The sequence below is a fragment of the Zingiber officinale genome, chromosome 8A (assembly GCF_018446385.1).
Source record: "Zingiber officinale cultivar Zhangliang chromosome 8A, Zo_v1.1, whole genome shotgun sequence".
NCBI lineage: Eukaryota > Viridiplantae > Streptophyta > Magnoliopsida > Zingiberales > Zingiberaceae > Zingiber > Zingiber officinale.
The window spans coordinates 100,871,566-100,982,191 of NC_056000.1; the positions used below are offsets into that span (position 1 = coordinate 100,871,566).

Sequence of the window (110,626 nt, forward strand, 5' to 3'; positions counted from 1 at the left end):
GGTCAACTTATTTAGCCAAGTGGGTGGACTTTATTACCTGTGAACCCATACAAAGATGTTTCCATGGGTTAGAGCTCGCTCGAGTCAATTTGTAGCTGCTAAATTGTCTATTTAAAGATAATGTTAACTAAACTACCTGTGTCAATAAAAGTATAATAAATGTTATAATTGACTATAATAGCCTTAATCATTAAAGTGTCATCATGGGAGACTTCCACCCCCTCTAAGTCTTTGGGCCCAAAGTTGATTTTGAGTCTCTGTGCTTTCTCCTAACTACAACCAATCTCGTGAATTTCCAATTTACGAGTGTATGACATCCACGTCCGATTAGAGTCTCCATCAGTTGGTCCACCTGCGATCATGTCAATATCACCTCGAGCAGCATTATTGTGATTTTTTTCTTGTCGAGCTGTCACGGCTTCAGGCTGAGCTTTCTCCGGCACTTGAGGTGTTCTTTGGCGCCTCTCGGCCTCTCGCTGATCTCTTCCAGGCAAGCCATTTGGCCATCGATAAGGGTGATGGTTGGGTGATAGGGTGTGTCGGTGAAATCTTTGATTGTTATTCTGGCAATTGGCCAGATTATAACAATCTTGGGTTTCGTGACTGGATGACCAGTGGTATGTGCACCATAGTCGCTAGGCTCCCCGAGGGGGCTCGAGGTATCTTTCTCACTCGGCCTCCATATGTTGCACAGCCTGGGGCCATGGTTCTTAACGATGAAGCTAAGGACCCGTCTAGGGTCCTCTATGTGGTGGAGCAAGTAATGCTTGACACTCGGTTGCTAGAACTGCAATCAGTGTGGTGACTTCCTTCTTTCAGGTGGCTTGCAGCCCCTCGATATTAATAAACTTGGTCGCCCGATCAAGGAGATGGTCGAAGTTCCTTGAAGGTCTTCTGATTAAGGAATGAAAGAAATCATTATCAGTGAGGCCTTGAGAGAAGGCACTCACCAAAATCTCGGTGGTGACTATAGGGACATCCATAGCTATCTGATTGAGTTTTTTTATGTAAGCCCTGAATATAGATTGCTATTGTAGTCCTTCCTATCACATGTACTCGGGTGGCGTTCCATGTACTCAAGCGGCATATGGAAGAGTGCTCGATGATGCGAGATGGAGAATGAGGCTCGAGAGGTAGATGAGCGGGTCCTTCCTCCCGAGCTCCTCTTTCCCTTTGATGGGATGTTGTCAATGCTATAGGATTTGACAATGGCAGCGTGTCACTAGTAGCTTCTTGTTATTGTTGCTATGCTAGTTTCTGTGCTTGCGCATTAATGAGAAGCTCTAGATCTTCTTGCATTAAGGTGAAGGTGGTGAGTCATCCAGCTTCTTCTATCTTTGATCTTTAGATTCTGGTGAAAGTTCACACAGATTGTGCCAAATTTGATCCTATCTGAATGTTGGAGTGTATACTTTGTAAACATTTATTTTTGAAATAAAAGAATCACATTAGTCAATATTTACATTTATTTGTTAAATGTAATTGTTTAATTAATTTATATAAGTAGATAACATGGTGTGTGGTGTCACACTAAGAAGATCATGTTGTCGATTCTTTATAAATTATAAACAGTTGCTCACGACTAAGATGGAAAGGAACAAACCATCGGAATAGTCGTAGTGTAATTAAGTATTAGTTTATCTTGATTAATAAATTACACTGGTACACTCTAAGTGTATTGAGTAGGCCATTTAGGTAAGTTCTTTTGTATTGACTTAGTAAAAGAACTAGACCTTAGTTATTATGGATGTGTGTGCTCTTAATCCTAATATAATAACAAGCACATATATTTAATATTTATTTCTTTGACATATCAAAGGGTGAGGTTTATCTCGATAAATCAATATGTCCGATAAGTTGGAAAATGATATTACTTATAGTGTGTGTTGTTGATTATAGAAGGAATCTATGTCCTAGTTATCTAGGTTGAGAATGTCCCCAAGAGGAGCTCATAAGGATTGTCATGTTAAACCCTGCAGGTGGACTTAGTCCGACATGACAATGAAGTTGAGTATTACTACTCTTGGAGCTAGATATTAATTAAGTTGTCAGTAACTTACTTACTTAGTGGGCATTCGTAATCTTAAAAACAGGGAGACTAACACACTCATAATAAGAAGGAACTCATAATGTAATTTCGGATTGGTGCGGTAGTGCGGTAATAACTCTCTAGTGGAATGAGTTATTATCGATGAACTTGAGTTGTGGGTTTAGGGTGAGCACGGGATACTCAAGCTCATCGGAAGGCCAAAACCAATTTCTCCTCTAGGTCCCTGTCGTAGCCTCATTATAGCCTCAAGTCCATCCAAATGTAAGGCTCTTCTTGGTGTCCAAGAAGTGGGCCGGTCCAATGCTTGTGACCAAGCAAGGGCCGGCCACATCCTCTTTATAGGGGTCGGCCCTTTGCTTGGTGACCAAGCATGAAGGGGCCGACCACAATATTCAAACAAGGAGGGTTGTTTTTAAATTTTTAAAATCTTCTCTTTGTAGAAAACTATAAGTGTTAAAAGAGAGATTTTAATTTTTAAAAACTTTCCTTATTTGAATTTGGCCACATGTTTTAATAGAGAGTTTTAAAAGTTTTTAAACTTTCCTTTTTTAACCATCCTCATGGTTTAAGAAAAAAAAAAGGGAAGATAAGTTTTAAAATTAAAATTTTCTATCATCATGTTTAAAAAGGAAATTTTATAAGAGAAGTTTTAAATTTTAAAACATGGTTTTAATTTTTAGAACTTTCCTTTTTTTAACTCCTACTTTAGGAAAGAGAGCTTGTAAAATTTTATAAGAGTTTTTCTTGTAAAATTTTATAAAAATATATTTCCTTTTTCCCCTTGATGAGGTTGCTTGGTGCCCAAGCAAGTGGCCGGCCATATTAAAATTAATTAAAATCATCACAAAATTAAAATTGGTGATTGATTCAATCAAGAGGAAAGAAAAGGAAAAATAAAAAGAAAAAAGGAAAAACTCTTGGATGATTTTATTTTTTGTAAAAAGTTTTTCCTTATTTGCCTTGGGCAAGTAATATAAAAGAAGGGGTGAGGGGGCTTCATGAGACACAACTCTTATTCTTTAGCTTGGAGACTCTCTTGGTGGTCGGCCCCTCTCTCCCTCTCTTCTCCCTTTGCTCTCTTTTCTATTGTGGTGGTGGTGGCCGAATATTACAAGGAGGAGAAGCTCTTTTGGGTGGTGTTCATCTTGGAGGATCGTCGCCCACACGATGTCCAAAGCGAGGCGAGGAATACGACAGAAGATCTCAAGGTCATTAGCTTACAAAGAGAAGGTATAATTAGTAATTTTCTTTCGCATCATACTAGTTATTTTCTTTGTAAGAATTCTAAATACAAGAGGCAATTAGATCTAGTTTTTCGAATTTATTTTTCGAGTTTGTGTTTTCTTCTTTTTCGAATTTGTGATTCGATTGTTCTTTTTGGTTAACCTAGAGTTATTTAAGGAAATTAAATATTAGCTTTCCTTAAAAGGCTTTGTCTAGGCGGTGGTGGTTGCTCCCATATCCAAGAAGGTCATGTGCCTCGCCATGCAGTCCTGGAAGCCAATTTTGGAAATTAATATTTAATGGAATTAATAACATAGGTGGATTTGAATCAATAGTGTTAAGTTCCGCTTGCAATTCAAATCTAAACCATCAAGAACAAATAAGTTAAATTTGGAATCAATGATGTTAAGTTCCATCTACGATTCCTAATTTAACTTCTAAAGAACACAATAGGTTATTTAAGGAAAGGTTCGACACTTGTATAAAAATTTTTGTACAGTGGAACCGGTACGTTTTCCTATAACTAACCAACAATTGGTATCAGAGCTAGGGTTTGCCTCTGTGTGTTTAGAATTCAAATAGGTTATGAACATGGCATACATAATTTAGGCAGGATAATAGTAGGATGTGCTAACTCTTTGGTTGCAGGCTCCAACTATTATGACATTTAGATATTGTGTGTGATTGGACCCTTGGACATGTCAAGGGCATTATTTTGTGTGCATGATTGTATGTATCAAATACTGCAGGAGCTGTATTATTTTTAGAATTTTATTTTTTGTTCGATCTAGAATACATGTACATTCCCTCGTAGAATATAGGATCGATATATGTAAAATTCTATTTTTATCGTGGATCGGATTCTTACGAGGCGTGGTACTTTTTTCAGCACCAGAGGCGCAGCGGAATAAAAAGCAAGATGGATGCGACAACTCGACCCGATGGTGGTGGCTAAAGATGGCAGCAGCTAGGGTTGGAGCACATGGAGGACAGTAACAGAAAAAGGCCATAATAGTTGGAAAATGATTTCCATATTTATTGTTTTTATTTACTATAATGTGTGTGTATGCATGTGATGTATGCTAGCATAGGTTAAAATCCTCATTTTAAATAACTAAGTGGGAGAGGGATTTTAATAAATCTCATGGTCTCCATTACTGGTTTGTAAGTGATGCAACAAGCTTGTGTGTTGTCTCTGAGTGTCTCCCTATTAGATCAAACTTCCTTTTATGGATGGCTATAGGAAATTATTTAGGAGCATGTGATCTTCTCCAACTGAAGGGGCACAATCCTATTTAATGGACTTAGTATCAAGTAATGGTATACACTTAGACGCATTCAATAGTATCCTCCCCAACGGAGTCACTGCTATTGTTTTGTGTGACCAAAGTGAAACCAACTATTAATTTTATTTGTCATAAAGTTAGGATGACAAGATAATAAAATTAATGGGTCACACCCTCCTCTTACAAATGTTGAATTTGTATACGTCCACACTAACGTGCACTACAAGAAAATTGGGATTCTACAACACTTAAACGACAACGTTTTTTATAAAAAGCGTTGTCTATTTTTTTTTAACAACGCTTTTAGTGAAAAGCGTTGTCTATTTCATTATTTTCTTATTAATAGACAACGCTTTTCTTAAAACCGTTGTCTATTAGTGATTTTTACGGGTCAAAGACAACGCTTCGTAAAAAGCGTTGTCTATTAGACTTTGTTTTAGTGTCTACGACAACGTTTTTTAAAAAGTGTTGTCTATTGTTAAGTTCTCATTTAAACTTGATTAATACAAACCGTTGGATCTAAGTAAGGAGTAGAAAACCCGAACCCTTCTCCCAACTCCTATCTTCCGATCGTTTTTGATCCCTAAACCCTTCTCCCAACTCCTCATCTCACGCGGCCTTCTCCATCCAACTCCTCTCCGGCGAACCACTCCTCCGAACTCCTCTCCGTCAAGACCACACCTTCGTCAAGCGACAGATCCCAGTGCTGAGGCGATCAACCACGACAGATCGACCCATCTCTTCGCCTCCTTCACCCCCGACGAAGGTATGTTGCTACCGTTGTTTTTCTTGGGACCTAAAATCGAAGTCTCGTTAGGGGAATTCGGAACCTTCGGCAGCCTCTCTTCCCTCCGGCGAACGTTCACTGCGCTTAGGGTAGAGCAGGCGCATCAACTCTCTTCTTCATCTGCATCGCCAAGCTACCCTTTGCTCAGCCGATTCCCTTGCTATTGGGTTCACCTGCAAGTAATCCTCGTGCGCTGATCTCTTCTCGCTATCAGAAGGTCCTTTCTTAGGTTCTTCTCCACTGATTATCTTCTCTTGTCGTTCTTTGTTTACTCGGTAATGTTGAACTTGAGCTCTTGGGGATCTTAGTTAATGGTTGCCTGTGGGTGGGAAAGTTGCTCTTTTTTTGTCTTCTTGTTGTAGTGTTTTAGGGCTTTGTTTCTGAGGTGATGGTTCTTGGTGTTAGGGATTCTTGGTGATCTATTTTCTCCCTTGTGATCGGCAGTTTTGATGGATATACATTGTTTCTTTAATTCTCTCAGGTGTCAGTTAAACTTCGAATTGTAGTGCAAGTTTTCCTTTTAATTCTGTCTATTGTTGGTTCAGGATATATTCTAAACATGTAAGTGATCAATATAATTGTTCGGATAGATGGGTGAAATTATTTCATCTGCTGTATGATTTTAGATGAGAATGATGGTGGATTTAAGGTCAGTAACCCTCTTCTTTTGGTCAGAGAATCTCCTGGAATTTAATTTCTAGGGTTTCTTTAGATTGCAAAATGTTACTTCTGTTTACAGACTGCGATTAAATTGTGATGCCTTATCTGAGAAAGGTCAAGGTGAGCGTCATAAAGAAAACGTGTAAATGTTAACCACAGATAAAACACCTTGACTCTCCCAACCACACGCGATCTGCTTGTCAAGTATGCACTGAGGATGGCAATCACTTCCTACTCTAGGAAGAATATGAAACATAGAAAAGGAGGAAAAACTTTGTCCCAAGAAACAAAGGTAGCAGTGATCAAAGGTATGCTCTACTGAAGCCCTCATCAACTCGACTTTTTGATTTCTATGGTTTCTTTAGATTACAAAATGTTTCTTCTATTTACTGAGTACTACAAACCACAATTTATCATATTATAGTTGATTCTCTAGCAAAGTTTCACATTTTGAACTCGTTTATTTTGATTTGAAATGTCTAAAACTTTTACTAATGTTTGATGGTAAAATTTGGTGTTTGGTTCTTTATGCAACTTTTTATTGTTTGATATGATAACTTTTACTGAGTACTGCAATCATCCATATCTATTCCAAGGTGCAGAACCTGGGCCACCTTATACAACTGGAGAAAATCTTATTACAAATGCAGGTAACTCCAAATTCTTTTGAGATATTTTTACCTCAGTTGAAGTATGATAATTTTACTATAGTGATAATTCCTTGTTTTCTGAACATATAGTTGTTTTTGAAGGAAAAATTGTCCTGTTAGATAAGCTGTTGCCTAAACTGAAGGAACGAGATTCCAGAGTTCTAATATCTTCACAGGTCTATATCAATTGGGTCTTCAGTTTATCATTTGGAATTACATGCAAAGCCTGCTATTTTCACTTTTAATCTATTTGAAACTTGTGATATTTAATCTTTGTTGTTTACATATCTTGTTTGTCATAATCAAACTGTTTTTGTTCCAACTTGTTTCACATATAGCTGCCCAGTATTTGCTTCTAATGCTTGTTATTTACATATCTTGTTTCTCATAATCAGATTTTTTTCCCTCTAAATTGTTTCATACATATCTACCCAGTCTTACTTGCAGTAGAAGGTAACATATTAGTGTTTTATTGATTTAACACAACTGTTTGTGTTGTAATTTAGATGACTAGACTTTTGGACATACTGGAAGATTACTTTCTATATCGTGGTTACCAATATTGCCGGATTGATGGGAATACTGGGGGAGAAGAACGGGATCCTTCCATTGAAACATTTAATCAACCTGGAAGCTAAAAGTTCATTTTCTTACTTTCTACAAGAGCTGGTGGATTGGGAATTAATCTTGCTACAGCAGATGTTGTCATTCTCTATGATAGTGACTGGTATTCCTCTTCCATTATGTGAATCATGTTGCTACATTTATGCTCATCACTAAATTGTTATGGATACCTCTACTAGGAATCCACAAGTTGATTTGCAAGCACAGGATCGTGCTCATAGAATTGGGCAAAAGAAAGAAGTTCAAGTGTTCCATTTCTGTACTGAGGTATCATAATATTTCAGTTTAGTTTAACAGTTTAACGATGTTTTTGAATCATTTGGCATATCTAAAATGCAGTTTGCAATTGAGGAGAAAGTGATAGAGAGAGCATACAAGAAGCTTGCACTTGATGCCTTGGTTATTCAACAAGGACGATTAGCAGAACAGAAAAGTAATGATTTTTTCAAAGAGCTTACTAATGTGGTTCAAGCAATTTATCCATTATCTATCAGTTTTTTTGTTTCTAATCAATAACTTCCTCGATGCAGCTGTTAATAAAGATGAACTTCTACAAATGGTTAGATTTGGTGCTGAAATGGTTTTTAGCTCCAAGGACAGTACAATAACTGATGAGGATATCGATCGTATCATAGCTAAAGGAGAAGAAGCGACTGCTGAACTTGATGTGAAAATGAAAAAGTTTACAGAGGATGCGATAAAGTTTAAGATGGATGACAGTATGTTGATTCCTTTCTGATAGCAATTCCTAGATATTTCCTTGGAGGACTTATGTAATTTCTATTTTTTGTTACAGCTGCTGATTTGTTACGCGGTCAGAATTCTATTATTTTCGTATGAGTTTGAAATCATTAGCTAAGTTGATTATATGTAAAATTCGAATCTAGACATGGTAAAATAAAAATAATAGTTTCGTAAATATAAAAATAATGATTTTTAAATAATTTTTTAAAATTTTTTTTCTTTAAAACGACAACGCTTTTAAAGCGTTGCAAAAAGTGTTGTCTTTGTAAAAAAACAACAACGCTTTTAAAACGTTGTAATAGTGTTGTCTTTGCAAAACATGACTATGCTTTTAAAGCGTTGTCTTCACTATAAACGACAATGCTTTAAAAGCGTTGTCGTTGAGCAGACTTTTAACAACAGTGCCTTTAACAACGCTTTTTCTGGCACAAAGACAACGCTTTAAAAGCGTTGTCTATTAGCTTTTTTCTTGTAGTGGTGGCATGCAATATTCTCGGTGATTTGAGGTGTTGGTTAATTTAAAATAGTATTGTTTGAGGAATCAATATTATTCTAAATTTAGAGTCTTGACCAAAGTTATTTTTGTGATTCTTAGGATGACTTGCAACCCACTGGCCATTATACTAAAAGAGAACAAACTTACTGGTCCCAACTATATTGATTGGAAAAGAAACCTGGACATTGTTCTTACTGCTGAAAGTTATAAGTTTGTACTGACTGAGGCTTGCCCTGATGCACCTGACGGTGACTCTACCCTAAGAAATGGGTAAAAGCTGATGAGATGGCGCGGTCTTACATTTTGGCATCAATGTCAAATGTATTACAACATCAGCATCAAGATTTACCAATAGCTTATGATATAATGAACAATCTCAAAGAACTCTTTGGGCACCAGAGTAGGACTGCTAAGCAAGAGGCAATGAGAAAATTAATGACAGCCACCATGTCTGAGGGGACACCCGTAAGAGATCATATCCTCAAAATGATGGCATATCTGAATGAAATACAAGTTCTTGGAAGAGAAATCGATGGGGAAACCCAGGTCGATATAATTCTCCAAACGCTACCCAGAAGTTTTGAGCAGTTCCGCCTAAACTATAACATGAACAAAAGAGAGTATAGGTAACTTGGTGTAACTACAGCAGAAGGTATTTTTCAAAAGTTCTCGGATTCACTATCAAAATTGTTCTACTTCTAAGTCGAAGGCAAGAAGAAGAAGAAACAGTCTTTTCAACAAAGAAGGTGAATAAACCTCAAGAGACAGGAAAGATGGAATGAAGAAGTCAAGGAAAGTGCTTCATCGTGACATCGAAGGTGGACTGTTCTCGTAGGAACGAACAATAAAGGTATATCTCATACTCTAGTAGTTGAAACATGTTTAGCGGTGTTATCTACCAAGACCGTGTGTAGATACGGAGCCACTGATCATGTCTGCAATTCTTCCAGGAAACCGCGACTATTTGATGGAGAGATAACTGTCTACATGGGCAATGCTACTAAGGTGGTGGCTGTTGCAGTGGGAGACGTCTACTTATCATTTGATAGGAATAGAAATTTGATTTTAAGAAATTGTCTTTATGTACCCAGTTTTAGAAAGAATTTAATTTCAGTTTCTAAACTGCATTTGGATGGATATTCAGTTTCCTTTAGTAACAATGTCGTTATAAAGAGAAATAAGGTGATTATCTGTTCTGGTGCATTGGTTGACAATTTATACACTTTAAATCTAATTTCTCCCACAAAGCAAAATATGGAAATTAATAACACATCTTCTAACTCTAATAAGAGAAAAGAACCTTCGGAAATGAACCAAACGTATATTTGGCATCTAAGGCTTGGACATATTAACTTAAGTAGGATTTAAAGGCTTGTAGCCGATGGACTCTTGGGTTTATTAGAGTTGGAAAATTTTCCAACATGTTAATCTTTCTTGGAAGGTAAAATGACCAAGAGACCTTTTAAGGCCAAGGGGTATAGAGCCAAAGATGCGTTAGAACTGGTTCATTCTGATTTGTGTGGTCCTATGTCTATCCAAGTAAGAGGTGGTTATGAATACTTCGTCTCCTTTATAGACGATTATTCAAGATACGGATATATTTACCTGATGTGCCGCAAGTCTGAATGCTTTGACAAGTTCAAAGAATATAGGGTTGATGTGGAGAAACATCTTGGTAAAAGTATCAAGACACTACGGTCTGACCGTGGTGGCGAATACCTCTTTGGAGAGTTTAGGAATTACTTATCAGAAGTCAGGATTCAATCCCAATTGTCTGCACTTGGTACACCCCAGCAGAATGGTGTGGCAGAACGAAGAAATAGGACTCTTATGGAAATGTTTAGATAAATGATGAGTTATTCAGAATTACCAAATTCGTTTTGGGGATATACTTTAGAAACAGCAGTGTACATTCTGAATATGGTACCTTCTAAAATAGTTCCTTCTACTCCCATGGAATTATGTAATGGGCGTAAGCCTAGTCTGAATCATATCCGGATATGGGGTAGTCCAGCACATGTGCTGAAGGGAGATACTGACAAATTGGAATCACGTACAGAAGTTTGTCTGTTTATGGGATATCCTAAGGGAACGAAAGGTGGTTTGTTTTATAATCCTAAAAATCGGAAGATCATTGTTAGCACCAATGCTCGATTTTTAGAAGAAGATTATGTAATGAACCATAAGCCCATGAGTGAAATAGTTCTAGAAGAAATTAGAGAGGACACGTCTACTTTAGTACCAACAATACAAGATGAAGTACCACAAGAAACTGCAACACGAGTCACACATGATACACAGCCAGAGACAGTGCCTCGTCGTAGTGGGAGGGTTGTGAGGCAACCTGAGAAATTCATATTTTTGGGAGAGTTTTCGGACTTGATCCCAGGTAAACATGAACCTGATCCCCGAACATATGATGAAGCACTCCAAGATATAGATGCAGTATCTTAGCAAAAGGAAATGAATTCTGAAATAGAATCTATGTATTCTAATAAGGTCTAGGAGCTTGTAGAACCACCTGATGGTGAAAAAGTCATTGGATGCAAGTGGATCTACAAAAGGAAAAGAGGAATAGATAGGAAGGTAGAAACCTTCAAAGCAAGGCTTGTTGCGAAAGGGTACACTCAGAAAGAGGGAATCGATTATGATGAGACATTTTCGCCGGTAGCTATGTTTAAGTCTATCCGGATACTCTTATCCATTGCCGCTCATATGGATTATGAGATTTGGCAAATGGATGTCAAGACATCTTTCCTTAACGGAAGTCTTGAAGAAAACATCCATATGAAGTAACCAGAAGGGTTCATTGAAAAGGGCAAAGAGCATCTAGTGTGTAAGCTCAATCGGTCCATTTATGGACTGAAGCAAGCTTCAAGATCTTGGAACATCTGGTTTAATGAAGTAATCCAGTCATATGGATTTATTCAGTGTCCGGATGAGTCTTGTGTATACAAGAAGTGTAACGGAAATGTGATGGTATTTCTTGTACTATACGTAGATGATATTTTGTTAATTGGCAACAATGTCAAGGTATTATCGGACGTAAGGGTATGGTTGTCCAAACAATTTGATATGAATGACTTAGGAGAATGTGCACACATTTTTGGGATCAAAGTTATAAGGGATCGCAAGAAAAGAATGTTGTGCCTATCCCAAGCTTTATATATGATACAATCCTTGCTCGTTTTAGCATGCAAAACTCCAAGAAAGGTTTCTTACCTTTTAGGCATGGAGTAGCTTTATCTAAAGAGATGTCTCCGAAGACATCAAAGGAGATAGAGGGCATGAAGGCCTATAGGAAGCCTTATGTATGCAATGACGAGACCGATATCTGCTTTGTCGGGCATGGTTAGCATATCGAGTAACTCGCGAAGTACCTGAGAAGGACTAGAGACTATATGCTAGTTTACCAGGCAGATGATTTGCTCCCTGTGAGTTACACGGATTCGGACTTCCAATCAGATAGGGACAACAGTAAGTCTACATCAGGCTATATGTTTATTCTAGGAGGTGGAGCCATTGCATGGAAGAGTGTTAAGCAGAAATGCGTCTCGGACTCAACCATGGAAACTGAGTATGTGGCAGCTTCTAAGGCAACCAAAGAAGTTGTGTGGCTCAGAAACTTTTTAATGAACTTAGATGTGATTCCTGGTTTGCCCAAGATCATCACAATTTATTGTGATAATAGCGGTGCAGTTGCAAACTCGAAGGAACCACGAGCTCATAAGGCAAGTAAACATATAGAGCGCAAGTACCACCTGATACGAGACATTGTCAAGCGAGGAGAAGTTGTCGTCGCTAAGATTGCATCAATAGATAACCTGACAGATCCTTTCACAAAGACCCTTCCGGCGAAAGCTTTCTATCGGCATGTGGAGGGGATGGGAATTAGATGTATGGCAACAGATATGGCAGCTTAGTCTTTTAGTATAAGTGGGAGATTGTTGGAGTGTATACTAAAAGCCTAGTTTTTATAAACATTTATTTTTGAAATAAAAAATCACATTTGTCAATATTTACATTTATTTGTTAAATGTAATTGTTTAATTAATTTATATAAGTAGATAACATGGTGTGTGGTGTCACACTCAGAAGATCATGTTGTCAGTTCTTTATAAATTATAAACAGTTGCTCACGACTAAGATGGAAAGGAACAAACCATCGGAATAGTCGTAGTGTAATTAAGTATTTGTTTATTTTGATTAATAAATTACACTGGTACACTCTAAGTGTATTGAGTAGGACCATTTAGGTAAGTTCTTTTTGTACTGACTTAGTAAAAGAACTAGACCTTAGTTATTATGGATGTGTGTGCTCTTAATCCTAATATAATAACAAGCACATATATTTAATATTTATTTCTTTGACTTATCAAAGGGTGAGGTTTAGCTCGATAAATCAATATGTCCGATAAGTTGGAAAATGATATTACTTATAGTGTGTGTTGTTGATTATAGAAGGAATCTATGTCCTAGTTATCTAGGTTGAGAATGTCCCCAAGAGGAGCTCATAAGGATTGTCATGTTAAACCCTGCAAGTGGACTTAGTCCGACATGACAATGAAGTTGAGTGGTACTACTCTTGGAGCTAGATATTAATTAAGTAAGTTGTCAGTAACTTACTTAATTAGTGGGCATTCGTAATCTTAAACACAGGGAGACTAACACACTCATAATAAGAAGGAGCCCATAATGTAATTTGGGATTGGTGCGGTAGTGCGGTAATAACTCTCTAGTGGAATGAGTTATTATTGATGAACTTGAGTTGTGTGTTCGGGGCGAGCACGGGATACTCAAGCTCATCGGAAGGCCAAAACCAATTTCTCCTCCAGATCCCTGTCGTAGCCACATTATGGCCTCAAGTTAATCCAAATGTAAGGCTCTTCTTGGTGTCCAAGAAGTGGGCCAGTCCAATGCTTGGTCTTTATAGGGGTCGGCCCTTTGCTTGGTGACCAAGCATGAAGGGGCCGGCCACAATATTCAAACAAGGAGGGTTGTTTTTGAATTTTTAAAATCTTCTCTTTGTAGAAAACTATAAGTTTTAAAAGAGAGATTTTAATTTTTAAAAACTTTCTTTATTTGAATTTGGCCACATGTTTTAATAGAGAGTTTTAAAAGTTTTAAAACTTTCCTATTTTAACCATCCTCACGGTTTAAGAAAAAAAAAGGAAGATAAGTCTTAAAATTAAAATTTTCTATCATGTTAAAAAAGAAAATTTTATAAGAAAAGTTTTAAATTTTAAAACATGGTTTTAATTTTTAGAACTTTCCTTTCTTAACTCCTACTTTAGGAAAGAGAGCTTGTAAAATTTTATAAGAGTTTTTCTTATAAAATTTTATAAAAATATATTTCCTTTTTCCCCTTGATGAGGTGGCCGGCCACCTTCCTTGGTGCCCAAGCAAGTGGCCGTCCATATTAAAATTATTTAAAATCATCACAAAATTAAAATTGGTGATTGATTCAATCAAGAGGAAAGAAAAAGAAAAATAAAAAGGAAAAAGAAAATTTTCTTGGATGATTTTATTTTTTGTAAAAAGTTTTTCCTTATTTTCCTTGGGCAAGTAATATAAAAGAAGGGGTGAGGGGGTTTCATGAGACACAACTCTTATTCTTTGGCTTGGAGACTCTCTTGGTGGTCGGCCCCTCTCTCCCTCTCTTCTCCCTTTGCTCTCTTTTCTATTGTGGTGGTGGTGGCCGAATATTACAAGGAGGAGAAGCTCTTTTGGGTGGTGTTCATCTTGGAGGATCGTCGCCCACACGACGTCCAAAGCGAGGCGAGGAATACGACAGAAGATCTCGAGGTCATTAGCTTACAAAGAGAAGGTATAACTAGTAATTTTCTTTCGCATCATACTAGTTATTTTCTTTGTAAGAATTCTAAATACAAGAGGCAATTAGATCTAGTTTATCGAATTTATTTTTCGAGTTTGTGTTTTCTTCTTTTTCGAATTTGTGATTCGATTGTTCTTTTTGGTTAACCTAGAGTTATTTAAGGAAATTAAATATTAGCTTTCCTTAAAAGGCTTTGTCTATGCGGTGGTGGTTGCTCCCATATCCAAGAAGGCCATGTGCCTCGCCATGCAGTTCTGGAAGCCAATTTTGGAAATTAATATTTAATGGAATTAATAACATAGGTGGATTTGAATCAATAGTGTTAAGTTCCTCTTGCGATTCAAATCTAAACCATCAAGAACAGATAAGTTAAATTTAGAATCAATGATGTGAAGTTCCGTCTGTGATTCCTAATTTAACTTCTAAAGAACACAATAGGTTATTTAAGGAAAGGTTCGACACTTGTATAAAAATTTTTATACAGTGGAATCAGTACGTTTTCCTAGGACTAACCAACACTGAAAACTACATAGATGACACGCTGGGAACGGTGGATTGGCTGTTGACTGAGAAAGGACTTTTTGCTCCACAAAGTAGCTTCCTTTCTGTCCTGCACTCATAGAGACGAGCCAACAAAACATGTATTTTTGTGCATTATTTTGGCTCTTATTACTTAGCATTTTTATCTTCTCACATGCTAATTTTGTGTTTTATTACATTTTGTGAGTAGGATTTATTTTGGACTTAAATGTAAATTTTCTACAAATTATGAAATTTAATTTCATATTTTATGTGATTTTGTAGGAAATTCAAAGAGCCATGGATTAGGGTCGAACCGGATTTTATCAATTTGATTATGGCCCTAATTTTGTCGCGAATTGGGCATCAAACAATGAAGTACCAAACCCCTCCTACGCTAATGTAGCATAGAAATGACTCGGGTTGTCCGCCAACTAAAGTAACGATAGGATAGTAAACTTAGGATCATATGTTATTTCTATTTTTGGAATTTTTAAAATGGAATTGGGGGTTTGTGGTTTTGATTCTAAACCTAACAAATTAAAAGCAAGACAAGTAGGAAATTACCCTAATGCAGAATGAAATCTAACTAAGTGTGAATAATTAATCCACAACGCATTGTCACACTACGCTATGGATTAACTATCAACACAATTAATCTAGGGAATGAAATAGAAAAGCAACAAATGAAATCTAATCTAAATAATGAAAGACAATGCAAGTAATAAAGCTAAACCTAACCTAACTACAATTGCAGAAAATAAAAGACAACATAAGTAAAGCATAAAACTAAACTAGCATATAACGAAAACTAAAGCATGTAACGAAACCTAAGCTAATCTATCCTGATTACATTCGAATAAAAACTATAACTTAACAAAATTGATCAAACAAGACAAAGAAAGAGTTAACCAAACTAAAATGCATCAAAATAAACCTAATTACTGGTTGAAGCATTCATCGAACATGTTGTGAGCATTAATCAAATGAAGCAAGATTAGTGCAATTCAAACATAGAAAATCTAGTTCAATACAAACATTCAACTACAAAACATTAACACAAATAAACATAAGAAATGAACATGAAATAAGCTAGTAATTCCAACCATGATCCACACAACTTCTTCTTCAAATATCAACGACTACCCTTCACCGAAATATTTGTGTTAATGTTTTGTGGTTGAATGTTTGTATTGAACTAGATTTTCTATGTTTGAATTGCACTAATCTTGCTTCATTTGATTAATGCTCACAACATGTTCGATGAAATGCTTCAACCAGTAATTAGGTTTATTTTGATGCATTTTAGTTTGGTTAACTCTTGCTTTGTCTTGTTCGATCAATGTTGTTAAGTTCTAGTTTTTATTCGAATGCAATTAGGATAGATTAGCTTAGGTTTCGTTACATGATTTAGGTTTCGTTATATGCTAGTTTAGTTTTATGCTTTACTTATGTTGTCTTTTATTTTCTGCAATTGTAGTTAGGTTAGGTTTAGCTTTATTACTTGCATTGTCTTTCATTATTTAGATTAGATTTCATTTGATGCTTTGCTATTTCATTCCCTAGATTAATTGTGTTGATAGTTAATCCATAGCGTAGAGTGACAATGCGTTGTGGATTAATTATTCGCACTTAGTTAGATTTCATTCCGTATTAGGGTAATTTCCTACTTGTCTTGCTTTTAATTTGTTAGGTTTAGAATCAAAACCCCAAACCCCCAATTCCATATTAAAAATCCCAAAAATAGAAATAACATACGATCTTAAGTTTACCATCCTATCGTTACTTTAATAATTGGCGAACAACCCGAGTCATTTCTATGCTACATTTGCGTAGGAGGGTTTGGTACTTCATTGTTTGATGCCCAATTCACGACAAAATTGGGGCCATAAACAAATTGATAAAATCCAGTTCGACCCTAATCCATGGCTCTTTGAATTTCCTACAAAATCACATAAAATATGAAATTAAATTTCATAATTTGTAGAAAATTTACATTTAAGTCCAAAATAAATCCTACTCACAAAATATAATAATAACACAAAATTAGCATGTGAGAAGATAAAATTGCTAAGTAATAAGAGCCAAAATAATGCACAAAAATACATGTTATCACGATCACTTATAAAAGAATATTCTCGACAAGTCTGACAAATTGTTAGAATGTTGTTTACTCTTGTCGGCTGAGTATTTCCTAGCCAACCTATAAGGCCATCCTTCTTTATGCATGTCTTTGCATTAAGCTGCTCAGTTATGTTCTGCATAGTCTCTGCTCATGTTGTCGATTGAGTATATTTTGGCCGACCTATAAGGTTGGTCGTCTTTATGCCTGTCCTTCCATTAATCTACTCCATTGTGTTCTGTATAGTATTATTGATCCACTCATAAAATAATATGATGCATTGGGTGTGCTGAAATATATTCAAGAAGTCATATGACGTAAATTCATTTGGGAATCAATACGAAGCTGAGTGCCTTAGTCTCGGCTAGGTGATGTGCGCAAATATTATGATCATTTACGCATGTTTTAGCGCACATTCACGTACTTTATGCATATATATTCGTTGCATGATTACCTCTATTATCTTGTATCCATTATATATACTCTTTTGTTCGGATATCTGCTCTTTGTTTGGTTTTGTGTTGACAAAGACAACTTTCGGAGCGAAAACGACAATTATCGGTGCACCGGAACAAGCCTTAGAACATGGTCGCGCGATCTCGCACGCCCGTGTGAACAGACCGAAGAGGGGAAGTGCATGGCCATGCAACCCTGCACGGTCGTGCGGCAGAGACCGAGGCAGAACAACACACGGCCGTGCAACCCTACACGGTCGTGCCACCCAGTGACCGAGACAAAGAAGTGTCCGGCCATGCATCCTTGCACGATCGTGCTGCAGGGACCGAGGCCAGACACCACACGGACGTGCCAATTGGCACGGTCGTGCAATGCCACCAGAGAAGAGAATGAACACGGTCGTTCCATATTGGCACGCCCGTGTCACACAGCCGAACCCTAGTCTATATAAGGGTTTAAACCCTTTTTCTCTAGGGGGGAGCGCGGGGAAGCGAGCCGTCAGTTGGAGAAACATATTGAAACCATCTCATTCCGTCTTAAACCTCCGTCCAGCAATCTTCCACCACTGTATCGACTCTAGAAGCAGAGGATTAGATCTGAAGGTCACTCATCGTCATTGGATAAGCATATTATTTCTTTCTTTCTCCGTGTCTGAAGATTTTATGTTTATCTACATTATGTTTTTGGATATTTCTCTAACACTTATGGAGTAGATCCTTTGTTCTAGGACTGGGGAGTAGTTGTGGTTCAGTTTGATGTAAAACTCGTATTATGCTTATACTCGTTGGATGATCTTTTATGCTTTGTCTCAGTTGCATGTTGCTTGATTGTGTAGAACTTGTTAACCTCGTAGAGGGATTATCCCTAGATCGTACACCCGAGGGGCCCTAGTGACATGGGCGACCCGTTCACAGACATCTGGATTGCCCCCTTGAAAGGAGAGGCAAATTCTCCTCAAGGAAGCGAGAGACCAACCTTAGCTCTTAAACACTATTCTTGACTTACCAATTAGAGTCGTGCCCTCAAGACTTACCGAGATGCCCTAGTGACAGGGGTAAACTTTAACAGACCTTCTTAGGGTCCCTCTTTATTCTGGCATTTAAGATTAGCCACTTTAGCTTCCGGCAATTGCATGTTAAAGGACAATGGGTGTAGGATAAAACGTGACACATCAATACCACCACAACGAAACCGACCTCCTAGAACTCCTCATAACCAAGTGAACACTTCGACTCACCAGCTCTCGATTCTTTTTCCCGGCCTTTCTTCCCTAAATTATTCACAACCATTGGTAGTCTAGCTAACCCTTAGTGAATAATTGCTAGTGCTTATAACCAGTCCCTGTGGGATCGATATTTTTATTACTGACGACGAATCCGTGCACTTGCGGAATCGTAACACTAGGCATTTATAGAGAGGATTGTAAGGCTAAATGCCTTATGCCTGGTCGACCTTATATTTGCCCAAGCATGCATAGAGAGATTTGTGAGAATTAGGGAGGCCAACCATTATTCTAACCAAATCCCTGACTGATCGATTGTGAGGTGGGTCAGACATTCTGGCCAGCCTGCAAGGTTGGTCGTCTTTAAACTTGATGGCTATTGAATGACCGAACATGCTATCTTTTCAGTTTAGGAGAAACACGAAACCCCTTATGTTCGACCGGCTTAAGGATCATTCAACCCTCTCCCACCCAACTAGTAATCTGGTCATACTAGACCTGAGAGCCTTAGCACTAGGCGAATAATGAAACTAGGTGGGGAATACTCTCTGCCCTTGACTTTGACTGCCATGTCACCTTGACTTTGACCGCCACATCACCTTGACCTCGATCGTCACATCATCTTCTGGGTCCACTTGTTACTACCCGTATTATATGTATTGAAAGATTCCTTAGTTGATGAATTGATAAGATTGGACATCATCAATTTTATAAGAGTAGAATATGTTATGCTCCTTGGTTTATCTAAGCAGTTGGTCCTCGCTAACTGGAAACATTAAGATGTTGAGAGTATTTAAATTCGTTATTACAGTTAGAGATACAATTGACTCGGTATGATGATTTGAAATTAAAAAATAAGATTCAAATGTGTGATTTGGGTATGAGATCAAAAAAATAAGTTTTGAAATTCAATAGAAATCATGGAATTCGAGCGAGAAGTTTATATATATATATATATATATATATATATAATCAGCATTTTAGTAGAAAGTTGTTGATTCAAGAATAAAAAAGTTTTAGTTTAACTTGGAGATTAAGATAAAGGAACACGATTTAAGATCCATTATAATGACATTGGAGGTTGAGTATGGAACTCTAACTTGGATATTCAATAATTATAACTTATGAACAATGTTTGATAGATAAATTTGAGGTCAAAGATAGAATTCAAGACTCCAAAATTTAATATTCAACAACGATACTTAGTTTTTCAGAGACAATATAATGAAATTAAGATTTAAACTTGACCTTAACTATCTAAATTAGAGATTCAATAACCAAAAAAAAAGTGTGATAGATTGAAGACTCATCGATAGGCATAATATTCATCCTTGAAAAATTAGAATAAAATATTTGAAAATGAGATTTTTCAATATTAAGAAAGTGATACAGTATTCGATCAATGATCTTTAGTTTTGAAATTGTAGATCGAGGATCTAACAATTTTGGATTCAATTAGAAAATTTAAATTTGTTATTGGAGTTCAAGACCTAATTGATTCGGTATGATAATTTAAAATTAAAAAACAAGATTTAAATGTGTGATTTGTGTATGAAATCAAGAAACAAGTTTTGATATTCAATAGGAATCTTTGAATTTGAGCGAGAAGTTCACAATTAAAGACTCACGAAAGAGATTTCCAGACTCTAAAATCTTATATATATATTTGACATTTTAGTTGAAAGTTATTGATTCAAGAAGATTCAAAGGAATCTTTAATTCGAGCGAGATGTTCACAATTAAATATTTACGAAAGAGATTTTAAGACTATAAAATCTTATATATTTGATATTTTAGTTGAAAGCTCTTGATTCAAAAAAAAAAATAACATAAAGATTGATGTTCACAATTAAATACTTATGAAAGAGATTTCAAGACTATAAAATCTTATATATTTGATATTTTAGTTGAAAGCTCTTGATTCAAAAAAAAATTAACATAAAGATTTCTATTTAAATAGGAGATTGAGATATAAGAATACGATTAATTATCCAAAAACGACATTAGAGGTTGAGTATACTCTAATTTAGATATTCAACAATTATAACACATGAACAACGTTTGATACACCAATTCAAGGTCGAAGATACAAATTGAAGACTCCAAAACTTAATATTTGATAATGATACTCAATTTTTCAGAGGAAATATACTTAAATTAGGATTTAAAGTCAACTTATAACTATCAAATTAGAGATTTAATGACAAAAAAGTGTAGTAGATTGAAGACTCATCGATATGTATAGGATTCATCCTTAAAAATCTAAAATAAATGGTTAGAAAAGGAGATTTTCTAGATTAAGAAAGTGATATAGCATTTGACATACAACCTTTAATCTATAAATTGAAGACTCATAAATTGAAGATTCAAAGTTAAGCTTAATTGTTATCTAATGTGTTGATTGAGTGTTTCAGGAAAGTCCTAACTGCGGTTAGGTAAGGGGAAAACCCTAGGGGGTGGTAACCTTAAGTCATAGGGGATGGTAACCCTATGCGGGAAGTCTTGGCGAGTCGGAGCTTCGGGCAAAAATCCTAGGGGGCGGTAACCCTAGGTTAAAATCCTGGTGTCACGAACCGGGTAGAAGTCTGGATGGGTCGAGGACCGGACATCCAACATGAAGACCGGAAGCATCGGACGCTGAGCAAAAGTCCAGTCGATCTGGAGGATCGAACTGGCAACAGGTAATCTCCTAATAGGAGTAGGTGAGCACGCGTTCCCCGGAAGAGGGAACAGTAGGCGTCGGGTCGACCTAGGGTTTCCGTGGGAAATCCGAAGTCAGACCCGGACAGTCCGAAGGCTATCAGTTTATATATTCCATTGTGCTCTAACTCTGTTTTGCAGGTAACTAACGTTTTTATGCAGAGTTAGAAGTGACCGGAATCGGTCGACTGAACCCACAAATCAGCAGATTGTTAGTTAGAGCCCTAGAGCCAATCATTTGATGATTGTACGGACTCATGTATATCATATTCTTGTATATTAATAAAGGCATTTGTTTGGTTATTATACTTATTTATATTAGTGCCAAATAGACTAAGTATAATAGCGTCCTTGAGTAGAAGGTGCATACCTATATCAATCGATTAGTTAAATCGATAGTGAGATGATATAGGGAACACTACTCTAAATCATTCCTAGTCGAGTATTAGCATTCAGGGACAATGTTAATACAATAAGACTAGCATGTAGGTCAGCTCGATGACTTGATCTCACAAGTCATGGATATAGAGATATCAAGCTGACACATGGGTATGCATTAGAGAATGTATACTGAATGACCCGCCATGAGAAAGTATCATGGATCGTTATATGAGTGTCATATACTTTCTCATGTGGCTATTAGTATGACTATTAGTCCTTAGACCTGAAGTCACCATGGATCCCTACATAAGGAGTTATGTACTTTAGTTTCGTCAAACGTCACCCGTAACTCGGTGGACTATAAAGGCGATTACTAGGTATATAATGAATTATGTAGAGGGATGTGAGTGATGTAGATGGAATCTATCCCTCCCATATGACGGGAGCGACATCGGTATTCTTGATAGAGTGAGACCACTAAGTGCATGGTCATGCCCAAATGAGTCAACATTAGATGTTGAGCTCATTTGATCGAGTGAGTCTAACTTGGAGTTCAAGATTTAGATTGATTAGAGGATGACACGGTCTATGCCTCATATTGATCAATCTAGATGTCTAGGATAGAAGGACACTTGTCATTATTTTGTGAGTAGTCACAATTGGTAGTCACAAGGTGATGTCGGATCTCGACATTCTTGTAACTTGGGTAGTAATGATGTGTTGCTAGATACCGCTCATTACTTATGCTCCTAAATGGGTTTAGGGCATTGCCAACGTTACAAGAACCTATAGGATCACACACTTAGGACAATTAGGTGGAGATTAGGTTCATATGATGAACCAAGAGGATTAGATTCATTTGATGAATCAAATTGGATTAAGAGTAATCCTAATTGGGCTAACTTGAGTTCGACTCAAGTTGATTCATGTGTTAAATGAGTCTAATTTAGATTTTGACTCATTGAATCAATTTAATTTAATGAATTAAATTCATTATATTAAGTTGGCTCGAATCAAATGGTTGGATTAGATCCACCATGGTAGAGATGGAGTCAAGTTTGACTTGACTTGAGAAGGAAGACCAAAGGTCAATTTTGACTTGACCTTTTTGCCACTTCATTGGTGAGTTGGCATTAGGTGGACCAATAATGATGTTCCACATCATCATGGGTGTCACCTCATGGAAGTAACAAAGCCACTCTCTTAATGGTTTCATATTAATTGCAATTAATGCAATTAATGTGATTTTATGGTTTCATATTAATTGCAATTAATGCAATTAATGTGAATTTTGAAATGTGGCCGGCCACTTGGTTTTTGGGTGAAAAAAATTCATTTTTCATTCATGTGTGTGCATCTTCCTCCTTCTCCCTCTCAAGCTCTCCCTCTCCCTCTCCTCCCTTGGCCGAACCACATAGGTGCTAGCACACCTTGGTTTTTGGTCATCTCCATCTAGTGTGTCCGTGTGGATACTTCTAGAGGACCAGCGCTTGACGGTCTTGAGATCCGGCATCATTTGGACGAGCGGGAACGCGAAGGGCATCGCATCAAGGGTAAACACTTTTCCTCATAGATCTAAGTAGTAGATCAGTTTTGAACTCGTACAAGAAATAGTTTTTCGAATTTTTTTATACGACAACGCGAAAAAGCGGTTTTCGCGGCTCGAAGAACCCAACAGTGGTATCGAGCCACGTGAAAAGACTTGTACGAGTTAGTTTTTGGTTTTGGAAAACAAAAGCTTCTGTGATTTTCTGTAAAATTCAATTTTATGTTTTTATGGGTAATTTTTCCTTATAGGCGAAGCACAAGTGTCTCGACACTTGTAGGCTTCGACTATCGGGAAGAATTTTCCCAAACAGCTTCGTTTCGACCCAAAATCTTTTGGAACAGCGGACTCGGGTGCCTTTAGATCGCAAAGGAGCAACTCACGATGGTTAGATCGTGGGTAGGGGCTGCCCCTAACCCCGCAAGGGATTTGCTCCATGATCGCACCCGAAATCGCTAAAAACGAACCCGTCGGGAAGATTTTTCCAACGGTAATGTCTCACCAAATCGCTTTGGGACAGCGGGTTTAGGCGCTGTTGGATCGTAAAGGAACCCTCGCGATGGTTAGATCGCGGTAGGGCGCTGCCCTGGCCCCGCAGAGGATCGCCCGCCCGAAACCGCTAAACGGACCGGGAAATTTTACTTGTAAAATTGTAAAAATTAATTTTAAAATTATAGAAAATTATGAAAATATATAATTTTGAATTATATATATTAATTTGTGATAGTCATGGCCCAAAGCCCAATATGATTGGTTGTGTTGTAATTCATAATACGGCCTGCGTGCCGTGATATGTTTTCGCGTGTTGTATTTATTCGCGACCTGCGCGTCGTGCCTCGTCTTTTATTCTTGTTGTAAATTAGATTTAGACTCGAATGTAACTCGAGTTTCAAATTGTAATGTACAAATTGGAGTGGTGGAGGGTCCACACGAGACGGAGTTCCGAGGCTGGCACGAGCAACACAAAGGTGGTCAAAGGGAGGCGCTTGGAGAAGCTGTTGACCCTAGGTTGACCAATCGATCTTCTCATTGGCTTGAGAAGATCGTAGTAGGGCCATGACTAAATCACAAATAGATTAATTAATTAATTATTATGTATTTGATGCATGTTTAATAATTAATTAATTAATTAGTACCTTAACGATTAGATTAGATCTAAGTCGTGCACATGATGCACCCTTGCGATTAGATTAGATCTAAGTCGTGCACAAGATGCATTCTTCTCGATTAGATTAGATCTAGATCGAACCAACTCTAAAATGCCTAACCGTGCCGTGATACCTATCACTACCTCGATCACATGTATTGTTGAATCTGCCAAAGCAGAGCAATACATATTATCTTGGTAGGGTACGGAGGGACAATCTTGGTCCCGTCTATCAACGCATGGGTGAATAAAAACTCAATTAGATTGAGTATTCATAGTTACTCGGTTGGATCGAGTCAACTATAGGCATTCTTCCAATAGTTGGAAAGATAGGTCAATATCACATCTATATTAACTCTCGGGCGTATTAGCCAAAGCTAACTCGAGTTTTAATATAAATGCGGATATTGATTCTATAAACAAGAGTTGCATAGAGATGTAATTGGTAATCGTTACCTACCGATCATACTAAGCCTTGGGCGTATTAGCCAAAGCTAACTCAAGGGTTAGTATGATGTGGATCTTGTCCCACAAGAATTATAGAATTCAGTGGGAGCATCATTTAATTAAAAGACCTAATTAAATGATTTTTTAAGAATATGATATTTATTTCTACAAATTTTTCTGTTGTAGATAACCATGACGTCAAATACGAACATTTTCTCTTTGCGATCTGCCCTTAAGAAGGACAAGCTCAACGGAGCAAATTTCCTGGACTGGTACAGGAACTTGAGAATAGTTCTCACCCAAGAACGTAAACTGTACGTTCTGGAGCAGCCCATTCCGGAGGCTCCTCCTGCCACTGCCACGCGAGCTGACCGGGATGCTTACAAGAAGCATCAAGATGACGCATTAGATGTGTCCTGTCTTATGCTCGCGACCATGAACTCTGAGCTTCAGAAGCAACATGAGTTGATGGGCGCTTACGATATGGTTAAGCATCTTTGTCACCTATATCAAGGACAAGCAAGGCACTGGAAGAGGAACTCCAAAGAATACCTGGAAGATCTTAAGAAGAAGAGAAATAAGATTTCTACTTCAGGTATACATGTTATAGAAGTCAACCTCTCTATTTCTTCATCGTGGGTATTAGATAACGGATGTGCTTCGGACATTTGTACTAATGTACAAGCCCGAGGAATAGCAGGCATTGACGAAGGGTGAGATAGACCTCACGAGTAGGCAATGGAGCACGAGTTGTTGTTTGTAGGAACTTATCATTTATCTCTTCCTTCGGCTTATACTAGAATTAGATGATTGTTGTTATGTGCCTGCCTTGACTAAGAACATTATATCAGTTTCTTGTTTGGACAAGAAAGGATTCTCGTTTATAATAAAGAACAAATGTTGTTCTGTCTATTTAAACGATATGTTCTATTGTAGTGCACCTCTGATAAACGGACTCTATATTCTAGACCTCGAGAGCCCTATCTATAACGTAAATACCAAGAGGTTCAAGTCTAATGACATAAACCAAACCTACCTTTGGCACTGTCGCTTAGGTCATATAAATGACAAGCGCTTATCCCAACTCCATAAGGATGGTTTTTTGGACTCATTTGATTTTGAATCATATGAGATATGCGAGTCATGCCTACGAGGCAAGATGACCAAGACTCCCTTTAGTGGGCACAGCGAGAGAGCGACTGATTTGTTAGGACTCATACATAGTGATGTATGTGGCCCTTTCAATGTCGCTGCTAGAGGCGGTTATAGGTACTTCATCACATTTACTGATGACTTCAGTAGATACGGTTATGTGTACTTGATGACACATAAGTCTGAATCCTTTGAAAAGTTCAAAGAATTCAAGAATGAAGTACAGAACCAGCTTGGCAAGAGTATTAAGATACTTCGATCCGATCGAGGTGGTGAATACTTAAGCCATGAGTTTCGTGACTACTTAGCTGAGTGTGGGATTTTATCTCAACTCACTCCTCCTGGAACACCACAGTGGAATGGTGTATCTGAAAGGAGGAATCGTACCTTATTAAATATGGTACGATCTATGATGAGTCACACAGATCTTCCGACATATCTATGGGGATATGCTCTAGACACGGCAGCTTTCATACTCAACCGAGTTCCATCAAAGGCCGTGATAAATGTTAGGACCAAAAGTAGCTAGAGGGGGGGTGAATAGCTCATTGCGTTCGCTCGGTGCTTGGCGTTGCTTGTTTCTTCAAGAATATGCAGCGGAAAATACAGAAACAAATACAACCACGCTAACACGGTTGGTTTACTTGGTATCCACCTCACAAGAGGTGACTAATCCAAGGATCCACACCAACACACACACCCTCCACTAAATAAAACTCTCCTTTATGGTAACTACCAAGGGCGGAGAAGCCCTACAAGACTCAATACAAGAAGAGAGGGAAAGGATACAAGAAATACAAGCTTACAAGCTTACAATGAGTATAAACCCTAACCCTAGCTTCTCTTCTTGGCTTTGATCCGCCTCTTGACTTGGAAAACTTCCAAGATCCTTCAAGAACTGGCGATCTGAGCTTTGTGAGTGCTGTGGAGGAGCTGGCGAGAAATCTGGAGTGAATCGGAGAAGAGATGCCAAAGGAAATGAACGCCTGCGGCCTTTATCGACGCCAACGGTCGGATCCCGATCGATTCGAATGTTCCCAATCGATCGGGGAGGCTTTAGATCGATCCACGGATCGATCCGGCGCTTGCTGCCGATCGATCCACGGATCGATCCAGCCTTATCGCGCGATGCGTCCCCAATCGATCCACCGATCGATTGGAACATCCGATCGATCCACGGATCGATCCGGAGGCTCTCTGCTCGGGGGCCGGATCGATCCACCGATCGATCCAGCTCTTGGATCGATCCAGCGATCGATCCAACACTTGGTTTTTGCCCAAAACCAAGTTCCAAGCCTCTCAAACCAACATCCGGTCAACCTTGACTGTTGGTACATCATGCCTAGCATCTCGGTCACTCCTTTGACCTGCTAGGACTTCCCACCCAGTGTCCGGTCAATCCCTTTGACCCACTTAGACTTTTCTATTCATGTCAAGTATCCGGTCACTCCTCGACCTACTTGGACTTCCCAACACCGATGTCCGATCATCCTCGATCCATCTGGATTTTCCCTTGCCTCACTCACCGGGACTTTCACCCAGCTTCACTCACTAGGGTTTTCCATCCGCCTAGCTTCACTCACTAGGGCTTTCACCGCTTCACTCACCAGGACTTTCACCCAGCTTCACTCACTAGGTTTTCCTTCCGCCTAGCTTCACTAGGGCTTTCACCGGCTTCACTCACGGGACTTTCCCAGCTTCACTCACTAGGGTTTTCCTTCTGCCTGGCTTCACTCACCGGGACTTTCACCTAGCTTCACTCACTAGGGTTTTCACCTGGTTTCACTCACCAGGACTTCCCTGTCAAGTATCCGGTCAACCTTGACCTACTTGACTCTTCTTCAATCAATTTCTTATTGTCAAACATCTAAACTCAAACCAAGACTCAGCTTGGTCACCCAGGTCAACCTTGACCTGAGGGATGTTGCACCAACAATCTCCCCTTTTGATGTTTGACAATACCACAATAACACTTACAATACCACATGTAAGTTAGGCTAATCCTATAGCCTCAATCTTCATGCCACTAGATAATGAACATATAAATTAAGCTCTTCATTCTCCCCCTACGAGGGCACACTCCCTCTAGGTAATGAAAGCCTAACTTATACCCATTCATAGGTCCTTTCATTCTCCCCCTATTGGCACACATCAACCCATCTTTGGGCACACATCAAACCATGCCCCAATTTTGGGTACACATCAACAAATCCATTTGTTGAAAACTCTCCCCCTGAAGAGTTGCTCATCGTTGTTCACAACATCACTCGTTGTGATCAACACGATAATGAAGGTCCCATACCCTTCATTTATCCTTAACTTCTCCCTCAATGTAGACAAATACCCAACCTTGAGCATTATCTAACCACTTGAGTTCCCACTTGAAATAATGAGGATATCCACTCCCCATTTCAAGTTCAAAAGCTCATACATGAGCATTTTCTTTAAAGAAGGTTAACCACCTTCCAAGGTTCATGAAAAGTAATTTTTCATGTCTTTAAAGAGTCCCTCCCCCTAAAGACATGGTGGTAACTTCTGTCATTGCACCAACAATGACTTGGAATCCCTAAACCTTTAGGAAACCCAAATTTAGAAGTTTTGAGGTTCAAATACTCAAAATTTGAAACAAACCTCAACCTAAACTTCAATGAAGTCTTCCTTAACCAATCCATCCTTGTTTTCACATGAAAACACCCTTTGTATGTATACAAATGTATATTAGGGGTTGGGAATGGTTACCTAGACTCAAAGAGGTTCAAAGATGCTGAAATCAGGCCTTCCCAGCCAAAATCAGCAACTTGGATCGATTGGAGTTGGGTTCCAATCGATTGAACCTTTCTGAATCGATCCACTGATCGATTCAGACTCCCTGGATCGATCGGCTGATCGATCCAGCGAGCTTCTGCTCGCGGGAGACTTGCCTTCCGAATCGATCCACGGATCGATTCAGGCACTCCAATCGATCCATGGATCGATCGGAGCTCTGATAGTTGCTGAAATTCCATTTCAGTCAACTTCAGAAACCCCTAGAAAATTCTACAAAAATCCAAAAATCATGAAATTTCGTGTAGACATTATTTAGGGCATACTTAATCATGGAAAAATAGCTTTCTATGAAAATATATCATATTTTCAAAGATTGACACAAACTTGAAAACTTGCAAAAACTTTAGTGTTTTTCTTCAAGTTTGTGTCTAACTATTCAATGGTGATTACTATCAAGAGATAGCCTTCACCAAGGTTTTCCAAAAACATTTTAAAAACATTTTCAAAACCAATATCCCATCATGTTCCTTGGGCATAATGCACATTACTTGTACATTAGTTTTCCCAATGATGGGAAAACACATAACTATGTGTTTTGATGAACCTAAAAACTCAAAAGAATGCACTAAATCAACATGTTGAGTTTTGTTCATCATCCTAACATCTCACTTGTATCTATTGTGGACAAAACACATACAAGTCACCTTATAGTCTTTGTGAGATGTAGATTTTGGTTTTTACCCTAATCTAGGGATCATGCATATTTATCCAGGCATTTTAGAAATATTAGACATCCACCTAGGATGTCACTTGTCAATAAGTGTCGTTAAATGCCATTTGTCCTTAATTACAAGGAATTAAACTTAATGCATGATTATGTTATGGCATACATCAAAAGAAAATAATTTTCAAAAGAAAATATCCTATTACTACATGATGTATGAATGTCATGACATGGTATTTTTGGATTTTTCATAATAAAACATGAATGTAAAACTAGACATGATGTCATGGCATATGATGGGCAAACAATCATGGCAAGATTTAGCATAAATAAAATATACCTAGATTAACTATCTAAGTATCCTTAAAGTCTTAGCTAAACTTACACCTTAAACCTAGATTGCCCTAAAGTGCTACAAGAGAATGCCAAAGCTAAATTGGCATTTCTAATTTCCTTGATTTAATGTATGCCAATTGAAAATAAACATGTCCTCAAATGTTGGCATATTACATTTTTCCTCAAGAGTAGCACTTTTAAATTAAGGCCCGGATTGCCTTAAATTGCCTAAGAACATACCAAAATCCCAACTTGATAGTTCTTATGAATTTCCCAATATGTGCCATTTAAGATTAAAATCAATTCTTCCACCATCAGGCACATTTTACTCTTTCAAGGAGTAAACAATAATTCCATTTCATTTTCAAAGGTTAACTAAAACCTTGAAAATGCTCCTTGAGTGTCAATTTCCTCAAAGTTGGGATAACTACCCTTCTAATCGGAGTTGACACTCTCTAACCCATCTATGGGGTAGAGAAGATGCTCCTAGGAACCCAACACCTATTGGTGCTCCTTGGATGCTCTAGGTACTCACTAGGGATAACTTCCCTACATACCTTCCTAGTGACCTTGTTGGGCTTCTTAGAAGCCTTGGTCACATTTTCTAGGTCAACTCTAGGGATAGCTTCCCTTGTAACCTTCTTTGTGACTTTCTTAGACTTCTTAGAAGTCTTAGTCACATTTATTGCAAAAATACTCTTAGGGATGACTTCCCTAGTATTCTTGGCTTGACCACTAGACCTAGGGTTTGTTCCATAACTATATGGAACTCTATGGTAAGAGGGCACATCCTTCTTAGCCTTTGGTTTGTATCCCAAACCTCTATGGCCATTAGATGACCTTTGTGCTCCTAGACCTAGGCTATGCTCATTTTGCCCTTTTAGGATATTTTCCATCCTTTTTAGGGTCCTTTCCATTTTATCAAGCCTTGACCTCAAGACTTGATTTTCTATCACTAAGTCCTTAGTTTTAGATTTTTCATTTGATTCATGAGCATATTTGTTTTTGGGCTTGTATCTAAAATCTTTAGAGTTATTGCCCAAGTGTCTATCTACCTTCCTAACCTTAGGTTGGATAATTTTGGCATGTAGGGCCACATGTTTTTCCTTAAAGCCCTCATGCTTTCTATTCTTATGGTAAATTGCATTAAAATGATAAAAGTTAGAACTATCATGCTTTTTACCATAATGTAAAGGGGTAGGCTCAATAAATGTTACCTTCTTCTTTACCTTGGAGGCTCCCCCTTGACTAATGCCTCCTTGAGTGTTGACCATCTTCTTCCCCTTGGGGCATTGACTTCGGTAATGCCCTTTTTGGTTGCAAGAAAAACACACAATGTGCTCCTTGCTCCTTTTTATTCCGGGGATGGTCTCCTTGGGCTTCTCCTTGCCCTTTTGTGCCACTTGGCCCTTCTTCTTGGCCAAGTTGGGACACTTGCTCTTATAGTGCCCATGTTCCCTACACTCAAAACATATTATATGATTTTTATTTTTAATTGAAACATTTATACCTTCTTGTATAGGGATGGCACTTGCTCCTCCATTTGATATTTCTTGAATTTCGGAGGTGGCACCATCTTTTTCTTCTTCACTTGACCCGGATGTAAAAGCTTCTCCTTCTTCTTGATCCGGCGTCACCAAAAATTGCTCCCCCTCAATCCTAGAGGTGGAGGCTTCATCATCTTGAACATGAAATAAGGAGTATGCTCCCTCCTTGTTCCCTTCGGTGCATTCCCTTGAGGATGAAGCTTCTTGGATTTCCTCTTCTTCGGAGGTTGAGCATCTCTCAACCTTGGAGTCCTCCTCTTGATCTTGCTCCAAAGAGTCACCCTCTCCGGATTCTTCATGATCTTGTACAGTGGAGGGGATCTCTTCATGAAGCTTGGCCAATTTGCTCCATAGTTCCTTTGCATCTTCAAATTCTCCAATTTTGCAATGGATGGTGCTTGGCAATAAATTGACCAAAAGCTTGGTCACTTTGTCATTTGCCTCGCACCTTTGGACTTGCTCTTGGCTCCACTTGCTCCTCTTGAGAACTTTGCCCTTTGAGTTTGTTGGAGTCTTGAAGCCTTCCATAAGAGCAAACCATTGCTCTATTTCCATCATAAGAAAATTTCCGATTCTTGATTTCCAAGAATCGAAACTCGTAGAAGTGTATGGTGGAGCCACCCTTGTGTCAAATCCAAGTCCATCTTGGAATTGCATCTTGAAGTTGAGCTTGATAAAATCTTGAACTTGAAGAATTTGCTCCAACTTCTTCACCCCTCTAGCTTTTCTTGTTATGCTTGACCCTTCCGGCGATGATTCCGGTGAAGAGCGGCCTTGCTCTGATACCACTTGTTAGGACCAAAAGTAGCTAGAGGGGGGGTGAATAGCTCGTCGCATTCGCTCGGTGCTTGGCGTTGCTTGTTTCTTCAAGAATATGCAGCGGAAAATACAGAAACAAATACAACCACGCTAACACGGTTGGTTTACTTGGTATCCACCTCACAAGAGGTGACTAATCCAAGGATCTACACCAACACACACACCCTCCACTAAATAAAACTCTCCTTTATGGTAACTACCAAGGGCGGAGAAGTCCTACAAGACTCAATACAAGAAGAGAGGAAAAGGATACAAGAAATACAAGCTTACAAGCTTACAATGAGTATAAACCCTAACCCTAGCTTCTCTTCTTGGCTTTGATCCGCCTCTTGACTTGGAAAACTTCCAAGATCCTTCAAGAACTGGCGATCTGAGCTTTGTGAGTGCTGTGGAGGAGCTGGCGAGAAATCTGGAGTGAATCGGAGAAGAGATGCCGAAGGAAATGAACGCGGCCTTTATCGACGCTAACGGTCGGATCCCGATCGATTCGAATGTTCCCAATCGATCGAGGCTTTGGATCGATCCACGGATCGATCCAGCGCCATCGCGCGGAAAGGCCTCGGATCGATCCACGGATCGATCCATAGCGCCTCTGGCCCCAATCGATCCACCGATCGATTGAACATCCGGATCGATCCACGGATCGATCCAGGCTGCTGCTAGAGAAGCCGGATCGATCCATCGATCGATCCAACACTTGGTTTTTGTCCAAAACCAAGTTCCAAGCCTCTCAAACCAACATCCGGTCAACCTTGACCTGTTGGTACATCATGCCTAGCATCCGGTCACCTTTGACCTGCTAGGACTTCCCACCAAGTGTCGGTCAATCCTTTGACCCACTTAGACTTTTCTATTCATGCCAAGTATCCTGGTCACCCTTGACCTACTTGACTTCCCAACACCGGATGTCCGATCATCCTTGATCCATCCGGATTTCCTTCCCTCGGCTTCACTCACCGTGACTTTCACCTAGCTTCACTCACTAGGGTTTTCCATCTGCCTAGCTTCACTCACTAGGGCTTTCACCTGGCTTCACTCACCAGGACTTTCACCTAGCTACACTCACTAGGGTTTTCCTTCTGCCTAGCTTCACTCACTAGGGCTTTCACCTGGCTTCACTCACCAGGACTTTCACCTAGCTTCACTCACTAGGGTTTTCCTTCTGCCTGGCTTCACTCACCAGGACTTTCACCTAGCTTCACTCACTAGGGTTTTCACCTGGTTTCACTCACCAGGACTTCCCTGTCAAGTATCCGGTCAACCTTGACCTACTTGACTCTTCTTCAATCAATTTCTTATTGTCAAACATCTAAACTCAAACCAAGACTCAGCTTGGTCACCCAGGTCAACCTTGACCTGAGGGATGTTGCACCAACAATAAAGACACCATATAGGATATGGACTGGGAGAGATGCCCAGGTATCTTTCATGAGGATTTGGGGTTGTGAGGCTTAAGTTAGACGTCAAGTCTCAGACAAGTTAGGACCCAAATCTGACAAGTGCTATTTCATCGGATATCCCAAGGAAACTAAGGGATATTACTTCTATATTCCCAGTCAGCACAAGGTAGTTGTGGCAAAGACTGGGGTCTTTCTAGAAAGGGATTTTGTTTCTAGAAAGACTAGTGGGAGCACGTTCGATCTTGAAGAAGTTCAAGATGCGAACAATAGCACTGATGCCTCGATGGAAATTGAACTGGAACCACAAAGTGTTGTGGATGATGTTGTTCCACAAGGAGTTGAGGAACAACAACCAGTTCAAGTAGACATACCTCTTCGCAGGTCTGATAGGGCGTCGTCACCGAGAGATACTCATTTCTCTTGTCTGACCATGATGACATTGTGCTCATAGAGGATGAGCCTACCACCTATCAAGAAGCCGTGATGAGACCAGATTCTGAGAAATGGCTAGAAGCCATGAGATCCGAGATAGAATCCATGTACACCAACCAAGTATGGACTTTGGTTGATCCACCAAGGGTAAAACCCATTGGGTGCAAGTGGGTCTTTAAGAGAAAGACCGACATGGATGGACTTATCTATAAGGGTCGCTGGTAGCTAAAGGTTTCAAGCGATTCATGGTATTGACTATGATGAAACCTTTCTCCGATGGCGATGTTTAAGTCCATTCGGATCATGCTTGCTATTGCACCTACTATGACTATGAGATATGGCAGATGGATGTCAAAACTTCTGAATGGAAACCTACTCGAGGATGTGTACATGACACAACCTGAGGGTTTTGTAGATCCACGGATACTAGTAGAGTATGCAAGCTGCATAGGTCCATTTATGGACTAAAGCAAGCTTCGAGCGGAATCTTCGATTCGATGATGCGATCAAACAGTTTGGTTTCATCAAGAACGAAGATGAGCCTTGTGTCTACAAGAAGGTTGTAGGGGACATAGTTGTCTTCCTCATACTGTATGTGGATGACATACTACTCATTGGGAAGGACATCCCTATGCTTCAGTCTGTCAAGACATGGCTAGGGAGTTGCTTCTCAATGAAGGACTTAGGCGAGGCATCTCGCATTCTTTGGATACAGATCTATAGAGATAGATCTAAGAGATTGCTTGGCCTAAGTCAGAGTACATATATTGACAAGGTACTCCTTCGGTTTGCCATGCAGAACTCCAAGAAGGGATTTCTGCCGATGTCACATGGCATGAGTCTTTCGAAGACTCAAGGTCCCTCTTCTAGAGAGTAGAGAGACCGCATGGATCAGATCCCTTATGCCTCAGCCATAGGATCGATCATGTACGCCATGATGTGTACTCGAGCATGACGAGCAGATGTCTCATATTCTTTGAGCATGACGAGCAGATACCAGTCAGATCCAGGTGAAAGTCACTGGATAGCGGTCAAGAATATTCTTAAGTACTTACGAAGGACTAAAGAATATTTCTTGATATATGGAGGCAATGATGAGCTAACTGTAAAAGGTTACAGTGATGCCAGCTTTCAGACCGATCAGGATGATTACCGATCGCAGTCAGGGTTCGTATTTTGCATTAATGGTGGTGCTGTCAGCTGGAAGAGTTCGAAGCAGGATACAGTAGCTGATTCTACAACAGAAGCCGAGTATATTGCTTCATCGAGGCAGCAAAGGAGGCAGTTTGGATCCGCAAGTTCATCACTGAACTTGGGGTGGTTCCTAGCATCGCTGACCCAGTTGAGCTCTATTGTGACAACAATGGAGCTATAGCACAGGCGAAGGAACCTCGCTCACACCAGCGGACCAAGCACATACTACGGCGCTTCCATCTCATTCGAGAGATTATTGATAGAGGAGATGTGAAGATTTGCAGAGTACCTACAGAGGCTAACATCGCAGATCCCTTGACCAAGGCTTTGGCACAGAGAAAGCATGATGGTCACACTAGGTCATTAGGCCTTAGAGCCTATACTGATTGGCACTAGTGCTAGTGGGAGATTGTTAGTTAGAGCCCTAGAGCCAATCATTTGATGATTGTACGGACTCATGTATATCATATTCTTGTATATTAATAAAGGCATTTGTTTGGTTATTATACTTATTTATATTAGTGCCAAATAAACTAAGTATAATAGCGTCCTTGAGTAGAAGGTTCATACCTATATCAATCGATTAGTTGAATCGATAGTGAGATGATATAGGGAACACTACTCTAAATCATTCCTAGTCGAGTATTAGCATTCAGGGACAATGTTAATACAATAAGACTAGCATGTAGGTCAGCTCGATGACTTGATCTCACAAGTCATGGATATAGAGATATCAAGCTGACACATGGGTATGCATTAGAGAATGTATACTAAATGACCCGCCATGAGAAAGTATCATAGATCGTTATATGAGTGTCATATACTTTCTCATGTGGCTATTAGTATGACTATTAGTCCTTAGACCTGAAGTCACCATGGATCCCTACATAAGGAGTTATGTACTTTAGTTTCGTCAAACGTCACCCGTAACTGGGTGGACTATAAAGGCGATTACTGGGTATATAATGAATTATGTAGAGGGATGTGAGTGATGTAGATGGAATCTATCCCTCCCATATGACGGGAGCGACATCGGTATTCTTGATAGAGTGAGACCACTAAGTGCATGGCTATGCCCAAATGAGTCAACATTAGATGTTGAGCTCATTTGATCGAGTGAGTCTACTTGGAGTTCAAGATTTAGATTGATTAGAGGATGACACGGTCTATGCCTCATATTGATCAATCTAGATGTCTAGGATAGAAGGACACTTGTCATTATTTTGTGAGTAGTCACAATTGGTAGTCACAAGGTGATGTCGGATCTCGACATTCTTGTAACTTGGGTAGTAATGATGTGTTGCTAGATACCGCTCATTACTTATGCTCCTAAATGGGTTTAGGGCATTGCCAACGTTACAAGAACCTATAGGGTCACACACTTAGGACAATTAGATGGAGATTAGGTTCATATGATGAACCAAGAGGATTAGATTCATTTGATGAATCAAATTGGATTAAGAGTAATCCTAATTGGGCTAACTTGAGTTCGACTCAAGTTGATTCATGTGTTAAATGAGTCTAATTTAGATTTTTGACTCATTGAATCAATTTAATTTAATGAATTAGATTCATTATATTAAGTTGGCTCGAATCAAATGGTTGGATTAGATCCACCATGGTAGAGATGGAGTCAAGTTTGACTTGACTTGAGAAGGAAGACCAAAGGTCAATTTTGACTTGACCTTTTTGCCACTTCATTGGTGAGTTGGCATTAGGTGGACCAATAATGATGTTCCACATCATCATGGGTGCCACCTCATGGAAGTAACAAAGCCATTCTCTTAATGGTTTCATATTAATTGCAATTAATGCAATTAATGTGATTTTATGGTTTCATATTAATTGCAATTAATGCAATTAATGTGAATTTTGAAATGTGGCCGGCCACTTGGTTTTTGGGTGAAAAAAATTCATTTTTCATTCATGTGTGTGCATCTTCCTCCTTCTCCCTCTCAAGCTCTCCCTCTCCCTCTCCTCCCTTGGCCGAACCACATAGGTGCTAGCACACCTTGGTTTTTGGTCATCTCCATCTAGTGTGTCCGTGTGGATACTTCTAGAGGACCGGCGCTTGACGGTCTTGAGATCCGGCATCATTTGGACGAGCGGGAACGCGAAGGGCATCGCATCAAGGGTAAACACTTTTTCCTCATAGATCTAAGTAGTAGATCAGTTTTTGAACTCGTACAAGAAATAGTTTTTCGAATTTTTATACGAATCTTTGCACGGATCTACGGCTTTGGGTCCTTCGGGGTTTCCGCGACGCGAAAAAGCGATTTTCGCGGCTCGAAGAACCCAACACAGATCAGATCTCCAGAGGTTGGACCGGGCTCGACCAGGGAATCGGTCGACCGAACCTTCGGATCGGTCGACCGAACCTAGGATAGGTGTCGACTGGATCAAGCCGAGGTGAGCGGGTCAGAGGAGACAGATTGGTCGACCGAACCCGGGATCAAAAATTATTTCAAAAATCATTTGAAAATTAATTATTTGAAAAATCCTTTAAAAAATTAATTTCAAAAAATATTTCAAAAATCATTTGAAAATTAATTTCTAAATTATTTGAAAAATCCTTTAAAAAATTATTTCAAAAATCTTTTGAAAATTAATTATTTGAAAAATCCTTTAAAAAATTAATTTCAAAAATTATTCCAAAAATCATTTGAAATTTAATTATTTGAAATATCTTTTCAAAAATTAATTCCAAAAATTATTTCAAAAATCATTTGAAAATTAATTTCTAAATTATTTGAAAAATCCTTTAAAAAAATAATTTCAAAAATTATTTCAAAAATCATTTGAAAATTAATTTCAAAATTATTTGAAAAATCCTTTAAAAAATTAATTTCAAAAATTATTTCAAAAATCATTTGATTTCAAAATTATTTGAAAAATCCTTATAAAATTAATTTCAAAAATTATTTCAAAAATCATTTGTAAATTAATTTCATATAAAAAAATACTTTAAAAAATTAATTTCAAAAATTATTTCAAAAATCATTTGAAAATTAATTTCAAAATTATTTGAAAAATCATTATAAAATTAATTTCAAAAATCATTTGAAAATTAATTTCATTTGAAAAATCCTTTAAAAAATTAATTTCAAAAATTATTTGAAAATTAATTTCAAAATTATTTGAAAAATCCTTTTAAAATTAATTTCAAAAATTATTTCAAAAATCATTTGAAAATTAATTTCAAAATTATTTGAAAAATCCTTTTAAAATTAATTTCAAAAATTATTTCAAAAATTATTTGAAAATTAATTTCAAAATTATTTGAAAAATCCTTTCAAAATTAATTTCAAAAATTATTTCAAAAATCATTTGAAAATTAATTTCAAAATTATTTGAAAAATCCTTTTAAAATTATATCAAAAAACATTTGAAAATTAATTTCAAAATTATTTGAAAAATCCTTTAAAAATTAATTTCAAAAATGAATTCAAAAATCACTTGAAAAATTCATTTCAAAATTAATTTCAAAACCCTTTGAAAATTAATTTCAAAATCCTTTGAAAAATTATTTGAAAACTTATTAAAAATCCTTTGAAAAGTTATTCAAAATCACTTGAAAATAATTTGAAAAACTTACTTGAAAAATTATTTCAAAATATTTTGAATCATTTCTCAAACTTAGAGTTTAAAAGAAAATCTTTTAAAAGAATCACTTAGACTTTAATGTCTACAAGAAAATTAATTTATAAAGCTAAGTGTTTACTTCAATACTCATTTTTTTCTTCACACTTTTTTATTTTGATATATGGCAAAGGGGGAGAGTATAAGGAAATTCAAGAAAATTCAAAATTCAAAAATTCAAAATTAAAAGAAATTATTTTAAGGGGATCCATTAAGGGGGAGCTTTTATGTGTGTATGTCTTATTTATGCCTGTACTCATTTATGGTTACCCTTATTGCATTTTACTTAACTTTGAATTTCGGTTGTCATAATGAAAAGGGGGGAGATTATTGGTGCGAGTACCAACTGACGATCGAACCTTAGTTTTGATAATGGCAAAGGGATTCAAAGTTAAGCTTAATTGTTATCTAATGTGTTGATTGAGTGTTTCAGGAAACTCCTAGCTGCGGTTAGGAAAGGGGAAAACCCTAGGGGGTGGTAACCTTAGGTCATAGGGGGTGGTAACCCTATGTGGGAAGTTTTGGCGAGTCGGAGCTTCGGGCAAAAATCCTAGGGGGCGGTAACCCTAGGTTAAAATCCTGGTGTCACGAACCGGGTAGAAGTCTGGATGGGTCAAGGACCGGACATCCAACATGAAGACCGGAAGCATCGGACGCTGAGCAAAAGTCCAGTCGATCTGGAGGATCGAACTGGCAACAGGTAAATCTCTTGAGAGAAGTAGGTGAGGACGCGTTCCCCGGAAGAGGGAACAGTAGGCGTCGGATCGACCTAGGGTTTCCGTGGGAAATCCGAAGTCAGACCCGGACAGTCCGAAGGCTGTCAGTTTATATATTCCATTGTGTTCTAACTCTGTTTTGCAGGTAACTAACATTTTTATGCAGAGTTAGAAGTGACCGGGATCGGTCGACTGAACCTCGGGTTCAGTCGACCGAACCCACAAATCAGCAGATCAGATCTCCAGAGGTTGGACCGGGCTCGACTAGGGGATCGGTCGACCGAACCTTGGGATCGATGGACCGAACATGGGATAGGTGTCGACTGGATCAAGCCGAGGTGAGCGGGTCAGAGGAGACTGATCGGTCGACCGAACCCTGGGATCGGTCGACCGAACCCAGGGATAGAGTTTGACCAGATCGAAGCGAAGCGACAGATCGACGGATCAGATGCGGTGGAGATCATCTGATCGGTCGACCGAACATGAGGATCAGTCGACCGATACGCTTCGGGTCAAAGCTGATCCTGAGACTTGGGGATCTGGATCAGACTTTGCAGAGCTATAAGAGGAGGCCTCGAGGTGCAGCTCAAACATCGCTCTCGAACAGAAAAAGCTGCGCCCCTGTGAACTGCTCTGTATGCTTCAACAAGGTCCTGCTGCTCCAACGACTTAACGCTTCAAAGCTCCTTATTTACTGTTCGTTGGTATAATTTTTCTTACTACACTTAATTGTAATTAATCTTGTAATCATCGATTCTATAGTTGTTGCCCACCGAAAGCGGTCAACGACCACGGGCCTTCGAGTAGGAGTCGAGCTAGGCTCCGAACGAAGTAATTCGACTGTGTCTTCTGTGTGTGTTTGCGCTTTACCTTTCCGTTGCATTTACTCAACGATTTCCGAAAACGAATTGTGAAAGCCACGAGCGCTATTCACCCCCCCCCCCTCCCCTCTAGCGCTTTCAATCCAACAGTTACCGACCGACCGAAGGCCGAGCGAGCATCCACGTGCTCATATATGCTCGGCCGGGCAAAGCTCGCCTGAGCATAAAGGCACTTAGCCTTATATATGATTCTCAGCATATTATTAGCCGACCGCAGGCCGAGCAAGCATCCCTATGCTCATAACACACTCGGTCAGGCAAAGGTCGGCCGAGCATAAAGGCACTTAGCCTTTTATATAATTCTCAGCATATTACCAGCTGACCGCAGGCCGAGCGAGCATCCCTATGCTCATACACACTCGGCCGGGCAAAGCTCGCCCAAGTATAAAGGCATGCTCAATAGAAGGTATTCCTAATATATATATATATATATATATATATATATATATATATATATATATATATATATATATATATATATATATATACAGCTTGAACGACCGGCCAAAATAGACCCAACATAATATTTGGCCGAAAATATCTTCTAGAAGCTTCTTCAATTACAATGGCATATCCCCCATCACAAATATAAGTCACAAACGATAAAAGAGGTACATCTAGGGTACAAAAAAAATTTCTTAAAGTATTATTACACGATGTATAGAAGATGACTTCATCTCTTAACAAACCCTAACGAACCGGAGACCACTTCACGACTACGGAGGTCACGTGAGGTAATATAAAAAGGGGGATCACCTCCATTAGCAAGGTACGCAAGTTCTACCATTTAAACTCTATTTCACTTCAGTTACTGTTCTTCTTCCTTTCTTCCACCTTTGGGAGAGAAACTAACTTGAGCGTTGGAGGGCCTAGCCAGGGATCCCCGCCCTGGTCTTATGTCATTAATGCTTTGTTGGTTTGTCTCACTGTGCGTTGGATCGCGAAAGGCTTCTTCCAGATCTATAGAAGGTTATCTTCATCAGGTATCGTCATTCAACGGAGCCAGCTCTCATCTTCGTAGATTTCAGACAGGATCAATATATATATTCGACATTCTAGTTGAAAGTTGTTTATTCAAGAAGATTCAACATAAAGATACCAGTTTAACTAGGAGATTGAGAAATAGGAACATGATTCATGATACAACAATGGCATAGAAGGTTAAGTCTGGAACTCTAACTTAGATATATAACAATTATAACCCATGAACAACGTTTGATACATAAATTTGATATTAAAGATAGAAATTAAAGATTCTAAAATTCTATATTCGACAATGATACTCAATTTTTCAGAAACAATGTACTGAAATTAAGATTTAAACTTGACCTTAACTATCTAAATTAGATATTCGAAGATAAAAAAAAGTAATAGATTGAAAACTCATCAATATAGATAAGATTTATCCATAAAAAAAACAAACTAAAAGGTTAAAAAAAGAGATTTTTCAAGATTAAGAAAGAGATACGTGCGACCTTTAATCTTGAAATTGGAGATCGAGGATATAACTGTATTGAGTAAATTTAAATTCTATTATCAGAGAGTTCGAGATCCAATTGATTTGGTCTGATGATTTGAAATTAAAAACAAGATTAAAATGCATGATTTGTGGATGAAATCAAGAAACAAGTTTTGAGGTTTAATATAAATCTTTGAATTCGAGCAAGAAGTTCACAATTAAAAGACTCACGAAAATGATTTCAAGACCCTAAAATCTTATATATATGTATATTGAAGATTTTAGTTAAAAGTTGTTGATTCAAGAAGATTCAACATAAAGATTTTAATTTAACTAGGAGATCAAGATACAGAAATACTATTCATGATCCAATAATAATATTAGAGGTTGAATATGGAACTCTAACTAGGTATTCGATGATTATAATTCATGAACAACGTTTTATATATAAATTCGAGGTCGAAGATAGAAATTCAAGATACTAAAACTCAATATTCGACAACGATACTCAACTTTTCAAAGATAGTATATTAAAATTGAGATTTAAACTCGAGCTAAATTATCTAAATTAGATATTCAATGATAAAAAAAAAAAAAGAGTAATAGATGAAGACTCATTGATAGGGATAGGATTCATCCTTTAAAAACTAAAATAAAAGTTTAGAAAAGGAGGTTTTTCAAGATTAAGAAAATGATACAGTATTCAACGTGCAACCTTTAATCTTGAAATTAGAGATCGATAATATAACTATTTTGGATTCAACTAGAAAATTTAAATTCCATTATTAGATTCAAAACCCAATTGATTTACTATGCTAATTTGAAATTTAAAAAAAAAAACAAGATCCTAATGTGTGATTTGTGGATGAGATCAAGAAATAAGTTTTGGGATTCAAAAGTAATCTTTGAATTAGAGCGAGAAGTTGACAATGAAGACTCATGAAAGATTTCAATTTAACTAGGAGTTTAAGATATAGGAACATGATTCATGATCCAATAATAATATTGGAGGTTGAGTACGAATCTCTAACTTAGATATTCAATGATTATAACTCGTGATCAACGTTTGATACACAAATTTGAGATCGAAGATAAAAATTCAAGATTCCAAAACTTAATATTCGACAATGATACTTAATTTTTCAGAGGGAGTATATTGAAATTACGATTTAAACTCGATCTTAACTATCTAAATTAGATATTCGATGATAAGAAAAATAATAGATTGAACACTCATCGATAGGGATAGGGTTCATTCTTAAAAAATCAAAATAAAAGGTTAGAAAATTAAATTTTTGAAGATTAAGAAACTTCAATCGTGAAATTGGATATTGAGGATCTAATTATTTTGGATTCAACTAGAAAATATAAATTCCATAATTGGAATTCAAGAACCAATTGATTTGGTATGATGATTTGAAAATAAAGAAATTCTTACTTCTAGATCTTCATCATCTGCTAAGAAGCCTGTCTCTGATCTTCCTCTTCTTCCGTGAGGACTTGCTTATGGGTCCTCCTTGCCTATTAGATACCCTATCAACCTTGACTTATCAGAATTCACAAATCAACTATCCGATCACTCTCAATCTATTTGAACTTTTCTTACCACCAAATATCTCATCACTCTTGACCTATTTGAACTTCTTCCTACAAAGGTCTTGACAAGTTGATATAGGTACATTGGATATAGAAGTCCAAGTAGGTCACTTGGTGATCAGGTATTGATAAAAGTATCTTGCATTTGCATACTTGACAGACTTCATCACTCCTATATCCAATGAACCTGCATCAACTTGTTAAGTATCTTGCATTTGCATACTTAACAAACTTCATCAGTAACGACATTAGCATTACTTTAACTCTTTGTCACACATTAAAAATCACTTGAGGCATAATTGCACCAAAAACGATTACAAGATCAAATAGATGGAAATGGAAAGCTTATTGATCTAGAAAAATGGAGGGGAGATCCAAAGAGAATTCCTAGCGAATGTAACAGCCACTGTTATCCTTCATCGTAAAATTCCTAGAGAGAAACTAAGCAATGTTGGGCAATGTATAAAAATTATGAAAACAAAACTCATTTAATTACATGATATATTCAATTCCAAGATAGGAAAGGAGTGGGGAACGGCTCTGCTTAGTTCTTCAGTTCGATCGGCTGTAAAGGAGGAAGTCAGAAGTGGAGAACGGCTCTCGTACCAAGATTAAAGATGTGCTCTTTGTGAGTCCAGTGGAGATAATAGGTGCCTGTGAGCCTTTGTGAAAGGCGTGGAAGAAAAGGCTGTGCATTTTCCTTTCTACACTTTTTTCTGATGTGTGTTCTTTTTACATTCCTCCAGTCAACGGCCAAGACTTCTTCATAGAACTCTACAAGTGATAAACAGGCTTTCTTCTCTCCAATTGGTACTGGTCAGCACCAAACCAACACACAATGTCAATTTACCAAAATAGGAAACCGTTTGGAGCCCACCTGTACGTGATTCTCTTAAGAAGACTATTAGTAGCAGAGTTGTATAAGACTAGGTCAAGCATAATGTGAATATTATCATAGAATTGCATTCCACCATCAACCATTTTACATGATATCAACATTTTTTTCTGTACAATTTGAGGCAACGCTTGTCTGATCCCGTATACTTCTGTAACACAAGAATCTATCCATAAAAAGCCTCGTGGACAAGTCAGATTTGATGTGTTCCTTCAGAAAGCGAAAGTATGCCAACAGAATGGCATGGATATAATATATACAAACTTCAAGATATGAAGTAGACACACTCACCCAAGATACATATAGTACCAAGAAAAAATGGAAACGTCATGTTGCTTCTTTGAAAACCATCATCTGTTGAAAGGAAATGGAATTTCATAAGCAACTATAATTAGAATGTGGCACTCTTGAAATATATAACAATTTTCTTTCCATTATAACCAGACAAACAGAATTTCTACTACACTATTTGATGAGAATAAAGAGAAAATTATATTTTTAAGTCTGCAGGAAAAAGGAATCTAGTTAGCCTTAATTGAACTAGCAACTGAATCATGCTTCTCCCTTTGGTTTTGGTATACTTCCCACATGAGACAGCAAAAATTAGGTCCAGCAGAAATGACAGAACACCTCATTTGATAGGAGGCAGAAAGATCTTCTCAAAGTGTTCATGCTTCATTTATTTCAGAATAAAGCAGGTATCTCCCAAAAAAACAATGCAATGGTACAAGGTATTGTTTGACAGAAAATGCGTCTTTTAAATGTTGAAATTATACTAAGAATAATTCATTTCCTCCAAGAAATATATATGAAAATAAAAACATGTCAATCATGATGGGCTGATTGATATCAAAGAGGTCACCTAAGTACTTTGATAAGAAGCCACAGACGTTAGTGGGTAATCGAGCACAAAAAATTTTCATAGTTTGCAAGGATCTGGGTTGTGACAAGTCAAGCTTCTAATTTTTAAGAGTAGTTCGCTGCAAGACTCATAAGGACTCACAAGCTATCATTTACAAGAGAAAAGTTGCAAGTTGAATAAAATACTGCAACACTTGTTTTCTGGGTAAGTGACAACCAAGTTCTGCATGTTGATCGTGTTGAATAAAAAATACCATAAACTAGATTTCTGAATGGAAGTGCAGAATTCTAGGTATCAATGCTGAAGTCTAGAAAATCTAAATGATGGCTAACTAAAACAACCATTCATAACACAAACTAGTTACCTTGCCACAAACAGGACATGCTTCGCTTCTCTCCATCCACTCATATATACAACCAAGATGAAAATGATGTGAACATTGCATTATTATCTTTGGGTCTTCGGAAGTATATTCTGCAGAAATCATATCAATCAGGCTGAAGTAAGGATATTAACCGTTGATATCAATGATAAAATTAGAGATTAACTTTTTTCCTTTTATTTAACTAGAATAAACAAAACAACAAAAAACTATATATTTCCACTATTTGAGGTCTCTATGTGGATATTTTTTCATTATTCCATCTAAGGATATACCAATAATAATACCAGGTCATTTATATGTACGAAGTCAATTCATTTTGAGGTCATTTATATGTACGAAGTCAATTCATTTTGCCCATCAACACAATCACATGGCCAAAAAAAAGACAAATCTCTGAAAAAAATCACATAATCTCTCCAATATGGCATTAGAGTTTACTTTTTAATTCTAATCCAGATACTATGTGAATCAAAGAATTGTCCAGAATGTACCTACCTTCTCCACTCAAATTTATCAGTTTTTCATAGTAATATTGCAAAATCAACCTAGTGACCCAACTTCACAAGTCACACAATGTAAATGGATTTCCCAACCACATAGGCAGACGTAGGATTTTTCTAAGGAGGTGATAGACATAATAAGCATAAAAATTATCTATGATTAGGTATATTCATCAAATTTCCAATAAAAACATCCAAAATATATATAGAAAATTTTAAAAATAAATGAAAGAAGAAAACAAGAAGGAAATAAGAAATATCTATCAAGTATAAGCAAAAAAAGGACTTTAACATAGAATAGTTATTTTTGGATTGGAAAAACTTCCAAAACCATTCTCCAAATGCTTTCTAACAAGTTTTCACAAAGCACTGCACTGCCTAGCAATGACAAACTCCAAGAGGAGCAATGACAGCTCGAACAGAACATCCCTTGTATGTTCTACTGCATTCAAGAAACAACAACAAATACTCCATCTACAGTGAGATTATACGGCATTCAAGGGTTCTTTCATCTACAACAAGTATTTCTATTTTGTAGTTTTTCATTTTGCTTTATCATTCGTGTTGGTTCTTTCTTTTGATTTTCATTGCTTTCACTCTTATTATTAATCTGTTGTAACTAACTTTGTAAAAAGGTTGGAGGCCTTCAAAAAGTTTTCAAAAAGTAGAAAGTATAGTAGTTTTCAAGGGACAACTTAGCTGATGAGTTCATAGGCCGTAAAGTAAGAATTTCTGGTTTCTAACCACATAAAACACTTGTGTGAATTTATTTTTGATTTTATATCTCCTATTTACCTGCACGATTTTTTTTTCTATCTCTATTACTCAAGTCTTTCAAAACCCATATTTCAACTAAATATTCTTTTCATACTTAAAAAAGGCATTTCAACGTGCTATTTTAAATTCAATTTTAAGTCCTTATAAGAAATTCTAAAAACACTTATCTCTGCTGCATTTTTCTCTTTCCATAACATTTGTTTAAGTATTCAAACATTTTTCTATTGCGTTTGGATAAGTCTCATAAAGTTTTCAAAATAACCTTGATTAGGCTATTCACCACCCACCCACCCCCCACCCAGTGTCTCTCTCAATCCAACACCACCTCCCTAAGATTCTAAATTTGCATGGACCTACTCACTAATACACATGTGATCCCTGTATCCCCCTTCGCTTTAACAAATTAAACACCATATATAATCTAATTGCATTTAGATAAGTCTAATAAATTTTTTGAAATAACCTTGATTAGGCTATTCACCACCACAACTAGCGTCTCTCTCAATCCATCGCCGCCTCCCCTAAGATTCTAAATTGGAATGGAACTACTCACCAATACACGGGTGGTCCATGTATCCCCCTCCACTTTAACAAATTAAACACCATATATAATCCAATCATATGGCTTACAAAACCACCTACTACCCCATAACTAAACCAGGCCCACCTAACATTTTCTCAAACCCAGAGAAACTTATCTTCCCTGACCATCCAAACAATCAAAACCTGCTCTTTTACTTGACAACCTCTTTGCTGATTGGTGATTCAATGAAGAGGTCAGTGTGCAGCTATGACAATGAATAAGTGATAGCAACAAAGATCAACCTTGAGACAATGGTAAGCAGTTCAGTTATTCCCTTCAACCTAATGAAGATTTCTCTTTGACTATGTTTACTTAGAGGGAGGGGAACTGAAGGGAGGGAAGTGAAAGAAAGACAAGGGCCCAAGAAGATATTTAGGAGGATGACAAAGAAAGATGGAACCATTACATGTAGGCCCTTCCTTGTTTTACATGAGGAGAAAGCTGAATGAAAATAATACCAAATGTCTAGGTTTTCTATGTTGGAATGTATACTAAAAGTCTAGCTTTTGTAAACATTTATTTTGAAATAAAAGAATCATATTTGGTCAATATCTACATTTATTTGTTAAATGTAATTGTTCAATTAATTTATATAGTAGATAATATGGAGTGTGGTGTCACACTTAGAAGATCATGTTATCGGTTATTTATAAATTATAAACAGTTGCTCACGACTAAGATGGAAAGGAACAAACCATCGGAATAGTCGTAGTGTAATTAAGTATTAATTTATCTTGATTAATAAATTATACTGGTACACTCTAAGTGTATTGAGTAGGACCATTTAGGTAAGTTCTTTTTGTATTGACTTAATAAAACAACTAGACCTTAGTTATTATGGAAATGTGTGCTCTTAATCCTAATATAATAACAAGCACATATATTTAATATTTATTTCTTTGACTTATCAAAGGGTGAGGTTTAGCTCGATAAATCAATATGCCCGATAAGTTGGGAAATAATATTACTTATAGTGTGTGTTGTTGATTATAGAAGGAATCTGTGTCCTAATTATCTAGGTTGAGAATGTCCCCAAGAGGAGCTCATAAGGATTGTCATGTTAAACCCTGCAGGTGGACTTAGTCCGACATGACAATAAAGTTGAGTGGTACTACTCTTGGAGCTACATATTAATTGGGTTGTCAATAACTTACTTAATTAGTGGGCATTCGTAATCTTAAACACAGGGAGACTAACACACTCATGATAAGGAGTCCATAATGTAATTTGGGATTGGTGCGGTAGTGCGGTAATAACTCTCTAGTGGAATGAGTTATTATTGATGAACTTGAGTTGTGCGTTCGGGGCGAGCACGGGCTACTCAAGCTCATCGGAAGGCCAAAACCAATTTCTCCTCTAGGTCCCTGTCGTAGCCTCATTATAACCTCAAGTCCATCCAAATGTAAGGCTCTTCTTGATGTCCAAGAAGTGGGCCAGTCCAATGCTTGGTGACCAAGAAAGGGTCGGCCACATCCTCTTCTATAGGGTCGCCCTTGCTGACCAAGTACAAGGGTCACCACAATATTCAAACAAGGAGGGTTGTTTTTGAATTTTTAAAATCTTCTCTTTTTAGAAAACTATAAGTTTTAAAAGAGAGATTTTAATTTTCAAAACTTTCCGTATTTGAATTAGGCCACATGTTTTAATAGAGAGTTTTAAAACTTTCCTTTTTTAACCATCCTCATGGTTTAAGAAAAAAGAGGAAGATAAGTTTTAAAATTAAAATTTTCTATCATCATGTTAAAAAAGGAAATTTTATAAGAGTAGTTTTAAATTTTAAAACATGATTTTAATTTTTAGAACTTTCCTTTTTTAACTCCTACTTTAGGAAAGAGAGCTTGTAAATTTTATAAGAGGATTTCTTCTTGTAAAATTTTAAAAAAATATATTTCCTTTTTCCCTTGATGAGATGGCTGGCCACCTTGCTTGGTGCCCAAGCAAGGGACCGGCCATAATTAAAAATAAAAAATCATCACAAAAATTAATGTTGATGATTGATTCAATCAAGAGGAAAGAAAAGGAAAAATAAAAAGGAAAAAGGAAAAACTAGAGGTTGATTTTATTTTTTGTAAAAAGTTTTTCCTTATTTGCCTTGGGCAAATAATATAAAAGAAGAGGTGAGGGGGCTTCATGAGATACAACTCTTATTCTTTTGCATGGAGACCCTCTTGGTGTGGCCGGCCCTCTCCCTTCTCTTTTCCCGGTGGTGGTGGTGGCCGGATTTTAGAAGAAGAGAAGAAGCTTTTGGGTGGTGTTCATCTTGGAGGATCGTCGCCCACACGACGTCCAAGGCGAGGCAAGGAATACGGCAGAAGATCTCGAGATCATTAGCTTACAAAGAGAAGGTATAACTAGTAGTTTTCTTCCGCATCATACTAATTATTTTCTTTGTAAGAATTCTAAATACAAGAGGCAATTAGATCTAGTTTATCGAATTTATTTTTCGAGTTTGTGTTTTCTTCTTTTTCGAATTTGTGATTCGATTGTTTTTTTTTTGTTAACCTAGAGTTATTTAAGGAAATTAAATATTAGCTTTCCTTAAAAGGCTTTATCTAGGCGGTGGTGGTTGCTCCCATATCTAAGAAGGTCATGTGCCTCGCCATACAGTCCTGAAAGCCAATTTTGAAAATTAATATTTAATGGAATTAATAACATAGGTGGATTTGAATCAATAGTGTTAAGTTCCGCTTGCAATTCAAATCTAAATCATTAAGAACAGATAAGTTAAATTTGGAATCAATGATGTTAAGTTCCGTCTGCGATTCCTAATTTAACTTCTAAATAACACAATAGGTTATTTAAGGAAAGGTTCGACACTTGTACAAAAATTTTTGTACAGTGGAACCGGTACGTTTTTCCTAGGACTAACCAACATTCTCTACCTTTTGTCTTTATGTTTACCCATGTTTTCTATTAACAGGTCTCCTCATATTCCACATCTACAATAATCTTTGAATGTAGCTATCACATACTATCATATCAAATAAAGATCTTTATGTTATCATGAAATTTAATTTTTGCCTTGGAACAATCAAACTAGCTAAAATGATTTCATAATGCTCCACTATCATCCTAACTAAAGATCACCAAGGATTTTGGACTCAATTTTTTATGCAGATCATGTTCCATTATTTTCTGAAAATTCTTGATATCTAATGCAAATTCTTAAATAAATTCTAATTATTTATCAGTTTATGTTTTCATATAATCTATTTTTTCACATGAAAAAATTACTCAATTGCATTTTTCAAACTTTTCCCTCCAAACACACCCAATAAAACTATCAAATATCTTTTTCAAAATAATAATTCATAGCAAGCATTTAGAGCAGAATTGATCCTCACTCTGAAATTTTTAAATCAGGCAATTAACACCCCAACCAAAAAATCATCCTACTAAATCTCCTAGAGTTAACTTTCACAATCCTAAGTCAACGGTTTCAAACTTAAATTGCATAAACTTTGATACCAGATCTAGTATGTCTCAATCGATATGGGATTATCATGTCAATAAAAGAGATGAGATTCAACAAATCTACTTAAAAGCCAAGACAATATCAACTCACTTCTGAATTCTCTTGAATATGCATATGAGAATGGTCATCACTTATTTTATGATATAAATTGTTTTATGATTGGTTGGAATTTTTAATAGAAAAAACTGTTTTCCATGTTTTCTCTTTAATCTGTCAATCAGATGCCAAATAGCTAAGGCCTCTACAGAAAATGGATTTCAGTTGTGGAAGAAAACCAATAATGTGTTGAATTGAGTCTCCTAAACAATGTTATCATGATCTCATGACTCCAGTTCTACACATCTAAAAGTCTTTGGGAAGTAAATTTTTGAACAAGTTATGATGGATAAACTTTATGCAGCCAGTCCCAAATAGGTTGGACAAACACTGCATAGTGATAATGATGACAAGTGACTGCAATAGCAATTTTAGATTAATGTTGTTAAATGATTAGCAGTTCGAGGTTGGACTTGTATATGTCATAATGAAAGTTCAGGTTCATGCAGACGAGAAAATTTTATTTGATTTGTCAAGGTTTTGGCTTCATAGAAAGAGAAGACTGTTGTCTTGGGAAATGCTCCACCACATATCAGCGGCGTCCAAGGTTTCTTCGTAGTGTGTATTCTCAAATCTAAGTTTGTTCATTTATATTTGATTTCTTCAAGTAGTTTATGAAGAGCATCTAGCTTTTCATAATGTTGAGTTTTGTTACTTACAATCCATTCCTTTGATTGTAGTAACAAGGCTTTGGATTCAATATCTGAACCAGAATTTTGGATCTTTTGAACGATCTCCTTTTTCTTAGCAAGATTGTCCACTTGTAAAGTAGGTTAGTTTTCTGAGTGGCTTTATAGATAAGATTTTCTAGACTAAGTAGTTCAGTTTCTAATACCGTAAGCCTATAATGTAAAGAAGTAAGTTGTGCTAGTATGTTGTTATTTTGTTGTACTAGTACTTGGTCGCCTTGATTTACTAGTGAGACGTTACTGTAGACAGTTTCTTTACTTATAACAAATTGTTGTGAAAAGTAAATTGCTTCTTGGTAATGAGTGTTTCTAACTTTTAGTTTGATAATAAATTATAAGTTCCCAAAGCCGTAATAGGCTCTGATACCAAATTTTTCTCTTATCAAGGCGTTGTTGTTTTCTTTTTTTCAAATTTTTGGGTAATCTAAGCCTTTTTGAAAGATAATTTTCCTTAGTTTCTATGTCTCACCAGTGAGTCTCACCGAATAGAGAACAAGAACTATTGTCGGCTTTTTAACTCTTACCCTAGTTCTGTTCAGGTCTTACAGTCATCAACTTTGTTTGCCTTACTTAGCCAGCACAAGTTTTATTGAGCAAAAGAGAAACCAAACAATTCCATCTTCTCCCTTAGCCAGTTACCGTTCTACCTTTGGTATACTTAGATAAGGACTGAGGATTCTTCATAAGAAAGTAAGAAAAGACAGAGCCTTTGAAAGGCCTAGATAATTTTATTAAGCTGTCATTAAGTGTCTTTGTTGCTCTCTTAAATTGCTTAACCTAGTCATAATTTTTCACCATGAGATCAACGATCACTTATTTCAACCTTGCTATGACTCGTGAAAATTGACAACTACTCATCTTTTGCTTAATATAAACAAGCAAGCTTACTGTGGATCATGAGAATTCTTCAACAATTTCTCTTGGTTAATAATAATACTAAAATTGATTTCCATTCAACTAGTTCAAATGCAGTTAGTGCTAGGGTCGATGAAGGGGGTGAATAGCCATAACCTGAAAATAATAAATTTTATCTTGATCTTGCAAATGCAAAGCTTATACAATGTTAGCAAATCAATGCTATTGGGATTTTGAATATCAAAGATTGCAATGAAAATGATGTACACAAACATAAATAAGATAAGCAAAATGCTAATCCAAGATATTTAACATGGTTCAGACTCGTTGGAGTTACTTCGTGGCCTACTGACTTGTAAGACACTCTTTGAAATTCGTCATCAATCACCACCTTCAAGAGGCAGGGAAGGCCATGTACAAGAATCTTCTCAAAAGGGCACTCAAGGCTTATATAAACAAGGTTTCAACAACTACATTTTAAGCACCTTTGGTCAACTAAAATCATTTTTGTTACTCGATCAATAATGAATTGGCCAATTGACAGGACAAGCTTCAACTCTTGTAGTGTCCATCTGACTGAATCCCATTTCAAATAACTGGCGCCAGAACAAAGTCATACATTCTGTTCTGAGTATAGTGTTTTCATAAACTCCTCAGTCAACTCAGCCCTTCAATCTACTGAGGTCACTTTGACTCGACTTGGCACATGGCTTATGACATTGACAGTCTACATAAAGCTCCAAGGTCAAGCTTGTCTATCAACAACAAGAAGGAACCACTTTTTCCTTAATAGAAGACTAGTGTTATAATGGTCTCGTGAAGAAGTGAAGGGAAAGGCTAAAGAAAGTGCAAGTGTAGGTTATGCTTGAGGTGACAGTTGTCAAGGGGTCACGTGCAATCTCCTATTTTCATGTGAAGGAGGTTGCTTGCTTGCTTGGTGGATGGCTCGTGCAATGGAGAGAGAATTGAGTGAGAAGAAAAGATGCAGATGAGGGGAGGCAGCCAACCTTCCCTTAGGAGAATACCTCTTTAAAGAAAACTAAAGATTCTAATGCATGGCTTTGATGCCATGTAGAATTTAGGAAAGAAAAATAGTGTATTGCACTTATATCAATTTGGAACTAAACCAACTAAACAAATATCCCTATTAAATCTAACACCTATAACAATTGAGAAGTTCCAAATTAGGATGAATTATTCCTCTAAATATTGATAATTATATTCACTATGTTTGGTGGAAAGTTTGGAATGCTAGAGAAAATAGATTAATTTTAAAAAAAATAATCTGATAATAATTTTGTAAAATTTAGTTAACCACTTTCACAACAAACTCATCATGAATTTCAATTAACATGATAATGAAACTGAAATTGTATATCCATTAGGGATCTTTGGTTTATATGATATAAAACAAGTTTGAAGTCACTTATGTCAATTTTATTATACTAAGACAATGAGTATTTTTTATTAAGGAATAGATAGACCTAATATATTTGATATGTCTATTGAGAAAAGGATGAGCATAAGTAGCATTACATCCCAGATTATCTAATAAAAGTACCCATGGATCTTATTGAGCAACAAACATGGGTTAGCAGTAAAATAAGACGCATAAAAGCCCATAATTTTAGGGCGAATTGCAAAACAAAATATAAATGAAATAATTTGATTGTTTAATCTAATCAAGGAGTGCCTTTTTGCAGTCAAAATAAATAAAGCATGCTCAAAGTTAAATATTTCTACATGCGTTAAAGAAAAGGTAACATCAAAATCTCATCCTTTTGCAATCATAACATGCTCAAGAAGTATGTTTCCACTCATCGAGAAATCCTAAAAGCTTATCTACTTGAGGGAAAGGAAGCGAAAGTAGTGGAAAAGGAAGGGGGAAGCAATCAAATCCTCTTATCCACTAAGAAGAAGAAAAAAAAGGAAAGGAAAGAAGGAAGCAATTTGAAGCTCTTTTCCACACTTTTGGCTGCTCAAAAATGGACTGAAGGGGAAAGGAGGAAGCAATCAAATCCAATTGTCTACTGGGACAGAAAAACAAAAGGCAAGGGGAAGAAGGAAGTAATTTGAAGCTCTTTTCCCCAGAAAGGAAAAGAAGAAAAGTAACAAAAAGACTGATTTAACCCTGCATATCTGGGGACAAAATCAAAGAATAATTTTGTCATTTTCTCTTCTTTTCTCTCGAACAAGAGATGTAAATCAACATATTCCTTTCGTTGTCATTTGTGTGGGTTATGGTGTTTCAAATCTATCTATTCAAGCAAAACTTAGATAATTTTAGAACATAAACCACTTATAGAGTGCCCTGCCAAATTTATTCATAAATTGAACAGAAGTTAATACTTTGACCCTCACAAAGAACAAGAAGATTCATCTGTGGTATAATCAAAAGAGGGACAAAAGCTTTCCAAGTCCAAATAAGTATATAGTTGAGATAATGGGAAAACATATATCATTTGATTACCTTTTGACTATGCAAGGAACTTTTGTTAGGTTGTTATGTAACAAGAAAAAAGCAATCTCTCTCCTCAACAAGGCAACATGTTTCAAAAATTCATAACAAATTGCTTAGATAAAAATAAACTATAGACAGTGATTGATAAATCTACCTTCAAGGCATGTTGGACAGACATCCTCCTCTTCAGAAGAAGGAAAGAGGTAAGTTACTTCTTTTCTGGCTTCTGCAGTGTTCTTTAATGAAGACTCAGGTATACAGAATTTGGATCGTGAGTCAAAGTCTGACTTAGATTTGCTTTCCATTCTCGACGATTCTGTCTCACAAACATTGCTACTTCTACATGATTCAGACTCCTCATGGTAATGGCTAAGGAACTTATTGTTGGACATAACTCCATGATGAGGCCGAGAAAATCTCGGATCATCATAAGGTATTGGCCTGGGAGGAGACTGGTATGTATCAGGAATAGAGTCATCAACACTAGGTGCTTGAGATACAAAAGTAATTCTCTCCTGCACAGATGAAGTAGCGGCATGCACTCCTCTTTGAAATAAAGCAATGTACTGCAAAAAATAAAATGGAAAAAAACAAGACTTTCTCAATAATAGAAATGGACCAAATATAGGTAAAGACATTTCAACTTCTTCATAACGATAGGAAATGTATAGTAGTTGATTTCAAAAACTAACTCAATAACATTAATCAAAAGCATGACCTAACAAAACATGAATTTCACAGATTGCTTTCATTAACATTGCCCTTTCCACTCCAGACTCCTTTTGTACCTTTAAATTGTTTTGGACAAGCATCAACTCAAAATATAACTTGAATAGGCTGACAATCAATTAAACAGAGTTCTCTTATCAGCATATAAAGTAGTAATTCCAGCCAGTATCTTGCTGAAGAACATGTAAATCATGGCAGTCTAGTACCAGCCAATTGCAACAGGAGTAGCCTGGAGGGCCTACACAACATTAGGCTATTCATGCCTGCCAGCAGATAATGGTAAAAGATGTCCTCTTTTTGAATTGAAACTTCTGAAGGTAAAAGGGGCATAGATTTTGTCTGCACCTTTTTGCCTGCTATAATATGCATCCTCATCGGACTCAATTTCAGCCCAAATACAAATGCCTCATAGAAGACAAGCAAGGAATTCATGAATCGTATCAAACAGCTCCTCCATAAAAAAGGGAAAACAAACTTCTCTATCAAGCTTTCATATTTCTCCAAAATAAAGCCAAAACCACTAGTGGCATATGGCAGTGAACTTGTGCATAGACTTTACACACACCATAATTGAAAAAGTAAACAAATAAAGAAAAAACAATAATTAAAGAAAATAAATTAGAAATTAATTCAAGATTGATTATCCCAAGTACAATCGCCTCATGGAAGGCAAGCTAGGATTTCTTGAATCTTAATCAAACAGATCATCCATAGAATAAGGGAAAACAAACTTTTCTATCAAGCTTCACAATGTTTCCAACATAAAGCCAAAACCACTAGTGACATATGGAAGTGAACTTGTACATAGACTTTACGCACACCATAATCCATCCAAGGAAAGGAATAAAGCAAAAAACAATAATTAATAGAAAATAAATTAGAAATTAATTCGTGATTAGCATATCTACAATAAAAAGAAACAAACTAAGAAAAAAATAAAGATAGGTGTCTAACAAATTTTAAATTTGATTTTTTTTTCATTTGATAATTTGGATCCAATTAGCATTTTCTATTTTGGAAATAAAGAAAGAATAATTATAATCACAATCAAGTCTTGCATATTTTTCTTATTTAAAATATTTCTTCCCATTTTGCTTTGAGTCAAGTCTATTAGACCATTTGTGCATCTAAAGGGGGGTGAATAGCGCTTTAACTGTAAATAAAATATTTTCCTCTTGCTTAGGTTAATGCACATAGTTGTGTGGAAAAAAGATGTCGGGGAATGTATAGGATCAAGGAGCACATAGGAAATATATCTGAAAATGTATCTGGTTGTCGAAAAGCATCTCAAGAAGATAAAAATAAGTGGAAAATAGCAATTTTAGTAGGGAAGAACAAAAAGAAGAACAAAATAGTGGAAGAATAAAGTTGCGGATGACTATAAAAAAGTCCTGAGATTAAAGGGATAGTTGGAATTAAAAAAACCTCACCCACTTGGCCCCATGGATAAATATGCATCGGTAGTTGCTCTAAAAAATGTAAATTCATGTAGGAGTAAAGTGTTTCACCAAAAAAAATATAAATGAGACTCTTTTTAAAGAGAGAACTCAACAAGTTCAACAATATGTGGGCAGATGGGTTTATGAAAATGGAATCTCATTCAATGTTATTAATAATGATAACTCCAAGCAACTAATGGAAACAATTGGTCAATTTGGACCAAGATTCAAGCCTGCAACTCAATATCAACTTAGGAAGCCACGGTTAAAAGCTGAAATTAAAAAAACAAAGCAACTGCCGAAGAAACATAAAGAAGAATGGGCAAAGAATGGGTGCTCAATCATAACAGATGCATGGAGTGATAGAAAAAAAAAAGAGGCATCTTAAATTTGTGTATTAATTGTAAGGAGGGAACTACATTTTTAGAGTGGAGTCTTCAAACGAGGCACATACAATTGAACTTATTTTTGAGTATATTGACAAGTGTGTTGAACAAGTAAAAGCTCATAATATTATTCGGATTGTAATAAACAATGTCTCCAACAATATAGTTGCAGCTAAATTGATGAGAGAAAAGTGATCTGGGATCTTTTGGAGTTCATGTGCAACTCACACTGTTAATCTTAATACTTGAAAGTATTGGCAAACTTCCACGATATACTTGAAACTCTCTTCTTTTTTAAAGATTCATATAAAAAAAGAATTAGGTTGAATGTCAATAGGTTGAATAATTTAGTATTTACCTAATTTAATGTCGATTGTTGAACAAAAAAATAAAGGAAAAAAAAATGGCGATGTCCTTCTTGCAAAAGAGGCTTCAAATACGCAAGGTTGGATTGTGGATGGTGGGGAAGATGATGAAGTTGAACTAGGTTTCGAGCTCACTTGGCAAATGGTTAATGAAACAAGCGGAGCAAATGAAAATCTACAACCCCAAAGAAGCTTTAGAATAAGAGACTTCACGAGGATGATTTTACGTCCAAAGAAGAATAGCAGGATCACAATGATGATATTGAGTTTGTGTCCGATGAAGAACAAGTTGAAAATTATGAAGAAGTAGAATAAATATGTGATATTTTATTAGTTGTGTAATTTTGAACTCTATTTTAAATTTGGTGTTATTGTGTTGGAATTATAGTATATGATTTATAGTATGTGATTTATTATATAATTTATATTGATACAGTGGAATCCGCCTAACGACGTCTAGTCGGCCTAGGCGCTAGGCACTGGTCTAATGCCTGACTAGCACCTAGTGAATTTTAGAACCTTGGACATGTATGAGATAGAGGGGGTTGAATAACTCGCTTCACTTCTTTGAACTTGAATGGCAACGGAAAACTCAAAACAAAACTCTCAATCGCTAACACCTTCAATTTTACTTAGCATCCACCTCTTTGAGGTGACTAATCTAAAAGTTCACTCCTCACACTCACAACTCCACTATGAATGCCTCCTTCCCGAAGGCAGAGAAGTCTCGTATAAACTCGAGCACGAGAATACAACAAGAAATAAAAGTAATACACTGAATACAAACAACTTTACATCAATCTTGCTTTGAATGTTTGTTGCTTGGAAATACCTCTTGATCGGTTGGAAATACAGCAACACTTCGCTTCTAACTTCATAAGAACCAGCATGGAAGAAACTCCATGAAACCACCTTTTCTAGGGTTGTCTTTGGACAGGAAAATGCTTCCCAATCGATAGGATCCGACTATTCAAACATGCGATAGGATCCGACTGTTCAAACATGCAAAACGGCTCTTTTTCTCCCAACCAATCGATTGGTAAGTCATACCAATCGATTGGCAACTTCTAATTGATTAAATCAATCAATTCTAAAGCTTTTAGTTCTCTCACGAAGAGCCTCCAATTGATTACACCAATCTCTAAATCGAGTACCCTAATCGATTCCAGAGCCTTCTGTACTCTTCGTGAAAACCTCCCAATCGATTGCCCTAATCGATTCAGAACCTTTATATTCGCGGCGAAAAATTCATTACTCCGATAGATTCCGGATCTATTTTTCGCGAAACCCTCTCCCAATCGATTGGCGATCTCGCTAATCGATTCACTCTGCTCAATCAATTAAGTCAATCAATTTGAGTAGAAAAACTTGAACTTTCGGGTTTAGGGTTTGTCATTCAATTAATGAATCCCATCAATCGATTGCTAACCCTAATTTCAACCTTTTCAAGACTGAAATCACGTCTTGCCTAGCTGACCTCAACCTACCAAGACTTCCGATGGCCCAACATCTAGTTTGTGACGTGTTAGGATTTCCCGTTACCTAGCATCCGGTTAACCTTGCCAGGGCTTTTTCACCAAGTGTTCGATCAACCTTTACCTACATGGATTTTTCTCTCCTGTTGACCTCAACCTATCGAGACTTTCATTGCCCAACATCCAATCATTTGTGACCTCGCATTCGGTTAAGCTTGACCTGTCAGGGCTTCCTCACCAAGTGTCAGTCAACCTTTGATCCACTTGGACTTTTCCCTAGTCTAGCCCAGCTAGGACTTCCATTGCCTAGCCACGATAGGACTTCCGTTGCCTAGCCCTACTAAGCCTTCCACTACCTAGCTCCGCTAGGACTTCCATTGGCTAGTTCCCAACTAGGTCTTCCATCGCCTAACCTCCCGGGCTTCTTCACTAAGTGTCCAATTAACATTTGACCCACTTTGATTTTTCCCTACAATCGACCTCAACCTACCAGGACTTCTATTGCCCAACATCCAATCATCCGTGACCTGTTGGGGCTTCCTGTTGCCTAGTATCCGATCAACCTTTACATGTCAAGGCTTCTTCGCCAAGCTTCCGGTAAACCTTTGACCAACTTGAATTTTTCCCTTGCTTAGCCCCGCTAGAACTTCCATTGCCTAGCCCTGCTAGGGCTTTCGTTGCTTAGTTCCCAACTAGGTCTTCCACTGCCCAACCCTGCTAGGACTTCCATTGCCTAGTTCCCAATTAGAACTTCTTATTTTCTATCATCCGGTTAGGACTTCCCGTTGCCTAACCTCCGGTATGGACTTCCCGTTGCCTAACCTCCGGTATGGACTTCCTCAAAGTATTTGGTCCTTTCTTGACCAACTTGACTTCTCTCTCCCATAATGTCAAATATCAAAACTCAAGCTCGAATCAATCCGAACTTAGTCAATTTGGTCAACCCTGAGGACGATTGCACCAACATCTACTTTATTCGACCATAATGTGAGAAATATGAGTTACAATGGTGTTTGCATGACTTTCCAACTTATTTACACACAAGTTTAATTTTTAAATTAGAGGATATGCTAATTTGTTGGGTGAAATTTGAGTCTCTCTTTATGTGTTGAGTTTGTTATAGGATATGAAAATTCATTCCTATTACTGCCTTAGCGCTGCATGATTTGAATAAAGGTCGGGATAACATTCTCCTCCTATAATGGCAATGGCAACCAAAAAGAAATGACGCATTCAAAGACGACAATGACGATGACGACAACAACCAAGCCTTATCTCCTAAAAAAACATCTATTTCTTACTTATTCAAAAACACATCTAAAAAATATGAACAATGAAGAAATATTGTTGAATAGAGTTAGCAGAGTAATTGTTGCCTATGCCTAACAACTCACCTGGAGTCAAGTATCTCCACAGTTGAAGAGAATAATGCAAACAAAGAAATTAAAAATAAAAAATAAAAAATAAAAATAATTGAAAAAAAATGGAGATTATTTTCATATTAACATATTTACAATGAAAGGAAACAAACTAGAAAATCTTTGAGACCGGCCTATTTACAATAAATTTTAAATTTGATTTTTCCGTTTGATAATTTGAAGTCAAATGGCATTTCCTATTTTGTAATAAATAGAGAATAATTATAGCCTCAATTGAGTCTAGTCTATTTTCCTTGTTTACAATATTTATTTTTTCGTTTGCTTTGAGTATGTAAATAAAAGAAATTGTGTTGAGTTATGTACAATTGTTAAATTTTAAATTATCTAATTCCCTTCTTCAATTTCACTTCAAGTACTTCGTGGTTCAACGATTCAATTTTAGTGTTACATCACTACCCATCATACTAATAGGATCTAGAAATATGACCAATATTACCAACAAAGAAGGTAAAGTAGAAGACAACTCCTAATTAGAATGTTCTCCTTGCTAACTAACCTCATTTTAAGGAATATATACATAGTTATCTATATATTTTATACCAAAAGGTTATGTGAATCTTTCTAAAAACATGACTGCAATATTTTCTTTGCATTATTATTTTTCTTTACAAGTATATGTTGATGCTCAATAAGCAAGCTTCTAATATAATTCCATTATGCTATTAAGGACCACTAACTAACAATGAAAAAAAAATCCTACAATTATTGAAATGTGTTGTACATAACAGAATAAAAAAACCAAAAACCTCTTAATCTGATTGGGCAGGGATCCTTATCTTTGATTTAGTGTAAAGAAGTTAGATATCAATTGCAATTAGTCAAAAAGACTATTAAATTATGTCAAAAAGTTTCATGCAGCGTGTTCACCTTTTCATTGGACTTGCTTAGTTTTAGTCATCAAAGATCTATAATTAAGTCTGATTGCTTTATAAAGAATGAGGGCTCATGGATGAATGATGCATCACAATTTGACTGTGGCAGTTAATAGAATGGATATGCGTGAAGCGTGATTGTCAGATACAATCCAACTACGTTCTCCACTTCTCCTCAACAATCATTTAGGGTGGCAATACTAGAAGTAATACAGCAGTGGATCATTCATTACACAATTTCAAATCACCTGGCATTATGAGCTCAATAACGATTCAATGAGAGAAATTGATTATAGAAAGGGAGAAGCAACACAAGTAATCAATAAAAGCTCAACTTAGAACTCCAAAGCTCACCAAGGCACTTGAGCCAAAGGACCCGACTAATCCTATAGCCAACAATGATCATTATCATCATCAAAGTGTGTTTGTCCCAATTATTTAGGACTCTTATCCCTCCATCCATTGAGCTCTATGCAAAGCTATATATGTCATCAGTAATAATCAAATAAATGAAATCATTTTATTATATTCACTAATTTTTTCTTAGACCTTCCAATACCTTGTATAGCTTCTTCTCTAATAGATTTAAGTCTTCTAACAATAGAATATATTGGGCGCTTGTGAACATGTTCATACCATCTCAACTTATTTTTCCTCATTTCATCAACTTTAGGTGCATTGTGTTTGTCCCAACTATTTGGGATTGGCTATATGAATCTCATTAATTGCCAATAAGCTTTATGTAAGGCAATACCACTAATAATATTCAAATTAATGAAATATCTTTTATTATATTGTCTGATGGTTTTTCGTGTCTCTCTCTATTTGTTACACCTTCCACTTTAATAGATTTAATTTTTCTCCTCATACTAATATCAACTTTTTATTGAATGTGTTATGTAATTTCAACATATCCCCACGTTTTCATCTATTGGAGCTATATCTAATAGCTCTTAAATTAATTGCTCTTAGATATTAGTTTTCTTATTATTTTATAGCCAACAATGCTTTACCTAATTTGACGTGTAGCCCCTTCAAAAGAGTGTTTCCAACACAAATTTGATTTCCACAGTATTAATCTCTCATGATGAAATAATGTATTGCTGCTATTAGATCTTGTGTTTCTAGTCACATCTTATGTATTTTGCAAACAAGTAAGAATAATGTCATAGACATTATTATATTAGGTATCTGACCATCTATTTCTTACAAATAGCATATAGGAATATAGTGTTAATGTGTTTTAAAGGTTCAATACTAGAGAATTAAGAAGATGTACGACTACACTTCGGCTAGATTGTTATGTCAAACACTCAAAAACAACATGTTAGATGCAGATCCCCAAGAATTTAGCAACACTGAGAAGAGGTGTACCACATTAATGAATTGTTGACCCAAATATCTAAGGCAGATGCAATTTCTGAAAGCCAAAGCATTAGAATGTGGATGTTCCTCCATATCCTGGTGAAGAAAGCAAGAACAAACAGATCCCATATCCACAATTTACCCTGTCCAAAAATCTCGTTCCAACAGGACACTTCCAGTTTCCCAACTCAGAAATCTGATTAAATCAAGCATTCCGGGAAATAAATTCGTTGCTCCTCGTCTAATCGAAGGGCATAAAGGAAAAGGAAATTGGATGCAAGCCTGCAGAGATAATAAAATTTCAGCAATAATTGGATTTAGAAATAAAATATCGGTAAATGAGCAATACAATTATCGCGATTAAAAGATCATGTCTATCAAATACACTAAAGAAAATACCGCCATGTAGTCAAATACGGGAGGACCCAGATTACAAGAACTCCGATCCACCTAAAAGAACTGATCTTTGGTGTAAAAACGCATTTAGACGAGATTAAAATGCTTGGTTGATCGAATCCCTTTTTAGCAATCATTTTTTCCCCATTTTAGGAGCCAGTGATGCCTCCAGAAACGAGATCCAAAACATAGCTTATTACAATAGCAAACAACAAGTTTAAAATACAAATCCAGTAGCTCTATCTATGATCATCGAGATCGCAGATCGAGAGAAACGAACTTATAAAAAATTCCTTTTATGAAAATTACCAGAAGTCGAGCTAAGAAAGCATCAGCTGTGTCAGATGGAATCGGACAAACCCCGTGGGAAAATTATTAGGGTTGAAATCTCTCTCCTCGGTAATCTTCGCCGAGGGCGAGAAAACGAGGAAGGAGAGTGAAACTGGGGATTTGGCCTTTGTTCATAATGGCGCATTAAGCTACTTTTCAGGACGTCATTGGACCCCTTTACACGGCACGAATCCGATTCTTTATATGTACTGTTAATTTTAGACAAATTTTGGGATCCGATATCCAATAACTCTGCGTTGCGAAAGTTCCTTCAATTTTTTATTTTTACTTTACTACTGAGATTTTTTACTAATTTGATTTCTTTTTACGTCTGATAGAATTACTTTTAGATTAATTACATTAATACTTTTGAAGTAATATAAAAAAGATAAGATATTCTTTATTTTTAGTATCATAAAAAAATTGTTCTATTTAAAAAATATATAACTTCTGCATTTTAAAAATACTCTTTTCCTCTTGAGGCATACCACCGGGGGTAATGGTCAAGAGCTCCTATTTATTAGGACCCCAAATTTGACATATATATATAATATATATATTATATATACTTAGATTATTTTAATAAAAAATTGAAAAAATATATTTGATTGGATTATTTTAATAAAGTCTAAAAAATATATATATATTGTTGAATTGTTTTAATAAAGATCAAAAAATATATTTTTTTTCTATTAAAATTTAAGAAAAAAAATCTAAAAAAGAAAAAAAATAGAAGAAAGATAAACGCTCATTTTTTTCCTTTCCAAGATTTTATTTCTTGTATAATTCTTTCTTCATTAATTTGTTTAGACTCTAAAAAGTAAAGTATGAATCTTGAACACTAATTTCCTCCCTTCTCTTTGAATCTCTTATAATTAAATTAGAAAAATTTATTAATTTTAGTTTCATCAACATTATTATTCATCAATATATAAACTTACAACGTAAATTACCTACTTATCTATATTTTTTTCTTATTGTCAATATCCAATATTGATTTTTAATATTGTATTGGAGTCAATAATTTATGATTTTTCTTACAGATTTGAAAGAGTTTAAATAAATCATCCCAATTTTAATCATCATAAAATAAATTATATCGATTCCTTTAAGCACAAACCAGATTTTTTTATTTTTTGACTATTATTTTCACTGCTGGTGTTTATTTCATTGTTAGTTTTGTTGTTGATTTTGTGTGTTTTATTTTTACACTTGAAATTTGTAATAAAAACATATTTCCAAAAAAATATCAAACTTGGAGTTAGAAAAGAAACAAAATAAAAAGAGTGGAACAGATTATTAAAACTCACAAAGGTGTACTTTATAAGTTTTTTAAAGCTATCTTTTTAATTGAAGATTCAGTTGATGAATTGCAAGAAGAAAGTCAAAAAAGACTAAATGATCATGCAACAAATGAACATCAATCGAGTAATCAAGAAGAATTAAATAATCATGCAATCAATGAGCATGAATAATTGAGAGAAAATGATGATCATAATCATACAAGAATGAGCCAGAAGAATTGAGAGAAAATGATGATAATGATTTGAAAATGATGATAATGACAATTTTATGTTTCGAAAATAAGGTGTTAGAAAGACTATTTGAATATCTTATTAATGATTTTACTTTTCAAAATGCTAGAAGATATGGATTTTTTTTTTTATTTCATACTTATTTTTTTTATTTCTAGGTATTACACTTTTTAGAAAAACTTAGGAAACATATTTTGTATGGTGTTACACTTTTTGAAAAATCTTGATAAATAAATTTTGTATGGAGTTTACCATATTTTACATGAAGTATATTAATTTTTAAATTTTCAATTAAATTATATTCAAATTATACGTTAGTAAATTTTTGTTCTTAATTAAAATAGTTTTAACTAATATTGAGTAGTTTTGATCGATATTAAAATATTTTTTCTATAATATTTAGTAATTTTCAGTATGTCAGAGCAATTTTAATCAAACTTGGTATAATAAGGCTGAAATAAAAATATTTTAAAAATATGAGATGTACTTGATTTTAATAAAAAAAATAGTCTTTTGATGATAAATAATTGAACTCTTCCAACAACTAGGCAAAGATACTAACATAAGAATATTATTAGTCCATAAAATTATGATGTCGCGGTAAAATATTCAGATTGTCATCTAAGTATTCATGATTCAAATCTCAGTTATGACGTATTTGTAGAAATTTTTTCTCCAAATGGAAAGCGTAACTAAAGGATGCTAACATTCTAGGTTGGTTGCCGCGTGCGCTTCCCAATTTATCCTGATAATCGATGAGAAATTTCTATGGGACCAGACCGATCTCAATGAGACTATTTGAAATTATCATTTTTTTAACATAAGAATATTATTAGAATCAAACACAAATAATACACTTAATTATACTTGGAGCTCAAAAAGAAAATAACGACAATGAGTAGAAAATATATGATATCCGTGCTCCAAGTGGACTATAATAAATCTTGAATGATATCCCTTTCGAACAAACTCTCTTAAAATGAATTATGATACCATCCATAAAATTTACAATTAGGAAAAACTAAGCAGAATTTTAAACAAATCTTGATTAGCAAGAACAAGTTGACAAGAAAATTATTAGAAAGTAATCATGCACCGCTGATGTAAGTTTAAATGTTGAGCCCCATCCAGATTCGCAACATTTCTTCTTCCTCTTAACACAATTTGACTCAATTTGAACATCGAAACTATAATTCACAATAAACTATGTGACATCAAATGGTTCTAATTTAGTCCCCTTAAAGAAGACGAAAACAAATAACTAAAACTATAATTCACAATATAACTTTATGAAGGAACAACTCATACACAACCTCCTTCAATCGTTGAATCCAATATAACTTCACAACCTAGCAAAACTTAATAGTTGTGGTTGAACCTAAAATAAACTAACGACTAGGACCAGTAAGAGAAATAAAAAAATATCAACAACGATAAAAAATAATAATAAGGTCATAATCAAAATATACAAGGGATGCTCGACCTCTAGATCGATGGGAGTGTGATCTAGATTTGTGCGACTAGGAGAGTACCTTTGCCATTAAATGGGACAAATGATGCATTGATGTTCTAGGAAGATCATCAATGAACGTATGATTGTCATCAAAAGATGGGCGTGAAGGAGAAATAGCTCAATAAATCATATGAGAGAGGAGGCACGATTGTGGATCTTGATCGTAGCTGAGGCCACACGTGTGATAGAGGAAGGTGAAGGGGTTCTAACAATGGCGATTTCATGGGATCCAAAGAGAGAACTCAAAAGAAGAGGGGATAAGGGTTGGCACAAGTAGGGTCCCAAAGTCATAGATACTCAATAGCATTCACATGAGGCTCACGAAGGTTGTGATATGCTATCATAGCAAATGACAATCAAGGGCTAGCTCCTAGTATCGTATGGGAGGTAAACAGGGAGAGACATACTCTTGTCTCAATTGGCAATAAAGATAAAATCATCATCTTAATGACCCTTCTAAGATAATTCTCCATTATTTTGAAGGATATAAATCAGGAATGATTTCACCCAACAATGATAGTACATATAAGGAGGGGTTGAGGCAATTCCAGTAGGACATTCCTCACCTAATGGAAATTGACCCTAGGTATATTGATAATAACATTCTTATATAAATCAACTGTTTGTCCGTGAGAATATCTCGATGATATTTAAATGAGTTGAGATTGAGAAAGAAAAACACAAGAGAGGAGAGAAAGGAGTTCGTGCACTAAGATGTAAGGTGAGTTTTAATAGGTAACTAAGTTCTTGAAATACTTGTTTAACCCAAAAAATAATATAGCTATTGAACTAAACCACTACTAATTCAACTACAGAGACTCCAATTTAACACCAAATCAAACCCAATTCAAGTTCAAATTAAACCTAACACAATACTCACTAACTTGATTGCAATCTTAAAAATTAGTGTTTAAAATCAAATTTAATTATTCTCAAAATTTAAACCCTTACTAACTTCTAATACATCACAAATATTTTCAATTCAAGATATTTTAGTCACTTTTTTAAAAATATAACATCCAGTTAAAAAAATAGCACAAGACTTGAGCTCCTAACAATTAGAGGAGCTTGAATCTACATATGAGTTTTTTTTAAGGATTTTAGCCCGCCAAACAATTTTGATTAAAACAACTTTGAATGTACCCTTACAAAATTTTTCTTAAATTATTTAAAGAGAGTGTTGCTAAATCTATTAAGCATTTTATAAACTTAATAATTTATACTTTCAAAATTAAGAAATCATGATGTGCTACCTAAAGTAGTAATAAATATTTTCCTAGAAATTATTAATTGATGATGCGCATAACTATTTTGCCATGCCATAACATATATTTGATTAAATTATAACTGAAAAAATAAATGAACGCCGCAAACTATAATTAGAATTTCTTTGGAATATTTTATGATGTGGCAAGATATTGTGGCAAATGAGAACTAATTTAAGATTTGAAAAAGTGATAAGGGATCGGTTTGAATCTCAATTGCGGTATGCTGGAGGGTGTTTATGGATTTAACAATGTTGACCGTTTGGATGCACATTCAATACTTTTTGATTTATCTAGTAATCAATGAAAAAGTTCAGTAGATCGGATCAATTATCCTAGAATTAATTGATTCAAAACTTAGATACATAGTATCAATTAAAAAAAATTATAATAAAATTGTTGATGTATTGGTTAATTGGATTCTCCGTTCCGTTTCAAATGGATCAAAGAGGTCGTCGTTATCAATTAATATTGAACAAAAAAAATTAGCCTTTCACCACGATACCTCCAACACATGTTATTCAATCAAAAAATATAATCACCAAATATTTATTTAATAAAAAAAATATAATATGTCGGACAAGGTATGGGTTTATTGCTCGGGATGATAAATACCTGAGTTTTTCTTAATTTGTTTTAAAATAAATTATTTTTCACCGAAATAAATCCTACCAATCCATTTTTATTATAAAAGAAAAATATATATCCTAAGAATATATAAAAAATATATATACACTGATGATTCAGGATTTTGGATCAGAGATGCCATTTTATTTACTCGGAGGTGCTGATGCCGAAGGAAAAGAAGTTCACTATAAAAATATATCCTGAAAAAGGGGAATGAAAGGATGAAGCTAAGGATAGAAGCATACAGGGAGAAGGCAAGGGAAAGTAAAGTAACGATGTCTTTACTATCGCGGTGAGGTCGCAACTCACATGTGTCTCAATGGTGAACTCGTTGTGAGATCATGAGGCCAAACCTCACCCGCTACCTCGCAGCGAGGTCATGAGGCCAGACCTCGCTCTCGGTGAGGTCGAACTTGTCTCGAGAGCTCACTATAAGAAAATAAAATTTCATAGACGAATTTTTAAAATGAAATTAAAATTCATTTCAAATTTTAGTAACTTAAAATGAAATTAAATTTAAATAAAATATAATATAAAAACTATAAAAATTATATTTGAGGCAGAATTTAAAATGAAGTAAACAGACTTTACAAAATAATTTTTTATAAAAAAATAAATACGATTTGAAATAGAATCATATAAAATTTTAGTCATAAAAAATGTGTTTATAAATTTTTAAATGGAAATAAATTCTGTTTTTAATTTATATAATGTTAAATAAAAATAAATTTCATTTTAATTTATAAAAATTAAAAATATTTTTTTAAATAATTCTTATTTTATTTTAATAAATTTAAATCCTATTATATATATTAAATCTCATTTTCATTCACATATATTGTCAACCTATTTTCTTCCATACATGTTGCTCACCGATGACATCTCTTGCTCATACTAGGCATGTAAATGGCTCATCCCCTCACGCAACTGATGAAGCCTCCTCCCACGGGGTGTGTCACTACATGAAAATTAGTTTATTATAACAAACATAAATATTCTTATAGTATATTTGTGATGACATTAGTGTTTTAATGACATTTATCAAAAATGTTCTATAAAGTAATATTATTTTAGACCCTCCTCAATTTTCTTACATTTTATAATGTCATTATACAATGTCAATGTCAATGTCAACATCAAAAATGTCCCAATTAAAAATATAACGACACTCTAAATTATCAGGAAAAGTCTTTTTTTAAGGACATTTATATATGTCATATTATCATCAACGATCATAAAACTAAATGTCACTAAAACTCATTTATTATGATATATACATTTTTTATAAGAACAATAAAAAGTGTCAGTAAATAATTTATAATATCATTTTAAATATCACCTTAACTAATCTATAATGACATTAATAAATATTATTATAATATTATTATAATCATTTAAAATGATCATTAATATTTATTTAGAATATATAACATGAATTCAATTTTATATGTCATCACAATCCATCCACCATTTAGAATAGAAAAAATTAGAAATTATAATTTAAAGTACAAATAGATAATCTAAATTCATCCAAATAAATATTTAAGTCAAATTACAAATGCAAACTAATGACAAGTACTTTATATCCAAAATTAACTACACACTATACTCAAAATATTAAGTTTTAGAACTAATAAAGTTTTATAAAATAAAAACTCAACTAGGCAGACCATTTTCAACTATCATATTGATTTACAAAAATCCAAGTATCCATCACCTACAAAATACAATGAATATATTTGTATCAGTGAAATAAAACAATATTATTGTATACAAAAATTTAATAGAAATAAATATAAAGATTGAATATCATACCAAACCAAAAGGTGTAAAGTATCATTTCATATTCACCTAATAGTAATTTTTGCTTACTGTTAACTGCAAATACATTTTATATTTATTTAAAATTATAATAACATGATAAATATATAAAAAAATAATATTTTAATGGAAAGTTAAAATTATACCAAATGATAAGATCATGCTATCATTCCTCCAAGTGTATCCTGAAACTTCTGTAAAAGATCATAAGGTTTAATCAAACTCTCTTTTGGTTTTAGGACAACTTGTATTCTTACTGTTGGTGCAGGGTGTACTAGAATCAAACATGAATTTTGATGTTGTCAAAGGTTCAAGTTAAGTCTTATTATGATATGATGATTTGACTAAGTGTGCAAACTATTTACTCAATGAGAAAACCCCTAGTCGTGGATAGGCAGTAAAGTCTAAATAAGTCTGGAGAACTCGATGTTTGATAGGTAGGTTAAGGTAAGCAACTAAAGTGGAGCGATGGGGAAGTCATGTCCCGGGAAGGGGCAAACCCTAGGTCGCTAATCCAACTAAAGAAATAAACAGAGATTTCTAAATTGAGATCAAGACAGTCCTAATTAATTGTCATACTCATGCATATTTAATATCTATTATCTAACTCTGTTTTGCAGGATCAATTATCTAACTCTGTGTTGCAGGATCATATGACCTGATTATAGCTTTTGACTCAAAACTCATATCAAGATTTGGTCGTGTCCATACGTGTGCAACTCAGAGATCTTCATTTAACCAAGGGTTCAGTTGATCGATCAAGCCATTTTATTAGTCAACCAAATGGAGGTTTGGTCGATCGAACAGGCAAAAATGGAAAAATAGATTAGGCTCGCAAGCATGGTATCATAGTATGATCGGTTGACCGAAATTGAGGATCGATAGACCGAACAATAAAAGCATTAATGACAATGCATATTTGAATCACAGTAAAGAAGGCAATTTGAGGGATCGGTTGATTGAACAAGGTGATAAATCGACCGAACAATTAATGCACTTAATAGAGCAAAGATCGGATCTCGACAAAGAAAGAAATCCACATGATCAGTCGAATGATAGGGAGATTGGTCGATAGAAAGGATCAGTTGACCAAACATCTTTTCGAACAACCGAACGTGGCATATAAAAGAACCTCGAGATCAGTGTCGAAGAATAACTTTTCTAAGCAACATTCTCATTCTCTCTACTCGTGTTGCTACCACTACTATGCTTTATTTACATATGCAAGCTTCTCAGACTCTTCTCCAACAATTTGCACTTCAACTCTTCATCTTTGTCGGTATATTTTGTGCTTGCATTATTTCTGTAAAGATAGTAGTTTGTTACTATCCTATACATCATTTGTATGAGTTGCTTCTTCTCTAAAGTTTTCAGAAAGAATACTATTAGTGAATTGCCCAACAGTACGATCAAGGATCAAGGATCGCGGATCTTGGAGTAAGAGTTGACACAAACTCTGAACCAAGTAACCAACTATGTCTTTTGTACATTGTTCTTGCTATCTTATTCCGCTATTACTTTGATATTTGTTTTACTAATTGACATGAAAAGAAAAGGTGTTTTGAATGAATGATATTCACCCCACCCTCTATCATCTTTATTCAATCATTCAATTGGTATCAGAGTAAGGTTGCTCTGAATTTACTTAATCATTTTTTAAGCAATTTTAAAAATTATTTCTTTTTCTTTATATATACATATATATGATCCTGTTCGAGCTGTGAGTTGATGAAAGTTGGGGGCGTGACACTCTCTGCTGGCTCCGCATAGATGCCGGGATGAGGTGGACCTTCGGCAAACCTGCAACAAAGCCGGGTCGGGAAGGGGTTCCCGGCGACGACCCTTCGACGCTCAAGTCAGGCGGGAAGAAAGCTAAAGCAAAATAAGGAGAACTGTAGCTACAGTATAGTTGATTGCATACCTCCGTCGAAGTCTGGGAGTCCTTATATAAGCCCCCGGGGAGGTCCGTGCACGCTCATCGACGCGTGCGCGCTTCCCCAAACATACCTCAAAATGGACGTGTCAGAAAAGCACGCTTGACGCCATACCGCAACCGTCTGAGCATATCTCTGACATGACAGTGGAAACTTCCACCGTACGATTCTCTGTCCGGTCCAGCCACCAACCATGCTGTTTGTCGATGACACATATCTCGAGAAGGATATCTCTAGCTGTCCCCTTTGTACTCTTCTACACCTTCTGTCTGTTACTGTTCCGAGCGAGAAAACCGCTCGGCCATACTAGCGTCCAGGAGGGAACGACATTGGACCGAGCGGACTGTCGGCTCGGCCTCAAGCTCGGACGAGCATGTCATCTTATGTCATCTTCGCTGGTCCGCTGCTGGTGCACTGTTCGTCTAAGCTGACAAGTTGTTAATCTGTCACTCAGTCGAGCGGACCGATTGCTCGGCGCATCGGCTCTCTTAAGCGAACCCCTGAGTGTCGGAAACCTGACTTGCGGTCGAGTTATCTTCGGGCCGACCCGAGTACTGATGCGGACGCTCGACTAAGTAGCCTCCCGCTCGGCCAAGTGACCTCCCGCCCGGCCAACACTATACGTTGACCGCCTTGACTTTGACATCCACGGGCCATCGATCCCTATCCGTTCAGGACCCCCCCTCTTAATACTGGATCACCTGTCTCCCCCTCTGTAACGACCCGCCTTCTACTAACTAAGCTGTAAGGCCGATCGCTACATTATGCTGTGCTAAATTTTACTATTGCGGAAATCTGGATTGATTAAAGTTTTGCTAAACTGATTACTGGAAAATCTGAACTTAATATTCTAGGTGTACCTAGGAGTTGTACACATGCTAGGGAAGATAATCTATACCTCTTGGATGTTCTGCTAGCTGTAATCAGGCATTTCAATCGATCCATGGATCGATTGGGCTGTCGGATCGATCCTGTGATCGATCCCGCTTGATACTGGCACGTAAGAAGGCTCTGGATCGGTCTGTTGACCGATCCATAAGCGATAGCATTCTGTATGCTGCTGGATCGGTCTACCGACCGATCCAGGAGTACACTGATCGGTCGGCAGACCGATCAGTGAGCTTCGATACTCTCTGTTCGCCGACGCCAACTCTCTGTTCGCGACTGGATCGGTCAGCTGACCGATCCAGCGGCACAACCCAAACTCTGATCGGTCTGTAGACCGATCTGGGTTCTGATTTCGAATCAGAACCCTGATTTCAGCACTAGTTCGTGCCAAAATCTCATATAAGAGTTCTAAAATCAATGGAAATAAGTTCTAGCATCTATTAACTAGCATTCCAACATAATTACTAACAACTTAAACAAATCCTCCATGGTTTAAACATTCTAAGGTCTAAAAGTGCATAAAAGTACTTGAGAAAAGAAACTAAGTTCTTAATTTGCTAAACTCCCTAAGGATCTTCATTCCAGGTTCCTGCCACACACACCATCACTGCATTGACCTCCAGCTTCCTCTGCTAGTCCATCTTTCCTTTACCCTTATCTGCAGTATAAGGAAAAATAGTATCTGTAAGCTTTAAGCTTAGTAAGAAATCATCTACCTCACTAAAACATGCAACGATGCAAACATGTTTTTAAAGAATGCTATTTGAAAACATGCACTGAATTTGTTAAAGCATGGCATAAACACTGAAACATGGCATGCATAATAAAATCTAAGCATGAAACTATCTCATGATATCATCTAGGAGAACTAAACTGAAACTGAAGCTAAAACTGAGCTAAAACTATATTAACATAACTAGGTTGCGAATTTGAAAGCTATTATCATAATAAGTGAAAATACATAATCATGTTGCTAGTGGGCCCGGCAACTGTACTTTGCTGTGCGCGCATCCCTAACTAGACCCGGGTTTGCAAGTCCCAAATTTAGTAGGGTTACTAGGTTGTCTGAACCTAGGGACGACTGTGGAAGTCCAACCCAATGGATATCTGATCCTGTACAGTGCCACTAAAAATAAAATATTGATATAGCTGAATTTACTTATCTTGCTATTACTAGGTTATCTGAACATAGTGCTAGGTTGTCTGAACCTAGAGGTGACTGTGGGAGCCCACCCATTGGACCGTAGTCCCATGAAAGCTGTAGTAAGGCTAACTAAGCTATTTTAAATGCTTCTATTGCATTTACTGAGCTATTAAAAAGGCCTAAGTTGCATTTTACTGAGCTAATCATTTAATCGAACATCTAGTGTGTTTAAACTCTCCCCTCTTTTAGGGAGACTACCTCTAGGCACCCGATAACATCTAAGACCTCCAACTAAAGGGGGAAAGACGTGTCCGGCCCATCTAAAGGTACTCACTAAATCCCTAAACCTGCGAGGAGGGTTAATTACACCCTATGTGTCTAAAAATCTGCATATAACTAAACTAATGCATAGAAAACCACACGGAAGCTACTTATACTGTAGGTGAGGGGTTTCTTACCTTCTATTCGTAATTTCTTACGATTCTAATCGCTAGGTTTCCGGAGGAGACGATCCTTTCGGCGATCTTCTCGCGTCTATGCGTTCCTCTCGCGGAGGGGAGCGTCCTCGTGTCGAAGTCGTCGCCGAAAAGTGCTCTTAGGGCCCTAGGGAGAGAAACCCTAGATTGTTCTTGTGGTTAGCGCCGAGAGAAGGAGAGGAGAAGGGGAGTCGGCGTGAGGTTAGGGTGAGGAGAAGCAAGTCACGTTAAAAGCGAAAACCAAATAACTCTTCACCCATTAATTCCCTATTTATATTAAGTGGGTATTTCGACCCAACTTAAACTTAAATATAAATGTTTCCCTTTCCTTTCAGCACGGCCCTGCTGGGTTCAACTGGTTACTAGACTTATCCGTAAACCATAGGTCTCGGGTTCAATCCCTGCTTAGGCCGTTTTCGGTTTCTATTTGTTTTTGCTACTTCCGCTACTCTAAAAATTCTGTAAAAATATCTAAAAATTCCAGAATAATTATAGAATATTTCTAAAATAGTTTTGAGAATTTTCGGACGTTACACCCTCAAGTCTAGTCGAAGGAGGCTGCAAGTCTGACTGACTAGACTACTGAACTGGTGACATCACGACCGCTCTGCCCCTGGCGGAAATATTTATCCGATCGGGAACTGTGTGGTGGATGATGCCGCTCGGCCTATCACCCACCAGCGCTTGGCGAATATTGGTCTTACGACCGTCTGCCTTGCTGACCCAGCGTCAGTCGACACTGACATCTCCTAGATTTCCTCGGGATTTATGCAAATCCGGGCCATTAAGGCCAAGCACGTGCCCTCGCCTGCATAATGGGGGTCATTAAATGCGCCCATTGGGGTGATGCCACGTGGCCAGGCGGCCGTCATCACCTGCTCGAGCTGTCAGGCTTGATGTGACCCCTGGCGCTTTGAATTCAACGGGCGGATGCGCTCCTCAGATCTCATGCCCTGGATCGAGCGGTCCCTACAGCTCGAGCCCAACCTTTATAAGGCCGCCTCCTCTCCTTCTGCCGCTTCCGCTTTATCGCGCCCGTGTTCTTTGAAGGTTCCTGCTCTATTCTTCGGCGAACCAATTCTCCGTATTCCGGCCATTAGCTCTCTTCTCCGACAATCTTTTTCTCTGTAAGAACTCTTTGCCCGCTCCTTTCTTGTTTTCTTCGCGCTTTCCTTCGCATTCCGGTGGTGTCTGTGCTCCGTAGGCACTGTTTTGCTCACCGCCTCCGTTGCCTTCTGCTTTTCCTTTGCTTCGCATTCCGGCTGTAATGGCTAGTTCTTCTGCCCCCTCTCCTGGTCTTTGGTATCAAACCATGGAGAGTAGGTTTGATTCGGGAGATGCCTTCAAACTAATCAATACCTATGACATCCCTTCTGACCATAAACTCGTTTTGGCCGAGTCATCCGACCGGCTACATGACCCGTCGGCTGGGACTGTTACCTTCTTCCGTGACCAATTCGTAGGTGGCCTTAGGTTTCCGATCCACCCATTCATCTTAGAAGTTTGCAATTATTTTCATATTTCGCTCGGCCAGCTCGTGCCAAATTCCTTTAGGCTGCTGTGCGGCGTAGTTGTGCTCTTCCGGGTGCACAATATTCCCCTTAAGCCCCAAATCTTCCATTATTTTTACTACCCCAAGCAGTCTGAGCTGGGTACTTTCTTGTTTCAAGCTCGGATCGGTCTAGTTTTCTTTGATAAAATGCCTACCTCCAATAAGCATTGGGAAGAGCATTTTTTCTTCATGAGTCTCCCCCTTTCCGAACCCAGTGGCAGACTGCTTTGCCACCTCCCCCCGACCTGAAGAGGTATAGAACAGAGCCTGCTTTTCTACACGCGACTAACATGTTGGCCGGCCTGAATCTGGACATCAATAAGCTGCTACCCGAATGGATGAAGTACCTATTCGGTTTAAGCCCGATCAGAATGCGGCTCCCGAACGACCCTGGTAAGAAATGACTTTCTCCCCTTTTCTTTGAGTCTAACTGATTTTTTCTCGCTTTTTTACAATCGAGACTATGATGAAATCGATGGTGTTCGGCATGCTGAAACGCAAGGCCGCCGAGATAGAGGCGGCTGCAGCACAGGAGGTGGAGAAACTTGGCCTAACCCCGATTGGCTCGCATGAAGGTGAGAGTGACAAGGCGCAGATGGCGGGCGAGACGTCTGCCGCTCAGACGGTTATGTAACAACCCAAATTTCCTCATACTGAGTCCTAATAGTAATTAAAAATATTTAGAAATACTTTAGAAATATTTTAGAGTTTTTTTATAAATTTTTAGAGTATTTTTATGTAATTTTTGGAGTTCGTTTGGTATTTTTACCAAACGAAACAAGTTGCAAAAATAAAGAGGTTGAGCCGAGGTTCGAACCGGAGACCTCCGGTTAAGCAAAGCCTTAAGTTGTCTCGGCTGACCAGGAGGTTAAGCAAAGCCTTAAGTTGTCTCGGCTGACCAGGAACCCAACAGGGCGGTGCTGATAAAATAGATAGCGAAATTAGTTTAAGCAATAATAGAAAACAGAAAATAAATAGGAATAAAAGGGTTTCGGTTGAGGTTTGAACCCGCGACCTCCGGCCCGACCCGAATCTTAAGCGAAGCGCGATAGCCAAGTGCCCAAGCGGGTCATGCTATCTAGAAAAGATAGCGAAAAATATTTATGTGGTAGATAGTTAACAAAATATTGGAGTTATAAAGGGATAAGTTGATGTTGTATTTCCCGTGACCTAAAACTCTTTTCTCTCCTTCTCTCGCGTGCGACGGCGATTTCTTGGGCAGAATCGAAGAACGAAGCTAGGGCTTCTCCGGCGGCCGGCCAAAGGGGACTCCGCGAGCTCTTCTCGGATCCGAGCTCCTCTCATCAAGAAGGAACGGTAGGCACGAGGAAGAGACAGAGATTTGCAAGTCTCCAAAACCCTAGAAGCATTAGAAGTCTCCTTTTCGGTTGTAAGTTCAAGAACACCTCGGTAAGTTGCTACTCACCTGCAGTAAGGGTAGTTTCAAGCTTCGATTTTTAGTTTTTTTTCCTTGCTTTCGGAATAGGTTGTACAGAACTGGAATAGCTAGGGATTTTAGTTCTTTCCTTGCTTTCGGAACATGCTGTACAGATTAATGGGGTTGCAAGAGGTTTAAAATTAGTTCCTAGATTTGCTTTCTCCTTTCTATTTCAGTTGTAGCATGCTTAAAGAATTCTGTTGCTCTATAAGAAAATATAGGTGTTCTACTAAATTCTTTAAAGGTTTATGAGTAGCTATAATAAAGAGGGATCAAGGTTTTAATAGGATCCCTAGATTTCAGAATTCGTGATAACAACAGCAACTTTCCTTTATGCTTTGCTTGGTAGGGATTAATTTACACTACAACAAAAACCCTCATAGACATCGGGTTTCCACCGGTGTCTATTACATTTTCGACCGATGTCTATGAAGCCGATGTAAAAGGTCTGCCATTTTAGACATCGGGTTAAAACTGGTGTAGTATCACTTAACGACACCGGTGTTCGAATCGGTTATTAACCGGTGTAGTATCACTTAACGACACTGTTTCATCAATGGTGTAAAACTGATGTAATATTATATGTTAATAACACCAGTTTTGGCAGCGGTATACGACCGATGTAATATTAGTTAATAACACCGGTTTTGCAGCGGTGGAAAACCGATGTAATATGGGTATTTTTCAACAGCACAAATTTGATTTCCGAAACAATGAAAAACCGACAGTAACAAAAAAAAAACACAAATATTCACAAATTACACAAATATTCTTCATTCAACAGTATCCATAAAATACATAAATATTCACAAATTACATAAATAATCTCCTTACAACAGTATCCATAAAATACCCAAACATTCTTTTTACATCAAAAGCTAATATATATTGTACACATCAAGGTAGAACATCGTGAGTCAAAAATCAAGCTGAGGCTACATTAAATTATGAGAATCAGAATCTGTTCAACTTGATATACTGCTCCATTCATCTTGCGCCTTTCATTTCCCTAATCTCACCACTTTTCACCTTCAAATGCCTAGTTTTCTGAGTTAAAACATCCACTGTTCTAATCTGTCAAACAAAATTATCATTTAGTCTACCTAACTACAGCAAAGAACAAAAACAGAAGAATTATACATGCTGCAGAAGTCCTAGAATATTACCATCAGAAAATTCTGTTCAAAACTATAGCATATAAATTCTGTAGTAATGGTAATGGTGGAGGCATACAAAAGAAACTTAGCAACTGCAAAAAAAATGGCAGCAGGAATGGATGCCTCGCCACATTTAAGATACCAATAACCTTACTCTCCTTCATTGACTCGGTTGCATTTTGCAATAGGGCCTGCACAAGGATAGACATAGAAGTAAATGACAGAGGAAAGTATGCAACTGAACAATCACATTTTGGATATTGGCAAACAAATTCGACTAGACTGACCATTCGAAAGTTGTCGAACGATATGTGACTTTCTCCGTTTGATGCTAGCAGCTTAAACTGTGATCTTATATAAAACTGTGATCTTAAACTGTGATCTTAAACAATGTTTCTTTGGACTTCAATGAGAAAAAAAATTATGTTTCAAAAAAGGAAAATGTTTTTAAGTTAATCTTAATTACCTGAAGGAATTCTGGGGACATCATGGACAAGTCACCCACAATTCCCCCCTCAACCAAAGCATCAGAGAGACCAAACGCTGCACTGATAACGCATATACCAATATAAACTCCAATCCCTCCTTTTCCAGATGTAGCAACGTCCAACTGTATGGAACCTTTCAGTGCTGAAAATTACAATCTAAACTGAAATTTTAGGAGAAATTGGCATAGAATAATAGGAGCTTACCACGATAAGGCAAAGCGAACATAGGAAAAACAAGATATAACCAGTTAAGTTGCGCAGCCTAGTGTTAACTTTTGCTTCATGGTATGTAAATATGGCAGTTGTTGCAAGTGCAAATGGTTGATACATAATTGTGAGAACTCTTGTAGGGTGATACTTCTGAAATATGAAGGAACAACATCAATAAGGAACTAACATAGGTACATAAGAAATATAGCGATAACAAATTCATTATGATCAAGCTAAAAATCAAGAATAAGTTGTCAAATTTTGTTCGATGCTGAAAACTCTAAGAGGTAACCTATGAAATTTACTAGAATACAAAGGTCAGCTGATTATGTTTTTCATTAGTTCTCTCCCAAGTTATGTAACTTTGTTGAAATTCAATAAAAAGATTACTCTCAAGTCACCATAAACTAATTTGTCCAAAAAGAAAACGAAGTATTCTCAAGGATCCATGAGGAGGAAGAAGCCAAACTTAACCATACATCCTCCTAAGTACCAAGACTCTACAGGTCAATAATACATAAAAGTTTTAACCATGCCAGTGGAAAGACCTTCTCCATTTGGTGCTACAAGATTTGAAATTTAAGCACACATTTACCGGGTTTGTAGAGTAGTAGCTCTAAGATATCCATATTGGGTTTGCCTTCTAAGTCATCTATTGCTATATCAATTTTTGAACCTTTAATTATTAGTTTAAAGGCACCATACATTGTAGATCCCTTAACGTTCAAGACACATAGATCTAACACTTGCATGCATTATTCATTGAGTTGAAATTTTGCCTTCTAATATTGTTAAATACTTCTATCTTGTTTTCATGTTAAACTTGGTATTTAATCCTTCCCCATTCTACATTAGCATTGCTTAAGTTTGTTGTGGAAATTCCATCTCATGCACTAACCCATATCAACTGAGGATATTTGGGTTATCAATGTATGGATAATTGAGAGCAATTATCAGGTCGAAATAGTTTCTTAGTAACAATGGATGCTATAAGTTGTCACAAAACAATTTGACATATGATTCAAGAATGATGTGAACAAACAAGTAACTACTGTATAAAATTCTACAAATCCAAAGCCAACTAAAGAATAATTGAAAAGACCTGCTAGAAAAATTTGAAACAATTTCAATTGGCATCTTGAGGTGATCAAACTCAAAAATGTCTTCCAAGTAGCCAAGTTAAATATGAGTGCCACACGATGTTGACAATTATTAGTTTGTAACCCTTCCCACTTTTCTCTTTCCAATCTAATATTACTTATATCCTACTCAAGATTATTATTACTTCTCATCATTTGCTGTTGTACTTTGATAGATTTATGTTAATGCAACAATTCTTACATGATGCTTTCATAAAAAATAAAAGTTGAAAAAAGAGGACTCTATTCCATTACAGCAAAAATATGTAAAATACCTAAAATATAATGCAGAAAATGATAGGTTGAATGACACATTCAAAAACTTTAGTGGCAAAGGAAACTCACAACAAATGGTACCAGAGAAAACAACAAAAGGAATCCATAACAAAATAGGATAACATTTTCATGTTTAACATCACCAAAAAAGCAATCAACTAGACCATGCCACTAAACAATGCTCACCTGGTTTAACAAAATCGGAAAGGCCAAAATCAATCAACTTCATCTGAGCATTTTCATCTCTAGTGGTGAAAAGAAAATTCTGTTGTTAAATACAAGGAAGAAATATTAACAGCGCTGAAAAATATATGTTGAAAAAGAAATGAACAGTAGAATACCCTAAGTTGCTCCTGTAAAATAAGAGATCTAAAGTAATATCATGTCTGCATAAATTGAATCAAAGTTCTCTATGATACAAACCTCTGGCTTTAAATCACGATGCACAACACCTTGAAGATGACAAAAGGCGATTACACTCAGTATTTGAATAACTATAGCTTTTGCATCCTCCTCTGAGTACCTTCCACCTCTTGAGAACACAAGGGAAAAAAAGCAATCAAAAGTTATTAATTTTCAAATTCAAATAATCAAATAGATATAAATTATGGCCAATAAAATCACTTTTTTACCTGGATAAAATTCTTTCTAATAATTCTCCACCTTCACATAATCTGGAAAAGAGAAAAACATATTGTTGAGTTCCAAATTAACAGAAGTACTACATAATTTTTTTAAAAAAAAATTGCTGCCCATCATCTTAGAAGTGTTCATTTTAAAATTTGTATGGAAAAGTATTATCATTTTTCCTTAGTGCAGGATACAAAGTGGAAAGCAAAGAGGCATATTAGTAGGATACTACATGCAAAAAGTTTTGGATATATCAACTCTATCTTGTGACATGGAACAAATATCATATGTAGAAACTTTGTTACTCATTGTTAAGTTAACTAGAGTTAATTAAGACATACTCCATGACTACGTAGACGTTAAGTGCATCCTCACATGCATCATAAAATTTGACAAGATTATTATGGTTGGACAAGGCTTTGAGGATTTACTTGAAAATATATTACAAATTATATTTTGGCATTTTTGGTTAAATTTTTTTTTCAAAAAAAAAACAAGAACCAAATATAATTAAACTATCAAACTCATCAAACCAAAGCAAGACATAGAAACCAAAATTTAAATCATGTTCTTTTCGATTTTCTACATGGAACCAAATAATGGAGGCCTCAGATAAAATGACCAACATCATTCTACAAGCCACTGCTACTAGATCAATACACTATGACAGTATGAATAAACTTGATATTCATCTAGTTAATAAATGGGAATCAGGAGGCACAAAATGTCAAAGTTGTAGCATGCGTAAGAAACAAGAAACTCAAAGAACAGGACATACAATGAGGCATAACAAAATGATTCAGGTCAAGGAGTCTACCTGCCTTGACTTCATCAAAGGAAGTCAAATGAAGAGCATTAAATATAAGGTGGGGCGGAGGGTAGATAGGGACGCTGCTGCGCATCTCCATCTCCACAAACCTGCACAGGTTCTGCGCGTAGGGTTTCTGAAGCTCGCCGGAGAGAGCCTCCAGCCATGTCTCCTCGACCAAGAGCTCTCCCAGCTTCACATAGGGATCGGAACGAGTACCTTTCCTTGTTGCGATCCTTTTGGAACAGATACTGAGGTTCCGCTTCCATCGGGAAAGGGATCCGCCGGCGTCGACCCTCTTCGCCTGCTCCGACGTGAGTGCGGAGGGGTGTTCACCGGCGGCGAGAGGAGGGGCATGGAGGGTGGAGAGGGGGGATTTGAGGGTCATGGATTCCGGGGAGAGGGAGATCGGGCGGAGACGCTTCGGTGAGCCGAGGAGCTCGCCTAGGGCTTTGGAGGAGGAAGCCATGGCTTCGGGATTGGAAGTTGGAAGATCGGGTAAATAATTGGGTATATTTATCATGCATTTCCTAAACCCATAGCGGGAGTATCTTTAGGGTTCCCAGGACACAACGCCCCTTTTTAATCCAGCACGGAGAGCTCAAAGGCCTTCTTCAGAAGGCCTCTCCGGTGCTCGGAAAAGGTCACCTGCCGGTTGGCCAGTTTCTCTATCCTCCTCATCTGCGTCTTCCCCCTCACCATGTCGACCGATTAGTCGATAACACACCTGGAGGCAGCGCCGAATCCTACCGTGAGCAGTAAAATCAGCGAGCAAGGAGCTCCGATCAGTCCTGGCCACACGAGGATCGACAAGGAGGGATCAAATCAAAAGAAGGAGATGAGGAATCGAGGTTACCAGATATGGGATCGAGTAAGAGTGGAGGAGGGCCACTTCTAGCGACTCGGCGATGACTCCAATCCACACAGGCAGCCTCTTCTTACCCAAAGGAGGAGATGGAGGAGATGCGGTGTGGTTGGCTGAAGAAGCAAGGGCATCGTGCGTCGATCTAGGAAGGGGAAGAGGGAGATGAGGCTGAGAGAGATGGTGGATGGCGCGATATAGGTTTAGGTTTGGAGGAAATATTGAAGTGTTGCAAATTTGGCTTAAGTATTGGTCGGAAAATTAAATTATTTTATTTTATCATAGACACCGGGTTTTAAAAACCGCTGTTAAAATCGGTGTCTATTAACAAAAAAAATGCGCTCATATACATCATCTTAAAAAACCGATGTCTATGAGCGAAAATCTGCGCTTATAGACACCGGTTTTTAGAAAAACCGGTGTAAAATGCTCCAAGACATCGGTTTTTGCTTAAAACCGATGTTGTTCCACCGATGTCTATGAGAGTTTTTCTTGTAGTGTTAGAATGAGTAGATCTCTCAAGTTCTATTCTAGTAACTTCACATTTCAATTTGTGATAGCAGCATCAACTTTTCTTTAAGTTTTACATAAGTTGGAAGATCCCAGCAGGTTTTAGCTTGAGTTGGAGCTTGTAGTGCAGATTTTTGGTGGAATTTATAGTGCATATTTTTGGTGAAACTTGTAGTACAGATGTTTGGTGGAATTTATAGTGCAGATTTTTGGCGAAACTTGTAGTGCAGATTTTTGGTGGAACTTATAGTGCAATTTTTTTAAAAAAGATTATAGTGCAGTTTGGTTAAGTATTATAGTGCAGAATTTATGTTTGCATAGTATGCAGAAATTGTGTAGCATAGGATGCAGAATCTTGATTAGTATGGTATGCAGATTTAGTTTTCAGTTTGTGATTTTGGCTTAGTATTCCAGTTTAGATCATGTTGTAACATGCTTAAAGATCTCTATTGCTCTATAAAAGTATAAGCTTTACATAGGTATCAAGCTTTAACAGATTTTTAGTGTGGAATAGCTATGTGTAGCATTACAGATTTTGATTTGTTTAGCATTGCATATTTTGAATTGTTTAGCATTGCAGTTTTGATGGTTTAGCATTGGAAGATCCAATTAGATCTCTAGTAGCACTACAATAAAAACTACAAATGACAACACTCCTACGACAATGATTTTAAGAGAAAGCGTTGCGTATTTACTCAAATTCAAAATTCAAAATCAAATTAAAAATTCGAAACTAAATTATAAATTCTAAATTCAAAATTCAAAATCAAATTAAAAATTTGAAATAAAAAATTCTAAATTCAAAATTCAAAATTAAATTAAAAATTCGAAACTAAATTATAAATTCTAAATTCAAAATCAAATTAAAAATTCGAAACTAAATTCTAAATTCTAAATTCTAAATTCAAAATTCAAAATCAAAATTAAAAATTAAAAATTAAATTATAAATTTAAAATTCAAAAATAGATGGTGGATCCAAACTAGCTGGCACCTCCAACTGAATTACCCGACAGGGTAACTGAACCTAATTTACCCGAAATGGGTAAAACAAGAATAGATTACCCGATAGGGTAATTAAGGCTAGTTTAAAAACGGGCTAAGTTTAACTTGAACCACAGTACCGGTGAAATTTTTGGATGATAGTACGTTAGGGAAACTTGGGCATCGCATGTCTAGGAAGATATGGCTTCGACCTGGTGCATTTGGCCAAGTGGAACTGACCGAAGCTACTCTTAAATGAATCCCAACTAGTTAAGACCAAGGTTGAGTATTAAGTTCAATGGGTAGGACTATTTGAAAAACCTCGAAGGCATGGTTACTTTAATGAGCTCCTTGTGACTCACCATAGCCCAGAAGTTTATCCAAAGAATGCTTACTTGTTGAACTCAAAGCTGTTGGGTTTTTCGGGCCGCGAAAACCGCGTTTTCGCGTCGCGGAAACCACGAATCACCCTAGCCATTGGATCTCGTGCGAAGAAAACTTTCCGAAAACACGAGTACGAGTTTTAAACTACGATCTACAGTAGATCTACAAAGGAAAAGTATTTTACCTTCGAAGCGTGCCCTCGCAAATCCCGCTCGTCCAACGGTACGCCGGATCTCGAAGTTGTCAACGTAGACAACTCTCTAGTGATATCCACACGAACAAGGTGTGTTCTCTAACACACAAGGATGGAGAAGAGAGCACCCAAGTGTGCTAGCACTTTCTAGGGCTCTCGGGTAGGATTTAAAAAGGAGAGAAAGGAGAGAAAGAAAAGGGATCTCACATAATCCTCTAGGTACCCTCCTTTGTGACCTTCACTTCACCCTTTTCTTGGAACACAACTCATACACCTTCTCCCTCCATGAAATCTCACGACAACAGCAAGAGAAAGGAGGAAGAGAGCTAGGAGGAAGGAGAAGCATTCAACACCACTTGAATGACACAAAATGAAACCTCCTACACCATTAGTGTGGCCGGCCACACACATGTAACCTCCCCATTTAATGTGGCCGACCACATTAAATGGAATGGGAGGTGTAACCTCCATGAGGTGGCACACCTCATGAGGTGGAGATGATGTGGCTGCCATGTAGGATGAGTCATCCTCCATGAAGTGGCAATTCATCAAGTCAAACTTGATGTTTCAACTTCCCATTTTGGTCAAGTCAAAATTGACCAAATCTCTTCCATGTTGAGTTGAATTCATTCTTTGATTCAAGCCAATTTCAATCTAATGAATCTCAATTCATTAATATAAATTGACTTAATGAATCAAATTTAAATTAGACTTATTCAACAATTGAATCTAATTGAGTCTAACTCAATAAGTCTAATTTAAATCAATTCGAATCCAATTGGTTCATCATATGAACCTAATCTCCATCCACTTGTTCTTTGTGTGTGACCCAATAGGTTCTTGTAACGTTGGCAATGTTTCTAAACTCCTTTAAAAACATAAGCAGTGAGCGACATCTAGCAATACATCATTGCTACCCAAGTTACAAGAAATGTTGAGATCCAACATCACCTTGTGACTACTAATTGTGACTCCTCACAATTATGACAAGTGTCCTTCTATCCTAGACATCTAGATTGATCAATGTGAGGCATAGACCGTGTCATCCTCTGACCAATCTAAATCTTGAACTTCAAGTAGACTCACTAAATCAAATGAGCTCAATATCCTATATTGACTCATTTGGGCATGACCATGCACTTCGTGGTCTCACTCTATTAAGAATATCAATGTCTCTCCCGTCATATAGGAGGGATAGATCCCATCTACATCACTCACATCCCTCTGCATAATTCGTTACATACCCAGTAATCGCCTTTATAGTCCACCCAGTTACGGGTGACGTTTGACGAAACCAAAGTACATAACTCCTTATGTAGGGAACCATGGTGACTTCAGGTCTAAGGACTAGTAGTCATACTAATAGCCACATGAGAAAGTATATGACACTCATATAACGATCCATGATACTTTCTCATGGCGGGTCATTCAGTATACATTCTCTAATGTATACCCATGTGTCAACTTGATATCTCTATATCCATGACTTGTGAGATCAAGTCATCGAGTTGACCTACATGCTAGTCTTATTGCATTAACATTATCCCTGAATGTTAATACTCGACTAGGAATGATTTAGAGTAGTGTTCCCTATATCATCTCACTATCGATTCAACCAATCGATTGATATAGGTAAGAACCTTCTACTCAAGGACGTTATTATACTTAGTTTATTTGACACCAATACAAGTAAGTATAATAACCAAAAACCAAATGCCTTTATTTATATAGAATATGATACAACAAGTCCAAAATACAATCATCAAATGATTGGCTCTAGGGCTCTAGCTAACAAAAGCTGAACCTGAATCTAACACCAAGTTAAACCAGACCCTCAAATTCAACAATAATTCATCTCACAACAATTATAGGATTCCCTGATTGACAATTTAGATCGGGTGAGATGACTAAGAAATTAAAATTAAAATTGAGTTAATTAACAATTATTTTTAAAATTATTTTTAACTGTCAAAATTATCTTAAGTCTCAAAATTAGTTTCAAAAACTAAATTTCAAATTTATTTCAAAAACTAAATTTCAAAAACTAAATTTCAAAATTATTTCAAAAACTAAATTTCAAAATTATTTTAAAACTTAAATTTCAAAATTATTTTAAAAACTAAATTTCAAAATTATTTCAAAAACTAAATTTCAAAATTATTTTAAAACTTAAATTTCAAAATTATTTTAAAAACTAAATTTCAAAATTATTTTAAAACTTAAATTTCAAAATTATTTCAAAAACTAAATTTCAAAAACTAAATTTTAAAATTATTTTAAAAAAAAAACTAAATTTCAAAATTATTTTAAAACTTAAATTTCAAAATTATTTTAAAAACTAAATTTCAAAATTATTTTAAAAACTAAATTTCAAAATTATTTTCAAAACTAAATTTCAAAATTATTTTAAAACTTAAATTTCAAAATTATTTTAAAAACTAAATTTCAAAATTATTTTAAAAACTAAATTTCAAAAATATTTTAAAACTTAAATTTCAAAATTATTTTAAAAACTAAATTTTAAAATTATTTTAAAAAAACTAAATTTCAAAATTATTTTAAAACTTAAATTTCAAAATTATTTTAAAAACTAAATTTCAAAATTATTTTAAAAACTAAATTTCAAAATTAATTTAAAAAAAAAAACTAAATTTCAAAATTATTTTAAACTTAAATTTCAAAACGTTAATAACCATAGGCTTAAGTGTTTGCTAAATTACCTTGATTACAATAGAGTAAAATAGAAAATTTAAGGAGTCTACTTCAATCACGCTATCTTTAAATCCATTAAAAAGAAACAAATTCAACTACTTCATGTGTAGGAATTGGATTAATGGATGTTGGATAGTGGATGCTCCAGACATATGACTGGAGATAAGTTGAAGTTTATCAAACTCAAGTACAAGAGTCTAGGATCAGTTGCATTCGGCAACGACGGTAAACTTAAAGTAATCGGAAAAGGTAATATTGAACTTAGTTCCGATTTCATTATTCGAAATGTTTTATTGGTTGAAAATTTTAACTTTAATTTACTAAGTATAAGTCAATTGTGTGACAGCGGATACCTAGTCAATTTTGATAAATCTGGATGTCTAGTTAAAAATATTGAAAACCTGAAAATTAAACTTAAAGGACTTAGAAAGAATAACATCTACACAATTGACTTATCAATATCCTCAATAAAGTGTCTCCTGACACAACAAGAGGAAACCCAACTGTGGCACAGAAGGCTGGGTCACACTCACACTAGACTCATTTCAAAAATGAGTCAAAATGGTCTAGTTAGAGGTTTGCCCAAATTAAAATTTATTGAAAACTCAATCTGTGATGCGTGTCAAAAAGGAAAACAAACCAAGTCAACCCACAAGTCAACCAACCTAGAAAGAACTAACACCATACTTGAGCTCCTTCACCTTGATCTATTTGATTCACATGGAGCCAAATCACTAAGCAAGAACCAATATTGCTTAGTAATAATTGATGACTACTCTAGGTACACATGGGTAAAATTTCTAAAAACAAAAGATGAAACCTATGAAATATTTAGTAATTTTTGCAATTTAACGGAAAATGAAAAAGATATTAAAATTAAAAGAATAAGAAGTGATCACGGAGGGGAATTTGAAAACCATAGGTTTACCCAATTTTGTAAAATAAATGGATACCAACATGAATTTTCATGTCCTAGAACCCCCCAACAAAATGGTCTAGTGGAACGTAAAAATAGAACATTACAAGAAGCCGCTAGGACTATGTTAAACGAATATCACTTAAATCATCAATTTTGGGCTGAAGCGATAAATATTGCAAATTATATTCAAAACAGAATTTTAATTAACAAATCTCGCAATAAAATACCATATGAACTCTACTATCATAAAATTCCCAATCTAAACTATCTAAAAGTATTTGGGTGTAAAGTTCACATTTTAAATACTAAAGACTACTTAGAAAAATTTACACCCAAGTCTAACCAAGGAATATTCTTAGGATACTCCTCTACCAGTAGGGCCTTTAGAGTATATAATCAAAATACCTTGAAAGTTGAAGAAACAACTAATGTAATATTTGATGAAGAAAATAGCTTACCTTATATAAATGGAAATATTGACATTAATCCAAAAGCTATAGAAGATGATGAAATCCAATCTAATCTTAATGAGTCAGAAGAACCAGTTTCCAACCCACAGATAAGACCAACTAGAGTAAGTACCTCTCACCCACCTGACCAAATTTTGGGTGACCCAAACCTAGGAGTCAGGACTAGATCATCCTATAGAAACCTTAGTCAGATTGCCCTTATTTCTAAAATTGAACCTAAGACTATAGAAGAAGCCCTGCCTGATCCAGATTGGATCATTGCAATGCAGGAAGAATTAGCATAATTTGAGAGAAACCAAGTCTGGGACCTTGTTCCTAAACCCATAGATAAATCAATAATAGACACCAAATGGGTTTTTAGGAACAAGTTGGATGATCACGGTGATATAATAAGAAACAAAGCTAGGTTAGTAGCCAAAGGGTTTAGTCAAGTCGAAGGCTTAGACTATGATGAAACTTATGCTCCGGTAGCTAGACTCGAGTCCATTAGGATGTTATTAGCCTATGCAGCAAATAAAGAATTCAAATTGTACCAAATGGACGTTAAGTCAGCCTTTTTAAATGGTTTTATCAAGGAAGAGGTCTACTTAAGCCAACCTCCAGGGTTTGAAGACATAGACTACCCTAACCACGTATTTAAATTAAAAAAGGCATTATATGGACTAAAACAAGCCCCTAGAGCATGGTATGAAAGATGATCTAATTACTTAATATCCAAAGACTTTAACCAAGGACAAATCGATCTGACTTTGTTCGTGAAAACTATAGAAAAAGACATCTTTATAGCCCAAATCTATGTTGACGACATAATCTTTGGCTCAACTAATTCAAAATTCTTAAAAGAATTTGTCAAATTAATGGAAAGTGAATTTGAAATGAGTATGGTTGGGGAACTTAATTTCTTCTTAGGCTTACAAATTAAACAAACTAAAGATGGAATCTACATTTATCAAACTAAATATGCTAAGGAGTTAATTAAAAATTTCTGTATGGAAAATTCAAAAATTATAAATACTCCAATGACAACCAACATAAACATTGACTCTGACCCTGAAGGAAAACCAGTTGACCCAAAATACTATAGGAGTGCCATAGGTAGCCTACTTTACCTAACTGCAAGTCGACCCGACATATTGTTTGTAGTAGGTATGTGCGAAAGATACCAATCCTGTGCAAAAGAGTCACACCTATCATATGTTAAAAGAATACTTAGGTATATTAAAGGAACTCTAAATGTAGGACTTTGGTATCCAAGAACTTGCACCTTTGACCTTTATGGCTATTCTGATTCAGACTATGCCGGATGCAAGTTAGACAGAAAAAGTACAAGTGGTAGCTGCCAGATTCTAGGTCAGTGCCTAGTAAGTTGGTCTAGCAGAAAGCAACATTGTATTGCTCTATCCACCACAGAAGCTGAATACATAGCTCTAGGAGAATGTGCGTCTCAACTGTTGTGGATGATGCATACGTTAAAAGACTATCAACTAGAATATAAAAATACACAAATCTTTATTGATAATATCAGCTCAATTAATCTCACCAAGAATCCTATTCACCACTCCAGGACTAAACACATAGAGGTAAAACACCACTTTGTAAGAGATCATGTAGCTAAAGGTGAAATTGCACTCAACCACATTGAGTCCAAATCAAACCTAGCTGACATCTTTACAAAACCCTTACCTGAACATGAGTTCAGTGCACTTAAAAGGCAAATAGGAATGTGTTGGGTAGAGTAGGTGTCGCATTTTGTTGTCTTGTTTTTTTTTCAAATTCTAGGAAAAATAATTTTCAAAATTCCCAATTTCCTAGATTTTTCAAAATTCTGGAATTAGCCTAAGTTTTCCCCTAGAAATCATGTTCCCCTAGAATTAAGCCAGAGCATCTCACAAACACCTAGGTTTACCTTGATTGTGTTTGAAAGACATAGAACGGCGTGAGATGCATAGGGTACAACCTGGACTCAAGAATGCTTATATCTGTGCATCGATATTGTAATGACCCAATTTTCCCTATTTCAAGTTTTAAAAGTCCATAAAAATATTTGGAAATACTTTTAAAATATTCTAGAGATTTTTAGGAATTTTTAGAGTATTTTTACGTAATTTTTGGAGGTCGTTTAGTGTGTTTACAAAAAAAAAAGAAGTTTTGACAAAAAAATCGTTGAAGGTGAGACTCGAACCCATGACCTCGGGTCGGACCCGACCTAACCAGACGCGGCTAACCAACTGAGCTGCGCTCGTTTTGTTAATCAGATATGTAGAGATAGATACTTATAGTGTAGTTATAATGGGAATCGTTTTTTTTAAAAAGGATCGAAATTTTCCCCAAAATCCTATCTGTTCTTTCCCTTCTCCTCCGCGACGGCGCTATTCTTCGAGCGATTCTTATTGGGCGGAAAGGGGCGATGGCGTTAGGTCTTTTCTCCGGCGCCGACGAAGACTTCTTCCGACCGGCCTTCACCCGTGCGTGGTCACCGCGACGAAGGGAGCTCGGGAACTCAAGGGAGCCGCCGAGATCCTCAAGCTTCACCCGAAACCCTAGAATTTGCTCCTCTCCGGTTGTAAGTCCAAGAACAGCGAGGTGAGTTGCTTCTCACCTGCAGTAGGAGTCGTTCCGCGACTTGGTTTTGGTTTTGAATTGGGTTTATGCTCGGTGGATTTTTGATTCTCCTCAAGGTTTCTTTGCGAGCTCTCTGAACGTTCTCTGTTTGCATAAATGCCTAGCCGAGATGTTAGATGAATGTATAAGTTGTGTTTTAGATTCTACAGCCTTATAGTTAACATTCATCTAATCTATGAAGAGGTTTTACTCTCCTGTTGAATTGTTGTGGGAAATTGGTTAGTTAGTCATTCATGAATTAGGATTGGATGTTAGATGGAATTGGGTTATGTTATATGTATTGCTGTTGCTGTTCACGAAGTAGCAGTTAAATGCCATAGCCATACCATGCAAAACATCATGTAAGAGCCTATAGTTACAAACTCATAGGCCAACGGACGCATATTTTCTTCTACACAGTATCCTGGAATCTCAATAAAATTTTCATGTTTCAATCTGGATACCATTGGAGCCATCTTCAGAAGCATCAAACTTCTTCATAGAAACATGCTTTTCATTGTCTAGAATTGCAAAGTACACCCTTCCATATGACCCTATCCCAGCAGGTTTTAGCTTGAGTTGGAGCTTGCTGTGCAGGTTCGGTGGTGTTATTAATCCTTAACATGCTGCTAGACTTAGTGTTACTAATCCTTAACATGCTGCTAGACTTAGTGTTATAAATCCTTAACATGCTGCTAGACTTGGTGTTATTAATCCTTATCATGTTGCTAGACTTTGTGTTATTAATTCTTTGACACAGATTTAAATTCCTTCTTAGTGTAGTGTTAGTTTCTTGGTTTTCTTGAATAACATGAACAACCTTAGGTTCGGTTTCTATTAGCTTCCATTTGCTATTAGATATGCATAAGCAGATTTTCTAGCTGTCACTTGTTATTAGTTGGGCACGAACAACCCTTAATCCAAGTACATAGTGTGAGTTTTCTTGATATATATTAAACGTGATCAGTTTTCTTTATTACTAGATACACATGAGCAGTTTCTTTAGTTTTCATTTGCTATTTTAATAAGCATGAACAACCATGTATTCTAGTGGGAAAATAAGAGTTCTATCAAATTCTTTTAGAAGCATTAACAAGTAAAAAGAAAGAAAAAGAAAAGAAAGAAAAGGCCAAGGCCTTAAGTAAATCCCAAAGTCAAGACTTTAGGGATTTTGGCACACAAGATGCTATTAAAATGCCAAGGCATTTAAAGAAGAAGTAATTAAGATAATAAGTATTTTACTTTTAAGAAGAGGCTAGTACCCGACTTTCAAGGTTGTCGTTAAACAAATCCAGGTGTCCAATTCCAAAGTCTTGGCCCTGGTAGACCAAGGTATGCTTTTTTAGGATTGGCGGCTCGTTACCCCAACCTATTAGGGAACGCGCATAAAATGGTACTATGTCTGGGCCCAAGAGAAGTTGATTACTATTTTGAAGTATTAAAAGTATAAGCTTTTGAACAAGTAAAATAAGTTTCACATCAGTATAAAAGTATTAAAAAAAATAATTTTCACATAAGTATTAAAGAATAAGTCTTTAAGCAAGTGAAATGAGATACAGAAGGTGTTTAGAATTCAGTAAGTTAAGTTCTTTATGCAAGCATGATAGTATAGACTTGCCTTACATGTTTAGCCTTTCAGAATGTTTCTTTACTAATAGAAGAACATGAGTTAGTTTACTGTTCTTTGCTATTTATGAGCATGATTAGCTATACATGTTTAGTATTTCAGTTAGTATGATTCCTTATGTATGAGCATGAGTAACTTTACATGTTAGCATTCAGTTTTAGCATGTTTTTATTTATATACATGCATATCGAGAATTTGTGAGTTAGATAGCGCTCACTAAGCATTTTGCTTATAGTTTGCATTCCTCCTACTGCAGATAAAGAAAAAGGAAAACTAATATGAAGGAAGGCGACAAGGAGATGCAAGAGGGGTGTGTGATGTCTGCACTATGGAAGTCCTAGGGATCCTTGCGAATAAAATAAATTATGATTTGTTTCTTTGAGTTAATTAAGCCTTTGTGTGTTAAGGAAATTTGATAACTGTTTATAAGGACACTTAATACTGTATTTTCTATTCAGTTGTGATTATGGATTAGTTTTTCTTTATTGTTGCTGAGTTAAAATTATTATACTGCGTGGTTGATTGATATGTGTTCCAGCGGCTTGTGGCTGAGTATATATATTGCATGTATTGTTGAATATGGTCACCGGTACAGGGGAGACTCTGCCGAAATTTTTTGGTAGGGTTTCCATGTGATTTTTTAATCATACCGGTTAAGTAGAGTTAGTAGTTAAGTAACGGTCATTCTTAGAGAGTAGTAGTAGTAAGAAGGGTGGTCGTTATAGATATGAGTCTGGGCGTTAAATACGCAATATACATTAATCAAGTTGAGTCTTCCAGATCTAGTCAAATCTAACTGGATCAAATCAACTTGACTTGACTAACCATGTGAAAGTTGTTGCCCTATAGGCAGTCAGTAAGTAGCTAAAGGTTAGACAGTTGGTAAAAGGACACTCAGTTTTTTGCTTAAGCATGTTTTGATCTTTAGGGCTTTGATACCTAGTAAGTTAATCTACTGATTATAACTCATGCTTGGACTTAAGGACCAACTGAATTTGAATAAATAACCTAAACCAAATTTAAATGTTGTTCAAACTTAAGTTTACTATTAACCTAAGTTTTCAAATTCAATACTTCTAAAGATCTAAGCTAAGTTACAATCTAAATGTTCAAATCCTTGCTGAGCCTAGCTAACTTTGAAATCTAACATTGTAAATTCCTGCAGAATTCTTTTTATTACCCTCAAAGATTACTTTTCTCCTAGCCTTTAAAATCTATCAAAAAGATACATCTTAGACATAAATAAGAAATGAATGTTAAGTATCTAGTTATTCAAAAGTCTATTATTATTTTTTTGATATATGACAAAGGGGGAGAGTAGCAAAATTCAAATTAACATTAAAGGGGGAGCAATAGTTAAGGGGGAGCATATAGTTTAGCAAATTTGCCTGTGTTAAATGGTTATCTATTCGTTTGTTTACTTAACTTTGAATTTGAGTTGCCATAATAAAAAAGGGGGAGATTGTTGGTGCAGGAAGCATCCGACGATCGAACTCGTGTTTTGATAATGACAAAGAATTCAAAGTTAAGATGTTTTGTATTCTAACAAGTCTACTTGAGGATTTCAGGAAAGTCCTAGCTGCGGTTAGGCAAAGGGATAAACCCTAGGGGGTGGTAACCCTAGGTCATAGGGGGTGGTAACCCTATGCGGAAAGTCTTGGCAGGTCGATGAATTCAGGCAAAAAGTCCTAGGGGGTGGTAACCCTAGGTGGAAAGTCCTGGTGTCGCGAACCAGGTGAAAGACTGGACTAGCTGAGAAGCGGATGTCCAGCAGAAAGTCCGGAAGTATCGAGTGCTGAGCAAAAGTCCAGTCGATCTGGAGGATTGCACTGGCAACAGGTAAATCTCCTGAGTGGAGTAGGTGAGGACGCGCTCCCCATAGAGGGAACAGTAGGCGTCGGGTCGACCTAGGGTTTCCGGTCGGAAATCCGAAGTCAGACCCGGACAGTCCGGAGACTGTCTTAACATTCTTTATTATCCATACTGTTATTTTGTACTAACTTTGTGTTGCAGGATGTTGTTTGGGACTAACATGTCTTACAGGTACAAAATAACGAAGATTTGCCTCGGATGAACAGTGTCCGAGGTGCCTCCATGGGGCTTGGAGGCGCCTCGGGTTCAAAATCCTGAGCTGGCGCGAGGAGCAGGCTTAAGGCGCCTTGGATGGGCTGAAGGCGCCTTAGACAGCTTGGAGGCGCCTTGAAGGGGTTGAAGGCGCCTTCAGGTCGCGGCAGTCAAAGGGTTATCACAGCGAGCAGATCGGGATAAAACTCTCGTTTAAGGCGCCTTGGGACTTGTTTAAGGCGCCTTGAACACTATTTATAAAGGGGGTTCGACCAGCAGCTCAAACCAACGAATTTCAAGTCTTCTTTCTTCAACGTGCTGCTCCGAAAGACTCCCGGAAGTGCTGCTACAAGTCTCCGACGACCCAGAGCTCCAAGATTTCTCTTTTCGTCGTCGGTATAGATTTCTTTTATCGCATTTCTTGTAATACTTAGTTTGTAATAATCGAGCTTATAGTTGTTGCCTATCGGAAGCGATCAAGGATCGCGGGCCTTCGAGTAGGAGTCACCTTAGGCTCCGAACGAAGTAAAAATCTCTTGCGTCTTTGTGTGTCTGTTTTCTCCGCTGCATTAACTCTTACACTTTTTACGATTCCGATACGAACGAAATTTCCGCGAGCGCTATTCACCCCCCCCTCTAGCGCGGTCTCGATCCAACAAAAACCGTTGTAATTGAATTTGGTCATTTTCCCCCCTCGCTGTTTTCCTTTCCCTCGCTGTTTTCTTTTCGGCGTCGTGTTTTTCCTTCGCGCTCCCGAACCTAACGCAATTTTCTTTCCCTCTCCTCATACAATCTCTTCAAGCCTCCGCTGGATCTTCCTCCACGACGGTGTGCTCCTCTCGTTTCTTGGTGAGCGGGTTTCTGAGTTCGACGAGGCCCTCTGACCTTCCACTGCTGCTTCTTTCACTCGTGGAACCTTTTGATCGGATGAGGTGTATTTCTTCGCCAAAGGTGGCACTCCTACTCTGTCAATTCATAACTTAGGTCTTGTCTTCTTTGGATTTGTGCTAGAGCCATAGTCAAGGTAGATTTATAACCTAGGTCTTGTCTTCGTTCATAAATTTTGTCTCAAAAAATGAAACCTACTTTTGATTCCACTATGCTTATATTTGCAAGCGCAACATTCTCTTTTCTTCTTCTTTTTAGCTTTTGATTTGTTTCATCATGCCCTTTACCTGCTCATATGTCAAAGTTTGTGGTGTTTGATCTCTGAAGGTATCGGTTTTAAGCATCGATTTCTGTTTATTATTCACTTTTATTGGTCGAAATAGTGTGTTCGGATAGGTTTTCTAGGTCTTGCACGACTCACCACTTTTATTGGAATAGTGGACACAGTCGTATCTGTGCTAATTGAGAGGTTGACTTATTGTTGTATTCTTGCAACTCCAGTGATGGCAAGCTAGAGATAGTGGTACCATCATTTGTCCATTACCTCGAAGTATTGGAGGGTTCTGATGGTGATAAAATGCCAGGTATCTCTTTAATGTTATTTCTATTATCTAGTCATTTATCTATAAATTTCAATATCTTGTTGGTAGCTCCTTTGCATGCTTTTTGTAGTTACTCAACACATAATAGCATATAGTTTCCATTGATGTGAAAATTCCAAATTCATCTGGATGGCCTGCTTTTCACCAATCGACAGTCCATTCCAACCCTCTCTTATATGATATAGACAAGGATGGTACATGAGAAATAGCGTTAGCTACCTATGATGGAGTTGTAAATTTTTTCAGGTAAGTAGCTTCAACAATTGTTTGGTGGATTGCTGCACGTTGACATAAATCTGGTGGCTATAATAGGGTCTCTGGATATCTAATGATGGATAAACTAGAAGTACCTCGTAGAAAGGTTCGTAAAAACTGGTATGCTGGCTTGGATCCAGATTCAGTGGATCATTCACATCCAGATGTCCATGATGATTCAATTTCCAAGGAGGCTTCTGCTAAGAACTCAATATCTCGTATGTGATCACAACCCAACTGCAATCACCTTTGCTTTTATTTCTATTTCTTGAGGATGTTGGCCAATTAGCCATATTATACTTGTGCTGATTGTTGTTGTTCGTGAACTTTTTGCGTTTGCATTTTTATACATATTTAAATGTGAAACACTATGTTTTGCAACTCTTGTAACATATTTAAGATGTCTTAAATAGCTTTGCTATAGTAAATATATTAGGATTAACATGTCAAATTTTGTAAGTATGTTATACGATGATTGAGAAATTAGCATATGGGTTTATAAACTAATATTCCAAGTATCACATATTCCTTTTTGAAATTCTGATTATAAATCAAATTAGGAAAATTATGTTGCTTTTTATCCAGATATAAATGGGAGCATGGATGGGTCAAATAATTATGATTCTACAAACATTGTGAACAACCTCTCAATGAATACATCTAAGCTTGAGGACAGAGGAAAACTTGATTTTGCCCAAACTAGTCAATACAATGGAGTGTCAAGCAATCTTAATGACACAATCAAAAGGGACGCTTCATTGGAAAATGGTACAGAGGAAAATAAAACACAAACGCAAAGAAGGCTTCTTGAAGAAATTGATAATCAAGGGGCCCACGATGGACATTTGAAAGACCATAACACTGGTGATGGAGTGCAAGGAGCAACTGTGGAAAATGACCAAGAACTGGAAGAAGAAGCTGATTCATCTTTTGATTTGTTTAGAGATACAGATGAGTTAGCTGATGAGTATAATTATGACTATGATGATTATATTGATGAATCAATGTGGGGGGATGAAAATTGGACAAAAGAGAGCCATGAGACAGCAGAAGATTATGTTAGCATAGATTCACACATACTTTGCACTCCAGTAAGTTCCATTGGAGTTGATCATACAGAAAAAGGAAAAAATCAGAGAATTTAATTCCTAAAAGCTTAACCCACATTTTTAATATTCTATGAAGGTAATTGCTGACATAGATAATGATGGTACTAAAGAAATGGTTGTGGTTGTTTCATACTTCTTTGACCACGAGTAAGAATTTTTACTTTATACATTTGTGGTATTTTTACATGAAAAATTACCCATAATGATACGAAAACTATTTCTGGTACTTTCTTTTGGATGTAATTATTCTGTGGAAAAGTTTGTGGTAAGCAACTTCTCTGCTTTTTGTTTAAAAAGTTTTATTGTACGATGATATCATCTTCCTAGACATTCTGTTTCTTGAAATGAAAATTGGTGCCAAAGTCATAGACTAATTTGATACTTTCTACATCTGACATATGATATATTAATCTTATGTAGGTTACAATGTTACAATAACAACTCAATATTGATGGAAGTTTATTACAGGAAGAATCAGCATACTTTTTTACACTGCTTTTCATGCAATTTTCAGAAATTTAATGGTTGTATGCGAACCGTGTGTAATTATTCTTACTGGTCTTAGTCTTAGGTCATGATTCTCACAATGTTGGCTTGTCTAATTGATTCTTCATCTGCCCAAACTATGGTTGTATTCAACTGAGATACTACTATCATTTTGTTCTTGTATATTTAATGCATTTGTACTGGTTTTTTTGGTGAATGTCATATATATCTAAGGTTGTTTGTGCATTCAATTCTTTCTTATTACAGTTGATAAGTTGGCAGGTATTATGATAATCCAGAGCATTCAGCTGAGTTAGGGGGTATCAACATTGAAAAATATGTAGCAAGTGGGATTGTAGTTTTCAACCTTGATACAAAGCAAGTCAAATGGATTCAAGATCTTGATTTAAGTGTCGATTCGGGGAATTCCCGTGCATATGTTTATTCTTCTCCTACTGTGGTTGACTTGGATGGTGATGGAAAATTGGACATTCTTGTTGGCACTTCCTATGGCTTGTTTTATATTTTGGATCATCATGGTAATTTTTTTTGGTTTCATTTTATAGTTGTAATTATTATCTTTGGTAAGTCAATGTGTTCTTTTTAATGTTATTAACTACAACATCTTCATGTTTATACTGCAATTTACCCAATATATATTGGAGGAATTGAATCTTTACTATCATGGTAAATTTTGCAGTTTAAGTAGGATTTTCTGTTAGAACTTGTAGAAATTTAGAATACAAACTGAAACCTCTCTGAATAGAAGTCAGTGAATTATTTAGCAGAAATAGGAATTTGACATGAGATCAAATTTTGTGGTTGTGTATCCTAAGGGTGGATTTATTTTAGTTGCTGACATTAGAGTTTGTGGTATATGTTTGGGAATTAGGGTCCTCACCAAGTTTCACTAATCTTGAACTGAAATGGACTAGGTCTAATGGAAAACTCATGCATTTATTTACTTAAGACTTTCCTATATGTGACACTTATGTGACATTAATATCTCTTGTATTTCATTTTCAAAAAGAGAAGACAATGTAAATTTAAAGGATATTATTAACATGTCTCTTGCTCTTTCTCTATCTCAAATATGCAATTATGTAATCTTAAATTATCATAACCGAGCACAAAGCTTCGATTTCTTGATTTTATTTTTGAAAGCAATTTCGTGTAGGCCAAGTGAGAAACAAATTTTCTCTTGAGATGGCTGAGATTCAAGCACCAGCTGTGGCAGCTGATATTAATGATGATGACAAAATTGAAATAGTGACAGTTGACACTTATGGAAATGTTGCAGCATGGACTGCACAAGGAGAATAAATTTGGGAAGTGCATCTTAAGAGTCTAATACCACAGGTAAGTTTATTTCATTTTTATCTGGATGCCATTTAAACTTGATTCATTTCTTCTTAAGGTGATCTTACCTGTACTTGTGCATATTTATGCTGGATTTGATTGTATATACTCCATGTAGGATAAATAGTATTTTTTTTATAAATATTTTGATTTGAACAAAGAATTTCAAATCCGATGGAACTTATATAGAGAATCATAGTGTTATAATACTAAATGTCATTTTGTTCATGTGGCATGAATATGACTTGGATTGCCATTTTTCTCTCTCCACTAATACTGAGATCTGCATTTCACAGTGTTCTGTATGATAATATTAAAATATTATTGTTCATAGAGATTTATAGCAAGCATGTTTTACCAAATGAAATACCTTTCACTAAACAAGCATGTTCTGAGGCAGATGTGAAACCTTGATTTACCCTATGAGCTTGCCCTATGCTGTTAGTGATTGCTTGAGAATGAAATGAAGAACTTGTAAAGGCATTTCGTGTATGATCCATAGTATATTGATATAGAAAACATCTATATACTGCAGTTTGATTTCTTAATAGTTCGCTCTATATACTGCATGTTAGTTTCGTCAAACGAGTGACAAGGAGGTATAATTCTCAAGGAAGAAAAGATCATTCCTTCTTTTGTGTTGAGTATAATGGAATTTTGTCCTACGTGAATGGATGTTGCCGATTGTTTCTTGATACACACTGATTTGTATCGTTTTGTTTGACTTGTGTAGCATGAAACAACACCTAATATCTGTTTTATCTTGTATTGCTTGTTTTCCAGAAATTCGTGTTGTCATGTAGACTATAATATGGAATTCTGAAATTTGATAAGTTTTGTTAAATTTTTCTCTTGCAGGTCAGACAATTCGTGAGGCTTGAGTTTTTTTTATGCAAGAAGTGAGCTTTGTTAGGATGTAGCTTGCCTTGTTAATTTGTAGATTAAAAGCCATATGGAGAACAACAAATGGAAAACATGTGATTTAATGTATATGGAGAACAATGATGGAAAACAAGTGTATTTTGATGAGTAACAACTCATTTTTGTATATTTTTGTATATGTGTGGCTATAAGATGAATTATATATGGATGTTTATTTTGGATTTAATGTAGTAAATATTTAGTTTTGTATTGGTGGTTTGCTTATATTAAAAAAAGCAAAACGAGTAAATATTATCTACCACAACGGTTTATATCTATTGTAAAAAAAGTCTACCACAACGGTTTATTTCTATTGTTGAAATTATCTACCACAACAGTTTTAAAAGGTTGTCGTATCCTTCGTAAACACATTTTGAGCATATAAACAACAATGGATAAAAACCGTTGTCAAATGTCTACAAAGACAACGGATTCAAAACCGTTGTCGTAGGGCAATACATTCTACAACACCCTCAGTTACAACGGTTTTTTGACCCTACGACAACGGATAGTATCCGTTGACGTTTGGAGTTTTTGTTGTAGTGTAGCTTAATTAGATTTACAGATTTTATTAATCTTACAAGTGGAGATTTTATTAAGCAAGTGCAGATTTTATTAAATTTATAATGCAGATTTTATTAAGTTTATGAGTGCAGAATTTTGTTAGTATAGTATGCAAAATTTAAATTTTGATTAGCATAGTATGCAGATTTTTGTTTATGCATTTCAATGTTAGAATTTGTTTAAACATTTCAGTTTTTAAAGAAGCATTCTTTTATTAGAGGTATTAACAAGTATAAGAAAGATAAAGAAAAGAAAGAAAAAGGCCAAGGCCTTAAGTAGATCCCAAAGTCAAGACTTTAGGGATTTTGACACTCAAGGTGTTTGTTAAAATGCCAAGGCATTTAAAGAAGAAGTAATTAAGTATTTTACTTTAAAAGGCTAGTACCCGACTTCCAAGGTTGTCGTTAAACAAATCCAGGTGACCAATTCCGAGGTCTTGGCCCTGGTAAGACCGAGGTCTTTATCCTCATAGGACTGGTGGCTCCCTACCTCAGTCTCTATTAGGGAGCGCGCTTTGGTACTACGTCTGGGTCCAAGAAAGAATTGATTATTATTTTGAAGTATTAAAGTATAAATTTTAAACAAGTGAAATAAGCTTCACATAGGTTTAAAATTCAGCAAGTTTAGTTTTCCTATATGCTGACATGTTGTTTAGATTTACTTACATGTTTAGTATTGTAGTATGCTATGTTTCTTTTGTTATTATATGAGCATGAGTAGTATCTTCTTTTGAGCATTCAGTTTTTTAGATTTCTTCCAGTCACATGCATATTCGAGTTTTGTGAGTTAGATAGCGTTTACTAAGCAATTTTGCTTATAGATGCATTTCCTCTTACTGCAGATAAAGGAAAGGAAAAGCTATAGCGAAGGAAGGCGACAAGGAGGTGTGGATGGATGTGTGATGTCTGGACTATAGAAGCCTTGGGATTTAGCATAAGAATTTATTAAGATTGCCATGTATTTAGAATCCTTTCATTTAAGTGTTATGCACATTAGACCTATTATCTGAGTTGTATAATGGTTGCATGCATGTTCAGATTAATATATATATTTCAGCATGATTAGATTGATGTATAGTTTTAGTTGTGTTCATATGCTGGAGTAGAATGTAGAGATAAGTTGTTTATGTTTTCCGCTGCTATCAGTTGCATGTTTAGAGAGTTTATGTATTGATCTTTACATGTGAACAACTCTAATTAAGATAAGTTAGTAGTCCAGTAGCGCTCTGCCCTCACAGACTAGTAGGGAGGAGGGTGGGGTGTTACAGGTTACCCCTGAGGCAGTGGGGAGACCGCCCCTTCAAGCGTGCCACTGGCCGCTAGGCCTGAGGAAGCTGAGTCTGCTGAAGATGAAATTCCATTGGTTTGGCACAAATGCCGCCGCACGGGCACCCCAACCCGCTCGGTCGCCTACAGTTAGTAGTTAAGTAACGGCCACTCTTAGAGAGTAGTAGTAGTAAGAAGGGTGGTCGTACACCTTCCGACCCAGTCGCCGCTCAGCCTCTTAGCTCGCTCCCTCCAGCTCGCCAGATAATCAAGCACTCTCTCATCCGCTCTGAGCCGGTCGGACAAACTTCTGCTCCTTTCGCGTCCGCTCAGTCCACTCCGGGTTGGCACAGGACTATCAAGGCTCTGCTCCACCTGCCGACAAAGAAATATTTGCAGAAGGTTGACCAGCCGTCGAGCCCCGAACACTTGATAACAATTCGGGGGCCCCTCGCAAAAGTCTGGGAGGACGTCCGAGCGCGCGTGGGCGTGATGTCACCTGGGCTACTCGGCAACAACTATCTGCAACAAACTACTGGGGTAACTCTTACAAGCTTTTTCTTCTTATCCTCCGTTCGATATTTTACGTTTTTAACCGAATCACAGCATTGGGCTGAGAGTATAGCGGTGTGCCACCTTTTAGCTTTCCTCGAGGAGGAATTCAAAAAGCTCAACGTCTCTGGGGGGACCCCTCTTCAAGGCCCTTCCTACGCTGAGCTGAAGGTCGATCTGGAGAAGACCAAGAAACTGTTGGAGGCTGAGCGACACAGATCCTCGGGTTTGCAGACCATGGTGGACTGGCTAGAGACCCAAGTCAAAACATATGACAAGGAGATCACATTGGCCACCAACAGGAAGAATCAGACCATCACCGACCTGGAGGCGAAGAATGTTGAGGCCCGAGCGCTTGAGGTGAAAATCAACGAATTGACCGAACTGCTGACCATTGAGAAGGACGGATGCTCGGCGGAGGTGGCCACTCTTCAGAGTGATCTGAAGACCCTTCAAGACGCACTAGAGGCCTCCCGAGCTGCCTTTAAAGAATATCAAGACTCTGGGCCGAGCCGGGTTGCTATCATGCAGCAGAACTATATCCGCTCGGAGAAGTTTGTGGAGAAAACCTGCGATCGGCTTGTCCACACATTTGAGTTGGCCATTACTGCCACGGCCGACTGCCTGAAGACCAAGGGGTCGGCTTCCTGAGGACTTCACTATTCCCATCCGCGACCACACTGACCTTCTGACCATGATTCCGAATGAGATTTTTAATTATTTAGAGTGAAGTCATGGATGTATATTGGCCATCCGGCTGATATTATTTTGCTGTAATCGCCGTTCGGTTAGTTTTGATGAATGAATCTTTCTATGTCCTTGGTCACTTGTCTAATCGCCGTGCGTATTTGAACCGCGTGACTCGTGAGCCCTAAGTTTTGTTGGGCTTTTGTGATGCCAAGGCTGGGCTCTCTAGCTGCCGTTCGGCAATCTACAAGTCAGGTTTTCAATTGCCGATCCACGAACTCCGGGCCGGGGGGTTTATAGTCGCCGGTCCGACTCTGGGATTTAACGTCGCCGCTCGACGATCTTCCGAGCGGGATATTTATGGTCGCCGCTTCGACCCTAGAGTTTAACGTCGCCGCTCAATGGTCTTCAGGCCGGGGGGTTTATAGTCGCCGGTCCGACTCTAGAGTTTAACGTCGCCGCTTGACGGTCTTCAGGCTGGTGGGTTTATAGTCGCTGGTCCGACTCTAAAGTTTAACGTCGCCGCTCGACGGTCTTCAGGCTGGTGGTTTATAGTCGCCGGTCCGACTCTAGAGTTTAACGTCGCCGCTTGATGGTCTTCTAGCTGGTGGGTTTATAGTCGGCTAGTTCGACTCTAGAGTTTAACGTCACCGCTCGATGGTCTTCAGGCTGATGGGTTTATAGTCGTCGGTCCGACTCTAGAGTTTAACGTCGCCGCTCGACGGTCTTCAGGCCGGTGGGTTTATAGTCGCCGGTCCCCAGCTTTCATCAACTCACAGCTCGGACAGGATCAATATATATAAGACAAGAGTCTTGGAAATTCTTTTTGTTTCTCAATTTTTGGTATAAGAACAAATGACACAATCCAAGGGATATTCCACCGTGCCTCCTCTATTTTATGGAAATGATTTCCCATACTAGAAAAAGAGTGGAAGTTTTTCTCAAAACAAACATTGACCAATGGATCATTATCCAATGCAGCTACACAACACTAGTCAACAACCCGGAGGAATAGACCGAAGAAATAAAGAAGAATGTACAAATCGATTCAAAGGCACTCAACACTTTACAATATGGCTTATCAAAGAAAAATTAAATCGAGTTAGCTCCTTTGACAATGCAAAAGATTTATGGGATAATTTAGTCAAATTACATAAAGGGGCAAACAACATAAAGGTAATAAAGTGTGATCTTTTATTAATTAAAATGCTAGATGGTGAGTTGGCAAACCAACTACACATGAGGATTAAGGGCATCCTCAATGGACTACATATTATCAACCATCAACTTGAGAATCGTGATATCATTAGGTACACACTTAACTCATTTCCTCGAAACTCTTTATGGGCATCTATGTAGATGCTTATAAAGTTTTGAAAGATCTTTCCATTATTAAATTAGATCAACTATTTGCAAATTAACATTACATGAGCAGACTAACTTGAGTCAAACTAATAAAGGGTTAGCTTTGTATGCAAGACCAAACAAAGAAGCTAAGCCCCGATCAAAACCAGAACCAAAGCACTTGAGTTATATATCATTTATGGCAAAGACTGCAGCGTCCAAATCTGAGTCTGAAGATGAGTTCGAGTTAGAGTCCAATGATGAGTCCAAGGGAAGCCATGGATCCGTATCAGTTTCCGAAGGACCCGATAAGGTAGCTTTCAATTCGAAGTTTGAAATGTTAAAAGTAATTAAATACTTGTTTAAAAAATTAACAAAATCTCAGGAATAAAATAACTTACTACTTAAGGAAATTGATCACTTTAAAGAGCAAGTTAGCTTGAATCACTCAACTAATTAAGTTCAAGTTGAAACTTCAACTCAAGTTACAAAACTTGAGGAAGAAAATTTCAACCTAGAAGGTCAAGTGGAGCGACTCACGAAGATATTGGAAAAGTTTAACTGGGGATCCAAATGTCTAAAATGATGCTTGGGTCTCAACGAGCCGTGTACAATAAATCCATACTCGGATACAAACCAAATACAACCAACAAATCATACTTGTCTTTACTTAGTCAAAACGTTAGAAAATAAGTCCAAACATGAGTACCTAAATCACGTTAACTAAACTAATTAAACCAGATTAATATTTGGTTCCCAAGAGTTAGATCCATCTCTTAGATAGACCATATCTAAGCTAGGACTTAGGGGGAGCAAATAGAAAAACTGTTCATCCTACTTGATTGATTGAATATGCATGCTTAGGTTTATATTTACTTTTCTGCTTAGATTATGATAGTTAGAAATAAAAAAGTTTACCAACCCCTAATAATATAACATTAGAATGGATTGGGATGAGAGTACACAAAGAAACTTTGTTGAATGCACGTCTAGGCTGAATCATATGTGTTCTGCCTGGTGCACTAGACCTACTGGATTTGGTCGAAGCTACCCTAGTCAAATATGAGTTAGTTAGACCAAAACCTAGTATTAAGTTCTTTGGGAGAGTCATTTTTGGAAAGTTATCTCATATGTGGTTACTCTAATGATGTCCGTTGTGACTCACCACAGTCTAGAAACTTACCCTGTAAACTCTTTCTTGATGAACCCAAAGTTAAGTTTAAATCTAACAAGGATTAAACAACCTTTTCAAGAATTCTTAATAATTTAAACTAATTTAATATAAACTTAACCTTAATTAATGAAACAAAATTAACTAAGAAAATTAATAATTAATCAAATTAATAACCAATAATCAATCAATTAATTATGAAATTAATAAATTTCCTTTTATTCGAAATTAATTTAATAAATTGCTTTAATCCAAAATTAATTAAACAATTATCTAAAGTAAATATTTAAATAAAAATTAGTCTTAATTAATCTTTTTAATCAAAATAAATTAATTTAACTATAGATTAATCAAAACTAAAATTCTCAACTTACTAAAATTATGAAATTATTTTTTAACTCAATCCAAGTTTAATATAATACTTAACTAAATCAAATCAAATAAATTATTAAATCAATAATTAAATTCTTAATTACATTAAATTAAAACTATAAATCAATCCTTAACTCTAAGTAATCTTAATTAATTTAAAACTTAATTTATTAATTAATTACTTTAATTAAAAGTGAATTTCCTAAATTGAAAACAAAAATAACTTTAACTTAAAATGATAATCACCTTTTTATTGAAATAAATATTAACTAATCTAATAATTATAATAATGTAAACCAAATTAATCTAATCTAAAATAAATTTAATTCAATTAATTAACACTTAATTAATCAAATTATATAAAAATAAAATTAACAATAAAAGTTAAATTAAGTTAATCAACTTAATCAATTAGTCTAATTTAATCAATAAATGAATAAATTATTCTTAAGTAATAAATTCATAATTAATTATTATCCCTAAATTAATTAAGTTTGAGTTAATCCAAACTAATTAAATTGTTTTAAATAATTAACTTAAAAATTAACTTTAAATTAATCCTTAATTAATTAATTCTAAATTAATTAATCTTAAATTATATAATAAATTAGAGACTAAATAAATCAATATAATTTTTAATCTCAAACCTAATTAATTTAATTTAATTAATTCAAATAATAACTAAATCATTAATTAATTTAACTTAATCAACTTAACTTTACAAATCTAATTAACCCAAAATTGAAACTAATTCAAATTTAATTTTCAACTTAATCGACTTAATTAATTGTGAAATTATATAATTTAATAAGAAAATTAAATTTAGTTAACTCAATCCAATTTTATATGATCTTGATATTAATAAGTTTATCTAATCTAATTTAATTCAAAATTGATCAACTGATTATTACATTACTTTAATTAATCTAAAATTGATGAACAACTTAAACTAATCACCTTATTTTATTTTGAAATTAGTTCAAATTTAGTTAATCAATTATTTTAATAAATCCAAATAATAATTAATCAATCTTAATCAATTCAAAACTAACCTTAATTAAGTTTAACTTAAATAATTCAATAATAAAATTTAAGTTAATTTAGGAAATAATACTCATTAATTAACTAAACCAAACTTAACCTTAAATTAATCCTTAATTAAATTAACTTAATCATAAATTAAACTTTAATGATTAATCAAGTATTAATTTAACCTAATTATCAAAATAATTTGAATCATCTTACAACATTGTAGGTTTATTTGGTTTGATAACTTATAAATGGTGAGGTAAATTAAGTAAATTAAAAACCATTCCAAAACTTTGCTCTAATCTATACTGATCCTGTCCGAATCGCCGAACCAAAGGACGCTGGGCACGTGGCGCGCTCCTAGTCGAGGGTGTAGGCCTCCATCTGGTCGCACGAATCTCCGACGAACCTGCACAGAAGTCGGGCCGGGAAGGGGTTCCCGGCGGCGACCCTCCGACGCTCAAGTCAGGTAAGCGAGTGGTGGAAAAAGTGGCTCCGAAACTTGTAGAATGCGTACCTCCGGCGAAGTAAGAGGCTCTTTATATAGAGCGGTGAAAGAACTAATGCACGTCCACAGAGGCGCATACGTGTCCGCAGCCCATACCTCGGTATGTACCTGTCAGAGAGCTTACCTAACACCATACTGCTACAGTCCAATCACATCTTCGATGGGACAACAGAATACCTTGTTGTCAAACTTAGAATATGGCCTAGACATAGGACTTGACGACTGTCAGAAGATGTTCCTATCCTTCACCCATCGCCCGGCCGGGACGTCCGTCCGGCCGGCGCGAAGAGCGTCGTCCGTACGGCCTTAATTCCCTGCGCCAGCCGGCCGGCACGCCCATTATGTCCGGCCTTCTCTTAGGCCTTCCGTTCGGTCATTATTTACTATTTCATTGAGCGTCGGAACCCCGACCCCTGTCAGGGCGTCTTTCACTATCAGACGTTTACGGGCAGGCCGATCGGCCTGCCCTTTTTTCATGCGCCCGGTCGGCTCACCCTTCTTCGACGGACCACCTGGCCCTTTGACCTCCACGTGGCGTTGACCCCTCGTTAGGAGGTCCCGGGCTCTTACCACCGGATCATATACATTTCATTGCTTGCTTGGACTTTAGGTTATTATTTAATTAAGGAGCAGCATCAATATCATTTTTTGAATCTATTTCAAAACCAACATTTTCTAGAATTTTTCAAAATTAATGTTTTCAAAACTGATTGATTCAAATTTTCTTTTAGACTTACAAATTTTTAAAATATGTTTTGAAATTCTGTTTACAAAATATTTTAAAAACTATACACTTATGTATTTTTCTTAAAAGATATGTATGTTCTTAATTATAAAAATTTGCTTCAACTTTTCAAAACTTAATCTTTACATTATTTTTCAAAATTTTGACTTAGAATTTTTTTAAAAAAAAATTCTAAAGACTAATTTCAAAACTTAGTTCATTATTTTCTCTTAGAAAATTTTCTAAATTCAAAAGTTTTCCTTAGAAAATTTTTCTGACGAATCTTAAAATTTATGCTTCCTTAATTTTTTTTAAACTTATAACCTTATTCATGAAAATTTTCAAGTTGTTTAGAAATTTTGCGAGAAAATTTTTTAAACTACACTTTTTGGTACAATATTTTTGAGAAAATTTTCAAAATCATGAATTCTAACTTATACCTAGAAAACTTTGTTTACAAAATTTTTCATAGAAATTGTACTCCAAACGTTAGTTTTCTCTTGAAAATTTTCAGATTTGGTGTTTATTGATACCCTAGTTTTTTTGATGTGTGTTAAAGGGGGATAAATATTATGATATAAATTCAGGGGAAGTTATTGAACTCAGAGGGAGAGTTAAGAAAAAATATTTGTT

The 110,626-nt window shown here is 36.4% G+C and overlaps 3 protein-coding genes, 1 long non-coding RNA gene and 1 pseudogene across 15 annotated transcripts; 2 read left to right on the plus strand and 3 right to left on the minus strand.

Annotated features, from left to right (window-relative positions):
• Positions 1–5,102: 5,102 nt before the first annotated feature.
• LOC122009880 lies at positions 5,103–8,129 on the plus strand. 12 transcript variants are annotated; one of them, XR_006119691.1, is made up of 10 exons: positions 5,104–5,564; positions 5,893–5,996; positions 6,087–6,315; positions 6,604–6,657; positions 6,760–6,833; positions 7,164–7,384; positions 7,461–7,548; positions 7,621–7,714; positions 7,812–8,000; positions 8,078–8,129. It is a non-coding gene; the product is annotated as an uncharacterized LOC122009880 (long non-coding RNA). The 12 variants fall into 12 exon arrangements; XR_006119694.1 differs by having other exon boundaries at positions 6,167–6,315; XR_006119686.1 differs by having other exon boundaries at positions 5,103–5,326; positions 5,400–6,315.
• Positions 8,130–44,492: 36,363 nt separating this feature from the next.
• LOC122009882 (E3 ubiquitin-protein ligase At3g02290-like) lies at positions 44,493–64,088 on the minus strand. Its single transcript, XM_042566189.1, has 5 exons — positions 63,912–64,088; positions 63,216–63,488; positions 55,291–55,702; positions 45,680–45,789; positions 44,493–44,807 (listed from the first exon to the last, which is right to left on the minus strand). The coding sequence occupies exons 2-5, from the start codon at positions 63,333–63,335 to the stop codon at positions 44,781–44,783; spliced, it is 669 nt and encodes a 222-aa protein (XP_042422123.1). The 5' UTR covers positions 63,336–63,488; positions 63,912–64,088; the 3' UTR covers positions 44,493–44,780.
• A 17,434-nt stretch (positions 64,089–81,522) lies between these two features.
• LOC122012240 (CDPK-related protein kinase-like) lies at positions 81,523–82,486 on the minus strand. Its single transcript, XM_042568714.1, has 4 exons — positions 82,367–82,486; positions 82,028–82,069; positions 81,819–81,927; positions 81,523–81,660 (listed from the first exon to the last, which is right to left on the minus strand). Exons 1-4 carry the CDS (start codon positions 82,369–82,371, stop codon positions 81,550–81,552), a joined length of 267 nt encoding a protein of 88 aa, XP_042424648.1. The 5' UTR covers positions 82,372–82,486; the 3' UTR covers positions 81,523–81,549.
• A 249-nt stretch (positions 82,487–82,735) lies between these two features.
• LOC122011085 (uracil-DNA glycosylase, mitochondrial-like) lies at positions 82,736–83,319 on the minus strand. The gene has a single exon (XM_042567521.1). The coding sequence runs from the start codon at positions 83,300–83,302 to the stop codon at positions 82,736–82,738; it is 567 nt and encodes a 188-aa protein (XP_042423455.1). The 5' UTR covers positions 83,303–83,319.
• Positions 83,320–92,742: 9,423 nt separating this feature from the next.
• On the plus strand, positions 92,743–104,809 carry LOC122011087 (annotated as a pseudogene).
• Positions 104,810–110,626: the final 5,817 nt, after the last annotated feature.

Excerpts from the sequence above, each read along its gene's own strand:
- LOC122009882 (XM_042566189.1), bottom strand. The coding sequence starts at position 63,335 with ATGGGATCTGTTTGTTCTTGCTTTCTTCACCAGGATATGGAGGAACAT. Across the intron at positions 45,790-55,290 it reads CTGTCCAACATGCCTTGAAG|AATATACTTCCGAAGACCCA; the intron begins GTAGATTTATCA and ends TGATTTCTGCAG. Across the intron at positions 44,808-45,679 it reads CATGTCCTGTTTGTGGCAAG|ATGATGGTTTTCAAAGAAGC; the intron begins GTAACTAGTTTG and ends TCCTTTCAACAG.
- LOC122012240 (XM_042568714.1), bottom strand. Across the intron at positions 81,928-82,027 it reads TTAGAAAGAATTTTATCCAG|AGGTGGAAGGTACTCAGAGG; the intron begins GTAAAAAAGTGA and ends TGTGTTCTCAAG. Across the intron at positions 81,661-81,818 it reads ATCGTGATTTAAAGCCAGAG|AATTTTCTTTTCACCACTAG; the intron begins GTTTGTATCATA and ends ATTTAACAACAG.
- LOC122011085 (XM_042567521.1), bottom strand. The coding sequence starts at position 83,302 with ATGGCTTCCTCCTCCAAAGCCCTAGGCGAGCTCCTCGGCTCACCGAAG.